Here is a 144,179-nt window from a genome sequence, read left to right on the forward strand (position 1 = left end):
ATTTTCCTGACTGAGCTTCATCCTTTAGCAATCTGTTCACTGGCTTCCCCTGTCCCCCGCCTCTCTGCTCCTCCGCACGCACACAGCCCTCTCTTCCGGTCCACTCTTCTCGAATGTTCGATGTAGGGGGAGGGCGTAGCTCATATCCAGGGGTTCAGTTGGAGCTGTCAGGGAGATTTAATGGATCATTACCTCTCCTGCTATGTCTTTTGGGTGAGATTCTTTATGTAACTGTCTTTATGTAAAATTAGATGAGGAGGTTTGGGGGGGAGGGGGCTAATCAAAATGAACCATTTTCGGCTTAGGAAATCAGGGCTTTGTTTCCCCCGGGATTGCCGAGTGTTCAGTAGGTTTAGAGCCTTACCCTTTCTGCCCGGCTGCCTCTGCTCCCCATCGCACAGCATGGCTATCACTCTGAGGTGTGTCACCCTAATAATACCCCCACTTGGAAGGCCTAGCCACGGAGACCTTAAATGTGACATTTCGGGGTGAGGGTCCCTGTAGGCGTAATGAAATTAAAATAAGTCAGTTAATCTAATCATATCTGATTCTGCTATGACTGCTGTTCTTCTGAGAGGGGGGAAATCAGATACCAGGGTGCTGTGTGGATGGAGGGGCAGCCATGGAAGGACAGCTTCTGCTGTTTAAGCCTCCCAGTCTGGGGCCCACAGCAGTCTAGCAGAGGTCTGGTCATGAGACCACGGGAAGACCAGTCAGGAGAACATGAGGCAGGGATTGTAGGAAACAGGGTGAAACCACACCCATGCAGAAAGTGAATTAACAGAGGTGTGACCGGAAACCTGTGTGCTTACACGCTTCTGATCTTTTCCTAACAAAAGAAGAAATGGCACCATGGGTGTGGCGCGCAGAAAAGTCTCACGCCCGTCCGTGAGGCATCCTGAGATAGCCGTCACCATGCTGAGGGTGTCCAGTGCTCTGAGTGAGTGGAATATGGATTAGGCTAAAGGTTGGGGGTGAGTGGAGAGAGTACTGAGCTCAGCTCAGTTAACCCGGATGCCCGTGTGGAGAGGGGATTTGTATGGTGCTTGGACTCGGTCAGTCACTAAGAGTTTCAGCTTCTCGCAGTTGGCTGCAGAATTAATTAATTTAAATTAATAATTAATAATTCTGAAGTACTTGGTGCAGTTGTCGAATCTGTTCATGTGTATTTGGTGTCCTCTGTCTCAGTTCTAAACCTTTGGCCTTCATAAAGCCACAGATGACTCAGTCTGTATTCAATGTACTGTAAAAGAAAAACAGACAACAAAAAAAGACCAAAAAAACAAAAAAAAAACAACAACAACCAAAAAACCAAACCCCAAAAAACCAAACCCCGCATGGTTTGTAGACCCAATTGTATAACCATCTTTCAGTCAAGTTCTTAAAAACGTGGCTTCTATTTCTTTTTCTTTTTGTTCATGTCAATTATTGGATAAGAAGGGAGAGTATCTTGTAGGACCGTGTATTATAGAACCTGGTTGGAACCACAGTGGATTCTCAACAATATTAGAAAGCTGGGCCCGTGCCTCTCAGGGATGAGAAGTCCGCACCTTGGGTTTTGATTTTGTCTTCAGTGCTCTACTGTGTCCTCCAACTTTCTTCATTAATTACTAATTGTTCGCCTCCCCCATTGGTTGCCATGTGTCTCCTCTGAGCTCGCTCTTCCTTGGCCGGCGTCCCTGCTCCTGGTCCTGGGAACTTTATTATTGTTGCTGATAAAACATCCGGGCAGCTCCCATTCATCCTCCCCGAGTTGTCCTCTTCTTCCACTGAAGTTTAAAATAAGCTTGTCAGCTTTTCGGAGAGGCCTTTTTGACAGAGTCCTGTTTTATCTATCGACTGATTTAGGGGACGCTGCCATCTGTTTTATGATGCTTCTTCTCCCTCCCTGAGCACAGAAAACCTCAATATTAGTTTTAGGCTCTCTTTTATAGAAAAAAAAATGAGTGTTTAAAGCACATCAGTATACACATTATTCAAATCCTCAAACATTTAGAGAAGGATTTCCACCGCACGAAGCATGCTGGGAATGGACAGATTTTAAACGATGTTGAGTCCTCTGGCTCAAAAGAAAATCATAATCTAGAAGGAGGAAATGTGATAGGTATGTACACTGTTTAATATGAACTAAGCCACAGAAAACACTTTTATATATAACATGGTTCCTGGGATGTGTCTTAGTTTCTTCCTGACAAAAGAGGCTCAAGGGATGAAAGATTTGTTGAGCTTACAGTCCTAGGTTATAGTCCACGAAGGCGGGGAAGTCACAGGGACAGGAATATACACCCACCGTCGAGAGTGGAGGACAGTGAAGGCATGCACATTAACGTTCGGCTTACTCTCTACATTTGTATAGGCTGGGATCCCTGCACAGGGGATGGTGCCACCCACAGTGGGCAGAGCTTCCCACTTCATTTAATATAATCAAGATACTCCCCCACAGACAATCCCGGAGGCCTATTTCCCAGCTGATCATCACTAACTCTCACAGGAAGTGGTTTTGGCATGAATCACTTGGGATAAAGAAATATGGATATAGGGGTTTTTTTTTATAGAGATCTAAATACTACTTTTAATATACTTATGACTCTATTATATTTGTTTTATTATATGAGATAGAGAGAACACTGATCAGTTGTGTTTTCGTATTTCAATAGGTAACTCAGAGTGGAATTTTCTGTTTATATTTTCGCATAGCCATGTAAAAACAAAACTATTCCAAACAAAAAAATTTTTTTAAATGTTCCAGAACCTGGAACTTCTTGAATGCTATACGGCAAGTAGAAAAATCTACACCTGGCTGTACATGACAGAGCAGTCATGCGAAAGTGCAGACGTATTAGAAACATTGTTCAAAATCAACCTTCAGGCTACATGGTAAAGTTCACGTTTAGACTTGAAAGCCATCTCATTATGTCTGTGCAAACATTCCAAAATTAAAAGAAAAAAATCCACAATCTTCTGGCCGTGAGCATTTTGGATAAGGAATATTTAACCCGCATTAATGATATTTTACATTCTTTGTTGGTGCTGACCTTCAGTGTATAAACTAAGTAAAGTTTAAACTCAGCCCTCACTCACAAGAGGCGTGTCTCACATACTCTGTGGCCTCCTCTTCTCTGCCGGGCGCTGGAGCTTTGGGCAATAATAAGTTATGTAATTAATCTTGATATCTAAATGACAGAAATACTCAGACGCAGTACTCGGAGTAATCGCTCCTGAACTTAGATTTTGGTGGATTATATGAATTCTGATTGGTAATCTGTATTTTAAGCATCTGGATCTAAAATGGTCTGGTTCTTTTGGATTGCAGAGAGCGCGATCCCATTTACAGACCGAGATGGCGAAAGCCTTATCTCACTGGAGCATGCCTAGAAAATAGTTCTGTAATCACGAGTGTCAAGAGGCTTTGGGGGAATTCACAGACTTCTGCTTCTTGGTGGGAAACAGAAACTCAAAATCGAGTTGTATGAGCAGATCAGCACTTCTCGGATCTTTCCTTTATTTTTCTCTTTATTCCCTCCAAAGGATCACTTCAGGGAACCGAAGGGAGTGTCGTTGCTTTTAACTCTAGCTGTGTTTTGCATTTCTGATCATTTCTAACGCTTCCTCCCTGGGCATGTTTGTGTTCACACATGTGATCCAGGACGTTTGCCTACGGACCACCCCACAACTTATATGTAATAGCATTTCTCTCCTTTTGTAAAAGACATTACTGTTACGGGGTCAGGACAGAGGGCTATCAATGGCCTGGTAGAAATAGGAACCGGGCATGCCCGAGCCACAGGCGATCTGCAGAGAAGCAGTGAGAAATAACAGCCACAGGAAACCCTTGGAAACTTGGCAGCAAGGCAGAGCGCATTTGGCAATGCTCGCAGAGAAGTGTGTCCACTTCCAGTGTCGTAGGAGAGGCCACTTCTCATTTTGTGAAACTCACACTGCTAAACCAAAACTCTAAAAGTGCTTAGAAACGGTAGAAAAGGCAGAGAGGAAGCCTTCAGATGAAGGCTAATGTCAAAGGGATTGCTTAAGGCCCTATTTAGATTTCTTCCCCTCTCAAAGGAAGAACAGAAAACAAAGATGTAGCACATTTCAGTATTCCTCATGGGGTTTTTATGAGTAGTGACTATTTATTGAACACCTTGGAACAAGCTTAGACAAGTGGGATGGGGCAGAGACAAGTCACGCTTATGCAGGTTTAATGGCCTGTGGGGCGGCCTGCAACCGTCTTGTTTCCGGGTTTCCGGAGCTCTCTCCCTGTGCAAGCTCTCTTTGCTCCATCACAGACTTGATCTCCCGGTGGGAGAGCTGAGGCTTGTAAATGGAAAGTAAGTCATCCAAGGAGATATCCCTTAGGGAGATTTGGAGTCCCAGTGACCTGCCATTTGTATATTACTTTTGTCATCCTCAGCTGGACACTTTTGGTTAAATCTGTCCAGAGACCCTGGTTGCTCTAGGGAGGTGGGAAAATAATCGTACCTATCTACCTCATAGGCTGTGGCCGCTGTGAACAGTTGCGTGTGTGTGTGTGTGTGTGTGTGTGTGTGTGTGTCCCCTATTGGTGTAAGCCTTCTAGGATAACATTAGGGAGAGGAGCTGTTGGGTGTGAGGATCTATGGTGTTCTGGTCGTTGACATCACTAATGGTCCTAATACTGTTCAGACATTTTTAGTCCGGCAAGGCCATCCTGACTTGTCATAACAAAGTCGTAGTATCACTATATCAACGTTTCCTTATGTAACTGCTCTTTCTTAAGTATAATCTCCACTGGCCTTGCTATATTTTATACGACTATATCCCAATGTATATAAGCATTCCTTATTTCTCCATGAACCCTAAATCTGGGAACCACCCACCCCCAACCTTCAGAATGATAAAAACCGATGGGTAAACTTGGGTATGATTTTTTTTTCTAGTATTGTCTTATTTTGGGACAGATTCCCAGTAGCGGAATTGTTTGATAAAAACGTAGAGAGAAACGAAACTTTTTGTAGGTGGGAGTCATGGCTTGTGACTGAAGGGAGCTGATGAGGGCTAGGAGGGGGAAGTGGCCTTCCTCGTTTCTGTCAGCTTGTAAGTTCTGAAGTGATAGCAACAGCGAGGACAGAAGTGAGGACCGGACCTGGACAGGCCCAGATCCAGAGTCTCTTGTTTTCTTCCTAGTCCCTCTGACAATTCTGAAGGTGGAGTTCGGCACTGAAACGAACCCTCCCTCTTTTGGAAGGTTTGCGAAAGTCTCAGCTCTCACCGGAAATCCCTGAGCTCTCACCGGAAGGGACAAAAGGCGTCACGTGAGGGCAGGCACTGGGTTCATCTCCCACAACTTTACTGAGTTCTTATTTTCCTAAGTGATTCCTGAGCATCCTCTTGTCTGCATCAGAAGTGTGAGAAGGGGCGATTGTCACCTTCCTGTTACAGTTACCAGGACCAAAGCTTCCATGGTAGCGAGACCAACATTGAGACCCCACACCCTTTATCTCCAGTCACCAATCCGGCTTCCTGGAAAGATCAGTCATACCGTATACAAATGCTTGAGTGGTGTAAGGGACAAGTGTTCTCGGGATTCAGGGAAGACAGGGATGAGCAAGGAGGGAGGTGGACAAGGAGGGCTCCGTGTAAAACACCTCTTCACACTTCTTTCATAGTTTCTCTCCCACCGCCCTCATCTTGCAGCTCAAGCCCATTGGGTACAAAGCAAGATCCCTGGTACTGTGTTCCTAGGGCACGGCTGACATCCTTCAGATTCAGTATGGGATTTATGAAAAGGCTTCTCCTGGGCAGAGAATGCAGCTTTCTCTGTGGCCCTGTGAAGTGGGAAGCCAGCATCATGACCATAGCCACACATTTAACTGAATGGAACATTCTGTGCCAGGTGCAAAGGAAAGCCCTTTTTTAAAATCTGTTTTTGTAACATTGTCATGAACTTCCAGGAAAGGGTAACAGGAGATAGCCATGGGACAGACGCCGTAACCAGACAGCTGAACTCTTTGCTTCCAAATGTCAGGGTCAAGAGGTGAGAAATATGAGTGGTCACTTTGTAATAACCTGTGTGAATGTGATATAAAACACAAGCTCAGACCAAGGCCATAACCCCAAAGCAGTGAGGTACCAAGAGATTAGAGAACCATCTGTTCACCTTCGCAGTGTAAAAAAAAATCTTACTAAACAATTTGCTTTGTAAGGTCCTTGAATCAAACCTATGAAGTTTGATATATGCTTACTTCCAAATCAGAGCTTAATTTTCAATTATTTTTATGACAAAACCCTATAGAGGTTAGTGCCTTATGCCAGATCCTGTGCATAGCACTGGTGATCTGGGGACACAGCCTCTGGCTCTCATAGTTGACCTGGGTTGTGACACAGCATACAATGTGGCTAGACACAGATGTTCCCAATTACATTAATGAGCACCACACACAACCTCCCCCCGGCCCTGAGCTTCTACACCATGTAAGAAGAACATGTATATGCAGACAACAGCTCCAGGAAAGCATCCGTGTATCAAAGGCTCCCCCTTGCTAGGTTGATTCCCTTCCTTCCCACATCTGGAGTTTTTCCTGGGGCAAAGGGACATCACAATCTTTTGCATCTTTTAGTTCAACTTTTTATTATGAGTTTACTATCGATTCAGATATAGTTGTAAGGAATAATATTGAAAGACCATATACACCCATTACTTCTCCCGCCCCTGTAGTAGTACCTTGTACAACTGTTGTTTGAATAAAATACAGTAGTAACGTTTAGTGTATGCTCCTGTCTGTTTAGATTTTCCAAATCTACTTACACACTGATACTCTACTTACAATGGGATTATACACTCCTCAACCTTATGGTAAGTAGAAAATATTGTTAAGTCGAAGCTCTGTTTACTGTCAAACCTTGCAGTGTGGCTGACATGGCCGTGCGGCTCTCTTCCTCTGCCAGGCATAGCAGGAAAGCATTGAGCTGCAAATTGCTAGCCCAGGAAAAGATTAAAAAATCGAAGCACACAGGGGCCAACAAGATGGCTCATTGGATAAAGGCACTGGCCGCCACGCTCGACAACATGCATTTGATCCCCAGAATCCACGTGGTGGAAAGAGAGAAACGATTCCGGCAAGCGATCCTCTGCCCTCCACACACACACAATGATGGCATCTGCTTTCCTCACACAAAAATGCAAGGCACCGTTTCTACAGGATGCACCTTGCTTTCGTGTCTTTGTAGTGAGAACATTGTAAGTTAAGCTATCAGAAATCAGGACCACCTATACATATCGTGTGTGTGCAACTTAGTTCTCGGTTATTTAATTGCCTACATAACTCTACCCACTGCTGCTCCTAAGATAAAAAATGGTCCCATCACTACGGGAGCCCCGATGTGGCCCTTCAGTAACCATACCCATCGCCCACCACCACCATCTTTTCAGGTTCCAGCCCCTGGCCACTACTCATCTTCGTATTTATAGTGTTAGCACTTCAAAGATGTGAGAGAAGCTGTGGTGTATGTAACCTTTGGGGGTTGCCTTTTTTCGTGACACATTTTCTTGGAGCCCCATCCACGCTGTTGCATAGAAGTAGTTTGCTCTCCTTTAGTATGCTCCACAACACGGATGTTCCATGCCGTGTGCTCCCTGACGTGGATGTTCCATGCCGTGTGCTCCCTGTCATGGATGTTCCATGCTGTGTGCTCTCTGACATGGATGTTCCATGCCGTGTGCTCCCCGACATGGATGTTCCATGTTGTGTGCTCCCTCTCATGGTGCACCCTCTCATGGATGTTCTATGCTGTGTGCTCTCTGACATGGATGTTCCATGCCGTGTGCTCCCATGGATGACATGGATGTTCCATGTTGTGTGCTCCCTGACATGGATGTTCCATGTTGTGTGCTCCCTGACATGGATGTTCCATGCTGTGTGCTCTCTGACATGGATGTTCCATGCTGTGTGCTCCCTGACATGGATGTTCCATGTTGTGTGCACCCTGACATGGATGTTCCATGCTATGTGCTCCCTGACATGGATGTTCCATGCTGTGTGCTCCCTGACATAGATGTTCCATGCCGTGTGCTCCCTGACATGGATGTTCCATGCTGTGTGCTCCGTGACATGGATGTTTATTTGCCTATTCAGTCCCCTGGGCTGCTTCTGGGTTTTGATGCTGTCTATTGACCTGCTGTAGACAGTTGCGGATCGGTATAACCTCGTTTTCTTCTCTCTGGGGTAAACGCCCAGGAGTGCAATTGCTGGGTCAGATGGTTTTGCACAGTTTAGTCTTGTAAACTCTGCCAAGCTACTGGGGCCAGTGGTATAAACCTGTAGACCTACTAAGGATCCCTGTAATCCTACTAAGGATTCTTTTAAAATTACCAACTCTTCATAGATCCAGCTTTATTATTAATACCATCATTGCTTTGAGCTGCCTTGTTTACCATTCTTATATGTGTCAAAATGCAAACTACACATGCACACTACACAGATACATACATACAACACATACATGCACACAAGCTACACACATATACACACTATTCACACACATACATACACACAAATATGCACACTACACACATACATACATACAACACATACATACAACACATACACACATACACACACACACATACACACATACACACACACACACACACACACACACACACACACACACGCGCGCGCGCGCGCGCGCGCGCGCGCTACCACCCTGGGGCATTCTTGAACTTTTAACATATTTTAGATATTTATTTTATTTTATCTTTCTGGGTGTCTTGCCTGCATATGTGTAGGCACATCGTAAGGTGTCAGATCCCCTGAAAGAAAAGGTCGTGAACCACCAGGTGGGTGCTGGGAATTAAACTCAGTTCCTCTGGAAGAACAAGAAGTTCTCTTACCTAGTGAGCCATCTCCAACCCCTGTTTAAAACAAACAAACAAAACAAAGCAAAACCAATTCTCTTTTGTTTTGTTTTTTGAGACCGGATGCTGCTTTGTAGTCCTGGCTGGCCTGGAACTCACATAGAGAGATGCTCTTGTCTCTGCCTCCCAAGTGCGGGATTAAAGACAGGAAACCACACCCAGCTCTCTGGAGAGTTCATAATGCACTCTAGACACTTGTCTTTGTTAGATACATGGTTATGTTAATATTTGCTGTCTTTTCATCTTAACAAGCTCTTTCACAAAAGCAACAGTTTTAGACTTTAATGAGGTAAAATATGGGTTTGGTTTTGTTTTTTTTTGTTGTTGTTGTTCTTGTTAACATAGCCTCAGATCTACACAGAGGCAAAACTTTGGAGCAGAGCTCTGGTACCTCTGAAGGCTGCCTGTAGCGTCTTCTTTGATAATCATTGCTCTTGGGAATCTGGAACATGGATCCATTTTATTTGCTTTAAAAGGCACTGGGAATATTGGGCGGCAAGGTGGCCAGCGTACTGTGTCAATTTGCGTCTTCCCACTTTGTTGTGTGTGTTTTCTTCCGTTTAGCAACATATTGCAAAGTGGAAGTTTTGAGCTTCTGTGCCAGATCATTGCTGACTGTAAGTAAACAATGGAAGTCATTTCCGCATAGTCATATGGGTGACGCTGTATCAGAAGCTAACTGTAAGGGTGGGCATTTGCAGTTGGCAATAAAGCAAGTAATTAAAATTGGAGCTTGCAGTTTTCCTTGCAATAGGCCTAGCAGCTTTTGGGCCCTGTCTTAGTTAGGGTATCTATTGCTGTGAAGAGATTCTATGACCATGGCAAGTCTCATAAGAGACTTGAGAGCCCACCCCCACAGTGACACACTTTCTCCAACAAGGCCACACCCACTCCAAAAGGCCACACCCACTCCAACAAAGCCACACCCACTCCAAAAGGCCACACCCACTCCAACAAAGCCACACCTACTCCAGCAAGGCCACACCTACTCCACACTTCCTAACAATGCCTCTCCCTATGTGGCTATAGGAGCCATTTTCTCTCAAACCACCACAGGCCCCAATCTAAACATCTTCAAATTTTGCTATCAGATATATATCTGAGCATAATGTATTTAATTTGAACTATTTGAATAAATTTTTAAAATACGAAGTATCCTTTCATTTGCTCACTCTAGCTCTAAAACCTAGGGAGGAAAGGCTCTGGTTTTAGTTTTAGTAATGTCTTCCCTGAAGGGAATACTTTCTGTATAATTTAATTAAAATGGAAGATAAAAAGGGAGTAACACTTTCCTTCACAAAAGGCTTGGTTCTTCACTAATAAATCAGACTTCAGGTACTGCAAGCCTGAGCTACTCTGGGAGGTGAGAGTCATGAAGAGACCGTGTCCTCCTGTGTCCAGAAAACGACAACCTTGGCATCTGTAGTGGGTTTCAGGGGATGGGCGGACCGTGATTCTTGGAATAGACAGAATGCGCCTGCATGGAATCCTTCTCCTTTTATATTCCTTTTTATGGTTCATAAGAGCCTGTCTCATCAAAGTTGTTCAATAAAATAACTGGAAAGTCACAAACGTCAATAACTATAGAATATCTCAAAATTAATAACATCTACCATTCAGGAAATGTTTCAATCCTTCTGAAGGCAAACACTGTCTTCTGCATACACCTTGGTTGTTTCTTAACACTCTACTGTCCATAAAACAAGAAGATGCTGAAAAATATGTTGGATTCATCCATCCATCCATCCATCCATCCATGTATTTATCTATTATCTATCTGTCTATCTATCTATCTATCTATCTATCATCCATCCATCATCCATCCATGTATTTATCTATTATCCATCCATCCATCAATCCATCATCTACCATCATCCATCCATCATCTATCCATTCCTCATCCACCCATAATTCACCCATCCATCCATCCGTCATCCATCCATCCATCTGTCATTCATCCATCTATCCATTCATATGTCATCCATCCATCCATCCATCCATCCATCCATCCATCTGTTATCCATCATCTACCCATTCCTCATCTACCCATAATTCATCCATCCATCCATCCATCCATCCATCCATCTGTCATCCATCCATCTATCCATCTGTCATCCATCCATCCATCTGTCATTCATCCATCTATCCATTCATATGTCATCCATCCATCCAACAAATGAACATGAGTACAGTGCTAAGAACTGGCAGGAATAGACACACTTATCCAGAAGGAGGCATAATCCTTTCCTTCTGGTAAACTAGAATGTGAGGAGGGAATAGAAATCCTCTCCTGAAATACTTAAATTTCATAAGACCCTGTAACTTTTACTATTAACATCAGTGCAGGCAGTAATTAAAACTATTCACAAGAGGCTGCCTGGCATAGACCAACTCAGGGAAGCTGCAGCAACAGTGGCTTGCAAGCACTCCGTGTCCCCACTAGAGTTCTCAGTTAATATACCTCCATCTGCACTAGCCACAGCTCTTGCTTTCTTTTGAAAGGATGCCCTTCTCATCGTCTTTCTGCCCATATGAAACACCAAAGGCTGGGTTTATTGTTCAGGATCCCTTAGTTTACATGAGTCAGAAACCTAAGCAAATGCCCTAAGCAAAAAGAGGAGCACACTTCTGAAAAAGAAGGGATAGGTATGGCTAGGGTGGTGAAGCCACTGCCAAGATGGCAGCCAGCAGCCTCTTCCCCATCTGTCTGACTCACCTTGACTAGCTGAATGTGACAGTGGTGTTGACACCAGCTCCAAGTAGGCCTTGGGAGATTTGGCAGTTTTGATTTTAATCTCTTGGAACCCAGCCACCATGTCATGGAATCTAACTATCCTCATGCAGAGAGGGGGTTGGTGGAAGAGGCTGTTAGCATTAAAGTTGATTTAAGAGAATATGTGAACATAAAGAATGGGACAGAGGTTTGGCCAGCCCTAGACACACACACACACACACACACACACACACACACACACACACACACACACACACACACATGGAACAGAGGAAAGCCACCTCCCCAGGAGGGCTATCCAATCCTCAGTTGAGAACCAACGGACCAACAAAAGGTAGTAGGTTATTGTGAGCCAGTCTTTTAGAGTGGTTTGTCACATAGCAACAGGCGACAGAAAAGGCAGCCTCTAGTGCTCTAACAAGTCAAGATGGAGCCTTTCTCCACTGCATGATCCTTTCCCAGGGAGGCTGTCTTTGTAAAATATAGAGGATGTTTATCATGGCAACAGGCCTCCCCTCCAAGGCTTAGCAATAGTCACTGAAGGTGCATTTCTTTCCCGGGAGGGCCAGCCAGCCTCAGGGGTGACTCTAATTGGTTGTGACTAAGTCACGGGACCCTGTCGAGCCCGCCTCATCTAAACCACCTCTCTCCTTAGGTGCTGGCATTGCCTCCAAAGGGTCTGTTTTGTCTTTGGGTCCTCTCTCCAAAGGAGAACCAAACAGTGATAAACACTACTTGTTTTCTTCCTTTCCCGGGGAGCTCGCTACTGTGCTGCCTAATTTGTATACTTAAAAAAATATTTTGTATGAGCGCCCGTAGAATGGCTATTGTGGCTGTTGAAATAATTCTAAAGGAGCTAAATCAATAAATAACATGGTCTTTCTGTTGAGATGTGAACGAGCCCGATAGTTTTGATGAATCTTTCTCCTTAAGTGTCAGCATTCCAGGATGAACCTCTAAGAGACACCTGGATATAGATGTCAAGTTTGAGGCCTGCGGGGGCACAGGTCAAGACCCCACTGTGGCTTATCAGAGACCTCCCAGAACACTCTGGCCTTGCTAAATGTGTACACACACACACACACACACACACACACACACACACACACACACACACACACACACTGTACTTGCTAAGGAGTTGTAAGTAGCTGGGAGACAAGTCCAGTATCAGACGGGAATGAGGAGGAGAAAAACCCATTAGATTGTTAAACCCATAATCTTTGAAAGATTATGCTGGCATGAGGACTTGATAGTAACAGACTGTCAAGCTTTATTATCTGCAAAAGTATTCCTAGTTATGACTTGAATTCCAAGCTTAGGGATTAAAAACATCACATTTATTGCCTGCCTTTTTATGTAATATATAAAAGAGATGGTCTCTCTGCAAAACTCTGCCTGTTCTGGAACTCACTATGTAGAGGAGGCTGGCCTCAGACTCACGGTTTAGAGAAGAGCCACCCTCCTGTGTCTCCTAAGTCCTGGGGCTAAAGGTGTGTACCTAGTCTGTCCTCGGTTAAAGGTGTGTACCGTAATGCCTGTCCTGGGTTAAAGGTGTGTACCATAATGCCTGTCCTGGGTTAAAGGTGTGTACCATAATGCCTGTCCTGGGTTAAAGGTGTGTACCATAATGCCTGTCCTGGGTTAAAGTACCGTGTGTACCATAATGCCTGCATTGCCTTTACAAGTGTAATCTTGAAAGAGTGTGTGTGTAAAAGCTAGGTTTACAGTGCTTGTATGTTTCTCAATATTTTTCTGGAATGACTTTGTTTTCCTAAGGAAATAAGCTGTTTCCCTGTAAGTTTTTTGTATTTTTAATCTCTATGCTGAACCCAGAGTGCTTGCAGGTTTTGTGGCTTGATTTTTTTTCCCTCAGGAGTGTTTGTGAACTGATTTTTTTTCAAAGCTGGGGTTCAGTCTGTGATGCCTGTTGTCACTTTAGTATTTCTTCTCCTAGACAGAAGTGTGTTTCTAATGCTGCTAGCATGGTTTTTTAAAGGTTGTTAAATGTTTGCTGTTTAGGATTTGGGAAACCTGCTTTTTATGACTTGAGATAAAATTGAAGTTACAGAAAAAGTTTGTTTTTTTTGTCCTTAAAGGATATTTTTATATTGTGTGTGTGTGTGTGTGTGTGTGTGTGTGTGTGTGTGTGTGTGTGTGTGTGTGGTGTGGTGTGAGATCGAGTTCCAAGCTGTATGTACAGAGACCAGAAGACCACTTTTGAGAACATCCACATGGGTTCCAGGCATTGAATTCAGGTCACCAAACTTCTTGCTAAGCTTTCACCCTCAAGGCCCTTGCTTTTAAATCCGACCTGGTATTGATTTTTGTGTGCCATGTGAGAGAATCTGTCTTCTCTTATGTGAAAGAGGCAAATTATGCTGCAAATTCCTTAAATTTTTTTTTCATAAACTTCTGTCTTCCTCTGGATGAAACTCAAAGTTCTGAAAATGGCCTCAAAGTCCCTGTATGGTCTCATCCTCTGAGGCAGCCCCTCCCCCCTCATCCTCCATGAGCTTTTGAGGGAACGTGGCCCTCCTCCTTGCTCTCCCTTGAGCTCCTCTCTTTGTGCTTGCTGCAAAACTCTTGACTTGCTCATCTATGTGAAATTCCTAGACTCCAACATGTCTTAGTGTTTCACTGCTGTGAAGAGACACATTGACCACGACTTTTAAAAAGTGTAGTAAAAACAGTTTAAATTTAATATCCCCGTCTAGCTTACAAATGAAGAGACTGGGGCGATGGGTTATTTTATTTGGCTTTGGTAATTACTAGGGTAGCACCTAATCTACTTTTCTAACTGCTGACCTGGCTACTTCCTGTGGACCCCAAATACTTCTGTTTCCCCTGGCCATGTGCTCATGGTCGTCTCCTCCCGGGGCAGCTTCCTCTTCTTCCTCCTGAGTCCTTCTCTCCCTCTCTGCAACCTCCAGCCAGGTAACTGAAAACCCACCTACCTCTAACCCCTCCAGTAATTGGCTGTAGCCATTTTTATTTAACCAGTAGTTTTAAATGAAGGAACAAGGTTTGCACAACAAAAGCTTCCGGTACAGAATGTAGCATTACAATACATAGCAACAGACCAAACCTCAATAAAAAAGTATTTAATTGGTGTTTGCCTACAGTTTCAGAGGTTCAGTCCATTGTCATCATGGGGAGAAGCAGGGCAGCATGCAGGCGGACATGGTGTTGGAGGAGCTGAGAGCTCTACATCTGGATCCATAGGCAGCAGAAGAGAAAGACACTAGACTTGGAATGGGCTTTTGAAACCTCACATCCCACTCCCAGTGACTCACTTCCAAGGAGACCACATCCCAAAACCTTTTGAATAGTGTCCATCCCTGGTGACCAAACATTCAAATCTATGAGCCTATGGGGGGAGGGGGGGCTTTCTCATTCAAACCCTCATGCTACCACTGTCTCTCTCACTTCCTAAACCTCTGCTCAATATTGTATATCACAGAAGCTTCTCTGGACATCATGACTGAAATCACACACACACACACACACACACACACACACACACACACACAATCTCTATCTTTTGCTTGAAAGAATTTACCTGAAAATCTCTTGGGCCTGGTGTGTGTGTGTGTGTGTGTGTGTGTGTGTGTGTGTGTGTGTGTGTGTGTGTGTTATTGTAAAGGTTTTTTTTTTCCCCCTTAAATAGCTTTAGATTGGGTTTCCGATTCTTCTTAAGTTTTAATAACTTACTCTACTTTTTGTGTAGTTAATATGTGACCATGTTTAAGATGCGTACATAGTAAAAAAAGATCAATAACCAACCCTCCCATCTGCTCTGTACTGCCCAGTCCCCATTTCCTGACTTCAGCTGCTTGTTCTCTTATTTCTGTAGTTTTTATCTTGTCAGAAATGTGCCATGTATATAGCCTGTCTGTCTGTCTGCCTGTCTGTCTATGATACACATTCCTCTTTCAATAAACAGTAGAACACCCCATATTATCCGGCACCTTGCTTTTCTTCTCTTAACTATACATGTTAGAATGACTCCATAGTTAGAGGGCTGCTGCATCTGCTACACTTGTCTAGTACTCCATTGAGCAGACATGCCTTGGTTCTCTGGTTTCCTTGTACAGGACAGGTAGGTCAGGTCATCCTCAGTCTTTGTAATGACCTCCTAGCCAGAGTTCCTTATCCTTCATCAGTGCCTCTCACAGGACTATCAGACCTCTTAGACTTTTGTTCTGATCTTGTCAAGCCCTGGTTCAGGAAGCCAGGCAACTTGCCAAACACCCACAGAGCAAAGCTAAACTTCTTAATGTTTAAAGTACAGCCCCTCCCCATCCCCAGCCCTAGCCCCCAGTCTCCATTCTTCTACCTTTGTGCCAGAAAACACCTACTAAACCGACACCTTGAGGTGTTGTTTTGTTTTGTTTTCCAAATGCACAGACCTGTTTTGCCTCAGCCAGCTAGGGGATAAACACCTCCTCCCCTGCCTGTAGGCAGATCACAGTGCACTCTGGGCCTGTTAGGATCAGTGATCTAAACCTGCCAATCCGGTCTCAGAGTGGATTCCAACATAACCGGACCTTATGTAGTGAATTTGGGGTTAGGCAACCAATACCGCATCGATTACCAATCAGTACTTTTTCTCTCAAACTCCAGATCCTTTGTGGGCAGGGAGCACTCGCTGAGACTAGAAAACGCTAAAGTGAAAAGATGTCCGGGTTTCAAAGTAGCTTACAACACAGTGAGTCACACAAGCACAATTAAGATACACAACACAGTGGGAGTGCGGCTCCGTGGAATTCTAGATGGGAAAATGTCCCTCCCTTCTGGAATCTTTAGCCGACTGTCCGGGTCCAGCGTAGCTGTCCAGCAAGTAAGTGTCCTGTTGAGTGAAATATATATATATATATACATATATATTTCATTCATACTTATATAGGCAGCCCTTAAGGTACCGGCAACCTCATGCTCAAACCCGTCTTTTACCACACTCAAGTGGGTCCATAACCTGTGCCGGCATCGCTCATCTGAGCCGGGGTAGGCGTGGGAGCCGTGGGAGCGCGTGGGCCCCGGTTGCAGGCAGGGAGGGCAGCTGAGCCCCGCACCTGGAGCGGGTCTAGGCGCCGCGCGGGGCGCAGGGGCGGGGAGCGGGGGAAGGGGCGGAGACTGTCGCCCGCCTCCCCACCCCAGCGGCGGCGGCGCAGGGCCGCGGGGTGTCGGCAGCAGCTGCAGCCGCCCGCGCCACCCCCCTCGGCCGCGGCTCCGGGGCGAGGGTGAGCGGAGCACGGCGGGCAGCTGCCACCCGGCGCCGAGTGGAGCGGCGGCCCCCGAGAACGCAAAGTTGTCAGTCTAAGCGCAGACATGCCGGGCAGCGACACGGCGCTCACTGTGGACCGGACCTACTCGGACCCCGGCCGGCACCACCGCTGCAAGAGCCGGGTGAGGGCGCGCGCAGGGCGGCGTGGGGGTGCGAGTCTGCGTGGGGAGGGTGCGGGCCGGGTCGGCTGGGAGACACAGCACCGCGGAACCCATCGCCGGTCTCTCTCCGCCGGGAAGGTCCGGGGAAAACCTGCGGCCCGGGGACGCGGTGTCACCGCTGGAATCGGAGCTAGTCAGCCCTATTCCACGATGTTGTAGCCCGTCCGGCTCTCCTCCCCGCCAGAGAGCGCACGCTGCCTGCGGGGGGCTCCCGGGACTCCCTTGATCTGGCTCCGGGCACAGCCACCTGCGGGGCTCCGCATTGCTGCTGCGTCCCCAGCCTCGCAGCCGAGTCCCCTGCACCGTGCGCCCGGGACGCGCTGCCTAGATCAAAAGTCGATCTCGGCGTGGACGCTCCGGAGTTGGGAGCCGTGCAGAGGGGGCGCCTTCGCCACGGTTTGCAGCGTAATTTGCTGTTGCTGATTTTGGCTGTGAGCGAAAATAGCTCTTCTGAGCAAGCTGTGGAGACCGGCCATGGAGGGCTTCATTATAAAGACGGAGGCCACAGCCACAGCTCTGGCCCCCTTGAGGAACACCTTCCCTTCTGGGCAGCTCAGGTGTCCAGTAGGATGTGAGCCCCAGCCCCCCCATCCTACCCCAGCCCACCCGATCCTGTCTTCTCTTAGCTGATTAAAGTGCCATTTGAAACAGCACCTCCTCCACTTTGGCAGGCGACACCTGGAGTTGTTCTCTGAGCCTCCCAACTTCTGGCTTGTCCGAGAAACTGGGGATTCGATGTCCTTGTATAAAGTTCTTAGAGACAGAACGGACATAGTTTCTACCCCTCCACCTCTAAGATCAAGTTGGGGCTATAAGTGACAGGCTTATGCAGGGGTCCTTTATACAGAATGTGAGTGTGCAGTTACAATTTGAAACAGTAATCGATTGTCCCCGAAGTGACATGTTTACCTCGTTTCTCTTTTCACTTTAGCGCCTCTTAATCAGTTTAGGAAAAATGATTTTTTTTTAACACAAATTTAATGTTTGAGATAATCGCTCCTGCATCGACCGTCTCTTTCTCGGTTTCTTTAGAAGTTTCCTAACAGTGCACCAGGAAAGTATTCCAAAACTCCCTAAGAAAAACATTTAGAGTTTTGGTTACCTGCAGTCAGAAGTTTGTGTGAGAGGGCAACTACTGGTGAACACAGCTGACTGAAGGAAGGTAAGGGGGTGGGGGTGGGGATAAACGTGATAGTGTCGTTCACAGGTGAGACTGTATGCTGAGATAATTTGAGAGCCTGCGTCGATAGAACTCAATGGTCTCTGTAAGCAAGCAGGGTTGGTAACCTCTTGTGGCATGGTGAGCCTGTTGACAAAACTCTTGGAATGAGATTTCTAAAATTCAAGAGTTGTTGCCTGTCAGTTGGAGGTAGGGACCGGCGCTCACACACTCAGGTACGTGATGGAAAGAGTAGCTGACTTGCAGACGCTAGTGTCTTCCCCGCACCTATCTCTCCTCAAAGTGACCAAGACATCAGTCAAGGGGATTTATTTTCTTTAAAATCCTGCTCACCATGTTTTACTTGTTACATTATCAGTAGAGAGATACTGGATTTAAAAGTAAACCGAGTTAGGTGCGGGATGTACTGGTTATTCTCCGTAATTAGTCCACTGGGCAGATGAAACCTAGTGAGGAGTAGAAGCCATGAGAGAGAAGAGGGTTGGAGTTGAGCAGGCCCAGATCACAGTTCAAGGCCCCACCTAGAGATTTAGCCAATTTAGCCTTCTGGACTGTCTACTTTTAGGGGCTTTTGTTGTTGTTGTTGCTGTTGTTTGGGGGTTGTTTTTTGAAACAAGGTCTCCTTGTGTAGCCCAAACTGGCCTCCAATCCATAATCCTCTTGCTTAGCCTTCTGAATGCTGGAATTACAGGCATGCACTGCCCCGACTGGCATTGAATTTAGGTTTGTTGGTTTGTTTGTTTTTGTTTTGTTTTCTTTTTGGTCTGTTTTCCTGTGGAGACCTAGAGGCATCGGGAGAGCTAACATGAGAACTTTTCTCTAGTGGGGCTGGTGTAATTTTGCATCCCTCCTTAAGGCTGCAATAAGTCCGCTGTAATGAAGGTACAGCAAAAGCAATTTTGCAGTGGCAGAAGGCAGCACCCCGTTAGGCGCTCCTTGGTGGAAGTCAATTTGATGGAGCTATAAAAAAGCATTTCTCATTACACTCAGAAAAGTACGCTGTGCAAAGGGAACGCACCAAACCCGCACGAGGGCTTAAAGTTGTGGTCTTAACTCTCTCATTGGAAACAAACTAGGATTTAAAAAGAATCCCTGCCTCTGGCAAACTGGCTTTCCCTAAAAACCCACTGAGGTGAATGCAGAGGTGACTAACCTTTAAGGAATCAGTTTCCTCCCTGGGGGGGGAAAAAAAAAACCACCTTGTTGATTAACAATGGTCATTTAAAAGATTCCCTTTGAGATAACCGGGAAATACACATCACTTTTGCTGGACGGTTTTAAACCTTTGAGACTAGATGGTAATGAGACAGGGGACCACTTAACATTGCAGAGCTCTAGTTTTATAGCCAGGTAGACTAACCTAGATTCTCCTCCCCTCCCTCCCCCTCAGCAAAGGCCTCAATGTAACAAATGACTCCCCCCCACCCCTTGGCTGTGGAGAAGCTGAAAAGCCAGAGTCATTCACAGTTTTAAACTTCATCTTTGTAAAACTAAAAAATGATGCTTGTAAACTTGACACACATAACATCTTTCTTCTTTAAAAGAGAGCGCATACATAATTAGAGCCTTTGTTATTGTTGTTTTCTTTATGCCCTAGATAGTCAGAGCCTATCATCAAAGCTTATATTAAGAATACAGACAATCTGTCTTCCACATTTTAACTGGTTTTTGTTAATATGTGAATCCGTTTTTTTTCTTTTTACAGATGTTTTTAAATATATTTTTTAATTTATTTATTCTTTTATGTTGTGAATACACTGTCACTCTCTTCAGACACACTAGAAGAGGGCATCAGATCCCATTACAGATGGTTGTGAGCCACCATGTGGTTGCTGGGATTTGAACTCAGGACCTCTGAAAGAGCAGTCAGTGCTCTTAACCACTGAGCCATCTCTCCAGCCCCTCCCCTTTCTTTTTTCTTTTGTTAGTTAGTTGTCACTTTAAATGTTCCCTAATGCCCCTTGGTATAACCTTTAGCCACTTGGGTACAGCTATAAACTGTTGTTGGATATTATTGAATATGTAAATATAATTTGGGGGTTTCTACCCTATCTTAGATCATTTAGTTCACAAATAAGAGACACGAAACCTTTATATTTATTAGAAGCCTTAAAGCACTAGAGCTGGGCAGATACCAACCGTCTGTGCTGTTTTGCTATTTCCCTATCAGTAACCCCCAGATATCTACCCTGAGATATCACTTTTCATGTTCTGCTGGGATGACTCCTCCTACTCCAGCAGGCTGATCCTCATGGCCATGGGCTCCTGATCCACCTACCCCACGGTGGCTTCTCCCCGACCCCCTCCACTCCAATATCCTTTCTTTTTCTCTTGGTTCCTGTTTAAGACCCCAAGCCTGGAATCCTCACTCTGCCCACTCTACTGCCCAGCCCAGGCTGTAGGCATCTTTGTTAACCATGGACAACTTGGGGAGCAAGGTTTACACAACTGAAACTGGTATACTGAGGATCTGCTCACCTTGGGGTACAGAGTCAGCATTTGAGTACAAGCAGAACTAGACCAACCTCCTACAAACTATTGGGGACCCATGGACAGAGACATAGCTCCCAACTGGGCGATCACCAGGACAAGGCCCCAAATCACTTTTCTGAGACTCTAGTCCCTACTGGAAATGGTAGATGTCTTAGTTAGGGTTCTACCACTGTGAACAGACACCATGACCAGTGCAAGTCTTATAAACATTTACTTGGGGCTGGCTTACAGGTTCAGAGGTTCAGTCCATTATCATCAAGGTGGGAACATGGCAGCATCCAGGCAGGCATGGTGCAGGAGGAGCTCAGAATTCTACATCTTCATCTGAAGGCTGCCAGCAGAATACTGGCTTCTGGGCAGCTAGGATGAGGGTCTTAAAGCCACACCCACAGTGACACACCTACTCCAACAAGGCCACGCCCACTCCAACAGGAGTGCCATAGTGCCACTCCCTGGGCGGAGCATATACAAACCATCACAGGAGAGGACACTAATAGAACAGGTGGTATCAGTCCACTCCTTACATTGTGTGTTTGAATCTTAAGTGAGAGATTATTTCTTTTAATTGACAATTGTGTGATTCAAATGTTACTGCTTTCATCTGTATGAAGGGAATTTTTTTTTCTTACTGTTAGAATGGTCCCTTGGCATTACTCTCCTGCTGTCTCCTGTTATACTGTCAACCCCTAGGCTCTCTTTGACATCTCTGCAGTTGGTCCTTCAGACACTTAGAACTTTGACTGGTTTCTATTTTACCCAGCCTCCAAGGGAGAACAGACTGTTTTTCACACAGACACACCTTCTCCGGGCTTGTCCACTCTAGTGTGGGTTGCTCCGTCACTTGGACCCTCCAATCATCCCTTGCCTTTGTTTCCTCCATGCAGTAGGGGTGGTAAGGCCTGTGAAACCTGAGGCGCATAGTAAGAACCCAATAGGTGGCGAGCTTATTTTGTTTATTTATATATTGATAGTGTTATCAGGAGGTTCCAGGGCTGAAAGCTAAAAAAGACTCCTAATTTGTGACAAACCATTGAACATCTTTTGTTGCCCAAGCTATGGTCCCACATCAGGAAGAGCTGGGTAGTAAGTTAACACTCCGATCTCCCTGGCAGCTTGACACCCAGTGGGTATATCTTACTCATACTGTGGACCCGTAGCAATGCAGAATTCCCTCTCACAGAAAGCGTAGGTCGTAATAAACACAAAGTATCTGATGCCTGAGGTAGATACAAAAGTATCTTAGGTAGAGCCTGTGTGGAGCCTGAGGGCCACACCTGTCACACATTTTGAAGTGCTCTGCCATTGGGAACATTCCCAGCGGGTGCTGAATGACAGTCAGAGGCTGTCAGGAGGTGTGGTGGCCCTCCCAGGGGAGCTAGCTGAGCAACAGTGAGTTGATTGCTTGCTTGTTCCCAGGCAGGAAGTAGGACAGATAGAAACTGACTCTTGGTCTTGCTGCTGACCCAGAGAGGTGGCACACTGAGTAGTTTGTAAGGACCGTGTTTTGTTTCATTCTCCAGCTATGGCCATAGGGAGTATCTCAAGTCAGTTTGTTTACGTCAGGAGGGCTAGGTTGATGGTGCATATGTTTTCTGAGCCATGTTTTGCCGCAGGCTCGCCGGCTCTCCCTTCAGAGAAGAATGGCTTGCCAGCCACCAGCAGCAGCTCACACATGCCTGTCACATCCGCTGCAGAGCAGCGAGACAGCTGCCACCAAGTTGGATCTCGAAATTTGTTTTCCTTTAGACACTTCCTGAATTCCGGGAGCCAAAAACCCAGATGAAAATTCCCCACATCTCCAGGAGAATCAGCAATGTTTTTAGCCTCACTGTTTCTTAATTGCAGTTTTTTGTGTTTTCGGTGGAGGGGGTGGCAAGAGAAAAAAAGACGGAGCTCTGAATCACTGAACTGTGTGAATCAGAATTAGGACTTTTCATTCCTTCCAAAAGGAACATCGGTTTACCTGCTTTGTGCATCTTCTAGCCACTGTGCAAATGATGTTTGGGGGGGGGAGCGTGAGCAGTAGGGAAACGGTGGACTTGTTGAGCATCTTTCTTCAATGAGGCAAAAAGAACATGTATGGGAAGGATGTAGTAACAACAATAGCCAGCACACACCAATCACATGCACATCAGGACAAACGAGTGCTTCTGTTTCAAACCTCCCTTAGCCTTCTGTTGTTGTTCTTTTTTTTTTTTTCCCCCCCCGGAGCTGGGGATCGAACCCAGGGCCTTGCGCTTCCTAGGCAAGCGCTCTACCACTGAGCTAAATCCCCAACCCTCTCCCTTAGCCTTCTAAGTGGAGCTTGCTTGGTCTAAACCACTTCCCTGGTAGCCGCTGGGGTGAATTCTGATGTGTTGATAATCTGAATGGACTCGTTAAGCAGTCCCGTCTTGATAAACCACTTGGCTGCTCTGAGAGAGAGGGAGATGTACGGCTCCCTCAAAGCACCTCCTCACTTGCGTGTCCTCAACTCTTACGACATGCTCCTTTCGAGCCTTTGGTGCCTAGTCCTATATTCCAAGGAAAGCTTTTGAATGAATGATAGGGAATGCTAACTTGTGGACTTTTTATAAAGCCCGGGGTAAGGGTTCTGTTTAGGAGTGTAGAGAAGTTTTAAAGGGTATTAAGGAAGGTCACCGTTTTAAGATAATTAGAGCAGGGCTGGAGAGATGACTCAGAGGTTGAGTTCTGTATGCTAGTCCAGAGGACCCTGCTTTGAATCCCAGTGTCTTCATAGTAGCTCAGAACCATCTGTACCTCTTGTACCAGGGGATCTGACACCCTCTTCTGGCTTCCAAGGCAACACACACACACACACACACACACACACACACTGCATAAACATACACACTGGCAAAGCATCCCTACCAAATAAATAATGTATTTAAATTAGGGGCCTATTTATCTTTTAGCCTGATATTGGGTCTTCAGAGGGTGGGTTACTTTCCTACTCACAGTAAAGGTGCTTGTTCCTGTGAGTGTGGAGTCCAGAAGGTGTCTGCAAATCTGTTTCCTGGCTAAGACGAATGCTCATTCTTGTTCTCTGTTGTGTCCCTCATGGGGTCACCAGGCAGTCTTCTGGGAAGTCACTTTGAGGTGGAGTATCTCCTTTGGTTGAACCCCCGTAGTGTACCCATGGGCATGGAACCCAAGTTACCTTTCTACAGAAGTTATCAGGGTGCATCCCATGGAGAGCTGTGGCATACATTAGGTGATGTGACATCAGCAGCAGCAGCATTTGGCCTTAACCCTTGCCAGATGATCAGTGACTGCTCAGGTAGAAGCACTGCTGCCTGCCACTTCAGGGGCTGCCTTTCTGTGGGAGCCTGGGCATGGGGGTGGGAGGATTTCCAGCACTTTGTGCTCTCTACACGGGGCAGACCTTTCTAGTGTTCACTTCTGCAAATGCATGGCATTCAATGAGGGCCCTCACGCCTCAGCTCGAAAGATGCTTGAGGAGCATAAAGAAGAGTGATTTAGATGAACTGGGAAAACGATAACCTAGTGGCCACACCAGGACATTTTTGAGGTCCTTTAAAGGGCAGATAACCTATATCCCTCATATGGTGCAGTGTTGGGAGTTCAGACCCCAAGGTTTACCATGTAAGACCTTGAGGTGATATCTATCTATGTATATCTATATCTGTATCTCTCTATATATGACACACACGTGTGTGTGTGTGTGTGTGTGTGTGTGTGTGTGTGTGTGTGTGTGTGTGTGTGTGTGCTGGGGACTAAACCTAGGGCCCTTATGTATGGTAAACACATTCTTTGCCATTGACCCACACTGTTCCGGACCCTGGAAGGGAATTTAGACATTAGCTCAAGACCATTCAACAGAAGTGGAAAGATAAGTCACTCAAACTGTAACCAGTAAAATGATATAACTAATACAGATTGATTGACTCATGTTTTCTATCTAATGTCTTCACAGGGAATCCCTTTAAAAAATAATTGCTTTAAAAATATATTTGTGCAGTTAAAACAAACATGTCAAATGTATATTTTAAAGCAGGTGGATATTTTAAAACCCGTACTATCTGTACTGCTGGGGCCAAGTTAATTGCTAAGTTTGTCAGGAAATTATCTAAATTAACTAAGGAGAATGAACATAAAATTACTTTGGGCGGAGGGACTTGGGAGGCGGCTCACTGGGTTAGCATGCTTGCTATGACAACAAAAGGACCTGAGTTTAATTCAGGTTAATAACTTGTGTAAAAGCTGGGCATGGCTTAGAAGACCTGTAGCTCTAGAGTTACAGGGCAGAGCCAGTCAGATCCTGGGAGTTCACTTGCCAGCCGTCCAGTGCGACTGTTAAGAAACAGCAAGCTTTGCATTCAGTGAGAAAGCTTGCCTTTGTTTAAAAAAAAAAAAAGAAAAAATAATAAAAAAAAACAAGTGGAGGGCTGATGAGATGGCTCAGTGGGTAAAGGGGATTGCTGCCAAGACTGATGACCTGAGTTCAATCCCTGACACCCACCTGGTGAAAGGAGAGGACTGACTCCCACAAGTTGTCTTCTGATTCTTATGTATGGCTTCAGCGCGCGCGCACACACACACACACACACACACACACACACACACACGCCCTCCACCAAATAAATGCAAATAAGTGTAATTTTAAAATCAATGAAACAACATAAGGTGGTAAGTGATAAGGGAAGACACCTGACCTAGATCTCTGTTCTTTGCAAATTGCACACCCCCAACATGCCCACACATACACGAGTATATACCCTGCCAATGCACACCCCCACACGCCCACACACACACGAGTATATACCCTGCCAATGCACACCCCCACACGCCCACACACGCATGAGCACATACCCCGCCACAAACACACTCGGTTCTTCTCAGTGAGGAATTAACTGAATGGGACTTAGAAGCGTGGGGGCTCTTCTAGGTGGCAGCCGTGTATTTGAGTGATTTAGCGTCAGACCAGTGGGGGAGGAGGAAAACAAGGTCACGTGGCCGCGCCGGATTCTCGCCACTTCAGAGCCCCTTTCCCAAGGCCCCGTTCAGCCTCTTTGGGTTTTCAGCATGAAGCCGGGTGAAGTGAGTTCAGCCTCACCTGGCCCCTTGCCAGCTGGGACAGGAAGTGGGGAGCCATGCACAGATGCATACGTCGACTACTGCCTCGTGCTTTCTGCAGGCGCGTAGCTTGAGAGCCCTCCCACCTGGCTACCGTCGCCTCTGCAGCATCTGGTCCTGTGAGCCTCCCATCCAGAGAATCTTCCAGCACCTTCTGTGCTCAGCACCACCTGTTGCCAGTGTACAGATCGAGTGTCCATTCCCTGGAACGCTTTAGATCAAAAGTGGTCCGTTTCGGGTTTTCTCCGGATTCTGGAATATTTGCGTCTGCCTCATAAAATACCTTGAAGGCTTTGGCACTTAAGTCTAAGCTCAAAGACCATTTGGGCTTCATGTACACCCGTATATACATAGCTTAAAGGTCCTTTCATGTCATATTGCGTGCCTGGACTATGTGGCCTATCACATAAAGTTCAGGTTTGACATTTTCTACACGTTGCGTCATGCTGGTCTCAAAACCAACATGTCAGACTATTTTGAGCTTTTGATTAAGAATGTTTGACCTGCATATAACTTTTTTTTTTTTTACAGCCGAGTCTTAAACTCAGCCCAGAAACCTTCCTCTGGTTCTTGGCTAGGGAGTGCATGGCCTGCTTCATTGCAGGAGGTGGGGGAAACAGGGGATAGACAGAGCGTCTGGTGGCCTGCTGAGACCCATGCAGTGTCAGACCCCAGTGACTCTCCAAAGGAGAATCTGTACGACTTCTGCCATGTTCACTGACTTGACCCTAACCTAGAGTGAAGGTGGTTTCTACCGCTTAGTACCAGACATTTATGCTATGTCTTCCAGTGTAGTGCCAGACATTTCTACCTAAATGCTAGACCTAGATGTACCTCCAAGTCTATATGTCAGATGCAGTTCTCGCTCTGTTTCATTCCTAACGAGCATTTTGCCATATAGCCAGTCCCCAAGCCACAGTCCTGGCACACTTCCTCAGCCACTCCCTTGCCCACAACATCAGAGGTACACTTCTTAAAGCGTTCTTCTTCATCGCCTGTGACGTCAGTCTCCAGCAGGTTTCTAACTTTGAGGAGCAAACCAGTGGTTGAGAACACAGACTTGGATGTGTCCTCTACCTTCCAGCTGTGTGAACCACCACCGGAAATGGCATTAGAAAACGCTGACAGGTACCGTGTCGGTTGAGTCACTCACAGTCTACCGCAGAGTTTCCCAAACTTCAGCCATTCCCACGCCGCCCACACACTGCCTGTTGCCACCTGCACTATTATTTACTTAATATTTCTGAATCAGCTCGCTCTTTAAAACTTTAATATATGTAAAAAGTCACCGTGACTATGCCAGCTAAATATGCTGTAAATAATGCTGTCTGAATTTGAGGCCTGTAGCCCGGAGTGTGTGGTGAGCAAGTGGTGAGGCTCTCATGCAGGGTGTGTGTGTGTGTGTGTGTGTGTGTGTGTGTGTGTGTGTGATGTGTGCCCTGCCTTTCTCCTCGACTGGACCAGCCGGATTGGGTTGAAAAGAGAAACCTCCTCTCTGCCCCTCCTATTTTTCATTGCTTTTGCCGTGGACCCTCCGTGGGATTCAGGATCATTAAGGAATGTACCGATCTCAGTGCAGCTGGTCCTACATCCCATCCTGAAATACTTAGTGGACATAGTGGCCTAGAAGATGCCCAAAAGCACATTTTCCCAACTTTGCCCAATAAGAAACTCAAATCCAAATTTTCAGGGGAACTGAGTCAGATAGTAGATTCCTCTTTTTTTTCTGTTTTCTTTTTCCCTTTAGTTGTGATTGTGCACTTTCGGATATATTTATATTATGCACAGAGACCAATAAGTTTCAGTTAGACCAGTAAGTCAATAGTTCAGTAAGATTTTTTTTTTTTTTTGACTTTACAGTGGTAGGAACATATACTCAAATAACCATTCTGGTTTCTCTTCCAGTACAGCATCCAGTAGACTACACAAGCTGTTCAGCTTTTAGCATGGGCTTTGTGAGATCAGTTTACCTCACCGTAGGCTACGGCGAATGCCAAGAGCATGTTCGAGGTTGCCAAGGCCAAGCTCTTAGGTTTGGTACACTCAGTGCATTTTCTACTTACATTGTTTTTAGCTTAGTTTTTAGCTTACACTGGGGTTATCTGGAGGGAACCCGGTGCAGCATGGTCGGTAAATTACCTCTGTGGACACAGGGTAAAATGCCAGCATCCTAAGTCTGGTTTCTGTGGCGTGCAAATCACTTTCGTACTTTCTCGAACTTGAGAAACCATACATCGAACCATCACAATGCAGAAGTTTCTACATGTGTGTTCTCTGTGTCATACCTCATTCTTGGTGCTAAGCCAGGTACAGACTAATTACCTGAGCTGACACACGTGTTGTTTGGAATGAGTAGACGTCCACTGTGGTAGGCGGATGGGAGCCTCCCCCCGTGGGAATCCTTGAAGGAAATTGGGAATGTGTTGTGCCATTCCAGGCTGTGTGCATCTCCACTGTGCTGTCTTTAGGTTAATAGTGACCTGAGAGAAACTGAGGCAGGCAGTAGAAGGCCTTGTGCTAGACAGCAGAACTCCCAGAAGGAGGAGGATTAGGATGCTCGAAGAGCATGCCCGGAGTGTGCGGCGAGGGCAAGTTCTAAGTTGTGCGGGGTTATTTTGAAGTAAGGTTGAACATAATTATTCCGTATATGTTGACTTGGAGCGTGAGGCAATTGATGCCTGGGGCCACAGTCCTCCGTGTGACCATTGTCCAAAAGCCATGCCCTAACCGAAAGCTACACTTTAGCACCTAAAATGGTTAACCTAAGTGTTTGTATTTGTGTGTAGGGGCCGGGGTGGGGTCAGAAGTCCCTTGTAAATCTATAGTGATCATCATGAAGGCCGGACTTGACTTCAGACAGTCAGCAGTGTACTATTTTAATCTCACTAATTGGAGCAGGTGCCCTCTGTTTGAGGATGAATCACTGGCTGGCATGGATCTCCATTTCTCTGACAGTGTGAGGCCCATTCAGTCAGAGCCGATGATTGTTTTGGCACCAGGCAAAAGGGCTTGTGAGCCCAGTGAAAGAGCAACAAGGGAGTCTGAGGAGACAGAAGGAACGCAACAGTCGCATGCGTTTCAGGGTCTGGCTGTGAAGCCCAGCAGTACCGACGGCCGTGGCTCACTGTAGCATGGCCAGGGGCCGGGGCAAAGCGCTCACATGTGATCTTCTGAATGAGGAGAGGGCCTCTAGTTGAGAAGCGTGCCTCTGTTGACCCTCCCAGGTGAGATGCCTTGCTTCAGGAGGACCGTGTGTTGTCCTAGGGTTCTCATGAGCTCATCTTCAGGCACAGGGAAGGGGCATGCCCTGCGTGACTCAGGCAGAAACACCTTAAGATGCATCTAATGAAAGCAGAGATGACCTGAGATTGTGAACTTCTCCAGCTTTATCTTTACAGTAAGTGTGTGTGTCAGGTGCTTCGTCACCGAGATAAAGCACCTGACATTAGCTGTGTAACTGAAGGGAAGACTGATTTTGCTTGGTTTGAGTCTGTAGTCTTTGGTTCCATCGATTCTGGGTTTATGTTGAGGCAGAACTTCATGGCAACAAACAAACAGGAGGAGGGGCTAGGGGCCAGTGACAACATCCAAGTGACTTAATTCCTCTTGCCAAACTATTTCTCCTAAAGCAGTGGTTCTCAACCTGTGAGTCTAGCTAGATCCCTTCAGGGGCATTGAGCAACCCTGCCCTAGTTAGGGTTTTACTGCTATGAAGAGGCACCATGACCAAGGCAACTCTTATAAAGGACAACATTTCACTGGTGTAGTGGTATTTGATTAATCCACTCAATCTCCTGGCAGCCCCAGTGTGAGTTCCTCGATACTGCCCCAATGTCGTGGATTCTTGACTGAAACACACACACACACACACACACACACACACACACACACACACACCCCACAGCCTTATATTTAATATGCCTTAAGCAGTTCAGTGGTGGGGCCACTCCCAAACCTCCATGTGGCTAGCATACTCTCTGCTCCAATATTCCTGAATTATTAATTACTAAAACCTATATTCCATCCTGGCTGTGCCAGCCTACAACCCTCCCCGGCCACAATCCCCAACTCTTACATATTGGCTATCTCTCTGTCCTGTACTTCTCACAGCTGATCTTTTTGCTTCCCCATCATGACAGTTCTTAGGGCATATTAAATATGAGGCTGTGTGTGTGTGTGTGTGTGTGTGTGTGTGTGTGTGTGTATGTGTGTGTGTGTGTGTTTCGTTCGCGAAGCCACAAAACTGGGGCAATAGCAAGGAACCCTGCCGCTGGGAGAGTAGAGAGCATTAGTGAAGCACCACTGCAGATGGCGCCCCCACGTTGAGCGCCAGTTGTTGCTGGAATTTTCAATCCCAATAAGCCATATAAAAAAACATAGAATCCAGTTATTATAATTATAATAACTTATAATTATAAGCTGTGTGCCTAGATAGGGCGGATCTAGCACTATTCTAACTTATTCCCTAGCTATGAGACCTTTGGCTACTTACAGTTTCTCCTGGCCATGTGGTTCTACTCCATCTTGGCTTCCTCTTCCTCTTCTTCTTTCTCCTCCTCTCTCCTCCTCCATCCTCTCTCCTCCCTTCTCATTCTCCTTTCTCCACCTGTCCCAGCTCGCTAAGACCTCCCATCCCACCTTTCCCTTCCACTGCCCAGTCACAGGTCTAAACTTTTATTGACCAGTTAAAATGGGGAAGAAGTTCGCATGCATTCACCCGGGTACATGATTGACCGCTCCCTCGAGGAAGCAGAATTAACGTCAGGGCAACCCACGACAAATTGGGCCTGGCTTACAGTTTCAGAGGTTCATAGAGGAAACCATGGCAGCATGCAGGCAGGTATGATGCTGCAGAAGGTGCTGACGATTCTATACCTCGATCTGCAGGAACCAAAGAGGAGACTAGATTCCACAGTGGGCAGAGCTTAAGCACAGGAGACCTCAACCCCACCCCCACAGTGACACACTTCCTCCGACAAGGCCACACCTAATAGTGCCACTCCCCAGGGACCAAGCATTTAAACACATGGGGTCATACCTATTCAAACAAGCAATGACCCTTTCCGAAGGGTCGCCTAAGATCATTGGAAAACAGATATTTCCATTATGATTTGTAACAGCAGCAAAATGATAGTTGCAAAGTAGCAACGAAAATAATTTTATGGTTAGGGGTCACCACAACAGGAGAAACTGCGTTAAAGGGTCACAACAACAGGAAGGTTGAGAACCACTGTCCTGAAGGTTCCAGAGGGTTCCCAAATAGCCCCACTAGCTAGGATGCCAAGCATTTAACAGTGAGTGAGCATCAGATATTCAAAGTGATAGTGTATGTTCATAGTAATTTTTTCAGTGTATGAGCATAGAATCCCAACTGCTTAACTCGGTCCCCAGAGTCTCTCAAATAACACCAGTCCTTCAGTCAGTTCAGCGCTTGGCCTGACTCCTTTCACAGAGGACGACCAGTTCCTCCATTGCTGTGGACACCCATCCTGTACTCTCTAGGGATGTGGTGTGTCCTCTTCACCTGGGCTTGGAGCCTTGATACATGGATGAAACTTTGTAAATGTTGAATGAGTCAGTACAAATGATGTTTCCTGAACGGCAAGATGGGACTGTGCCAAGGACCAGCCTCTGCCTGGAGAGGGGTTCTGAGGAAGGGGTCTAGGAGTGGTGAAACAAATACCTCAAAGCCAAATCGTAGGTCCAAGCTGATGGCCTGTATTTGCTGGAAGCAGCTTTTCAGATTGTACCTCTCTCTCTCTCTCTCTCTCTCTCTCTCTCTCTCTCTCTCTCCCTCCCTCCTCCCTCCTCCCTCCCCCCTCCCTCCTCTCTCTCTCTCTCTCTCTCTCTCTCTCTCTCTCAGTGTGTGTGTGTGTGTGTATGTCTGTGTGTCTGTGTGCACCAATGAGCAACCATTTATAGACCCCACCAGGAATACATTATTGAGCCAAGGCTCACATCCTCGAACACAAAAGTTTTCTCAGGATTTTGGTTCCTACTGACATGCTAGTTCAAACTGATAGCTTGTTTTAACTTTTTTTTTCCTGTCATAAATGTTGTATTTGAAAGTTTTAAACTTTGTGCAGTGTTTGGTTTTTACAGGAAACTGCTGGAACAGTATCCTCTAAGCCACTTTCCCCAGATGGTTAAGTCTTACCGAACTAGAAACACAACAGGTTGATTGTGTTTTCATAGACTCAGAGCAAGCATTTGTCTGCGTGTGAGCCCCCTGTTTATCAATTCTAGCCACGCGCACACTCAACTTGAGAGCGGATTTGCGGGAGCCTTCTATTAGGGAAGTTGCCATGTGCATGCGTTTCCCCAGCCTTGTCTTTCCTGACTTCATCCATTTCTCTTACCATGTAACATCTGCAAATGGGCACCTTTGAAACAAAGCCTGCTCATTGTTCCATGGTCTCCCTGGCTAGAAGTCTGGGTGCACGACAACCATATCCCCTGAGAGTTTCATCAGCCTGAAATCAAAGTGTCAGCCAGGACAGAAGTCTCAAGGGAGACCATACCGGTCTGGTTCCTTTCGCAAGCTCTCTGGTTGTTCACAAAATGATGCTTTCTTGCAACTCTAGGACAGAGGCCCTCAGAGCCTGTCTGCCATTCCCTGCCACATGGCCCTTTCACAGCCTGGCAGCTTGCTTCTTCAAGACCTACAGTTTCCAGTTCATTGCCTCTCTCACCTCTCATCCTCTTTTTGAGCACACTTGATGAGGCCAGGCCCAACACGCACTACATTTTGATTAAAGTCAGCTGACTAGGAGCCGTCATCGTGTGTGGGGAATTCCCTCCCCTTCGCCACAGGAGATAGCCCAGCCTAGGCACAGGAGTAAGGTCCTGTCTTGCTCTCAAGTCTTGCGGTATCCAGGGTGGGAGGGATCCTGTCTTGGAGACTGTCTTAGAATTCTGCTCATGGTCTGATTTATGCTCTGTGAGGATGGGAGGAACATAGATAGAGCCAACACAGAGAAAACACATAGTAACATGTATAGGACATACCTAGAAAGCACTGGGCAGTAGTAGCAGGCCGCGCCCTGCAGACATTTGGATGTGCCTAGGCTTGGAGGCTCCTCAGAACAGCCTTCGAACTCACACAAGCCCAGGATGCATATGTTCACCTCATGCATTACATGATTTTCATTTTCCTGCATTCGGGTTTTGGAACTAGGTGGAATCTCTTGGCTGCTTTTCATATGTTCCAACACTATTTTTTTTTTGCATAGTTACCTGTTTTTAAAAATATACTGCTTCCCATATGGACTGAACTTTTATTAGTTTATCTTTTTTCCCCCTTTTCTTTGAGTTTTAAAGCTAATGAACTCAGCTGGTGGCAATTCTGATGCATTCATTCTGAATCTTTATTCCCCTCTCCCCACCTTCTCCTGCCCCTGAGGAGTTGAAATGTGCATTTTGAGAACTCCAGTTCATGCATTTAGGAATTTCCAGGCAGGCACAATTCCAGTATCCTTTACAATGAGAGACTAAAAGAGGGGGTTGGGGATAGCGAAGATCTGTGCACCTGTGAATACAGATGGCTCAGTGGGTAGAAGTTCTTGATGCACAAATCTGAGGACCTGAATTTAATCCTTGGGACCCAGAGGGGGAAGAAACAAAGCCTGACCTCTGACCTACAAACTACTAAGCGACAAAACAAAAATGGCTTCTCATCAAGGTCCTGCTGTGATAAAGTGCTGGACAGGTATAGTAGCACATTCCTGTGATTCCAGCATTGGAGATGCAGAGGCAGGAGAATTGCTGCCAGTTTGAAGCCTACTTGGTCCACATGACAAGTTTCAGTTCAACCAGGGCACCATGGTTAAGACCCTGTCTCCCACCAATAAAGCAAACCTGACAGAAACCATTTAAAGAAGTAAGACTCATCGTGGCTCATGGTTTGAGAGGACACAGTCTTTCCAGGCTTGGAAGGCATGGCAGAAGGAACAGCTTGGTCCATGGCAGGAGCCCGAGTCAGCAGTTTGTTCCGATCATAAGCCAGGAAGCAGAGAGCTTGGGCTAGAAGTGGAGCTAGCCTTGTCTCAGCCCTGTCTCCACTAGGTCCCACCACCACTTAGAGGCTCCTTCCGCAGCCTCATGGTACAGCACCTCCGGTTAGTGACCAAGTGTTCAAACATGATCCCGTGCAGCCATTTCACACCCAAGCCGTAAGAAGTTCATTTAGCCCTTGCAGGCTTTACAAGACTTCAGATCTGGAGGTGATACACTGTTTCTTACCTTGTTCTTCTTTTCTGTTCCCTGCACCTGGCAAACCTCGGAGGTTGTTCCGCCCACCTGTGATGATCCTTGAGCCGTCTGCCTGCCTTTATCTCTATGTTTGAGGCAAGGTCAAGTTGAAACTGTTGTTCGTGCCCAGAAACTAACATTAACATTCCATTACCAGGCCCAGGAGTGTAATCAGGGTTGGAGGGGAGTGTGTTTATCGTGCACGCTTTCATTTTGGAAAAGGTGCCGGGTGTGCCAAAGGTCCCTTACAAGCAAATCACCATATAGCATTTGCTATACAAAGCCGACGAGAACTTCCTCCTGTGCTGGGCAGGTCAGAGGCTCACTGAACTGGTGCACCAAGGTTACAGCAAGTGCCTTCCTTCTTTTCCCTGCTCCCAAGGGACAACTGGGGACACTTTCTCATTCCCTGTCATTCTCTAACACCTACAAATGCCCTGCTGTCTGGGAGGTACCCAATCCTACTGTTGAGGGATGCTTTGGACAGCAACAGTTTGATAAACAGTAAGACACAGTGGAAAGATGAAGCAGCTACTTCTGAAGACGAAAACAATTTCCTTTCCTTATACTTGGGCATTTCAGAAATTCCAGACATTTTGTCAGTAGATTCTCCTCTGAAGTAATTGCTTCTTAGTTTATTTACACAACAGCCTAAGATAAGTAGGACTGTTTTTTTTTTTTTCTTTAAAGGACAGCAAACTTATTAAACTCTCACCGGATTTTAATTTTCCAGCGCTTATGATTGCTTCGCTTGTTGAATTTAATTTAAGGCTGAAGTCAGGGCCCCCGTGCATATAAATGCAGTGACATCGGATTCTAGAATTCTGAGGCGATGAAATGGCCTGTCAGAAACCTCAGCTATGGCGCAGAGAGAGGAGAACGATCTGAATCTGCTGAGGAGCATATCAAACAGTGGTTTCCATTAAATAGTATGTTGGCAGAATTATTCATGGGAACTAAATCCTTCAGATTCGGAAGAGGGGAGGGTCGCTTGGAAAAAAGTAAGATCCCTATGTTCCTAACTTCCGCTTGAACCTCTACCAATCTCTTTCCTTGTTTGCATCAGATTCTGGTTACTCACAGTCCCAGGTGCAGCTGTGTGGGTGTGGCCTCTCCTCCACTTAGTCCCAGGTCTCCGTCCCTCAAGTTCTGCATTGCCCTCATGCGTGTCTTCATCCATTGGATGGATTCATTAACAACATACTGTGTTTGTATTGTACTACCATTCGTACAAACAGTGTCTCTTGCAAGAAACTTACTTTTTTTCAGCATTGTGGACTCTGTGTGTGTGTGTGAGAGAGAGAGAGAGAGAGAGAGAGAGAGAGAGAGATTTCCCCCACTTTCATCCCCTCCCCCTCTTTAAACTGCTGTGCATTACTTCAGTACACAGCAGAGAAGGGAACAGAGTGTGTGCACAGCAGTTCTAATGACAAGCAACGATGTCTGTTAGTTCTGAGGTTTTTATCCATAGGAGAGAGCCTCTGGAGAACCTACCTCAGAGGAGGAGGGCTAAGGCAGAAGAAAAAGAACATCTTCAGCCTTACAGCCCACTCTTGAGAGCTTATTATAATTATATTTATTTACTGGGTGGACATTGTGTAGAAGGACAACTCTTCCTCTACCCTGTGGGTCCCAGGGATCGAACTCAGATCGCCAGGCTTAGCTGCAAGCCTTTTTACCTGCAGAGCCATCCCGCCAGTCAACCACCCATTCTTCAGTAGCTTCCCCAACTCTTATACTAAGTGGTGGCTTTTAAACAGTTTTTCATATCTTTAACAGGAATTTTTTATGTCTGTAGGTTGTGTGCCCAGGTATTAGATAGTATTTATTTCAAACATGTATATTTTAATCTTGCCCAAGAGCAAATATAGTTATTCTGAGTGTGCCAGGAGGCAATTTTCAGATCTCGTCAGGACTTCGGCTTCTCTCCCCCGCCCCTGTTAATGTGTATAAAAGTCGATGCCAATATCTTAGTTATTGAGACATAACTCACGTAACTGAAATGGGTGGGTGTCCCCTATCTGAGTGTTTATGATGAAGTCAGAGCCTTGACATTTGTCAACCAGTTAGGGTACAGCATATTTCCCACACTTCCAAAAGCACCCTCTTCACAGTCTTCTGGCTGTCCTACCCTCTGGCAGACCTTTGACCTTTGACCTTAGCTGTTCTAGACCACAGTGATACAGTTGCACTCCCACCCCCCACCCCCGCCATGCTGCCTTTTATTTAATTTAGCATCATGCTTTTGTTACTCCTCCCTGTAATACCACTGGCCTCCAGGATCTCAGGGCATAGCCCAGGACGGCCTTTAACCTCACTGCCCGACCTCAGCCTCCTGCCTCCTGGTTTCCTCCATGCAGTGCCCACCCCCACACCTTTTTCTCTTTTTCTTTCTCTTTTTTTAAAAAAGTTTTTTTTGGATATTTTATTTACATTTCAAATGTTATTCCCTTTCCCAATTTCCCCTACGGAACCCCCAATCCCATTCCCCGACCCCTGCTTCTTGAGGACGCTCCCCCTCCCACCCATTCACCACCTCACTGCCCTGGCACTCCCCTATGCTGGTGCATCCAGCCTTCACAGGACCAAGGGCCTCTCCTCCCATTAATGTCAGATAAAGCCATCCTCTGCTACATATGCAGCTGGAGCCATGGGTCCCTCCATGTGTAATCTTTGGTTGGTGGTTTAGTCCCTGGGAGCTCTGGGGAGTCTGGTTGGTTGATATTATGTTCTTCCTATGTGGTTGCAACCCCCTTCTGCTCCTTCAGTCCTTTCTCTAACTCCTCCATGGGGGTCCCTGTGCTCAGTTCAACGTTGGTGGCGAGCATCTGCCCCTGTGTTCATCAGGCTCTGTGGTAAGCATGGACAGAAATGAAGGATGGCGAAGAGCTCTGGCGTGTGGTTGAGTTATTTTCCTATGTGAATGCCGCAACACTAGGAAGAGATATGTATGGGAGGGATCGGTTCATAATCCTGTTCATTAGGTATTTTGTTTTCAGACATTTTGATACTTCAGAATGCACAAAGCACACATTAAATATAATTGTGCACATTGTGTGAGAGAGCAGAGCCGTATTCTGTCTTAGCCTAACTAATCTGCTACACATGTTCTGGCACAGTAGTGCAGCTGCAAGTTGGAGGCCATGATGTCAACAGGGCTGTGATAACCATTGGACTTCCTACTGAGATCCCGAGAGCTCTACTACCCTCCCCTTCCCTACCTCCTCATCTTTACATTGTCTTCCTACTATATGTCTAAACTGTCCCTTCTTTCAAGGGCACCTTCATATTGGATTGGGACCCAGCCTGGCTTATCCTTTTAAAAGCTTTATCTTGATATAGTGGAATTCTGACACACTGGGGATTAGGACTCCAGTGATGTTTGTTTTGTCTGTTTGTTGAGACAGGATCTCACCATGTAGCCCTGGCTGGCCTGGAACGCTCTTTGCAGATCAGGCTAGACACGAGGTTACAGGGGTCCACCTGCCTCTGCCTCCTGAGCGTTTCCCTAGGAAGTTATAGCAAAGGCCCAAGAAGTAAACAAAACACCCAGACTTCCATTACCCAGCAGTCACTGGGGCTTACAACTAGGTTTCTGGGTCACTGCTCTTGAGATGTGTGGGAAGTTCTGCCTATTGGTCGGAAGCACTTGGAATTACCAAATTAGGCTCCAGTTGGAGCCTTTCCACTTAACAGTGTGATCTCGGCCACGGCGTTTAACCCACTTGGGCTTCAGGTCTTCATCCACGTCATGGGTATCATTTTATCTACTTGGTATTGCTGTCAGAATTGCCTTCACCACACGAAGCCTTTGCTGACATCAGTGTAAAAATATTTACTGACATGTCAAGAGGTCTTGCTTACGGACTGACTGAAGAAGTTGGCAAAATGTCTCTACGAGATCACTTTTGTTTATAAAACGGCACCCTGCAAACAAGATCTTCTTAGTGCAGTGGCTCAGATAAGCGTTCTGTGCCAGCGCTGCAGTACAGTATATGTACTTTCTTAATGGAATTTTGAGCAACGTGTATTAAGGGACGTCTCCCTGGACCTTGATGTACACTTAGAGGAGCAGAAGAAACCACATCTGTAATGCCGTAGCTGCCTGGCTAATACCTCATTTGACTCCTGGTATGGGTCAGTGCTCATGATTGGCAACCCAGGCTCATCCCCAAGAGTGGAACTCTGTGATTCTCCTCTGGTCCTCTTCTGAGACATGGGGGCACCACCACCACCACCACCACCACCACCACCACCATCATCATCATCACCCCATACATATGTTTATGGGTGTTTGGCCTGCATGTATATCTGTTCCCCACATGTGTGATGAATGACAGCAGAGGCCAGCAGTGGGCATCAGATCCCTTGGAACTAGTGCAAGCCACCACGTGGGTGCTGGGAGTTAAACCCCGGATCCTCTGGAAGAACATCCAGGATCCGTCTCTTCAACTCAGTCAGGCTGTTTTCAAAGCAGTGTCCAGTCCCATCTTGGTAAAAATATCGAGAGGTGACAGTGTCCTTGAGCTCCCTTCATTGTCCTAGCCATGTATGAGACCTGAGATCATCCGTCCTGGAGCTGGGACATCGGGTCTCCGGGTTAATGCTGATCTGATGCTGAGGGTAGCAGAGACTGTTCTCTAGAGGGTCCTGGCGTCATGTGGCCTGGGAAGAGCTGGCCCTAGCCCACCCTGAGAGGCTGCAGGTCAGAGGAGTGGCGCCCACTGTTGGGACTCACCTTCCTTCATGCTAGCACAGCCTTCTTTGCAGGAGTGTCTCTTGTGTTCTGCGAGACATTCTGGGGTGGAGAGCAAATGGTGCCAGTGTTTTCAAGGATCAAGTTATCTTTACTTAGCTGTTTAGTATGCATTCTGTATATGTGCACGTCTGTATTTTTTTTTTTTTTGCAGCCTTGTGCAAAAGGAAATGCTAAAACCTGGGTGTCCCGGGTTCTTTGACTTGACTTGGAAGAAAGATGCTGTGGGAAGGGAGGAGTGAAGATGTTAATCGTCATGGCAACCAGCAGGTTTTTATAGTGGAACACTGCCTTCGTAACCCAAATCCGTCACCTTTTTTTGCTAACTACTGAAAACAGACTGAGGCGAACTCAAGGAATTATAGTACCATCTCTTGGTGGGATGTTATTCGCTCTTTGGAACAGTCTCACGGTCATGCCGGTCCCTTCCTAGAGTCAGAATCTGAAGGGCACGTGTATTTACATGTCCAGAGTCTTTCTAGGTCGTTATTAAGATGCTATCCGGCTCCGTCCCCAGTCTGATCTGTGGGGACTTAGGATGAGGATCAGCGGCAGGCAGACATCGCGTGTTCTGTGACACAAGCTCCTCCCTGGAGAAGTGTTCCATTCCCCACTCTGTAACATTTGTTTGCTTGTTCGTTTTGTGGTCTGACATTATCTGGTCTTGCTTCCCTACTGTCCATGAGGCTGAGATGCCTGGAATACCTCACTCCCATCAGACCTTGCGCATACAAATTCATAACCGCTGTTCAATGCCTGAGAGCTGCTACAACATGGAACCCTGGGAGCTCCTCTGGGAGCTCTGCTGAGGATTTTAGGGATGTGCTCACTATAAGAAAGCTTTGGGCAAACAGGCAGAGGTTAACTAGGGGAACTAGAGATCTTTTATTATACAAGGAAGGTGCTTGCTTCTGCAAGGAAGGTGCTCTTGTTGATAGACACTTGGAACAGAGATATTGAAACATCTGAGGTTGAAAAAGGCAGGTTGGGTGAGGATAACAAGGAGGGGTAAATGGTATTAAAGTATTGTATACATACATCTGTGTGTTTGTGTGTTTGTGTGTGTGTGTGTGTGTGAGAGAGAGAGAGAGAGAGAGAGAGAGAGAGAGAGAGAGAGACATATGATATGGATATGACATGGTAAAATACATTAATCTGTATCATGATTCAATGTTTTGAAAGCACATCCTCGGTTGCTGGGTTGTTGAGAGGTTGTAAATGGCCAGATCGGTGGGGAGTGGTTGTAGTGGCTTAGATTAGAGCGATGGCTGAGGAGGTGGTGAGTGTTCAGTTCTAAATCCAGCGTAGGTTAGAGCCCTCTGTCCGTGTGCAGGGAGCTCTGGGTGGTGGAGGGAGGGGACAGTGCAGGGGCTCAGGAGACACCGGCCCAGCTTTTAAGTCCTAGTGCTTCTTACGACTGTGCAAAATCATCTCGGTCCATTTTTGCACCAGACTCCTCATGCAAGAGGACCAGTTCCTCATAAGGATGAAGGGGCTGGTGTAAGCTGATGTGTGCAAAGGATCTTCTTCTCTGATGCCCTCTCTCCACTCACAACTGGCTTGGGCACCCCTCCATCCAGCTGGTGCCAACCTTCACACCCTTTTATCTTGTGACTTATTTTGCTCAACCCCAAGGCATGAGGGATTGCTCCCCCCCTGGTGCAAAATAGCTGTGCAGTGCATTAAAAAAAATGGGCAGAAGTGAGAAAAAAGGGAAAGTTCACATTAAGGGTTCCCCGTGCAGATATTAGTATAATATTTGAGTTCACACCTCCAACAAGCCAGCAAGGTTTGTCTTCTCAGAGTTCAGTGTTTGAGTACATCGAACGATTAGTTAAGGCCTTGGCTACGGTTTTTATTTAAATAAGTCTAATTAGGGAAGGAATGTACTCTTATTTCCATATTTTTAAATTTTATCTCCTCTCCGCTTTTGGCTTGTAGAAATTATTTGTTCGAAGATGCTAATTGGTGGTTTTGGCTGCATCTGCTTTAAGGATGAGTCTGAGTTTCTTCTTATTGTTGAAATGGCTTTGGTTAACTCTCCAAGGAAAATTTCCCTCAATCTTTTTGTGATGACATTTTCAAACAAATTAAATAGGACAGTAATCATAAATCACAACTGATATGTCCTGTGGCCCAGGTCGATGTTCACAAAAGTAGTGACCACTCTACAGCTGTTCTAAGCTTATTTAGCTGTTTTTGGGGTTTTTTTTTTTTTGTAAGACTTATCTTTATTTATGTGCATGTTTGGGGCTCCGCATGTGCATGCAGTACCCACAGAGGTCAGAAGAGGGCATCAGATCCTTGGATCCACAGTTGTAAGATCCAGATGTGGTGCTGGGACTCAAACCCAGGTCCTCTGGACGAATGGAAAGTACTCGTAACTGCTGGGCCCTCTCTCCAGCTCCTGCTGCTGAGTTTAAAGGCTTCCTTTACCCACACGGGCTGACAGAAAGGCCCAATCCTAGCATAGCTTTCCTCTGTCAAAATATGTATGCCTGTGATACCGTTGTTCACTGTGAAACCATTCCATCTTCGTGGGAACTGCTGTGTTCTTTACAGTTACAGCTGTGTTTATAGGTTGAACATCCCCCAGAACATCTGCTGACATCCAGACTTCCAGTGTCTCACAGTGGGACCTTGTTTGGAGGCAAAGGCTTTATAGAGTAGCCAAGTTAAAATAAGGTTTTTTGAGTAGAGCAGAATCCAGTGTTGCTGGTGTCCCTATAAAAAGGGTAATTTGGACAGTGTCAGACCACGGTGTAGAGACCAGGCCATGGAGACTGAGGGTTTGGACCATGGGATGATCAGTCTCTGGTATCTTCAGAGGCACTCAACCCTTTCTACTCGTTGGTCTTGGTCCAGCCTCCAGAGCTGTCAGAAAAGGAATTTCTGCTGATTTAAACCACCGAGTTTGTGAAACTTTGGTAAGGTAGCTCCAGGAAATGGATATGGTCAACTGCAGTGATTCCTTGTTTTAATTCTTTTTTTTTTTTTTAACCATTGTGTGTGTGTGATTTGTGTGTTGTGGAGGTGTTTGTGCCGTAGCGCACTTGTGGGGGAGGTCAGGGGACAGCTTTGTGGAGTCAGTTCCTTTTCTGTCTTTATGTGGATTCCAGGGATCGAGCTCGGCATAAGGGTTGTGCTGCAAGCACCTTTACCTACTGTCTTAGGGTTTCATTACCGTGAGGAGGCACCATAACCAAGGCACCTCTTATTAAAGGCAAGCATTTAACTGGAGCTGGCTTACAGTTCAGAGGTTCAGTCCATTATCATCATGGCAGGAAGAATGACAGCATCCAGGCAGACATGGGCTGGAGAAGGAGCTGAGAGCTCTACATCTTGATCTGAAGACAGACAGGAAGAGACCAAATTCCACACGAGGCAGAGTTTAATCATAGAAGGCCTCAAAGCCCACTCCCACAGCAACACATTTCCTCCACAAGGTCACACGACTTAAATAAGGCCACACCTCCTCAAACAAGGCCACACCTCCTCAAACAAGGCCACACCTCCTCAAACAAGGCCACACCTCCTCAAACAAGGCCACACCTCCTCATCATGTCATTCCCTGTGGGCCAAACATTCGAGCACATGTGTCTCTGGGGCCAAACCTATTCCACCACCACACTCCCTGAGCTATATCTCACTGAGCCATTGCTTTCCTTATTGACCAACATGAACTGAAGTCTTAGCAGGACCTGGCCCCACTACAGGTAGAAATGTAAGCAGCCCTCACAGCCTGGGCAGTTCTTGGTTAGCAGATGGCCCTCTGTGGCCGGCCCCTCCACTGCACTTTACTATTTACCATCTAAGCAGATGCAACATTTTAATTTGCACAGGTCCATGGCTGACCCCGGTTTGCAGTAATAGCAATAGTTATCAGAAATAAGCAAGCAGCTTAGGGCTGGTGAGATGGTTTGCTAGGTAAAGGTGCTTGCTTTTTTGTTTGGTTTTTTTTTTTTTGGTTCTTTTTTTCGGAGCTGGGGACCGAACCCAGGGCCTTGCGCTTCCTAGGCAAGCGCTCTACCACTGAGCTAAATCCCCAACCAGGTGCTTGCTTTTTGACCTGAGTTGGATTCCCAGAACCTGGAAGTGGAAGGAGAGAACTTGACTCTTGCAAATTGCCCTGTGACCTCCACATAAATGCTGTGGAAAGCACACCCACATACATACATACATACATACATACATACATACATACATACGCACACATACATACATACATGTGTACACATGCATAGGCACACATATATACACACAAACCAACACATGTAAAAAAGTTAAGATAAATAATTTTGGATTCATTGCAAGAGAGGAAGAGGAGTAAGAGGAGGAGTAAGAGGAGGAAGGAGAGATGCAGCTCAGACTTTGGATCTGAGTTCAAGTCCAGTTTTTATGGCGACTCCAAAAGGCAAAGCAGTGCACTTAGGGTTAGGCCATCTTACAAGTTGGGCTATCCGTGTAGGACAACTAGGAGTAGAATTGCTAGGTCTCACAGCGATGCCGTGTTAACCCTTTGAGGAACTGCCAGGGTTTTCCAGAGTGGCTGAACGTGTGCGTTCCCGCCAGTGTGTGTTGGTTATAGGTGGTGTCCCATTTCCTCCCCATGGCCCCTTGTCTCTCCTTGCCTGCTGAGTAGTATCTCGTGGCAATTTTGTGCTGAATTAAAATTCTTCTTTCTGTGAAAGTTGTCGCTCTACATGTTAGTAGGCAAAATATCCATAATCAACAGTCTAGTACAGATGCGCATCCCGTGTCATCCTAGACACATGGGCAGGACGGTCAGTCATGATTCTCCCCTGGGGCAGCTGTGTCAGTCAGGATTCTCCCCTGGGGCAGCTGCGGCTTCGTGGGTGTGAAAGTAGAAAATGACCATCTCCCCCCCATAGCCAGCCGGAAGCCCAAATGGAATCCATGCCCTCTTTCGAGACAAGCTGCCCAGAGCTGTGAATTCCCTCATAAAGAACAAGTGGCTGAACAGACACTCGGCTCCCAGAGCCAGAAATAAAGTTAGGGAATGAATGAACAACTCCAGCTTTGGGAGTCAGGCACAGTTGCCACACGGCAGCTTGAGGAAGCTGCTTAAGGCTGTCGGAACTTCGGTGGTAGTAACTCAGCCACGCGGTGAGATTCGAGATGCCCGGCTCAGGGCGGAGACTCAGCTAACATTACCTTCCTTTCCTTATATGCCGTTAGCGTCAAGATACTTCTTTTCTCCCTCTACAGATTCAGTCCAGCTTCAGATATGGCAGAACACGGGATTGGTCGTGTTGTTTAGATATCTTCTCTTGGCAGAGAAATAATGAGCCCTTGGCAAAACCCCAGTACTGGTGGAAATGGATATTGCAATTTGGTGGCTGCTGACTGACACACGTTTTCTAAAGCTCTATTCAGTCTTGAGCAAGTTCACCTAGGAGCGGGGGAAATGGAAGATCCTGAAGAGCAGTTTTATCCTCTTTGCCGGGTATATATTTGGAAAAAAAAAAAAATCTTTGGGAAGCCCCAGCTTAATTTTTTTTTTTAAATAAAATACTGACAAACTTTGCCTCAAGAGTTCAAACTACCCCATATGAAACTTTAGTGTTAGTGGACACAGAGGTGTCCGATCCTTCCAGAGCCTCTTTGCCTTGATTTTTGGTTTTTGGTTTGGGGATTTTTTTGTTTCTTTGTTTGTTTGCTTGCTTGTTTTTAAGAAAATGCTAGTCTTCTGGTCACTGGGTCTTTTTTTTAGCCCTGCAGGGAAGTCATAGTAACAGGCTTCATGTCTGATTGGGTTCCATGGTAACAAAGGGTTGTGACTTTATTAAAAGAGAGCAGAGCATGCCAAGAAAGATAAAAATCAGACCATGGGCGATGTCCGAGGAGATGCATGTGTTCCGAGGACCCCGTGCCCTGGAGTGGAATCCGTTTGTCATCAGCCTCCCTTCGGAATGTGAGGCCCACAGCGCTGCCCACTGGGGGTACAGGGGGCACAGGGGGTAGGGCTCTCTCTCTTTAAAACACATTCGCATGTTTGCTTTTCGTTCATTCATTCATCTTACTTTTAATATCTTGCTGTATTAGGAAAAATCCAAACAGTTATTCGAAGAATTTAGGCAGGGAAGGATTCTGGTTTTAAAGGTAGAAAGGGATCTATAGCTTCCTTTCTGGAACCCATTACAGCTGTAAACTGCGAGATTGTGTGGGAGGGCCAATTAGAGGCAATTATAACCAGAGTGAGCTCTCCCTGAGTCAAAGCTTGCTCCGTGCTTTCCAAGCTGGGGCTTTGGGGGTGGGGAGGAGCGGGGTGGTTCTCCTCCTCGTTCCCCAGTGAGAAATGCTGATTCCAGGCTACAGGCATAGAGCCTATAACAGGGGAGCCATCACTTTCTCTCCCAGCCACGACCACAAGGGGCTGGCAGTTGCTAGGACCAGAGCTGTTCGGCTCAAAGTACTAACACTATCTGAGAAAACAGTGAGAAGGCTGAACCAACCTGTGCTCCTGCCTCACCCGGATTAACTTTGAGATGCTGTTATTTTCTTTGCCGAGGATATACGGTACTTTCCCCCCTTCATTCTGATACTGAAAGTGAAAGAAACTGGAGGGGCGGGTCAAATGGGACAGGTCACCGTGTCTGTCATCCTCCCAGCCGGAGGCACGTTCTGACCTGCATCCCGGAATCAGACTTTGTTAGTCACGTACCTACAGCTGCTTCACGGTGAATCAGAAACTTCACAGAGACTCCGTGATTAACCATAGCAGGCAGTATTGGTCTGTGAGCAAAGGATTAGCTCACCACGTTCCAGGCCCCCCAGCCATAGTTAATCAGTCCTTGGGGAAATTACGTAAGTCAATCAGCCCTGGTTCCTTATTTCGCAATGAGCCTGACCTGAATGGATGCTTCCCAGACTTTCCTATGTATAACCTGGGCTTCAGCTTTGGACACGGAACCTACTAGAAATTCTGATTCACTGTCTGGGGTGGGGCAAGGAGGGTGAGAGGCCCCAGGTGATCTTATGAGTGGATGTTCTGGAAATACCGCTCACCTGGCTCACTGATGTCAAACTAGTTGGAATAAACAGTGGAGGGAGAAGGTAAGCTATTGGGCATAGATTCCCATAGATCAGTAGCAACCAGGCTCAACAACAGGGCCCCACTTTCCCCGATCCCTTCCCACCTCAAACACAGCTCTCCTCCTTGCTTGCCCCCCAAGTCTCTAAGGAACCAGAAGCTGAAGAGAGGCCAGTTGGGTTGGTTCATTCCCAGTGGGTCACATTCCAGAGCAGTGCGACTCAGAACACTTACGTTTCCGTTCGCAGAGCTCTCGGCTCTCTGCAGTGTTGTCCCCTTAGAAAAGTGTTCACTAAGCGGTTACTTCAGTGCACACATAGGAGGCATCTGCAGAGACGTCAGAATTACCTAGGGAGGTTGTTTGAAAAGAGTGGATCCAAGCCCTAAAAATTCCATATGTCCCACCCAGAGCCCTGACTGATGTTTTTAGCATGAAGGGTTTTACAAGGAGTCATCCTTTTTAAGATTTAAAACTGAAGCTACAAGAAAGCAGTCCCACCCAGCCCTCCCGAGTACGGCTAACTTCAAGTTCAGACACACACGTTTAGCCTAAAGAAGATGACCACGAGGAGTCAACTTAGATAATGGAGGTAACGTACAACCCAGAGCCAGGGCCTTAGAGAGCAGCTGGCCCAGTCGCCAGAGAGCCTGAGTTTACTGGTTAAATGATTAACTGCTACAAGCCCACAGGGTTCAATGTGTGTCAACTCCGCGCTCTCGGCTTGTGCCTAGGTTTTGCATTTCCCGCCGAACAAAGATTAAATGACATCATTAAGTCATTATTATTACCTGAGCAAGCCTGAACACACTTAACAGAAAAGGTGTACGTTACGGGGCTAAAAAGGTGGCTCAGAGATTAAGAGCGCTTGTCACTCTTCCAGAGGACCTGGTTCAGTTCCTAGCACCTACGTGGTGACCCACAGTCATCTGTAACTGCAGCTCCAGAAGTTCCAATGCCTTCTCCTGGCATCTGTGGTGCTCGGACACATATGCAGGCAAAAACACCCATACATGTAAGATAAAAATAAAACAATGCATTTCTAAGTGTAAGATTATTGGAAATAATAAATTCCATAGCACCAAAGGTCTTAAGGGGAAAACTGGACTCTCTGCTCGGCCTGTCTCCCCCAGACCTGGGATATGGAGTTATAGTCGAGCAGCACAGGCCACTGCAGAGAAGCCCTCTGGCTTACTCCTCACTCTGAGTACCTGGCTGAGGGGGAGCTGCCGCTCTGCCCTCGCCTGCCCTCCCAAGGGCATTCCAAACCCTCCCTTACTAGCCCAGGAAAAGATTTGAAACCCGAGACACGGTCTCTGCTGGGCATGTTACTTTCGTACTATCATAATGTTTAAAGATTTTAAGTCGACCCTCCTAAGTCAGGTCTGCAGCCAGCTACAGTGTTCATTTGAAGTTTTAAAAAGAAGCAGATGAGCCCAGCCCCCTCCAAAAAGTACGAGTTTTCCAATAGAGCGTCCTATTGACTTGATTTCGTTTGAGGTGAGACCCGTTTGGCACCATTTATTATTTAGCACTGTTTAGACCCTGATTTAAACAGAGACCTCAGAGACCCCGTACAACATTACGGTGCAGTTACACACAGACTGGGTTTTATCATACTGACAAGATTCTTTTTTTCTAAACCCCATCGTCCTTTTCTCCCCACCCCCAAGCAGTTAAATCAATACCTCTGAAACCATCCAGCAATTTTGGGATCTTGGCATAGGAAATTTAACCTCAAAAGGCAGGAAACTCCTGGTTCCCCTGGACCATCCTGGCCCGGGCTTTTCATGAGACTTTGTGGCGGTTGGAATATTTGAGAATCCGTGAATACAAGGAAGGTCAGAAGGGATTTAAAGACGGGTGACTGACAGCAAGAAAACCAGCTTTGCTTGTATGAGTTAAGAACTCAAATTATAAAACGAAGCGCTTCATAATCTTGAAAGGGCAGGAGGAAAATACAAAACATCTCCTGTCTGCTGTGATATCAGGGCCTTTTCTGAGCTTGTTAAATCTCGAGAGAAATTTCCTCAGCTAAAAGCAGAGTCTCAGTAAGGTTAATTTACTTGCCCAGGGTCACACAGTTACTAAGAGGCAAGGCAGGGGCTTGAGCAGATCTGCCAGGTTCTTGAAATCCATGCCCATCCAGTGTTCCTCGGGCTTGCTGTCCAGAGCACCCACCATGACTCCTGTACTTAAGTGTCCAGGGAACCATCTCACATTCATCGTGTCTGAAGCTGAATCCTAGCCCACACTCCTGTTGCCTGTCATGTGGATGGCACTGTCCTGCCTCTGCCTCTCTAACGCCCACTCTGTCTTCTGATTCTGTCTGAGCTACCTGGAGTTAGGGTACTATCCGCTAGCTTTCACTACCTTTGGCCTCTGATTCGCTGCACTAATGTAAGTTCTGACCTCTGATTTGCTGGGCTAATGTAACCTCGAATCCCCCTTTCCATCCCTATCCCTCCTATTCCAGGCTGCCAGGGGCCTGGCAGATGAACTCAACTTGATTTTAATGGAGCATTCAGGGTTGATCCCTAGGGCCTGGTATCTCCATTCTTCTACTATCTCTGTCCCTTGTACCATATTTCTCAAAATTTGCATTTCTCTATGTAATAACCTGGAGCAACTTTGGACAAACAAACCTGTCTTTCTGCTTTAGAGGGAAAAAAGCTAGCCCCTCCCCCTTGGCAGCTCTTCCCTGGTGCTCCCTTGGTACCAAATCCTGTCAGCTATCAGTGACTGTCATTGTTTCTTCCTCTGTGGCCACTAGACAAGGGGGCTGTACCCCTTTGCCTCTTCAGTTGTGCCTGACACTCGAGGCACCCAGAACATCTGTCTTGTAAAAGAATCAACAGAGGAAAAGGTCTCCTGACCCTGCATGTGGCCTGCACATTAGTTCCATTTCTCTCCCTGTTCACTGAGTATCTGGTTTGCAGCTGTGTGTATGCATGTGTGCATGTGTACATGAGCTTGTATGTGTGTGCACATCCATTCTACTGCTTTGCATTTGCCCCACCATCCTGGATTTGTTCAGTGGAGCCCTATTCCTTGTGGGTACTCAAGGGCACCAACCGGCCTAAATGTGAGTTGTCCTGCACTCCCAGGGTTACAGGATAGCAGGCCTCTGCCCTAGTAGGCCTCCCTGCAGAGACAGGGAGGCTATGGCTTGGCCATCAGCACAAAGAGCCCATTTGTACAGCAGGGTGCTGAATACATTGTATTATTGCTGACAGTCGTTCTGGGCACAGTACAGGGCGTGGAGTTTCCCCCGAGACCAACACAGGAATATCCAGAGATAGTGAGTGTCGATCTCCAAAGTCCAGAGTGAGTCATCACCAGTAGGTACTGGGAAGAGCGTCAGCCTGCCTGTGTGCACAGTTCGCTGCCTTGGGCAGACCGGTGAGAGAGCCTTGCTGATTTTTTTTGCTCCTGGTTTGTCCTGTGGTGTTTGGTAAGTCTTTTTACAGTTCCTTCAGCTTCAGCCAGAGCATTGTAAATATGTATTGTCGGGCCTTTTGTCATTAATAACCTGCAAGATGCTTGAAAGAAATACAAATTATTATTTTTTTTTTGTCTTTACTAGTTGTCTTTGGGCTTTCTCAAATCCCTCTCTAATTTCCCAAGTGGATTTCGAAATATTTAAATTCTAAAATTCCTAGTGAGTTGGCAAATTCCTTCACTGTTCATTCTTGTAGAAGTGCAACTCCAGTAAGAGTAGTTAAAGAGAAAGAGCGGCAAACCCTAAGCAGGGGTCGAGTGTGGGGGCTCCAATTATAAAAAAACAGTTCTCCCTCCACCCTCCCCCCCCCCTCGCCTGTGGGTCTAACAAGCCCTGAGCTGGCTTCTAACTTCCTACTTCAACATTCCATCTTCCCACAGCGGCCGTCCCTCATTCCGCTCGCCCCGGAAACCCAAGCTTCTCTATATAGCAGCCTTTGTGACACCTTAGGCTACCATAGGTGAGAAGGGTGTGGCGGATGCCGCTCTGTGGGTGGGGGGAAGAAACAGACTAGAGAGAGTGCTGTGTGCTTTGAATCAGGGCTCCTCTACCCATCCTGGGACTTGTAGGTGGGACATGGCGGTCTCAGCGGAGGTGAAGAATCTTGTACCTGTGTATCCTCTCTTGGAGCTGACGATGTCACAGGAAACCAGTATTCATGTGGCTGTGTGTGCGCGTGTGTGTCCATGTATTGTGGAAGACTTCAAATAGTGATCTTCCTTTCATTCCTTAAATGTCTGTCTGCCTGTCTGTCTTGGTGTTTGAAGACAAGGTTTCCCTGTGTAGCCCAGGTTGTCTTTGAACTCAGAGCCCGCCTCTGCCTCCTGAGTGCTGTGGTTAAAGGTATGTGCCACCATCACACAACACATTTAACTGAGGTCCTCCCCCCCTACCCCCAAGCTGGTTCTTCATCAAAGGTTTATCTAGAATGCCTTTAAAGAGGGTGTGTTCTTGGAAGCCATCCTCTGGTCTTCAGAAGCCACAACAACTGGTTGTTAGAGGGAATGACCATTTAGTAATAACAACCCTTAAATCTTAGACTTTAACTTTCTGTTACTTAAGAAGAAAAACCCAGAGTGTCTAATTGGTCCAGCAAGCAACAAAGTATCCCATAGCCTCAGCATCGAGACTGGCAGTTAACAGAGCATGGCATGCACCAAGTCGGTTGGAATGAAAGAGAAAGTGCTTCCTAGATCCTAGGCTTGTAAAACAGTTTCAGCAGCTGCCCTGCCCCACCCTGCCCCGCCCTGCCCTGCCCTGCCCCGCCCCTTCATTTCAGGCTGTTCACAAAGATACAGAGTAATTTGTCAAGCCATTGATTGGAGTAGAGACTGTTCTGGAAATCCTCTGTCCACGTTGACCCCCCTTCCACTTATACAACCCCTTCTGTTTTCTCTAACCAGTGTGGGGTTGGTGGTTTGGTTGTCCTGTCATGGGGATTAGCCTTCACCACGGCCAGGGGCTTTCTCCTGACTGTATCCTTCACTTTGCTGGATGTGACCTGGTAAGGACAATGATCCACTGGAAAGACAGGGGTGGCCTAGGGGTCTTTAAATCTAGGTCATTTAAATTGTAGTAATATACAAAGGTTAAATTATGCTGGAGATAATCATAGTGAGTTAAGCCCATCTTAGGAAGGCTACTATTATGCTTCTTTCCTGATGTTCCCTGGGTTCTATATAGATAGAGAAACCATGTATATATGTGAGCCATAGAAGTAGAAGCAAAACCAGGAACAAAGTAGGAGGTGTGGGGTCCATGCTCAGCAAGTGATGTATATCATACTTGTATGACAATCCCTTTTGCCACACAATGGCAGACATATTGAAAACGGTTTTTACTTGTAACTTTTTTAAACATTGAGGGGTGGGTCTGGTGGCATTCCTTTAATTCCTGCGCTCTGAGGCAAAAACAGGCAGATCTCTGTGGGTTCAAGACCAGCCTGGTATACAAAGTGAGCTCTGGGCTGCCTGGGGCTACATAGTGAAGACCCTGCCTCGAAAACCTCTTTAAAATAAAATGATAGGGATGGAGCATTAAGATTGGAGAAGATGCCATTTGCTCTCTTACTCTAGCACACGTAGTTCAGTGCTTTATTCTGTAGTTTTTAAAATGACCGTACAGTGTTAAATGGTGTGCAGAAGAGACGGTGCGCTAAGGAGAGAAGAAGCAGAATGCCCACGCCAGTTATCAGACATGACCTGTGACCTCTTCCCTGACGGGGTGTCCTTTCACAGCCCTGCCAACCCTAAGATGCCAGCCCTGTCGTAAGGTTTATGTTAATCATTACCTCAGGCTACCTCATTGTTTTTTTTTTTTTTTTTTAACCACCAAAGTGTTTGCAATAAGGCGAGCTGGCTTCTGATCTCTCTAGAGCATCGTTCTGAATATGATGTCATTTGTGTGTGTGTGGGGTGGGTAGGCAGGTATTTACTTGTTTGTATTTTGGAGGAAGGATTTTGCTAGGTCACTGTGGTGGCTAGGGTCTCACGGTGTAGCCTAGGCTAGCTCAAACTGATGATGCTCCAGTCTCAGTTTCGAAAGTACCTGGATGTGTTCCTTAACCTGCTTCATCTCATACTTACTCAATCAGCGAAGCATGAGTCCATGTCATTCCGCCATGCAAAAGCATCTGTATGGACTTCTATGTGTATGCACACTCTCTTTGCCCAAGGCCTTTGGATTGTCTATGGGGCGTTTCTTGTTTTTCCTGTGGTTTGCTCTGTGACTGATGCTATTGCAAACATTTGTAATATACTCTCCTGTCTGCGCAGTGGGGTTTCTGGAGCTCTCTAAGGAGGCATGGGTATGTTCGAGTGCTGGTGTTTAATATTTTAAGAATCAGTTATATGTAAACATTTCTAATTTATCTTAATCGGATTCTAGCATTTGCTTCATTTCAGAGTCCTAGAGAGCTACCAGAATGCATTTTAATGAACAAAGTTCTCTTCTGTTTTGGCTTCTGAGAAAGTGGCCTCAACCTTAAGGACATGGCTTTATTGTGCTTTTTTTTTTTAGTTATTGTTACAGAAACCATTTTTGAAAGTCCAGCTGAAACATAAAAGACTAGGACTCACAAACATAACAGCGTAGCTCCCACCCTCCAAAAGTCCCATGAGCTCTATGTAACCAATCTCTCTCTAGCCATTCCAGGACGTGTGACACCACCATGCGTCACGACACTGAGGATGACTTGAGGGGACAGGTTCTGAGAAATCCCTCACCAGGTGATACTGCCATTGTGCAAACATGGTGAAGTAAAAGCCTGGAAGCCTAGGCAGTCCAGCCTACTACATGGCTAGGGCAAGGTACAGTCTGTCGCTCTCCCACACAAACCCAGATATGTGGCACTGTACTAAACACCGTGAGCAGTTGTAACATAACTGTGTTTGTGCGTGCATTTCTAAACATGGGGAAAGCACAATAAAAATACCAAAGGGGTTTTTTTTTAAACTTTAATGGTAGACCTATATAGGGTACTTCCAGGACTGGAAGGTCCCCTGCAGGAGTCAGTTAGTCAGTGAGTTGTTGGTAAGGGACCATAAAGGCCTGGGGCATTAATGCACAGTCCTATAAATGATATCTTATAAGGATTGGACTCACAAGCACCACTAAATTTACCTGCAAAAATATTTTTCTTCAATATTAAACAGATTTTAATGTCACTTTATTTTCTAAAAATTTTAAGTTCTTCAACTTTGTGACTTAATAAAAATACTTAAAAGAGACATTGTCTAACCAGACCCGTGGTTCTCAGCCTTCCTAATGCTGGAACCCATTAATACAGCTCCTCATGTTGTGCTGACCCCAACCATAAAATTACTTTGGCTGTTACTTCCTAACTGTAATTCTGCTATTGTCACGAATCGGAATGTAAATATCCGGTATGCATAGGTGACCCTTGTGAAAGGGTCATTCGACCCCCACAAAGGGGTTCTGACTGAAAGGTGAGACTGAGCTATACAGAAATCCTTACTCTGTAAGGATCTTTTTTTTAAAAAAAAAAAAAAAAATGTTTGTATGGGCTTTTTTAAAAAACTCTCTTTAACTTTTTGTTTAAAAAACAAAACTCAAAACCAAAACACCTGGGTCTTCCCATGGTGGGGACTGTCCACATTGCTGACGACTTCACGGGACAAGGTCTTCAGAAGTGTCAGGCACATGGAACTGTCATATGGTGACAGTGGTGCCCTGTAGATGGCAGCGGGGTGGGGGTACCTGCTTGGTGCGGTTTTACAGTTAACTGTCTCATTGTTAATGATCTGGGAGGAGAGTAAGGTCAAATAATAATGGGAAAGTCCATAACCAGTCCTCTTGTTTCCAAGTCAGTCTGTGTCACACTTTTCTATGACTGTTAATGAGGTGGGTCTGTTTACACTGGTTTTGCCCAGACACTTGAGTAATGTGTTCTGCTGTGATATGAACATAGCTATGATGTCACCAGGTGAGGGTTTGTTTTCCAGCTTCATTATATATACTCTTATAGGACTCATTCATAGGTCAGCCCATTGGTGCTGCAGACAGAAGAATCATTGTGCTGTGTGTGTGTGTGTGTGTGTGTGTGTGTGTGTGTGTGTGTGCACGCGCGCGCGTGCGCGTGCTCCAGTGGATGTTCCCAGTGAGGAGTCTGATTGGAAACAGCACTGTCCAGATTCAAAGCTGTGAGCGGTTGGGAAAGCAGCCTTTAGCAGAAGTGTTTTGCAGTGGCATTGGTACCTTGACAAAATAATATTTTGTGAAGAGCTTAGCAGAGAAGTGTAATATTAGTATACCGTATTTGGGCTGGGGGAGACTTTTACTTGAAATTTTATAGTCTGTCTTGGCAATTCCAGCTGCGTGTCAACAAACATGGTTTTCATTCCTTGGGGATTGGATTTTAAAACCTCTTTTTAGTGGAGTTACTTTTCTAAAGGAAATCACCACAAAGAGAGCTCATTAAACCAGCGTGTAACCACAGAAGTCCTACTGTCGGGCACAGTTGGTTTGTCCCTGTGAGTAAGACGGCCTTCGGCTGAGTCAGGGAAGGGCCTTGCCTGCAGTAACGGTGTGTCACAGGTAGTTGTCTGTTAGTCTCACTTGGGAGGAACCTCACTCTTAAATAGGAAGCTAAATGACAGACAGCAAAGGGCAAAGGGAAACAAGGGGTTCATCTCCACACACATTCCCAGTCCAGTCCTCCACAGGCAGCTACCACCCCGGGGTTTTAGGATATCCTTCTAGAAAATTCCACGTGCATACAGTACTCTTGTATACCTCTCCGGTAACCTGTGCCGCCCTCTGAAGCACAGATGGGCGGGTGCCGTAGGCAGAACTCAGCATCTGGCTTTCCCCTATTAACAGTTTGCCTTGGACAGCTCCTAATGGGAACTGTTTAGCTCCAGTTCCACTGTGGGGGCTGCATCTGTTTTTTAAGAGTTTCGTTTGTCTGTTTCTTCCTCCCCACCTGCCTCCCTCTGTCTGTCTGCCTGCCTTCCTCCCTGCCTGCCTCCCTCCCTCCCTTCCTTCCTTCCTTCCTTCCTTCTAAATGGTTCACTATTGATGATTGTCTGTGCTGTTTCCAAAACCAGGAAGCACTTGGTGGCAGTGGCGGTGGTGGCTGAGTTGAAGGCAGACTAAGGTATTAGAAGCAAGAGTAAGGAACTGGAGAAGAGGCAGCGACTCACATATACTCTGATCTTCATTTCTCGTTGTCAAATCTCTTGGGTCTCTTTGTTTTGAGAACTGTATGGAAGGTCGAACAGGCTAGATCACAGGGGGTGGGGGTGGCCCACACCTGTAATCCCAGCTATTTGGGAAGCCAAAGCAGGAAGAGTACAAATTCAAGACCAGCCTAGGCTTCAGAGTGAGTTCAAGACCAGGCTGGACAATTAAATCTCAATAAAAAATAAAGCCAGATAGTGCTGACACACTCCTATGATCCCAGCACTTGGGACAGGCAGATCTCTTAGTTCAAGTCCAGCCTGGTCTATAGATCCAGAGTAGCCAGAGATACACAGAGAAACCCTGTCTCGAAAAACCAAAGTAAAATAAAGTAGAAAGCAAAAGAGAAAGAGGGGTACCGCTCATGGTGGAGTGCTTGCTGGCATGTACAAGGCCGTGCATTTCAATGCTCAGAAAGAGGGCTGGGGATGGGTATAGCTCAGGGTAGAGTGCTTGCTTACGCACACAAGACTCTGTATTCAATACTCAAAAAGGGAGGGGACAGGTGCAATGCTTTCTTCCCTCCCCTCATAGCGGCCATGATTGTGGAGCGTGACGTGCGACCAAACATGCAAGGAATGGAAATGCATTTACTACCTAGTGGTAAAGATCTGAGCGTTCCAGTTGCCCTGGCTCTCGTGCAGCTGTTTCCCTACGGGGCCACTGAACTGTTGCTGCCACCTCATTAACAGACTTTCCTTGTGATGTCTCTGGGCATGGGAGATTCTCTGATGTAAAGCTTAGCATTGTATCCGTGTGTTTGCCAACCTTCCTGCGCTGAGCAGACCCTAAGGGAAGGTGTGCATATCTGTGTGGGCCTCCCAACAAAGGCTGTGGCAGAGACGGACGTGATCCAGGCACAAGCACTTAGCCTGGACAAAGTTCACCAGGTCAGGGTGTTTGCTCTGGGAAATGAGGAGAAAGTCCTGCATGTGTACAGAGACAGGGCTGGGTCAGGGCCTGGAGGCCTTTAAAGTCCAACTTCAGGAAGTTAAACTTCATCCCGTAGACAGTGTGTAACCATTAAAACAAGGAGCCTGGAGACACACGAGTAAAGACCATGGCAGTGGTCCAGCCATGCAGTATAAGTTGAGCCAGCGAAAGGAAGGGAAGGGTGAGCTGATAGAAGATAAACAAAAAAGAACATGGACGGCGTGGTGGTCAAGGGAGAGGGGAGATTAACCCTAGAGACTGTGGGGACCGTCAGTGGCATAGCGTGCCATTCAGAGGTGTCAGATCTTGAGATACTTGTATGTGGATCGGGGCAAGGACAGTCGGAAAGGTTTATTGAAATTGTTGGTGAAAGACGGAACGTTGATGGTGGTACCCAGATCCGCTTGTCATGTGGTCTTGCCTAATTGCACTGTCAGTTTCCCTCTGTTTGTGCATGTGAAGTTAGTTCCTTTGAAGGATGTGCCCTGTGACGTAAAATAAACATACCCTGGTCTCTGGGTGCAAACAGCTGAACACTTGGAGTCAGTCCTGAGTCAGGAGCTACCTCTTCACTAGTTCTCTGGTTCATCTTTATCCAGGGTGAAAGCAATCAAGCAAGGCATCTTCCAGGGGGGGAAGGGGAGGGGAGGGGAGAGGAAGGGAGGGGAGGGGAGGGGAGAGGGGAGAGGAGAGGAGGGGAGAGGAGGGGAGGTCTGAGGAATTTGCAGGCATATTTACAATGGCCCTAGTAATAAACAAGGGTGAGGGCATGTGCGGCAGCAGAGGCCATCGGAGGCACGGAAGCATACAGACCAGAGAGACATCAGCTCATCCATTTCAGGCTGAACCCCTGGGCTGAGCAAGGTTTCATGATGTTCCTGGTGGATGAAAATGAACCAGATGGTCCCCCTAACATTTTGAAATGCTGAATAAAGTAGGTGGGCTGAGCTGAATTAATGAAGCTTACCATATTGTAGATAGCATTGCATTGTTCAAAGCCTTGAAGTCAAGTTCTTCCGCTTTTCCCAAGGCCATAGAAATGGAGGGGGCGGGGGAGCCCCACCATGCATATCTCTTAAGGACCTGGAACGAGTGAGGTCTATTGAGAAAGCCTGCTTTACCCTTCGGCATACATTCACTAGGTTCTCGAGGTTAATTCTGAGTGCAGGCATTTATGTACTGAGCTCAAAGCAGGCTCCTCCTGGGAGTTCTTAGTCTCTGGAGGAGTTAGGGCTCCAAGTGGGATACAGACACATGATTTGATCTTCTGTCCCAGTACTGTATCTGGCATTGAAACTCCCAAGCTGCCTCCTGCCCCCATTGCCATGGGTTGTTTGTTTGTTTTCCTTGTTATGGTAAAAATGCCTGGACTAGAGCTAGTCAAAGGCGAGGGAACTCAACTCACTGTACGAGGGTGCAGTCCGTCCTGGCAGCAGGAGGGAAGCAGGAAGCAATGAATGCAGTGCCCAGCTAGCTCTCTCCTCCTCACACAGTCCAGGACTCAAGCCTGCATTAGAGAGGGTCTTCCCATGTCAATTAAGCTACTTAAGATTAACCCTTCAGAGGCGTGCCCAGAGACCAGCCAGGTCCCTCCAGGTGTGCCTGTGGTCCTCCTAGGCAATTCCAGAGCCTGTGGAGTTGACAGCCGGCACTAGCCATGTCTCCCCTTTATTAATCTAATCTGGGGGTCCCAGACAACGTTCGTCTTAGTTCCCAGCGAACAGAGAAGGCAGGAGACTGTGCTGCCTTCCTGCTATTTGACCACTTAGGGCAGGTGGGGTGTGGAAAGAAGCAAGACTCCTGATAGTAATTAGTGTTTGTCTAGTGTCGATAAAGGTCTCCAGGGGAGAAGTAGGTGGAAATGCCCTAAAATACCAGTCGGGCATTTTGGAAGAAACGTGATTGTTTATCATATGATAGGTAATGTTCTCTTAGAGAGGAACTTAGCTAACCTTAGCTCTGTGTGTGTGTGTGTGTGTGTGTGTGTGTGTGCTCGTGCACGTGTGTGACTAGTAGGTCTAGTTACATCATCCCTGACTCTCAGACACAAACCTACTTCCCCTTGACATGCAGTAGCATGAGAATGTATAACCTAAGTCAGATACCTTCGCTCACGTGCAATCTTCTGTGACTTCGCAGCACAGATGTCAGACCCTAACACACGGTCTAGTCATGGCTCCTGAACTTGGCATGCTAAGTAAGAATGTAGACTGCCAGAGGCCTAGCATGATAGTGCATCTGTAGTCCCAGCAAATGGAAGGCTGATGCAAATTCACAAGTTCAAGGCCAGCCTGGGCAACATAGGTGACTGGTTTCAAATTATATATATATATTTTAAAGAAGCTGTATTTTACGTGGTCTTTATTTTTATTATTGACTTTCTCCTTTCTCTATTTCTCAGCATTCTCCACGTTCAGTGTAAAGTGTAGCATGGTCTCTGGAGTCTGCCTGTAGGCTGTCTGTGCTTCTCAGCCATTGGTCTCCTTTTAGACATTGTGCTGTGCACACTGCTTTAGCCAGGCTGGCGGCGATCGCGACACTCAAAACTCAGAGGCAGGATGATCTGTGTGAGTTCGTGGCCAGCCTGATCTACATGGTGAGTTCTGGGATAGCCAAGGCTATGTAGAGAGACCCTAAGTCAAAAAAAAAAAAAAAAAAAACTGAAACCAAAATATAAGAATACAAATACGCCACAGCCTTTTTGCCTCATCTTTCATACCTACCCACAGAACGGCCGTTTGGTCAGTTTCAGGTATCTTAAGTAATAGTTAATATTCTAAACACTGCACTTTGTAATGGCCCTTGCATATGTTTTGTTCTCATAGGCTATCCTAGCTGGCTTTATTTTCTTCCTTTCAGTTTGGAAACAAACAAACAAAAAACAGCTCAAGCTTATGGCCATCCTCCTGCCTCAGCCTCCAGACTGTTAGGATAATGAATGACCACCTGCATCTTGGTAGCTTTTCAAGCCTCTTGGGAGTCTCCTTCCCAGAAACCTCATGGAATCATCAGCCTTACTTACAGCTTTCTCTTTGTTCCATTCTCTGTAACACTTACCACATTCCTCCCACACACACGTAATTCTTGTGCCTCCCCACCCAAACAGTGGACACTCCCAGGGCCGAGCTTATCACCGCCCGCTTTCCCACTCCCGTGCCTGTAACCTGGCTAACAGATCAGATAGGAGGGAGGAAATCTGATTTTGGGTGGGCTAGTTCGTAAGCTAACTTAATAAATCCCGTCAGCTATCACAGACACAGTGCGGCCTGTGTAAGAAAGCTCTAATTGTACTCTGTGTACTCTCAAGTGAAATCCAGCCCCTCTGAGAAACATTGACTCTCTAAGTGACCATTCATTCTGTGAGGAAGCAAGACTTCAGTCTAGCGTGCCAATGTGGTATTTTAGGGGTTTGCTGGTTTTCGAAATTTGAAATGAAGTATTTCTGTGTCTAAATCTGAGGCCACTCATTTACCTCCCCGATATTAGCACCTTGCTGTAGACCTTTCCAGTTTCCGTTCCTTTTTGTTTACACTTCATATTCTGGTCGGTCACACACATACACACACACACACACACACACACACACACACACACACACACATACACACACACACCTCACCCCTACACACAACCCCCACACACCCACACATACACACACCTCACCCCTGCACACACACCCACCCCCACACACCCACACATACACACACCTCACCCCTGCACACACCCATCCCTCACCCCCACCACCCCACACACACATATTTACTAGGTAGCCTTGTGGACGTGCTGGGAACTAAAGTGCAGTATGCATTGTCAGGCTAATTAAAGTCGTTGCTGTAGAATGATTTTTTTTTTTTTTGGCAGCTCTTGCATTTTCCTGCTCTAAGGTTGTTTTGCTTCTTAACACATTTTTTGAGATATGATTCACAGAAACAGGCACGTATAGTAAATGTATAGCCGGGTGCTTCTAACCCTGCATAGATAACGAACGGCAGCATTGTCAGTGTTCTGCTGCTCCCTCACGCCCCCTTCTGGTAACTCACTCTTGTAGCTTCTGCACGGCAACCACAGCCTGAGTCATACAGCATGTGTGTGTGTGTGTGTGTGTGTGTGTGTGTGTGTGTGAGAGAGAGAGAGAGAGAGAGAGAGAGAGAGAGAGAGAGAGAGAGAGAGAGAGAGAGATTATATGCAGGAGCTGTCTCTACAGCAGTGGTTCTTAACCTTTCCAATGCTGTGACCCCTTAATACTTACAGTTCCTTATATTGTGGTGACCCCCAACCATAAAATTATTTTGATTGCTATTTCCTACCTGTAATTTTGCTACTGTTATGGATAGCAATGTAAATATCTGATATGCAGGTGCTCTTAGTTGACCCCTGTGAAAGGGTTGTTCCGCCCCCAGGTTGAAAACTGCTGCCCTATCGTGTTCTATATTGACACTCATTTGTTCCTTGGGCTCGTCCCATTGAAACTCCTAGTCGCATGCATTTTGTTTAGGCAACACTGAATCTCCAGAAGGACGCACACTCAGTTTGCTAATAATAATTCAACGTATTTTACGAGACCCTTACAATTCTACCTCAGTCACGAGATGGCCATTCGTGACTGCTGCAGAGTCCTTAGAGGCTGTGGAGTCAGCCACCCAGGTCCCTGCCACGAGGGTCCTAAGGTCTGAAGTTAACTCCAGCACGGATGGCTGGTCCACCTAGGTTGGGTGTTTTCCTTCCAGAGATTCACCATATTGTGTCACAATGCACATGATATCTCGTGGGCTGTATTTATCGCTTTGCTCATGGAAGTGACAGGAGCAGCCCGAGGGAAGAGAGCTTCAGTCGGCTCATGGCGTGAGAGGGTGGGCCATCGTGGCAAGGACACATGATGGCTGGGGCTGTTCTGCAGCAGGCAGCATGTGAGGCAGCTGCCCCTTACATCTTGGTAGATCAGAAAGCAGAGTTGGTGAGGGCACGGAAAGCAGGGTCACGCTGTGACCGTCAGCCGCTCCTCAGTTCACCACATACACCAGGAAAGCCCCCTCTCCCCTCCTCCCCAAACGGTGCCTCCATCTCAGGACCAGCCGTCCAGCTCCTGTGCCTTTGAAGTACATTCCAGCCCCAAACAACCACAGCGAGGGTCAACAGGAACTCAGTACTGGCAAGACTTAAAAATGTTGACTTGCTTGGCAAGCATTTCAGTTTTCTAGAGACTTCAGTGTCTCACCTGGAACACTCCCGTCTCGGTGGCAGATGAAGTCTATCTGACCGTGTCTGAGGAATTCTTTAATTAAAACAGACCTCACAGGAGAAGGAGGGGGAACAGTTTACCAAATGCCATGCTTTTACAGCATTTTTAGTTTCAAGGTAGTGTCTCGGCCTTTTCTGTTCTTGACTGTAGTCCTTCATAAGCCTTGATTTTAAAAAAGAAAGGAAGGAAGGAAGAAAAGAAAGAAAAAGAAAAGCCCACAGAAATATTCTTCTGGTGAGAAGTCTTAGGGTAAATTCTGTTTCTGTGATCTCTACATGTAAAAACAAACAAATCCTTAATGTACATATTTAATCCTTTCTTGCATGCTTTGTAAGATTTCTTTAATAGCAGCATTCAGGAGGCAGGGGAGATCTCTGTGACCTTGTTTCGAAACTTATCATTTATGTTTGCATGCACCCGCGCCAGCACGTTGAAGCAAGAGTTCATTCTTGCCCAGGTACCATAAGCAGCCTGGGGTCTTAAACCTTCCTGCCAAGGCTAGCAATGAGTCACAAAGAGTTTCCTACAAAGGGCTCTGAGGGGAAGACACTGGGGAACTCGCCACAGGATAAATTCAGTCTTTCGTTGACCTGCTGGCCGGGGAGGAACCACAGAATGTTTTTTCAGAGTGTTAGAATTTCTTTAGATATGGTTAGCAAACTGGAAAAGAAAAAAGAAAAAGAAAGAAGGAAAGAAAGAGAGAGAGAGAGAGAGAGAGAGAGAGAAAGAGAGAGAGAAAAAGAAAAGAAAAGCTTGTCTTTTCCCAAATTGTAAAGCACTTTCAAATGGGATTGTCAGTTGTTCATGAATAACTAGAGGAATAGTCAGTAGTAGTTTCTCTCTTCAGGCGGAAAGGCGGAAGGGAAGTTGCACCACAGCACATACAACATACACTCATCTATAGTGGCGAGTTTCCTACTTGTGTATTTGTGTATGTATGTGTCTGTATGTTTGTGTGCGTGCGTGCGTGTGTGTGCGTGTGTGTGTGTGCATATATATTTGGGTATATATGTGTGGGCATGTGTATTTGTGTGAGTGTGTGCATACGTACTTGTGAGTGTATTTGTATGTGTGTTTGTGCGTATGTGTATTTGTGTGTTTATATATATGTATGTGCATGTGTTTGTGTGTGTATATGTGTTTGTATGTGTGCTTTTGCATATGTATTTGTGTGTGTTAGCAGTCATATTTGTGCATAATATTGTGTGTGTGTGTGTGTGTGTGTGTGTTGGCAGCTGTAGCGCATATCGGCTTTAGTAAGTGGTAACCAACATTTTCAGCCCTTGTTCTGTACAAGGCCAGTTTAAGCGTTCACGTGACCTCACAGTTACACTGTAGAACAGATATAGGAGATTAAGGCATAGAAGGAAATAATTTATACAGAGTAACTCAACCTGGCAGAAATGCAGCTAGAATCAAGCTGGTTTGGCTCAGAAATGATGCCTCAGGCTCTAACCTAGGCCCCCACTGGGTCCCTGACCTCCCCTTGGGGCACATGGCTCTAAAAACCCCAGGAAATCTGAGCTGCCTGGTTGCTGCACATGCTGAGCTGGCCCTGGAAGGCTGCTCCCTCTGTTTTGGAAACACAGTCAACCCAAATATAGACCTGGATTTTAAGACGGGTCATGATATGGTGTTTATCTTTAAAGCCACAATGCACAGTGTCTTTTATTTCTTTGCGGATCCTTTCCTCCCAGATGACAGTGTTCCTAGAACACACACCTCCCTCAGAAACAAGCAGCTCTGGTGTCTTTAATCTGCAGTGACAATGTGAGCAGGAAGCTGCTGACAGTGGAGCATATAGTGGCTGTGGAAGTTCATATCTGAACTTAGCGGGAGGAGGGAGTGTGTGTCTGCCGCTGAGAGCCATTATTAGTGGCCGAAGCAAAAGGAGCCTGCTTTTTTTCATTATGCAAGATAGCTTGGGATTTAAGCTAGTTTCCCTCGTTAATATCAGATTGAAAACAGCTCCAGTAATTACCTCGAGGCACCAAGGACTAGCTTAAGTAAAGCATTCAGTGTACCCGGATGTGCTCAGCACAGGCTCCGGCTGTCAGTCACGGGCAGGAGGTCCCTGGAGCCTGGGAGAGCCGGCCTGCCACCTCAGTTCTGCCTCTCCTCAGCCTGACAACTCCACACCAGCCAAGTCGCCCTTCCTGCCCAGAAAATAGGAGTCTGAATCCTAGTCTCAGGTTCTCGGGGACAGAACTGAAACAATGTACCGGAAGCGTTTAAAAAGCTATTTTGTTCTTAGAAGACCCAGTGACTTTCCTTTTGTCTTCCTTTCATTTAAATAATAATAATTTTGAACTCTCTAAGATCCGATCCTTTTTTTTCTTTGCCATTCATCAGCTTTGCCTTTCTCCTTCAAACACGTCTTTGCCATTTTAGATTTAGGAGGGTAAAAGGCTGTCAGAGACACATTGGTGCATAAATGGATGGATGGACTGACAGACAGACAGACAGATAATCTGATAAGTTAAGGGGTGGAGAGCTTGGCCGGGTGTCAAGCAGGGGAAAGCACTCAACCACCAACCCTGACGACCTGAGTTCAATCCTTTGGACCCACAGAGTTGGGAGGAAGCACGATGGCCACCAGTTGCCCTCTAACGTCCACTGTGCTCTGGTGTGCGTGCACACTGAACAGACAAACAGCAATAAGCTGTCTTGATCTTCTGATCTTTAAGCTTACACGGTAGGCAATCACTCTCGCAATGAGCTTCACTCTTAACCAGGCCTGTATCTTTTAGGTCATGTTCAGTTGCGTTGTGCTAAGAAGTAAGAAACTACAACACAAGGCAGTGTTTTCCATTGACATATAATTAATTGTCTTTAGGGGACACAGCATATATTCTGTGTAAGGATAATGCAAAGAACTCAACCCAAAATACTCGGTTATTCAACTGTATCATTTCTTTGTGGTGATTGCATTGAAAAGCCTTTCCTAGTTATCATCGCTGTAGGATTCCGTGACATTTGCTGTAATCACCTGCTAGCATTAGAACACCATAACTAGTTCTCCTCTCTGCCTGTAACACCGTATCGGCACAGTCTCTCCCCGTTCCCTCTTCCCCTCGCCTCTTTTGTCTACTTCTACGAACTCGAATTTCTAAGAATCCCATATATAAGCGAGCCCACGCACCTGCTCTCCCATGCCCAGCTCACTTCACATAATCTTAATACCTTTGCCACCATCCATGTTGCCACCATATTTGACAGTCTCGCCGGTTCATTAGATACGTTTAAAGTTTCAAGACTGCTTCCTTATCGCAAAGAGTAGATTGAGTCAAAACATAGATGCGTTCCTTATGACGGGCACCTGAGTTCTCAGCATCAATTGTAATTAATTATAAGTACCTTCAGGGACATGGCATTTAGGAGGGGAGAGGGGGGTTCTGCCTACGTATTTTGTGCATTATGGCTCTTAATAGCATTTTGGTGAGCTACAGAGGTGGCTCAGAGGTGGCGAGCGAGCACAGACTGCTCTCGAGGGTACACGAGTTGCATTCCCAGCAGCCATATCGGGCAGCTCACAACCGCCCGTAACAGCACTTCCAAGGAATCTGCTGCCCCTGGCTTCCGTGGGCTCTTGCACACATGTCTGCATACCTACACACAGAAACACACACGCTCACAGAATTAAAACTAAGTCTTAAGAATTTATAAAAAAAAAGACATGCCGTTTGGTGGTTGAGCACCTATATGCTGGTTGGAGCAGAGGAGAGCAGGGAGAGCTGCTGTTTTCTTTGCTATCTGAGCACGGGCAGTTCTTCCGTCTGCTTGAAAGCCACGTTGCCTTCATGGCCGCGCCGCATCCCTCAGTCACGGGTTCTTCTTCATGTCGCTGCACACAGCTGAACAAGTGCAAACAAGAGGACCAACTGGCTGCCCCAGTTGGCTGTTTGTGGGCCACCGATTGGCCCAGCAAACACAGAGGTCCTATTGAGGAAACTGTGGGCAGACAGGTGGTTCATCAGATGATCCTTCTCCAGGGAGGCTTCCACATGTCGGGAGAGCAAATGTTACACAAATACTCGCCGTGCGCAGCAGACTATAAACATTGTTAAGGAGGCGACTGTAAATCCGGGGTGTAGCACAAAGGACGTGATAAGTTCCAGCTGGTCACGAGTGTGGGAGAGGCTCCCTGGAGTGGACCATGACAGACTCAGGCCCTGAAAGGTGAGTTGGGTGGAGGCATGGAAAGCTGGGCTAGGCTGGAGGAAAATGTGTGGAGTATTCGGGGCACAGGGCTCATCAGACACCGGGAAGGAAACGAAAGTTAAAACCTAGACATTGGCAAAGATCTCAGCTCTGTGACTTGGAGCTGAGACCACAATTATCTGGTGCCTCCCACGTTCAGATCCATACAGTAGAGGTGGTGACAGCTACTTATGGAGTTGTGAGGATTGAGTAGGTATCCCACCCACTCCAGCCTCATTCTGGCGGGTTGTTCATGGCCGTGCTCCTGGTCTCTCACAGTGGATGGCTGCGCCGTGTGGTGTGTCTGAGGTGTGAAGATCGTGCCTAGATCTTGAGGTCCTCAGTGCTGAGCATGCACAAGTACAGAGGGAAAGGCCCCCAGACACCCCAGAAAGGCCTCAAGTCACAACCCAGGGCCTCTTATTTCTTCCGTCCCTTCGGTCTGAGTCAGGGACTGAAAGCGTCAGTCCTCACTTGTTCTGTGTTTAGTGCCCAGCGTGGCCTTCAACTTCCTCTGGTAGGAACTGACTGTCTACCACCTCCTAAGAGGAACTGTGAGCTCAGGAAGGCGCTGAGTGTTGGAGCCTGGGGAGGTGAGGACCAGATACTAGATACTCAGTTCCCTGCCTAGGCCTGCTCCAGTTCAAGGTATATGGGTGTTTGTAGACATCCTAGAAACACTGTCTGTGGGTGTTGCCTGTAACCTCCTGCGGGTTCCACCGCACATCCGGGCTGTCCCTCGCTGGAAGTCAGTGCTCTGGTTTTCCTCACCACCGCTCTCCCTGCCCACCCTCCTAGGGGCGGCCATCTTCCTTACTTTGACACCCTCCGTCTATATGTTTAGCCCACAGTAAATCTTTACCAGGTCAGGTGAATTTCACCAGGGCTTAGTTTGTGTGAATTCAAAGAATGAGTTATGAGCTTTTTTTTTGAAGAAACATGTATCTTCCAGCGCATGTAATTCAAAGTAGATTAGCATTGCTGGCTGGTAGAGGCTTAATGAGAAGAGAATTATTTGTAATTACAGTATCAAGTGTTTGTAAGTGCTTGAGGATGCTTGAAGAATTTGCTTTGAGAGCCTTAAACACCGCCTCACACATGTCCTCCACAGCATTAGTCTGCGGAGTCTGCGGAGAAAGGACAGGGATGTCAGAGGTTTGTGTCCCCCAGTTGCAGTTCGGAATGATCCTTAACTCCAGTGACCAGTGCTTCCAGGCAGAGAGGCAGCCTAACACTCCCGAGGGCCCCTTCCCAGGGATTTTAAGGGAGGGAGCAAAGGCGCCAGCAGGAAACATTTCAGTGACAGTGTGGGGCAGAGCTGGTGTTGCTCACTCTGTTGACAGACGGGGACAAGCAGAAGAAATGCCCCAGTTCATCCAAGCAAATTGGAAACTCACATGGGACGAAGGTGCTTCCCTGATAAGATGTCCTTTCGAATGAGGATCCTCAAGGTGATTTGTTTGGGGCATGTAGAGAGGGACTGGCCATCTTCCAGAGGGTGCAGGTATCAGGTGTTCCGAGCTTCCATGTGGTGTCTCTAAAAACAGGCGACAGTTGTTTTGGTGGTGATGGTGGACCACTGGTGATGGTACCGTAACTGTGGTACGGTGTAGTGGTGGTGGTGTTGAGCTGTAGGTGGGGTGGTGTAGTGGTGGTCATGGAGCTGTAGGGGTGAGGTTGAACCCGTGGTATGGTATGGTGGTGGTGTTGTGGTGTGGCTGGTGACGGTTGCTGTAATGGCGGTAGCAGCAATGGCGGCTGTCATGTGTCTTAGTGCATCGGTTCCATCAGCAGTGGCATTTGCCTTGATGCAGTGGTTCGGTTATCTAAGTTAAGTGCCCTCAGTTCCGTGCTCACAGCCACACAGTTTCCAAGTGTGGGTCAAGCCGGAGGGAAGATGGCCTAATACAGTGCATTATTACCACAGGGTGGGGAAGGGAAAACCCAGACTCCTTCCCCCACAACACTGCACAACTGCTCCGTCCCTCAGCAGGGCTATCCCCCAGCCTAGAAAAGGAACTTTGACCTCTCTTCAGGCCTGCACTGGGGGCCCTTCCAAGCCCCCAGGCACTCACTTGCTGGACATGCAGACACTCCCAAATCTTTTCCTTTCCCCTCTTCACCTCTTGCTTCCCTCTCTTTCCCTTATACTTCTGTCCCACTCTCTACTCTCGGTGACTATAAATGTTTGAGTGTCATCGCCATAAAAGCGACAAACGCTCTGTCCTTGTAAAATCGGCCTCAAACCGCTGCTCACATTTTACAGTGGGGATCCACCTGAGATGGGGGAAAGACCAGGGCTCTGCCTGCCCCCAAACTGGAAGTGATAGTTCCAGACTTGGTGATGAAGGAGATTTTCTGACAGGAGATTCCGCCAAGCGCAGGGCCCACTCGAGCCCGGGTGGCCGCGTTAAGGGCCCCGCAGAGTAAATTCTTACACAGTCAGCTTTGAGCGTTTCATAAATCCAAGTCGAGATCCAGTTAAACTGTGTTATTATCTCTGGCCTTCAAGAGACATATATTTTCTTTGTAAGCCTCCGTGTCCTCGTAAAAGAGGGCTAGTGTGAAAGATACTGGGACACTTAAAAGCTTTATCTTGGAGCCTAACTCACACAGGCCCGTTGGGCAGGCGGGCTCCAGAGACAAAAGGCTTGGGCTTCCACCCTGACTTCCTTTTCGTCAGCTGTGTGTCCCCCGCCTTACTTAACATCTCTGTGCCTAATTTCCTCATTTGCAAAATCAACAGAAGACTCCAGCTCAGAAAGTATTCTCAGATGAGCTCTTACTGTGTCAGTAAGGTGTCCTCGTCCTTTGGCTTAAAGCAGGAGAATATTTCCCCATCCCCAGGAGTCACTGGTCCGTGGTTTATGGAGCAGGTCACTGATAGCATCTCTCTGGGAGAAGTGTGAGGGACGCTGTACAACTCAGCAGCATTCCAGATGGCGTAGGCTTCAGCATGGCCTGGGTCCTCTGGCTGACTTGAGCTGCTAGTATGAACAAGAAATAGACCTTTAAAAAAAAAACAGAAAGAAATGGAGGCGGGACTGGGATTTTTGACATTGTTACCATAGCAAAGCCTTGCACAGTGCAACTGGCACACCGTGGGAATAGCCCTGACTCAAGACCTGAGACAAACAAGTCAGCTAAGATGAGTGACAATAAAATCAGTAAGGGTGAGGGGATGCCTGGTCACAGGCCCCTCCCCCACCACAAGCCACTCCCCCACCACAAGCCCCACCCTCACCCTACCCCTCCCCTGGCTGCAAGCTCCTCCCCTGGCTGCAAGCCCCTCCCCTGGCTGCAAGCCCCTCCCCCTGGCCACAGGCCCCTCCCCCACTACAAGCCCCACCCTGTCCCACCCCTCTCCTGGCCACAAGCCCCAACCCCAACTCCACTCCTCCCCCAAACTCTTGGGTTCTGACCATGCCGCCTTGTGTGGCCTGTGTGTGAACCTACATCTTTAGGTGCCCTGGGATAACCTTTGTAGTGGAAGTGGCTGCCTATGGGAAGGACCTGCCTGCCCCTTTCCGTGTACATCGGAACACAGGCTACCTTTCTGTGAGCAAAGGTCTATTGCCTCTGGCCTTGGAACTAAACAGGCAGTTAACTGCCTATTGTTCTGAACTCTGAACTCTCTGGATCTCTGCAGGTTCTAAGCCTCCCACCGTGCCCCTTAGGGATATCTTAGCCCATTATCCGTTGCTATAACAGAATGCTGACTAACTTACAAAGAGACGTATTTGGTCCATGATAATAGAGGGACCAAGGGTCCAAATGGCACGGCACCAGCATCTCACTGCTGAGCCCCACCACCAGTACCCAAACATGGTGGAGGAGCCGAAAGGGAACCTGTTGTGTGCAGAAGGGGCCAAGAATGGAGCCCCCATTGCTTATTCTCAAGGAAACGTTCGTCTGTGAGGCCAGCATGACCGTGACCGCATCCATGACAGCAGAGTGATCATTGGCTTTCCCCTGAGGGTTCTGCCACCTCAGCACTGGTACCTGCACCTCTGAGGAGCACGTCAATCACAGAGGGTGCACAGGAGCCCCTCTCTTTCCGCTTTTGTCACCTGGGTTTTCAGAGTGTCCCTGAACACCTTGTTCTCTTCCTGAGAACTGATTATATTGTCACTCATCTTGTAGCAGCAAGCCCAGGCAGTGTGCTCTGGGAAGGGACCGCACTGTGCCAGTCTTGAGGGTGGATGTGAGTTACCTTGGGTCGCCGTGCGGGAGACGATTGGATGCAGAGATGACTCAGGGTCCGGTTTTGACATCTGTCCAGGGCTTAGGCTTTTCCTCAGCCTTTGTTCTAGAACATGGAGGTGACAGTGGAAACGTCTCTGCTGCCGGAAGAAAACACAATTAGCAGTGGTATTTTACTAGGATGCTGGGGGTGGGGGTGGGGGGGGGGTCTGTCTTTTATCCAAGTAAGAACAGCCAGGTCGTTGTGGGAGGACTGGAAAAGTCAGCCATGGTTTTTAAAAACAACTCTTCCTGCCAAAACAATATTACATTGGCTGTATTTTTCTAAATAGGATAATACAGAGGAAGCATAATAAGAATGAACCCTTATAACCCCATGTGGCAAAAATAGTCATCATTAGTTTGTTTCCCTTTCACATTTTACATAAAGATATGTTTTAAATGAAATTAGGACGATGACGGGAAACACTAATCAAAGCCATTCTGTGTGCCAGGGGTCTGTAGCTCTTTGTTAGCCGTTCACCCTTTAACAGTGGAGAATCTCACAAGTGTGTGTGTGTGTGCACGCCGGTGGGTGCCTGTGTCTGTGTGTGTCTGTGTGTCTGTCTGTGTGTATGTCTGTGTTTGTGTGTGTCTGTGTTTGTGTCTGTATGTGTGACCATCTGTGTGTGTCTGTGTGTGTGTGTCTATGTGTGTCTGTGCACGTGTGCCTGTGTGTCTCTGTGTCTGTGTGTTTGTATATGTCTATGTGTGTTTGTGTATGTGTCTGTGCATGTGTGTCTATGTGTCTGTGTCTGTGTGTCTGTATATGTCTATATGTGTTTGTGTGTGTGTGTGTGTCACTGTGTCTGTGTGTCTATGTGTATGCCTGTGTCTGTGCCTCTGTGTGCCTATGTATATATGTGTATATGTGTCTGTATATGTCTACGTGTGTGTATGCGTGCACCTATGTATATGTGTCTATATCTATGTGTCAATGTGTGTGTGTATCTCTGTGTGTCTGTATATGTGTGTATATGTGTGCACCTATATATGTGTGTCAATATGTGTGCCTGTGTACGTATATGTGTGTATCTCTGTGTGTCTGTATGTGTCTTTCTCTGTGTGTATATGTGTGTATATGTGTGTTTATGTGTGTATATGTGTGTTTATGTGTGTATATGTGTATACACCAACCTTGGAGGTTCTCTTCATTTATTCCTCTCCTAATTCCCTTGAGACAGCGTCTTTCACTAGACCCAGTGAGCACCAGCAATTCTCTTGTTTCCACACTCACTGTGGCACTGGGGTCATAGGTGTATGACCATACCCCCACCCCCTTTGTATGGGTGCTAGGGCTTTGAACTCATATCCTCATGCTTGAACAGCAGTCTCTCTTAAGTCTTTATGTATGTATAGAGTCTTTATGTCATTTGCAGAGGAGGAGACTGAGGTCAGGATAGTCTATAAGAATAGACTAGTGATAGCAAGGATGGGGTGAAGTCTGCCTCCAGAGCCCTCAGTCTGGACTGTGCATCACCAGCTTCACAGTCTCCTCAAATCATAAAATATTCGCTCTGTTTCTTATCCCCCTGTTCTACAGATTGGGTGATAGAATCCCACAGATCTGACTCAGTTTACCCAAAAACATGTAGTTCGTAAATATCAGTACTGGAACAAGCCCGAATTCCCTCATGCACACAGTCCATGTACATGCTGACTTCATTCAGGTGTTCCGGGAACCTCTGACCTCCCGCAGCCTAGTTCTGAGAGCAGGTTGCACCATCGAGGGGCCGGTGCCAATCCCAGGATAAACAAAGCAGAGCGGGCTCAGCCCTCTTCCTCACACGTACTCTTTGTCTCCATTGACACCCAGGGAATCTGTGGCATTAAGCAATGCACACTTGGCCTCGCTTATCTGTGCAGTGGTCAGGCTTCATATAAAAGTCCAAAATGTGCACCCCCCCCCCAACAATTCCGTCGTTCTTCCAACGTTCTTTAACTGGGATTTGCTGGCAGGCAGCAAGACTGAGCTGTGAGCACTGTTTTGTTCCCCAGCCTAGAGTCTTGAGAACATGCCAAGCATTGTTACAACTTTCAAGTAAGGCAAAAGTCAGTTGGCCTCCTGGGAGTAGACATGTCTCTGCATATAAGGCCGTCTGGGACCTGCAGTCTTTAAGAGAGCCAGGCTCGTGGCCTTGGGAGTACCTGGGTGTCTGACCAGCTCAGGGGTGGGGAGACCCGAAGAAAGATGAACAGGAGGTGACTTCCTGATGAATTTCACCAGGTAAACCATGAAGCCTTTCTCTTCAGACAGGAGAATTCTAAAACAAAGCTATGTATGTGTGTATATTCTAAATTTGATCTTATATTTAATTCAAGAGGGCTAGAACAAGTGCTCATGAAAAAGAAATGACAAGAATGTTGTGTAAATAGGCCAAACTAATGGACACTGTTTGGACGTCCCTAGAGGGAAGAGTGATGTGGCCATGATTGACAGGGTCCAGGGGGGCTTCTCTTCCTCTTTCACCTCAGTGTAGTTACCCAGCGTGTTCAGACTACAAATGTTCACCATGTTTTTATACTTATTTACATACTGAGGTCTTTCCTGAGTGTAAGCGATACTTCATTTAAAGACCGCGAGTCCTTACGTGTGTCTGTGTATACTGTCAGACGGTCCTCGGCTTTGTTCTCAGTGGAGTCTGTCTGGAACAACCTGGGTCGTCGGAAACAGCTCAGTCTAGAATTGTCAGGGCTATGGGGCCAGAACATGAGGCCATGTCCTTTTCTCATTCCGTGAACCTGTATCTTGAATGACTCCCGTGTAGACTCCTTGAAATAAAGAATGACGTCTCTCTGGATGATCAGTTGCAAGACAGCCCTTTGTGAGTAAAGGAAGTGCTAGCCGAGGTTGGGTACAACTGTGACATCATCTCTCCTGTGTCCCTGTCCTGCAGAGGACCGGTGGGGAAAGTACACGGATGAGCAACAAGAGCAGGAGTAAGCAGGACCACGCGACACCAGGGCAATAAGGAGGCTGGCAGGAAGAAGCAGCTTTTGCCGGCAGTGGGAAACCTTGGGGGAAGAGGCGCTGGAGTGGCTCTCAGAAGCACTCATGGTAGGATTTTGATGAAAAGTAGACGCATGGGGAGAAAGACCATAGGAGGCTCACACTGTCCACCCACTGCTCACTCAGGCTCAGTGGCATCTCAACTGCAGCTGAGGCCTGAAAGGTGAGCCGGGGTCTCACTATGGCTGGGTAGCCTGATTAAAGCTGATTTCAGCTGGGAGGCCTCGGGAAGCCGGTCAGTTCCTCAGAAGGTGATTGGCTCTGGTACCTCCAGCAAAATTTGGTTTCCAGCCTCTCTGGCTGTACAGCCACCGTGAATTACCCTGTCTGTCTCAAATCAGCACTCTCTGGGGTTGGTGTATTTCCTTTCGTCGTTCTCGTTTGGACCCCTTGCTGTTCTTGTTCAGTAACGAGCCATGGCTGAGTTTCCGTGAGCTCTCTGTGATCACCCTCCTGGACACCTAGAGATCTCCGTGTACCTGACACTCCTTCTTCCTGACCAAGCACAGGCATGGCCCTCTGTCCTCCTTTGCAAACACCTTGCTGTCTGGTCTCCCAGTGACCTGGTGTCTTATTTCCTTAGCCTGCCTTGCGTGATCCTTCATGATCCTTCATGATGATCCTCCCCACCCCACCTCCCAGATAAAGCAGCAAGAAAGAGTGTGCTTTGTGGCAACTGCATGTGGGAAGAGGGGGCCAAGAGAGAATGCTAACAAACTTGCGCACATTTTGCAAGAAGCTTCACTGGTCAACCTTTGCCTATACTGTAGGACTCCTTCCTGATAAGGCAGTGGTCAGGATTTAGGACGGTGTCAATACTGGTGTTGAAAGCAGTCTGTATGGAGTCTGGGTCACTCAAACACTGCAAGGTCTGTCGGTTTAATCCTTTCCTGGTCCTTTACAAGGTGGGCAGAGGTAACTTCTGCCAGACAGTACCTGTGTCCTGCTATTATTCTTATCAAGGGGATGTTAACTTGACAGCCTAGATGCTCCAGATTAGATGATATAATTGGATTTGTGTTCAGACTCTACCACGACTCATTCTTCATCCTCCGAGGACAGCGTCAGAATAATAGGGTGAGAGGCAGCTCGACGTCAAACCCTGGCTCCAGCGCCCTCAGTTGCTACATGTGTATGTCTTTAGCGTGTTTTTTGCCTGGCGTGGTATTAAGGATCAAACATGGTAATCTCTGTGAACACATCAGCAAACTCGGTGCACAGGCTGGTTCAGCCCTTCCCTTTTAGAGCACGAACTTCTAGCCCTGACCAGGATGCCAGACGCTACTTTGTAGGTCTGGACAGCCCGTGAATGTGAAAGCAGGTATCTGGCTGGCTTCGCGTTAAGAGCTGCAGGTCACAACCCCTCTGGGGATTGCCTATCCGATAAGTAACATTACCATTCACAACAGTAACAAAATTACAGGCATGAAGTAGCAACAAAATAACTTTGTGGTTGGGGTCAGAGCGAGGAACTGTATTAAACAGTCACGGCATTTGTACTATATTATCATCTTCTGTTTACCTATTTTAATCACTGTGCTTGTGGTTTGGAATTATTTATTTTCATATAGAGATACCATTGTATTACTCAATTATCAAAGTTAATCATGCATCATACAGTTCTGTCACATCTGCTTAGTGGTTCTATTAGAAAAATAATTTTCTTGATGGATGTATCTGCTAGAGTTCCCCACCCCACCCCCTTTTTTTTTCTTTTTCCTTGTCTTGTTAAATAACTGAGTTCTGAATTAGGGGCCTTGCCCGTCACGCAGCACACAGTGAAGGTCAAGCAAGCTCCCCAAGTCACACAGGAAGCCAGAAACGAGTGACTTCCTCGTTCTGTTCTGCATTTTCCTACCCTGGCAACTAACAGTTTCTACCTACAGACAGCAGATTGGATACAGTGGAGATGTGATTTCACATCACACAGATATAGGATGGGGTTGGGCTGTCCCGCCTTCTTCAGCTTGGAAGGATAGCATAGAGTGTGTTCATCCTGTGGCACAAGCCGTTGGGAAACCTAGGACTCAACAGATGGGACACATGTGCATGAACAGTTCCCTCCCGCTGAAAGTGCCATTTACTTCAGGTGTCAACCTGGTTCTCATTCTCTTTCAGGTGGAACGCCATGACATGAATACCCTCAGCCTGCCCCTGAATATCCGCCGAGGAGGGTCAGACACCAACCTCAACTTCGACGTCCCAGATGGCATCCTGGATTTCCACAAGGTCAAACTCAGCGCAGACAGCCTGAGACAGAAAATCTTGAAGGTGACGGAGCAGATAAAAATCGAGCAGACGTCCCGAGATGGGAACGTTGCCGAGTATCTGAAACTGGTCAGCAGTGCGGACAAGCAGCAGGCCGGGCGCATCAAGCAGGTCTTTGAGAAGAAGAACCAGAAGTCAGCCCACTCCATCGCCCAGCTGCAGAAGAAGTTGGAGCAGTATCACAGGAAACTCAGGGAGATTGAACAGAATGGAGCAACCAGAAGCTCGAAGGACATTTCTAAAGACAGCCTGAAGGAAATACAACACTCTCTGAAGGATGCCCACGTGAAATCTCGAACTGCTCCCCACTGCCTGGAGAGCAGTAAGTCGAGCATGCCAGGGTATCCCTCACGCCCCCCGTGTTTGTCTTCAATAAGTCCAGAGAGTTTGCCAACTTGATCCGGAATAAGTTTGGCAGTGCAGACAACATCGCTCACTTGAAGAATTCCCTAGAAGAGTTCAGGCCCGAAGCCAGCCCCAGGGCTTACGGCGGAAGCGCTACCATCGTGAACAAGCCCAAGTACGGCAGCGATGACGAGTGTTCTAGTGGTACATCCGGCTCAGCTGACAGCAATGGGAACCAGTCCTTTGGGGCTGGTGGAGCCAGCACCCTGGACAGCCAGGGGAAACTTGCCATAATCCTAGAGGAACTGAGGGAGATCAAGGTTACCCAAGCCCAGCTGGCAGAGGACATCGAGGCGTTGAAGGTGCAGTTTAAGAGAGAATATGGCTTTATCTCTCAGACTCTGCAAGAGGAGAGGTACAGGTGCGTACATGGACGGCTCCCTCTGGGATTCCTTTAGAAGCACCAAGCAGAAGCTGTCTGCTTACAAGCGAGGTGCTAATGCGTGTGTTTGCAGTAGATACAGATGTGGATTCAGAAGCATTTAAAGATTGATAATTCTCTCCAGCCTTCGTAATCCTAAATCCCATAATTTCTAGTTTATAGCTGACAATTAGAGGAAGACATTATATGCGTGGGTCTCTTAAAATATCGTTACCCAAGCCATGACTCACGTGCAGATTAAGAAATTGATTCAGCAGACGTCTGCGATGGTCTCATTACACTAATTTACAGACCCGTTTCCCTCCATCAGACCAGACAAGTGGACCTAATTCGCTGGACAATGAGACAATGAGGTAGATTTGTATGTGGTATGTCAGCTTGAAATATACATATTTTGTTCATTAAGCTTTTAAAACACACACACACACACACACATACACACACACACACACACACACACACACACACACACACGGACTGGAGGGATCACTCTGCTGATAAAGTGCTTCCCGTGCAAGAAGGAAGCCTTCAGTCCAGGTACCCAGCACCCATGTTAGAGTTGGATATAACAGCACAGGTCTGTAACCACAGTACTTGAGCACTTGGGGCAGTAGAGACAAGCAGATCCTAGGCTAGACCTTGCTGGCCCATCAGCCTAGCCAAGTTCAGGGAGAGACCCAAAACATCTGGCATCAACCTCTGGCCTGTACACACACCCACATGCCCACATGTCACACACACACACACACATGCACGCACGCACGCACGCATGCACACACATTTTACTATAAATGAGTGGCTCTCATCTTGAGAGTAAAGGTTGTAGCCTGCCTTTTGTGTTTACAGTTGTTTAAGAGGGTAGATAACTGAATATGAGATTGTGTGCCCTGTTCTGCTCATCAAAGGATCCTACCAAATTATTTCCATCAAAATGGGTTGACTTCTTTTTTTTTTTAAGATTTATTTATTTATTATATATATAAGTACGCTGTAGCTGTCTTCAGACACACCAGAAGAGGGCATCAGACCTCATCATAGATGGTGGTGAGCTACCATGTGGTTGCTGGGATTTTAACTCAGGACCTCTGGAAGAGCAGTCAGTGCTCTTAGCCGCTGAGCCATCTCTCCAGCCCATGGGTTGACTTCTAAGAGTGCGAAATGTAAATGTTTATTACATACTATACCACGTAAATTGTAAATTTAACCTACACTTGCTGTGTAATTTTACGTCATAATTTAGAAGGTGGCATTTTCTCACTTTTACAAAAGGTTTTTGTGATGCCAAGATTTGAACCAAGGGCTTCACGCATCCTAAGCATGTGTGTACCACTGAGAAATAATGCCGGCCTCAAAACTACGTTTTAACCTTGTGTGCACATTTTTGACTTCCGTACATTCATCTTACAAGAACTGTTTTTTCTCTTTTTTTAAATTTTTTTACATTTACTATTCCCTCATGTGTTTCATCCTGACTGCAATTCCACTCCCTCCTCACCCCCACCCCCCAGTCTCTCCACACACACCCCCAAGATCCACCCCTCTTCACCTCCTCTCAGGAAAGAGCAGGCCTTCCAGGGACCTCAAGCAAACACAGGGTAACCAGCTTCAACAAGACCAGGCACAGTTCTCACATCAAGGCTGGGCAAGGCAACCCAGGGGAAGGAAAAGGGTCCCACAAGTAAGCAAGAGACTGAGGGATGAACCCAGCTCCCACTGTTAGAAATCTCACATGTACACCGAGCCTCACAACCAGAACATATACGCAGACTACCCAGGCTAGACCTATGCAGGCTCCCTGAGCGATACGAGCCCACCTGAGTCCCAGTCCATTGTGGGCTGGGAAGAACTGTTTTTCAGTCATGGTGTCATGAGAATGTATTGACCTTATCTTCATCCAGATCATTTGAGATCCGGATGCCTCTCTTATCCCAAGTCACAAACACTCAGTTGTCTGAGCCTTGGACCACCTTCGCTTTCATGCGTCCTGCATTCTGTGACCCCATGATACAGCCGTCAGGTGCATTCCTTAACAGGTTAAAAGGCTGCCTTAGAACGATGATAACGTTTGGCATTCATGAGGCGGAAGCTGAAGATAATCGTTAAATCTCAATTAAGCCTTTTCACCTATCAGATGACCTACGTAAATATAACTGGCTTGAGCCAGTCATTTCAAGCTAAGGCATCATCCTAAGATACTGCAAGCTCTTTAAGCTACTCAGAACAAAGCTTCAAAAAAGACACAGATTCTCTTCTCTGACAGTAGGCGTGGGAAAGGAAGTGTCTTTCTCTCACTTTTGGATTTTTGGACACCCTGTCCCATAAGCCATCTGTAAGTTGTGATGAGCTTAATCTTAGCATGTCTTTTAAAAAGATATGTTTCTTTATGTTTTATGTGTATGAGTATTTTTGCCTCAGTGGATGCCTGTGCACCATGTGTGTGCAGTGCCCATAAGACCAGAAGAAGGAAACACATTCCTTAGAATCAGAGTTACAGGCAATTGTTAGCTAACCGTTGTAGGTGCTGGGGTTCGAACCCAGGTCCTCTGGAAGAGCACCCAGTGCTCTTAATGACTAAGCTGTCTCTCTAGCCCTGAGGTTAATTTTTTTTTTACTAGCACTTAATAGTCTAAGAGCTGAAAAAGCTTGTCTGGGTGTTTTCTTCGAGACAGTGGAATTGCCTTCTGGAGTGGAAGCTAATCATAAAACCTTCATTCTATTTCCATGTGCTGTGTGGCCACTAGCCCCCTATTACTGTTGGGCAGAAAAAGGGAGAGGCCACTATAGATGTGACCGGTCCTGGCCTGTCCTTGCTGTACAACTGTCTCCTAACTAGAGGCAACCACATCCCTGACAAAGTCTATCTGTTGTTATGGCAGCCAGTCCACGTGCTGGTCTGGCATAGGTGGAAAACAAAACAAAACAGGTTTGATCTTGGTAAAGCCTCAAAGTTGAAGATATACAGTTAAGACTACAGAGGCAGGTCCCTCCTAGAATTGGGATTCAGGGGTAACCAAAATCGTGTTCCCCACAAATTGACCTACTCTTTCAGGAAAACAGTCTTCCAGGGTATGAAAACAAGCCAAGGGTCCCAAGACAAAAATAGGCCATCATTCTAGAACATGCTGTCGGGACACCTGTGCCACATGCTCACTATGGCTCCCATCTTTGTTAAGGTACGAGCGACTTGAAGACCAGCTCCATGACCTGACAGAGCTGCACCAGCACGAGACAGCTAACCTGAAGCAGGAGCTAGCCAGCGCCGAGGAGAAGGTGGCCTACCAGGCCTATGAGCGCTCAAGGGACATCCAGGTATGGGTCCCCTCCTGGCCAGACCCTGGTGTAGGATTTTTCTAGGCTTTAGTTCATTAAACAGTCTAACCTGGTACATTTCCCCAAGCCCTCCATCATGAGGGGCAAGATGTTCTTTCTATATAGATATTTCCCATCCACCTCCTGGCCCCACTGGCTTATGTTGCCCATGTGTAGCCCTGTTGCCTAACTCAGTTGGTAAGTATCTATCACTAGTCTAAGTCCAATAACTTCAAACTATTAAGAAATGTCACATGTTAGGCAGCTGCCTGCAGAGGCTGGAGTAGTCTAGTGGTATACCAGATGGCCCTAGCAAAGACCCTACTGTGCCCCAGAAATCCAGTCCTGCTGTGCTCTGCTGGCTGGGATAGGAGCGGGCAGTGGGGATGGCAGTTGGGCATTCCATGGTAAACTCTGGATTCGAGTCTAGTATTTACCAACTATTTGGCTCTGAGCAAGTCTCGAGTCTGCTCATCTGTAAAGCAATTGCTTCATATTCGTAAGTTCACCAAGCATGGGACTGCCAGCCCCTAGTAAAGCAATGTACTTGGTACTTACTCAATAGCCCTTTGCAATTGCTCTTATTGTTGGACCCATTTCTCAGATCTGAAGCCCGAGGTGCAAAAAAGGTAAAGTGACCTGAACAAGGCCTTGCAAATTGTCCCTTAGGAATGACTAAGAAGGCTGACCTGAAAGGGAAAGGCAAGGCCCAGAAAGCTGGCAGGAAGTGAGTAGATCCACCTAACAGTTACGTCATAAACAGAAGCCAGGGGCAGGACTTCCTCCTGAGGTCCCTAGGCTGCTATGGTCATCTTTTTAAAGAATTAATACAATAACCAAAGACAGTAATGCTCATCTCCCTTTTTCAGATCTTCTTTGTAGTCTGGGTGTTTTCTGAGCTTAAGGAAGGCCATCCACGCTCTGAACCCCACTTTACAAGGGAGTAGGCTGAGGCATAAAAGAGGGGCTTTCTCCCTAGTGTGCGTGCTGCCGTTCAGCTGCAAACATTTTATTCTGTGCTGGTGGAGGCTGTGTTTGCTGATGCCAGAGGTCTGCTTGGACAGTTCTGGGAAGCGGGGCTTAAGAGCTAATAGGAAACATTGTCCCCAGAGAGCAGAGGACACTGGGAAACTACTCTGACCTGGGAGACAGAACTCTCAGCTGTTAAGTGATTCTATTTAAAAGGTTTACTTGCGTGCATGTGTATGCATACATGCATGTGTGTGTATGCATACATGCATGTGTGTGTATGCATACATGCATGTGTGTGTATGCATGTGTGTGTGTGTGTGTGTGTGTGTGTGTGTGTGTATGTGTCATAGCACACACTTGACAATTGGAGAACAGCTTACAGGGGTCAGTCACCTCTTTCTACCTTGTGATTCCCAGGAATCAAAATTCAGTTCATCAGACGTGGCAGCAAGTGCTTTACCCACTGAGCCATCCCACCCACTCCTCGACCATCCTATTTTAGAGCAGGTCTAGGATATCACTGGGTAGTGTCTAATGTGCCATTTCCTCATTTAGGGGATGGTCTGGATCAACAGTGTTCTCGTTTCTTTAAGAAACATATTCTGGGAGTGAGGAGGTCAGGTCTAGGGAGGGGCCCCACAAAGGGAACTTTAACTTCTGAGGAGTTCATTTCCACATTTTCCAGCTGCATCTCTAGTTGGAGCTGTAAAGGGCAGCTCCGTAAATGACAAGGGTCACAGAGGTTCAAAGCCAGCTCTACTACTCTGTCTCTGTGCGAGCCTGGCCAAGTCAGTGCGGTGTGCCTCTGAATCCTTGTCTTCAAAAAGTCACGAAGATCAAATAGAATCCGATATTTATTATACCAGAGTCTTCGCCGGACCCATAACAAACAGCCAAGAAGTTAATGCTGGGGTTCCTTTTATCTTATTGTTAAGTAGCAACATTCCTCAAGGCTTTTAGCCATTGATCTCTCCGGTCTCTCTGTTGCCTGTGTCTGTGGTTCTTATAAAAGTGCTTCCAACAGGATAGGCTGGGATGGTGCACAGACCCACAAAGTTTTTGCTGTTAAGTGATTGATCCCCCGACCCCTTTAAAATCCTGAATATCCAGTTCGAATTACTAAAGATAACCCCTCCCTCTATTTTCAAGTTAGATACTCCACCAAAGAAATCCTAATTATCGTGGTAGAGCTTAATAGCTCTCGGTGCCATGGGCGAAATGCCTTGCAATTCATTGTCTAATTTTCTTGGATTTTTTTCTTTGTGTAAGACATTGGTAGCGGTTCTAAGGTGAATTCTAAGATTAGCCTGAGGAGATGTGGACTTCTCTACCCTAAAACTGAGTGAAAGGGCCAAACGTGATGGTCCTTTGTCCTGATCTGTCACCTTTTTCACGCCATATCTAAAATGGAAAGGGGGAAAAAAAAATCACTGCCTGTAGCTGAAAGCAAGCCCGCCCACCCGCCCGCCCGTCCACCCTTCTGCGCTTGCCTGTTAGTGCTGACAGCCAGCGGTGCTTAAATGCGAAGATCTGAGAAAGTTTTATCCTTTGGTCGGCAGCCTAGTATAATGAAAGTTGCTATAGTAACAGAGAGCCCTGTTCTCTAGCCCAGAGAGTATATTCAGCAGGAGAAAAGCAAATCAATGTTGGACCCATTACACTCGCTTAAAGCCCAGAGAGCTGACCTTACGCAGCTGCACAAGCACATTGGCAAATGATTGCCATGACAGACAGACTGGCAGAGAAGCAGGCACACTGCACTGCCCCCCAGGAGGCGTGGGCTTTCCTCTGGAAACTGACATCCTGTTAACTGGCACCCAGGCTCCACAGCCACCTGCCGTGTGCAACACTCTCCTGCCTGAAGCAGATGCTGAGGGCAGGGTGAGCCTAGTCCCCGACTGCACACAACGTATGCGCCTCTGGGCTGTGCGGGAAGGCTGGCTAGAGACAAGCTGGGTCAGGGAGGGGTTCCTTGAGGTAATGTCCACGAGGATGCGGCCTCAGACGAGTGGCAGATCCACAGGTGAATAGAGGGGGTGCTTGAGTGTTTCCGGCAGTGTGTACCGCGTGGACAAAGTCCCCTAGGCGTTTTCGGAACCTGGAAAGGGTCAGTTTGGCCAGAGTACTGGGTGAGAGCAAAAGAAGATGGCTGTGCATAGGCCAAGCAAGATTCTGAAAGGGTTTTATGAAGAGGGATGTCAGAAATGTCTATCTTTCAAAGGTCACAAGGACTATTGTGGGGAATATTGAGCACGGAACACGCGGTGTGAAACTCATGTCAAATCACGGCAAGCAAGAGGTCTCGGTGACCCCGAGTGAGTGGGGACTGTAAGAGAAGGAGTGCAGTAAGACGGACAGTGGATGCTGCTGCACTGGCAGAGCCAGCAGATGGCTGGACAAGAGACATATCAAAGGATGCTTTGGGGCTTCTGTCATAAGAGGCCTAGAAGTTGTCTAAGAAAGGAGTTGGGGGTGAGAGGACACAGGGTCACTGCATGCAGGGTAGGTACACTCCACAAACGTACTTGTGACTGAGTTACACAGGGACATTTCCCTAAAGCTCTGTAGACGCGCGAGTCAGCCTCTGGAGAAATAGCCAGGCTAGCGATCTGCTCCGAGTCACCCATGTAATGCCGTGATGTCATCTTAGGAAGTGAAGCATCCGGTTGCACTGGGTCTGGAGAGGCAGCCTGGGCTGCTGACTTAAGGAGCAGCTTCCCGAGGCAGATGGAAGCAGAGCGGCCACTGTTGGTTCAGTCCTTTCCTTTAGCCTCTGTGACCTCCCTACTGTCCTTACGCAGACATAAGCTCCCAGTGGTGGAGCAGCAGTGGAAAGAGCAGCTAACCACAGATGAGGGTGGAACAGCCTTTATCCCAGAATGCCGCTCCAGCTCCGCCCCTTTCCATCTCATCCTGACAGTGCCAACAGACACGAGTATTTTGTGTCACCTTATCTCAAATATAAACATATTGTTGAGAAAACAAACCGTTATGGCCAGGTATTGTACTCTTTGACTGTAATCCCAAATCTCAGCACTTGGGAAGGTTGAGGCAGGAGGGTTGGACATTTAAGGCCACATTTGGCTACTTCACAAGAGACCTTGTCACCAAAAGGCAAACAAAAGCAAGCAAATAAACAAAAGCAAATCACTATGATCATTACTTGCAGCATTTGATGGTTGAACACAAGTGAGTACCCCACCCATGACAGACAGGGTAAAATGAGTCTTAGGATTCCTGCCTTATACTTTCATCTCTCACCATTGCTTTGGGAATCTGAAACTACCGAGGCAGTAGATGTTCTGAGCCGGAGCTTGGCACATCTGGGCATGTGTTCCCGCAAGCCCTGTGATTCCAGCGACGTCTGACCCTTGCTCTCCTCTTGCCCACAGGAAGCCTTGGAGTCCTGCCAGACACGAATCTCCAAGCTGGAGCTGCATCAACAGGAGCAGCAGACCCTGCAGACGGATGCCGTGAACGCCAAGGTCCTGCTGGGGAAGTGCATCAACGTGGTCCTGGCCTTCATGACCGTCATCCTGGTATGCGTGTCCACCCTGGCCAAGTTCGTCTCGCCCATGATGAAGAGTCGCTCCCACATCCTGGGCACCTTCTTTGCTGTGACTCTTCTCGCAATATTCTGTAAAAACTGGGACCACATCTTGTGTGCTATAGAAAGGATAATCATCCCGAGATGAGCCACCGGCTCCCGCCTTCGCATCCTTCCAAGTTTTTATTTTGAAGAAAACTCTGTGCATACATACTACCAAAATTTCTGAATGAACGGCTGTGCCAAAGACGGCGAGAAGGACCCAGAGCTGTGTGGTGTAAATACGTAGAGTCTCTTAACCCAGTAGCAGTTGCCAACACAGTCCCTGTACGTGGTTCACGTGAAACTGTCCCAGAGTCGTCCTCACATGGCTCACTGCCTTAATCAGAGCAGATCTCCAGCCCACTGTCGAGCTCGGCACCGTAAAGCCCTGCTGATTGAGCGCCATGACTGCTCGCAGCCGTGTTCTGAGTCCCCCTGGTCAGCAAGGATATGGTAGGGTTTGGGGGAAGTGAGCAAACACAGGTACTTGGCAGGGTTGAGCTCCTGGGGGCCTATAGAAGCTCAGTGAGTCTCTCTGTGATCTGCCCCACTTGTCCACAGGTGGCTCTGTGTCCTACTGTGTACCCCGCGTTCACAGCGGTCAATGGCGTATGTCCTCATAACATGGAAATCTTCTACCTGCTCATCCAGCGAAAGTCTGCCCGACTAGTAGCATTGCACTTTACAAGGTAGACACTAGGATTTACAGCCGGGCTCATGCCCAGGGCATCGCACACCTGATTTCATCCTGCGTGCTTAGCAGTGCTCTGCCCTCAGAGTGTGTGGTTGAGCTGTTATCAAACTGTAGCTTTGGTAACTCGGGGTCCTTGTGAGCATCCCTGGGGAGGGCCATGCTCTGGCAACTGTTAACTGTGATGAATGCCCTTAGAGGGTGGGATGCACTTTCTGTGAATCACTGTACTCACAGGTCTGCGGGGATCGGATTGCAAAGCTTGCTCAGGAAATGAAAATGAATGGCGTTCCTGTTGCCCGGTTTTCTTTTTCTCAGAGACAGCAAAATCAAACTTCATAAAGCTTCTGTGCACCGAGGCAGGACACTGGAGGCCTAAGAGGGATGTGAACTTTTAGGTCTAATCAAATGGTGGCTAGATTAGTGGGAGCCCTTTACCCAGATGAGAGCAGGAAGGGTCCCCTTAGGGACGTGAAAGGCAGCAGGAATAAAATTAAGTCCTGCGCTGGAGCTGAGCTGCTGCTGTCTCTTAAGGCTCAGACAAGCCCTGAGCTCACAGGATAAACGCACCACCAGTGAGCAGAAAGCGTACAAGAGCTGCTGTGTTTTATTTGATGGCTGCCATTATACTGACAAACCTGGTTTTCTGTGTACACTACCAAGAGGAGAGAGATTTCATTGGATGCTGTCAGCCAGCCAGTCAGGACTCTGGTCCTCCCACCCCACCTGCTGAAGGTGTAAAGATACTTTTAAATACTTCCAGAAGAATCTCTCTTGGATTTAAGGATCCTCACTTGCAAATGGATGTCCTTGGGGGCATTCCCTGGGGGGGGGCATTGGGGGTGGCAGCATGTAGCAATTTAGTACAAGTCCAGGTTATATGAGTGGGACCCACACAGCTCCAACCTTTGCCCCTCCCCCATTCCCAACTTCCAAGTCAATAATTCGGCAAATTCAGTAAATTCAGTAATTTTAGTAAATTAAGTATTTAACCATCACCCCTAACCAATTTCAGAGCCAAGCTTTTCAAAAAATAATAAATATAACTTTATGAAATACAAAGGATTTTGAAATCAGGGACGGGGGAGTCCCCAGCCCCTCTCCTACCCACAGTGTTGTCCCCACACAGGAGACAGAGGTTTCTAATCCAAGAAAGGGAGAGCCATGATCTTCCCTTATTCTTGTACTTTAATGGCCTGCTCCCTTACCTGTGGCACCAGACTCCATCTGCCTACACCCGGAAGCAAGCTGGGCTCTGCTGACCTCCCGTTCCTATCTGTGAATATTTCCACGTGGCACTTAGAGCGTGCCGGGGGCCTGGGATCCCCGTGAATGCTGCTATCGGGGTTTCAGGATAAGTTTGAATACAGCCTTAGAGGCTTAGCTAGGGCTCCGGGAGAACCCACAGAGGGGTTCTGTTCTCATGTCAGCACCCGCCCCACCCCCACACAGCTAACAGGGCGGCTCTCGATTGACACTTGTCAGACCTACAAGCTGTGTTTCTTCTTCCTGATGAGAAAGCCCAAAACAGCACAGACCGAGCTTTGGACAGAATCTGTTAGAGACCAGCACCATTGTGAACTAGTCGGGGTGGGGGCATCCAAGTCATCATAGGTTCCTCCTAAAGAACTTAGATTCCCACCGACTCCCATTAAATGTCAAATCACCTTCTCGGCCTGTGTACATGCAGCTCATGTGGCATACTTGTTCTGGTCTTATGGAAAATTTGTGAGACTTTTTATTTTTTTAAATAAGATTGTATAGTTCAAGGAGACTTTGATTCCACCGTTCTTTATTCTCTCAAGGGCTACGACCCCTCTCTCGCTCTCTTGAACACATAACTTACACACTGAAGAAATGAATTATATAAATACACAATTAGAGGTAGCAATGGAGCTGCGAGGTGCCCTGGAATTGGAATAGATTTGTAATCGAGTCAGCCCATCTTGTTTTGCACTTTACGTTGGGGGTATTCCTCGTGTTGGGAGCTAGTTACAGATGTGTGAGCATGTTCCCTGCTAGCTAAGGAACACTGGTGAGGGATTCTAGATGCTGGACTTTGGATCTCTAGTGACGATATCATGCTCAATCATCAGAAGAGTGATTACAGAGGGCAGGACAGAACGCTAAGATACTAAGAATAGTAAATATTAAAAAGGAAAAAGCAGCCGCTCACAGTGAAACAAGCGGTGACTTCAAGTGCTCTCTCTGATTTGGACTGTGAAGGCAGGATTCCCCATCGCAAGCTCCTGGCTTGCCCAAGCTCCTGGCTTGTGACTTAGTTTTCAGCTGTTCTTGTCTTGTCCCCTGGCGTTCATTCACATACTCTGTAGCTCTTGACTTTCTTTAAGCATCTTTAAGAAGGGCCCGGCCACTTCTCTAACACAGGGTGGAGCTGTGGTGAGGGAGCTTGTCCTCCCTGCCCCCCTCCCCCACCCCCCGCCCAGCAACTAATTACTTGGTTCTTTTGGGTTGAATTTTAAATACCAAATTACTTTTGTGTTGAACGGCAATGTTATCATGGTGGTGGTGTTAATGTTTTGTTCTGCTGTCCAATCCAGACCTAATTGTCTGGGTTTTGAAAAAACACATGTACTCACTGATAAGGAGGTGTATGATTAAACAACACATTTTGCATGTTTTCTTAATTCTGACCTTGGGCTGGGGCATGAATATGGGCTTATTTGGAGAGATGGTTCAATGTTAGCAGGTAACTTTTAAGGTGTCTAAAAAAAAGACAAATCACAGAAAACAATTAGATTGGCCTATTTGTATCAAAAATACAGAGCTTTAAAAAACGTGTCACTAATGGGAACTGGGTAACTTGTTAGAAATAAAGCCAAAATATAATTTTCTGTCATGGATATAATCCTGTGCATAAAGAGTCTGGAAGTGAGGTGGAATACCTGGGGTGTCTGAGGGTGGTTTACATGTTGTTGTTCTCATATATTTAAAGCATGTCTGCCATGTTTGTTCTAAAAGAAACATTTCAACTAAACGTACCATGTGTTTCAGATGCGCTGGGGCAATAGCAGCAATTCTGACTGGACCGTCAGGAGTGCTAATTGTAACTTCTGTTGCAGAATTCTTGTGGGCTGCTACATAGTTTTGTATCTGCCTAAAGTTGTAATTTCTCTGTAGATCTTCCCCATAGTGGTGTTGTCAAGGAATTCAAAGCAGGTGCCATTATTTTTTAAATAATTGATGTTTGCTTTGGTGTTAAATAAAAGAACTAGATTTCTTAAATTTTCACACTTGTCAGAGCCCATCTCTCTAATGTGCGCTGTGTGTATGTGTGTGTTTGCATGCACACGTGTGTGTACGCGTGTGTAAAGTAAGAGTAACAGACTTAAAAGCTTTAGATTTAAAGCAAAACTGAGAAAGATGTATAAAGATTGCTCCTCAATATCCCGCCCTTACTCATACACCCTCGCTCCTCATTACCAGCATCACCCCACAAAGTGGTACCTTTTATTTTTTAAAATGTATGAGTGTTTGGCCTGCATATGTACAAGTAGCATATATGTACTTGGTGAACACAGAGCTTTTCAGAAGAAGGTATCTGATTCCCTGGTACTAGAGTTAACAGATGGTCATGAGCCACCCTGTGCCCGGAAGCAAACCCAGGTCCTCTAGCAAGAGTAACAAGTGCACTAACCACTGAACCATCTCTCCAGCCCCCTGAGTGGTACCTTTGTTGTTACATCATTATCACCCAGAGCCATCATTCATATTAAGGATGTCCCTGGTTTCATTCTATATGGCTTTAAACAAATATGTAAGGACATGTATTCATTATAGCATCATACAAAATAGTTCTGTTCCAGAGAGCAGCCTCCCTGCTGTGGGCTCAGCTCTGTTTCTGCATACAATTCAGAACCCCTTGCCTCAGCTGAGTCTCCCATCAGTTAACTTTACGCAATCCTCTACAGGCATTCCCATAAGCCAGCCCAATGTAGACAGTCCCCATTGAGACTGTCTTCCCAGGTGACCGTAGGCTGGGTCAAGTTGACAATGAAAGCCAACCATCTCACACGCATGCGCTCCAGGTATAAGAGAAACACTGGAACATCTAAGAATGTCCACACTTACAATTTGACAAAGTAGCAGAGTCTAACAGCATTTTTTTTCTTTTTCTTTAAAGATTCATTTATTTAACTGTATTTACACTGTAGCTGTCTTCAGATACACCAGAAGAGGGTATCAGATCCCATTACAGATGGTTGTGAGCCACCATGTGGTTGCTGGGATTTGAACTCAGGACCTCTGGAAGAGCAGTCAGTGCTCTTAACCACTGAGCCACCTCTCCAGCCCAGCAGCATTTTATAATAGCTCCTTCATGTTTACAGTCATGGGTGGCAGAATATCTCTACCTCTCCCCATACCATTACTTTATATGTAACTGAATGTATGTAGACTATCATGGGATACACGGAGACTATAGCTATACCTAATAGATATAGTAGAGAGCAAAGGAACTCTGCTAGCAGTTCCTTCCTGTCTGAAAAACTGTTATCTGACCTCCAAGTATATATGTATGTAAGGTAGTAAATTCGACACTTACTGATAATAAATCATTTTTATTTTATTCTGTTTGTATGCATGTGCACATACATGTATGTATGCTTGTGTTTGTGTGTGTATATGTGCTTCTATGTGTGTGGGGGTATATGTGTGTCTGCGTGTGCCTATGCTTGTGTGCTTGTATGTACGTGTGCAGGTGTGCAGGTGTGTGTGTGTGTGTGTGTGTGTGTGTGTGTGTGTGTGTTTTGTGCACATGTGCAAAGGGTACACGTTCATGCAGAGGCCAGAGATTGGCTTTGAATATCTTCCTCCATTGCTCTTTTCCCCCTTCTTTGAAACAGGCTCTCTCCCCTGAATCTGGAGCTCACTGATTGGCTGAGTTGGTGGCCAATGAGTTCCAGGTACCCATCTACCTCTGCCACTGCTGTCCCTACCCCACTCCCACTGCTGGGGTTACTGGTGACCGTTGCCACACCCAGCTGTTACATGGAGACTGGGAATCCAAACTCAGCTCCTCAAGCTTGCACAGCAAACCTCTTACCCACTGAGCCATCTCCCCAGGCCCCCCCAAAAATTATTTTAAAGCAATTTTTATATACATTTAATTTTACCACTTACTTAAGACTAAGGCAAATCTGCATACTAATGAGACGGGTGTGCTAATTTTTACATAAAAGCTAAATCTTGGCCCAGTATTTGGTACGGCAGGATGTGTCTCAGCGCTTCTCAGAGTTGATCGATGTTTTGATTCTATAATCGCCAATGCTGGTGCAACACAGTAGAAGTGTATTTAAGGCCACTTTGGAAAATGTTGGAAATTCTGTTCTAATCTCAAGCCAAAATTCATTTAATGATGTTTTATGAGACTATAATCAGAAAACTCAAAACACGATTTTTAAAACCAAACATTCTATCACAACACTACCCAAAAAAACCATATTAATTTGATCTATGTTGAGGGATGACAGTAGGGGAAAATAACATTTGTTTTCAATAATGGAGTCATTACGCTTCTACAATAGAAGAATACTTTGTGTGTACAGCGCACACACCGAACTTCATTATATACAAAAAAAAAAAAAATCTTGAATCTGAACTGGTGTTTCAGGCCATAGAGGGCACAGTGCAAAACGGAAGAAAATGGAAGTGTTGGGTGTTCAGAACCAAGGCCTAAGTGAAACCCTGAGATGCTACCCAGGCAAACACAGCCAGAGACACCTCAGGTTCCTTTGAGCTTTGATTTTGAATTATTTCCGAAGGTTAAGGCATTCAGAAGACTTTTACTGTTGCCCATTGTTTGTGAACCATCACCTTCAGTCACATGACCCCATTGGCGTCTGAGGTGGTTTAGATGGGAATGACCCTTATAGATTTATATATTAGAATGTGCATGTTTCACCAGGGAGTGGCACTATTAGGAGGTATGGCCTTATTGGAAGAAGTGTGTCACTGGGGGTGGGCTTTGAGGTTTCAAGAACCCCTGGCTCTTTATCTAGCACCATGTCTGCCTGTATCCCCACTATATGATATTAAGCCATCTCCAGTTACACAGTTTCCTTTATAAGAATTGCTGTGGCCATGATAATGTCCTTACAGCAATAGAAACCCTAAGACGGGCTCCTAACCCACACTTCCAGAAGCTCGTGTGTAGACGCCACCTAACACTGCTTGAGCGCTCACTGCGTTCAGGGTACCGCACCAGGCTTTTGCACGCAGTGTCGACTGTGGTCATCCCAACACTCAAGGGCAACACCCAAGACAAGGGCTGTAATTCTCGCTTCAGTGAGGAAGAAGTTACCTCGGTGATTATTGTGGTGGTTTGAATGAAAATGGCTCTTATAGGCTCATAAGCAACAGCACTGTTGGGAAGTGTGGCCTTGTTGGAATAGGGGTGGCTTTGTTGGACAGAGTGTGTCACTGAGGATGGGCTTAGAGGCTTCAAATGCTCAAGCCAAAAGCTGCCTACAGATCTGGATGTAGCACTCTCCGCTTCCTCTCCAACAGCACCAGATCTGCACATTGGATGCCACACCTCCAGCCGTGATGGTAATGGACTGAACCTCTGAAACCGTAAGCCAGCCCCCAGTGAAATGTTTTCCTGTGTAGGAGTTGCCATGGTCATGGTGTCTCGTCACAGCAATGAAACCTTAAGGCATGGAGTGACTGGCAGTACCAAGCAGTGGGTAGTGGACAGCTGGCTGGTTATTCAGCCCCAAACAGCATCAATGGGGCCCCACCCCAAGCTGCTGTAAAAGGGAAGCATGTCAACTTCCTCCAGGTACCTGTGAGCATAGAAGGAACCATCTAAAGTCTGGGCCTAGAACCACCACTACTGTCTGGGTCAATCACAAGCTCACAACTTCACACAGCTGCCACGTTAGGTCTTCGGAGAACCATGGACTGACAGATTTGTGGCGGAAGAAAACAAAAGCCATATAATTAAGAAACCTTCGGCACCGTCCCTGGCTTCCTAGAGTTCTCGGGGTGCATAATCGGCAGTTGGCTTGGCTGAGCGGTTCTTGGCGGTGTTGCTCAGCTCTGAGACGGTGGAGTCCCCGGCGGCTCCCGCTCTGAGTTTCACAACATCTGCTACCATCTGTGATGGCTACCTCTGAAATTTCTCTCCCCGCTAAGCAGCCAGAATGTATCCCTGCCAGGCCTTTAACTTGACTCAAGCAGTTAACGGGAACAAGCTTCAGCCATGTTAACAGCTGCTTGGGTGGCGGTTACTCTACTCTAGCTGAGGCACTGGGAATTGGGCGTGTCTCCCACCCCTGCTCTGCTTAAAAATAAGCGACAGAGATCACAGAAAGCGAGTAACACTGTGCCTTGATCATGTGACGGGTCAGGGGCTCCTTCAGCTGAGGGAACCGTCAAAGGCCTGGACCCTTCTCTGAGTCTCTAACCGTCCCTGCCACAGTCATGGTGTGACCTAGCTTTCCATCAAAGCTGTCCCCTCTCCACGTTGTCTTGACTTCTCTTCTGTCTTCAAACTCCCCTTGTGCTTTGAAGTCAAATCCCAAAGCTAAAGACAGAACCTACACACACACACACACACACACACACACACACACACACACACACTAGAAAGTGTCAGTAAGACGACTTCTTGCTACGCTTACTGTTTCCCCCTTGTAAGCAAGACACAGTCACCTCAGAAAGTCAGTGACATCCCTGTGAGGAAACAAAAGCCACCCATGGGGTCACTCAGCAAGCAGCTATCCTCAAAGGAAAAGCTGGGAGGGCACAGGAAGGGGCTGGCGCTCTACGTGTGCCTGAGCATGACCAGCTGCAAAGGCTCTTCGTGGAGTCCAGGTCAGTGGCGTCCAGGAGCTGGCTCAGTGCTTGACCTCAGAGGGGGTAGAGCATGGAAGGGGATGCCTAGCCTAGCTGGAGGCAGTTTGTCAGGCTTCCTCAGAGGACCCTGGCTCCTGGGAACAGATGAACTTCCCAGCTGGGCATCTGCATACATTGAATGGTAACAACCTTTGCTCTTTCCAAGGCCTTTGGTCAGAAGTTAGTGTGAACCAGTGTCTCAGGAATGTGTGTCACCTGATACAGTAAATCCTGTCTGAACTATAGTCTGGCCTGGAGTGAGTGAGGGTGGGGGGTGGGGGGTTGAGCAGTGAGAACAAAGGTGACATTCCTGTCTGCCAAGCAGGTGTCCTGGTTGGTTTGTGACAACTTGACACAGACCTAGGAGTATCTGGGGAAGAGGGCATCTTCAGAAAAAGCCCCCGTGATACTGTCCTGTAGGCAAGTATGTGGAACATATTCTCAATCAATGACTGATGTGGGAGGGCCCAGCCCACACTGAGCTGTGCCACCCCTGGCCAGCTGTCCTGGGTTATGAAGAAAGCAGACTGAGCAAGCCATGGGGAGCAAGCCAGAAAGCAGCACTCCTCCATGGCCTCTGCTTCAGTTCTCACCTCCAGGTTCCTGCCCTGAGTTCTGATTGAGACTTCCTTCAGTGATGGACTGTGGTACAGAAGTGTAAGCCTCCCTCGCCCAAGCTGCTTGTGGCCTGGTAGCTTATCACAGCAATAGAAACCCTAATGAAGAAGCAGGCCGGCTGGGCAGGTGCAGCAAGCGACTTGCCTCACTAGGGGTTGTGACTGGGCAGGGTGGCAGGGCCCGGGAGGCCCAGGGTCAGGGCACAGAGGTAGCTCGTTGGGCCTCAGGAGAGCCAGCAGGGAGGCTGCTGTGTCTGCGTTCAGGGTTGGAGGGAGGGCGCCAGCATCCTGCAGTCGGGTTACTCACCCCTGACTCAGAGCCAGGTGCCCATTGGCATGCCATTGTCTTCGAGCACATCCTTTCTCCTCTCCAAACAGAACCAGTCCAGCTCACACACGGCCTGATGGGCTGTTTCTGAAATATTTCTATGGGGCAGGACTCAGATCAGCATTGCCTGAGTGGCTGGGTGGGAAACTAAAAAAAAAGAGGAGACCCCAGGAAGTTCATTTCTCCTGAAAGAACAACACGATTCCTCCCTTTCCTCTCATTCCTCCTCCCCCTCCTCGTCTCTCTCCTCTGCCTCCCATTCCTCCTCCCCTCCTCCTTCCTCTCCTCCTTCCCCTCCTCCCATTTCTCCTCCCCTCCTCTCTCCTCCTCCCCTCCTCCCATTCCTCCTCCCCCCCTCCTCTTCTCTCCTCTGCCTCCCATTCCTCCTCCCTCTCCTCTTCTCTCTCCTCTGCCTCCCATTCCTCCTCCCTCTCCCATTTCTCTTCCCCCTCCTCCTCCCTTCCCTCCTCCCCCTCCTCCCATGTCTCCTCCCTCCTCCCCATGTCTCCTCCCCCTCCTCCCATGTCTCTCCCCCCTCCTCCCATGTCTCCTCCCCTCCTCCCATTCCTCCTCCCCTCCTCCTTCCTCTCCTCCTTCCCTCCTCCCTTTCCTCCTCCCCCTCCTCTTCTCTCTCCTCTGCCTCCCATTCCTCCTCCCTCTCCCATTCCTCCTCCCCCTCCTCCCATGTCTCCCTCCCCTCCTCCCATGTCTCCTCCCCCCTCCCATGTCTCCCCCCTCCTCCCATGTCTCCTCCCCTCCTCCCATGTCTCCTCCCCTCCTCCCATGTCTCCCCCCCTCCTCCCATGTCTCCTCCCCCTCCTCCCATGTCTCCCCCCCTCCTCCCATGTCTCCTCCCCCTCCTCCCATGTCTCCTCCCCCCCCTCCCATGTCTCCTCCCCTCCTCCCTTCCCTCACTAACCACTTTTCTCCCCTTCACTACCAAGTTTATTAATGAAATAACTCCTACCCTCCACCTCTGGATTCCTTAATCCACTGAACACCCCACCCCCACCCCCACCCCCGCAGCAGGGCCCTAACCCTCCCCTAGTGCATCCCTCAGGCCAGAGGTGGCGCTCATGGTCCCACTCTCTGCTTGGCAGCTACATTGCAAGCGCCTACAGCTGAAGGGCTTCACTGCCGATGGGCATTTGCATGGGTACCACGGATCCTAACTCAAGGCTATTGTCTGCACATCTGCATGGACACGGTGTCACTGGCTGAGCACTCTCCCCAGCCTGGGAATGGCCGTCTTATGTACGTTCCTGGAAGAGACAGCCTAGTGGCCACCACGGCTCACTCACTTGTGGCTTTTCCCAGGATGTGGCACCCGACGTGTGGGTAGCATCCCACCCATGTCAGGAGCCATTCACTGTGTACGTAAATTTCCCATCAAGCTCCTTTCCTTCCCCCTGGGTCACGAGCGCTTGGTGCAGTGCCTCTCGGCCTTCCTAATGCCGTGACCTTTTAATACAGTTCCTCGAGGTGTGGAGACCCCTCCAAACACAAAATTATTTTGTCTGCTACTCCACAACTGTAGTTTTTCTGCCGTTATTAATCATAATGGAAATATCTGATATGCATGATATCAGATATGCGACCCCTGCAAAGGTGTTGTTTGACTCCCAGAGGGGTCTCGACCCACAGGTTGAGAACCACTGACTCGGTGGGACCTGAACTATTTCTTCATCTGCCACACCCGTTGGTGTTTAGGAATCTCCAGTATGAATTATGTTTCCCAAACCTCCAACCAGAAACCTCTCCCCGTCCAGAGGGAGAAAGGTCCTGACCACAGCGTGGCCACCTGGGAAGCACTCTACCTCAGCCATCCTGTGACACAGACTCTCCTGCTCACCTGGCCCTTCCCATCCCCCTCTCACCCCCAAATTAAAGGAAATTTGGGGCCATAAAGTAGGCCTAGTAAAACACAGCTAAAATAGATACACCCCAAAACCCACCCCAGAGCGCATCTTTTTTTCTTTTTTATTGTTTGTATGTATGCATGTATATATGTATATATGTGTGTATGTATGTATGTATTATTTAAATATGTGTGTATGTATGTATTTAAGTATGTGTATATATGTATTATTTATGTATGTATATATGTATGTATTATCTATGTATGTATGTATATATGTGTGTATGTAGTATGTAGGTATGTATATATATGTATGTGTATTATGTATGTGTGTATGTATGTATGTATGTATGTATGTATGTATTTTACTTATTCACTTTACATCTCGTTCATAATCTTTTCCTGGTCACTATCTCCCACAACTCTTCCCCATCCCCACTCCCCTTCTCCTCTGTGTGCCCTCCTCACCCTGACACTTCAAGTCTCTGCAAGGCTAGGCACTGCCTCTCCCACTGAGGCCAGACAGAGCCCAGCTAGAGCATATCCCACGTACAGGCAACAGCTTTAGGGATAGCCCACGCTCCAGTTGTTCAGGAAGCTTCCACATGAAGGCCAAGCTGCACATCTGCTACATATGATTGGGAGGCCTAGGTCCAGTCCTTGTAGGTTCTTTGTTTGGTGGTTCAGTCTCTGGGAGTCCCAAGGGTCCAGGTTAGTTGTCTCTGTTGGTCTTCTGTGGAGCTCCTATTGCCTTCAGGCCTGCAATCCTTCCTCCCATTCTTCCATAGGAGTCCCAAGCTCCACCCACTGGCTGTGGGTTTCTGCATCTGAGTCAACTTCCAGGTGGAGCCTCTCAGAGGACAACAGGGTCCTGTCTGCCAGCATAACCGAGTATCATTAACAGTACCAGGGATTGGTGCTTGCCCACGGGCTGGGTCTCAAGTTGGGCTGGTTATTGGTTGCCAAGTTTGTTTTTAACTGACACATTCTGGGGTTCAGCGTGATGTGAGGTATGTATACATTGTGCGGTGACCAAGTTGGGAGGGGTATCTCAAGCACTTGTCATTCCTTTGTGTTCTGAACATTCAGTTCCCTCAGCTATTTTGAAATAGACTGTGGCTAAAACATTGTCACCTCTGTGATTTTTCGCTCTTAGCCAAACGCTGGTCCACAGTTCTGCAGTCAAGACACAGAGACAAGTGAGTTGGAGACCGACCTTCCATCCATAGAAAAATCCTGCTGTGGGGAGGGCTCATTTTATGCGAACTGTTGCTTGAGATTAAGTTGCCAGTCTGTTATTCAATCTGATATTTATAGGTGATTATATACTGCATAGTTCCTTACTCAGTGTAGTCATTACCCCGGTTATGTAATTCCTAAAACTAAAGACCATCTTCCGTGGGCCAGAGATATGGTTCAGTGGCTAAGAGTGTGCTGGGCAAGCATGAGGACCTGAGTTCAAATCTATGTGAAGAGACAGGCTTGGTGCACCTATAACCCCGGCACCGTGGGAGTGGAGACAAAGGATCCCTGAGGCCTGCTCCCTGCTAGCCTAGCTCGAAGTCCCTGAGAGACCCTGACTCAGAGGAATGAGATGGACTTTGACAGAGCTACATACTGAACATCCTCTTCTAACCTCTGCATACACACACACACACACACACACACACACACACACACACACACACACATGCACACACACACACACACACACGCGCATGCACCCCAAGCAGATGTCTTACTGACCCCAGATCCCTTTCAGATTTCCCTGGTTGTCCTTACAGCACCCCTCTGCAGGAAAAGGAAGCTGCTCAGAATTATGCTATCCTTACTTCTCTCTGGTCAGTTCCCCCACTCTTTCCTTGATAGCCATGACTGCATTTTCAAAGAGTTTAGGCCAGTCCCCTTGTATCAGGTTCTTCGGTCTGATGTTTCTTCATGTTGTCTATCTTTGGTCAGAATCTCGGAAGTGACTCCGTGTTCTCATTGCTTCCTCTCTGGTGGGGCAGTTTCTCTCTGTCCCATTGCCGATGGTCTTACTTTTCTTATTCAGGTAAGACCCTAAGTATCTTAGGAAAGGAGCTCTGGACCGGCATTTCCCCTCCTCTAAGTTCATTTGTGTTTATTTGGGTCAACATGGAGGCACGCACAGACTCATCCCAGCGGTCTTTAGTGAGCTTTTGGCATGTCGCCATTATACCTTGAGCCACATCACCTTGCCTTTTGACACAAGATACTCCACACCCATGCACTTCCCTTACCCTACACCTAAGCTGTCCTTCTTACAAGGATCTCAGATTCTCTTAAGTGAGAATTTAGTATTTCAAAGATAGTATTTGGTGCTAGGACTTCTTTGTTCTTTTTGGAGACAGTTCTGTAACTTTATTTGACATTCAGCAGTTAATTCTCATTCACATTGACCGTCTGTAGATTTTTGAATGTGGTAACAGGCACGTAAGTTACCAGTGTGTAGAGCTTATTTGGTGAATCCTCATCCTCATTACGCTTTCTGGACAAACGTACTCGGATGCGGTACGGAACATTCCTTATTCCTTTGGCCCAGACGGCTTTATTGAGCCTGGTGCCTATGTGCACATCTGGAGTCCCCATCTCCTTCATGGCAAATTTCTGAATTTCTTTGAGTGTCCGAGGAGCACGCTTCTTGAAGCCCACTCCATGGATGCGCTTGTGAATGTTGATGGTGTATTCTCGGGTCACCACCTCGTTGATGGCAGAACGACCCTTCTTCTTCTTGCCACCCTTCTTTGCGGGAGCCATTCTGCCGGGCCCAAGTTGGAAAGGCTTCTCTTTGTTCTTAACACTCCTAGATCCTCCTAGCAGACAGGGTAGGGAACACATGTGTCTATATGGGTGTATGCATGTGTGCTAATGTATACTGATACATGCACAAATGCATCTGTTTAATGGGCCATATGTCCCTCTAAAATGAATATACAGGAGACTGGGCCTTGGAGGAGGTGACTAATGGTTGGTTTGGCCACTGGGGTGGTGTCTCCATGAATAGCCTTATAAGAGAAGCAGAGGTGGAGAGATGGCTCAGGGAGTACATACTGATCTTGCAGAGGACCTGGCTTCAATACCCAGCACCCACGTCGCGTGACTCACAACTGCCTGTAATTCTAACCCCAGGAGATTTTCCATCCTCTTCTGGATCTCCCAACATTTGTACTTATAAGTAGTGCCTGTGCATGCACACACACCCATACACATAGGCTCACACACTCACATACACTCACAAACATGCACACACACACAGACTCCTACCCACATTCACATACGCACATAGATTTAAAAATCATTTAAACCTTGAAAACAAGAAGAACAGACATCAGAACGTGCTCTTTGCATATACCATTTAAGAACACAGCAAGAAGATGATCATCCACAAACTAAGAAATGGCCCTCAGCACGAACCAACTTAGCTCACAACTTGGTCTTGGACCCCGTAGCCTCCAGAGCTATAGGAAACACATCTGTCCTGTAAGCAACAAAATCTGCAGTTTTTGTCACAGCAGCCGGAAATGACTAAGAGAATATCTATATTTGTTTATGATTTCACACAGATGCCCTTAAAGCCCACACTCATTTCTGCATCTGATTATATGTTGGCAATCAAGGGTGCACACCTCTGACACCAACCAGCAGGCCTACCCCAGCGTCCCTCCTTTCCAGACTTAAGACTCTTATCTCCAACAACGAAACCACCAACCTCCACTGTTTCAATGTACGACGACTTTCGATGTTTCCTGGCTTTCACAGGGGCAGTGGCGTTGTATGAAACCCATCACTGAATGGAAAATATCCTAAGCTAAAATGCATTTAATACTCCTCCCCTCGTAAACATTGGCTTTAACATATCCTGAGCCCAGGAAAAGATCCAGACTCGGAACGTGGAGTTCGCAGGTCAACTGAGGGCATGCTGCTTCCGTGACAGTTCAGAGTTGACGAAGTTTAAGTGGAAACTCAGAAGTCAGAACTCAGAGACCGTCTTGCTCATTGATCTGTCAAGCCCTCTGTGTACAAGTAACAGCTCACCTCTGTTGTCCTGAAGTGTGTAGTGTTGGGCTACTTGCGTGCTGGACTGCTGATGTGCTGGGTCACCTGCCTCACCTTGCTGGGGCCTCTAAAACCTCTGGCCAGTTGCCCCTGTCATACATGCCTAGGATCTTCCATTCAAGGAAGCACCTCTTCCTTCCCCCAACCCATCCTTCCCTCTGCTTGACCGCCCTCCTCGAGCCCTGCTCTACACTCACAGCTACCAACTCTTTCTCCATAGCCCCATGCCTGGCTCTGCCCTTCTGCGAACCAATTTAGAACTAAATTGGCGATAGGAGCAGGAAAAGCAAGTTCGGTATGCACGTTTCTCCCAGAAGCGATACAAAATAACTAGGAGACACTGGGAAATAAGGATGAGCAAAGAACCAGCTCAAAATCTCCATTGAATCCTCCACCTAGAGCAAACCATGACTGTCACTTTCCCTATAGACGAAGCAAACAAACGGGTGATGGGGAAAGCTACTAGTTTTGCTGCAAGAGGACTATGAGCTGAGGTTGGAAAGTTCAAAGGTCACATTTCCTCCCACCCACTCTCAGATGCTGCATCTGTGCCTGCTGTGCTAGCTTCTGCATGCATTATATGCATTCTCTGTATAACTGGACTTTTGCCTGTCTCGTGTATTTCCTGTAAGCATCGCTTTGTTTGACAACAGATAAGCTTCCTACCTGTTTCTATACTTAGGTCCTTCCATGGTGTCATTCTAGGTGACCTCATAGCTTCCCGTCGTGTGCGTGTTTAATCTATACAATCTGTTGTTGGCCGACTGCCATTTTCACTTTTATAAATCATCAACCTTGGGCCTTACCATGCCAAGGGGGCCCCAGAAGCCGTTCAGTGTGGTAAAGCACGTCAGCCACCATACTTGGCTGGTAAACTAGGTCGACCCATCTTTGGCTATGTGTCATTGGCTGAAACAGTCGGGGTTTGTTCTATACTCTGGGAAGGGGTGGCTAAACCAGGGTTCTGAGCCCGCGTCTACACGGTGTGACCGAGGCCCTCGTCTGGGTCCTAGAACCCCTGTTCTCCTAGGGATCAAGAAAGAATCAAACGGTTTCTCGAATTTGTTTTTCTTTTGGATTCCTGCCAAGTTGGTTGACACCCCTTGCTCTGACTCCCTGAGCCCCACCCCCACCCCTAGCAGGGCCAAATCAATACTTTGTCTGGATCCCTGGACTAACAGGTGAGAATTCAAGCCGCTTGTACAGTCATGGACGTGACAGAGGGAAGGTGTGTGGGACAGCCTCCGGAATGCCTAGTGTTTTCTTCCAGACAGATGTGGACCACACAGAAGAAAAGTCTTAGGGGACGATTTGGGATGTACACTCAATGGGTGTATATGGGTGGGGGAGGAGGGGTCCCAGAAGCAGGAAGCCAGAGGGCACAGCGTCTCCATGATGCTTAGGGAAGACCTCCAGGATAATGTGTATCACCTCAATCAAGTCAAGAGACTGCAAGGAAGAGTCTCCCAAAATGGCAGTGGAATAGGGACCTTCCAGCAGCACCGTGAGAATTCAGCTCTTCCGTCTGTTGAGAGGAGTGAGCTGAGGCCAGCAACAGGAGTTCAGTGCTTGTCCTTTGCCACCCACACTCCCTGACCAAGCAGACTCGTCAGGGAAGAACTGGGAAGCAGGAAGAGAAGAGCATGCGGCCAGGCTGAGAAGCCAGCCATGGGTCCTTCCACCTCATCTGTGAGCCGGACATAGACCTGGTGGGAGATAGGAGACTAGATGCAAAACCAGGTGCATGGTTCTGCTGGTTTTGTTTTTTGCTTTTTTAAAGGTTTATTTATTTTATGTACAAGAATACACTGTAGCTGTCCTCAGACACACCAGAAGAGGACATCAGATCCCATTACAGATGGCTGTGAGCCACCATGTGGTTGCTGGGAATTGAACTCAGGACCTCTGGAAGAGCAGTCAGCACTCTTAACCACTGAACCACCTCTCCAGCTCTTAGTTTTTTGTTTTTCTTTATCTTGGGCTATTTTATTTGATTGAGACAGAGTCCTATTATGTGGTGCTGGCTGGCCTGGGGTAGACTAGGCTGGCCTCGAACTCACAATGCTATGTCTGCCTCAGCCTCTAGAATGCTGGGATCTAAAGCTTGGACCATCATGCCTCCAAGGCCTGGCCATTTTAAATTGCAGAACTGTGTCTGTGACCTCAGCCTATTCCCCAAGATGAAGTCATGGATCTGGCACCAGGATCCATGGTCATGGAGTTGTCACCCAGGTGTGGGGAGATTTATGTCCTGGGGAGTTCCAAGGGATGCGAGAAACAGCAGCAGGCTGACAGCTTCTAAGCGGTTGTCAGTACAGCCTTTCTTCTTAGAGTCAACATGAGCATGGGGATTGTGCTTCTCTTCTGGTTGAACCTTGCAGGCCTGGAGAAGCCTTAGTTAGCTCAGTGAGGGAGGGCCAAGCTCATCTGCACCCAGCCTTTTCTCTGCTGGCCTCACAGCAACAGTGTTTCCCAACCTGCTCACACCCTGGCAATCTTATACCCTATCTGGGTATAAGATCTAGGCTGTGCATCCTAGCTCACCCAAGATGGCTGCCCCAGATCTAGGCTGTGCAACCTAGCTCGTCCAAGCACATAGTTGCAGGCGCTGCTCATTCTGTCCTTATTACACAGAGAGAAGGAAGTCCCTCCACAAGACCAACCTGTGACCTTGGGCCAGAGCTGGGTCACATAACCACCCTACCCTGCAATGCACCTCTTGAACATTTTCACTTCCTTATTTCCTAAGACACTTCTGAGACACTATAAACTAAAATAGCGTCTCCACCCATGAACTGATCCCAATGAGATCACCAATTACCTAACTGCCCAAGTAGGTGCAGTGTTTCACAGCCTCTGTGTACCTTGATTTCTAAATCAGTACATGCTGCTGGCTTCTTCTTGCCCCTTGAGGGAGCTTCCTATCTGGGTCTCCTACCTCTCTATCTTTCTTCAGGGTTCTATAATTCCCTCATCTCCATTACTCTGTGGGGGGGGGGAGGAAGGGAGAAGGGGGCAGAAATAAACATTAAATATTATTCTCATTTTATCTTTGTCATCATCTTCTCCTTCTCTTCCTCTTCTCTTCCTCTATTTCCCTCATCATCATCATCCATCATCCGTCGTCGTCGTCGTCGTCGTCGTCATCGTCATCATCATCATCATCACAGTTTTTTTGAGACAGGGTTTTTCTATGTAGCCCTGGCTGTCCTGGAACTCAACTTTGTAGACCAGACTAGCCTCCAACTTAAAAGGAGCCTGCTTCTGCCTCCCAAGTACTGACTTACTTTTATTTTTGAGACAAGTTCCCTCGCTGAAGCTGGAACTATTACACTAGACTGGCCATTCCCTGGGCTTCTGGGATCTGTCCTTGCGCTGGGGTCACAGAAGCATGATGCCATGTCCAGCTTCTGTGTGTGTTCTGGGGATTCGAACTCAGGTCCTACGGCTTGCATGAAATGTACTTTTCCAAGCGAGAGCCCCTCTAACTCCCCGCCCTTGCTCTCTATATGAGCTCTTCTTGCATCAGCAGACTGGGTGACAGATAGCCAAACATAAATGCATCATTAGCACTGCTCTCTTTTCTCTGGGGTTAATGTAGCCACGGCTAACCTGGAACTCCATGTGTAGGCCAGGCTGACTAGTGCCTAGCCTGGAACTCACAGAGATCCCCTTGCCTCTGCCTCCTGAATGTTGGGCTTAAAGGCGTGTGCAGTTACTTAACTCCACACTTTTAATTTCGGTGTAATATCTCTGTATGAATAGAGCCTTAGAAGTGAAAACATCTAGGTTTTTCCTCTTACCCTGAATCTGGTCTTGTGTACACCTCTGCCTACCTGGACCGGAAGTTGGAGTCCTCATCATTGCCTCTGTCAGACCTCCGCCTATCTGGACCGGAAGTTGGAGTCCTCACCATTGTCCGCGTCAGACCTCCATCTATCTGGACCGGAAGTTGGAGCCCTCACCATTGCCCCCATCAGACCTCCGCCTATCTGGACCGGAAGTTGGAGTCCTCACCATTGCCTCCGTCAGACCTCCACCTATCTGGACGGGAAGTTGGAGTCCTCACCATTGCCCCCGTCAGACCTCCACCTATCTGGACCGGATGTTGGAGCCCTCACCATTGCCACCGTCAGACCTGGTCAGTTCTACCTTCTAATTACATCTCAGAGCTGCCAGTCACCATCTTAGCTACACTACATCTGCCCTGTTTCCACTCTCTCTTGAATGGTTCCAAAGCACTGCCTGTTCCGTTTTGCTCCTCTTTGTGTGTGAGTATAATGCTAGCCACTCTACCACCGAGAGGTGACAAGTGTCATGTCTAAAAAAACTCACATGCCAGGGATGGCAGTGGAAAGACCGACAGAAGCCGCTTCCCTGTCAGCTCCATAGAGCAGCCGAATCAGTGCTGCCAATCACCTGCCTGTGTCATGATGGCGTCACAGAAACGTCTGTCCTACATAAGCCCTGGCTAATTGCATCACAAACCATCCACTGCTGAAGGGATGAAGGAGAAAACAAGATGGACAAATCAATGGCATGTTGATGCGTCCATCTTGAGGCAGCTATTTTAGTGCAAGGGACATATTTTAGGGGTAAAGGCAAATTATTAATTATTTAACATTTTTGTTGTCGCTGCCTATGACATATTCAACTGATATTATGCCCATCCGTTTGAACAAAAAGATCCATCTTCCTTTGCCTTTTTCGATTATTACTGCTGTCTTATCATTGTCATTATGAATTATTATTAGTAGTACTATATTATTATATGTGCTGGGACATGTTAAACAAGTGCCTACATCCCAAACTTATTTGAAGTGCTTCAAGTAATTTTACAGGAGATGTCTTCCACCTCCAAGTCAAAAGTGCCTATCTCCCATAGGTCCCTGTAGCCTCACGGCCTGTTTTGAGTAAAGGTGTAGGAGGAAGGGCTCTGTGGGGTGGAAAAGGGGAGCAGGTGTCCAGTCCCTCCGAGTATGCACGGCCTCCATCCTGAGTGTGAGTGTTATAACATAAGCAGGATTCAGAGAATTAATGGTTAAATGATAGGTCACACATAAAATATGACGAGGATGGGGGGACAAGGGACCTTCTTTCTCTCCTGGAGGCAGTTAACTGGTATTTTCAGGTTTCCATTCCACCCACCCCTACCTTCAGAGACCTGCTAGAAGTCCTACTCAAGGCCTGTGGAACCCTTAATTGGTTGCCCCATCACCTAAGAAGCATGACAGACTCCACCTGCCGAGGTTCAAAGTCCAGGGCGTGGGCATGTTAATGGGGTTAGAAAGATCACGAGGGCTTGGCTGGAAGCTGCCCGTGTTTCCAATGTCTGGCTGCTAGCCACTGTCAAAGGAGGCAGAAAGCCAAGGTTTAGACAAGGGAGAGGCTGGAGGTCCTGGAGGCCGATGTAAATGTGACAGGGTCCTTCGAAAGTACTCTACCTATGTGTGTTAAGATGTATAGGCTGATTTGAGTCCAACTGGTGGCAGTCCTATGGGATCCTGGTGATCATTGAGAAAGCTCAATGATCAAGGTTTGGAAAGAAGAATTGAGCCTCCATCATCAAGAACAAAACTCTGGAACCGACCACCCATGAGACAACCCAAAGATATTCTTCCCTCCATCTTTACCCAAGCTGCCCCAAGGTGCGGAAACCTACTGACAGTATTGTCCATGCCTGAAAAGTCTTTACCCATTGTGGCTGATTAGTGACTTCTGAACTTGCAGTTTGGGGGGCTCAATGCTAAAAACTGGGTATGCAGGGGTTGGGGATTTAGCTCAGTGGTAGAGCGCTTGCCTAGCAAGCGCAAGGCCCTGGGTTCGGTCCCCAGCTCCGAAAAAAAGAAAAAAACCTAGGTATGCTAGGTAAGCAAACAGAGCAATCTCCACAGCTGTTGGCTACTAAAGAAGTCGCACCTCTGTTCACGCCATTCCTTCTACAATGGCTTACATCATGGGAAGGTGTGAGAGGGGTGGATACGGTCCCCTTCAGACACTGTTGTTATGAGCGTTCCATGGTGTGTAGACCGTTGAAGGTCATCCTAAGATCACCAAGCATGGGCCATCTCAGGGGAACTGGCAGGTTCCTTGGGAAAAAGCTCCTCATTGCTGAGGCTCTAGCAGCCTCTAGGGGTTGCCATGGGTTACTGAGTACTTGGTACCTTGTCTGGAATTGTTAAAGCTGAAGTTCTAGGTCTTTCCTCCAGGCGTCTCCAGAGAGCATGGTGGGTTTGATGGTGGGATCCATTGGCTGATGGAACCTGGAAATAGTTAGAGAAAGGGCCAGGGACCCAGGCTGGACCTGTGGTCAGTCAACTTGACTGGGTGCAGCTAAGATTTGCCCCCATTCTCAGTGTGTATACACACCACAATGAAGTAGACTCTCCCTGCATCCTCATAGGCTACAGCGGCTGCTGCTCTTACCCTAAGCTCCTCAGTGTCCAGATGCAGGCATGGGAACCCTATAGGGCTGTACTAAGGGGCTTCTGTCAGTAGCCTATCAGTAGCCCCTGTCACTTTCCAGGATTTTCTTTTTCTTTTCTTTTCCCTTTTTTCTTTCTTTTAGGAGTGTGTACATGTGTGTGCATGCATATGTGTGTGCATACATGCGCTCATGTGTACATGCACATACATGCACATATGTGTACGCGCATGTAGAGTTCAGAAGTCTGGGTATCTCCTTCTGTACACTCTTCCTTATTCTTTTGGGACAGAACTCAGTGAGATTTGCCAGTTCAGCTCGATCATCTGGTCAGAGAGCCCTGAGAAGTCCCGTGTCCATGCACCAAGCATGCACTGCTGAGCTGTTGATTTATTTAAGTATTTGACTTAGGTGCCGGGGATCAAACTCAAGTGTTCATGTTCACGCGGCAGGCACTTTACTGTGAGCCCTCTCTTCAGCTCTCAGGCTCCAGTCTTTAATGACTTATCTCAGATCGAATCCAGTCCTATCACTCTCTGTGTAAGAGTGTTCAGCAACGCTCACTACCCTGGATGAATATGAAATTCCATACATGGGCCCCTTTCCTGCTCTGTTTCCTGAGCATGGCTCTACATTCTTGCCAGGATGAATTCTCTCAGAACTTCCAATGTCCTGCCTGATACACGGCAGCCTCTTCTAAGAGCTGAGACTCTGTGGACTTCATGGTCCTTTGTAACAACTAAATGTGTGTGTGTGTGTGTGTGTGTGTGTGTGTGTGTGTGTCTTTGTGTGTTTGTGTGTCTGTATGCGTGGATCTGTGTGTGTAAGTGTGTATATCTGTGTATCTGTGTGTTTGTGAATGTGTCTCTGTGTGTATATTTGTAAGTGCGTGTATCTGTGTGTTTGCATGTGTGTCTGTGTGTGTTTGTGAGTGTGCGTGTGCATGAATATGTGTGTGTCTGTGTGTGTGTGTCTATGCGCATGTATACAAATGGGTGTGGTGATATGTACATATGTGCATGTGAGTGACTGAATATGGATTAGTGAGCATGCATGTATGTGTGTTTGTAAGTGTGTGTCAGTGTGCATGTATGTCTGTGCAGGTCTATGTTTATGTCTATGTGTCTCTGTGTGTGCATGTACATGAATGTGTATGCTTGTATGTGGATTGAGTGATGGAGTGTGGGGGGGTGGGTGTGGATGTGGGTGTGGGTGTGTGTGTGAGCTAACATTTGGAAAGCTGTCTGTGACCTGCTCCCCTCTTTAGATCTCTGAGTGACTTTTCTGAAGAACGTTGAAGAACTTTAAGACACAGTTCCCACATTCATGAAATTTTACCTTCTAATTGGCTGCAGAAGATACAAACACATGAAGCAGCTAGAAAGTAGCTAAACTAGTGAGTGTGTGTGTGTGTGTGTGTGTGTGTGTGTGTGTGTGTGTGTCTCAGACATGGGCTGCAAACTGAGGCCCATGATGGTGTAAGCCCTTAAGTGCATCTTGGCCAGCACAAGCATTTTCGAATTTAAAATTCTGTTACAAGATTTACTCATTGGCCATCATAAGGTGTAGAGTCACTCCAGTGGCTTTGACATGCATCCATGTTGCTATGCAACCATCTTCACCTCCCATCCCCATCCTGCAGGACCAAAACCCTACCTCTACTCAGTAGCAGCTGTCATTGCCCTCCACCCCTGGATGCCCTCATTCAATCATCTGTGACCATGATTACTCTAAGAACGTCATACACACAGTATGCATTCTTCTGTGACTGACACTTCACTGAGCAGTCCTCTAAGCTCACTCATGTTGCAGCCTGTATCCACATTTTAATCCCATTTAAGGCTAAGTAATACTGTTTTGCATCCATACACCGTACCTTGTTACCTGTTTGTCTGGCAGTAGAGATGGGGGCTGCTTCTCTATTTTTCACCTCCTGTGACTAATCCTGCTATGAACACAGGCATGCAAATAAATCTCCAAAGACTCAGCTTTCAGAAATGTAGGGCTTCCAGACCCAGAACTAAAGTCATTAAGTCACACTCCATGCCTTTTGGTTTTCGGAGGAACTGGCACGCAGTTTTCCAAATTGGCTTGCCTCGTGTTATATTCCCACCAGCCGTGTGCAAGATTCCAACTTCTCCTCATCCTTGCCAACACTTTCCAGCTTCTACGTTTCCCATTCTTTGATGGTAGCTATCATCATAGGTACAAAGTGGCCAGCAGTTGCTTTTTTTTTTTTTTTTTAAATTTTATGTAGTTGCTAATGTTTAAGCTTTTCTTGTTTTAATCCAGATTCCCGCTTCATTTGAGAGATTATAAGACTCTGACAGGCCTCAGCCTGCACTTGCCCCTGGTGACGAGTGTCTGGAGCCAAGCAGCAGCTGTGCCCCTGGCATGGGCAGGGTCTGCACATCCAGCTCACCTCACTGTCTCCCTGCATGGGCTCCTGCACACAAGGCCAAGGCAATGCCTCTCCCGCCAGTATTGTTGCTTTCCAGAGCACAGTCAGGTCTTCCTGACTGTGAAACAGAGAGAGCTGTTTCATACACCTAACCTTCATGAAAGCGGAGAAAGATAGACGCCAACAGGAAGACTGGCAGCCAGCACACAGTGAGGGACGCTGCTTAGATTTAACCCACAAACACAGCTCCTCAGACTTACCTATTTCCTCCCTGGCCCTGTAGGCATTTGGCTTGTGGTCCTAAACAATTCAACTGGGAGGTATTCCCAGACAAGGGGCTGTACTGTGAGCTGGACCTATCAAGCATTTTGGAAAAGGAGGTAGAATTTCACCTCTGCTTGAAATCTGATGTGTCAATCGGAGTTGGGCTTCACCGACATAAATCAGCTGCCTCACAGTTCAGAAGGCTACAAGTCCAACATGGAGGGGTCTGCAGGGCTAGCTTTTGAGGCCTGGCTGCTGGGCCCATAAAAGTTCTCCTTCTTGCTGTCCTCTCATGATCTTGCACTGTAGCTTGGGCCTGTGTCCTAGTGTACTTTCCTTACAGGATGTCAGTAATGTTGGATTAGAGCCCGCCCATAAGACCTTGTACCTTAACTGTGTCTGCCATGATGCCGTCTCCAGATGCTTGGGGCTTCAGCATGAGAATTATTGAGAAGATTCAGTCCACAACAGATGGAAAGAAAAAGAAGGAGGGATAGGAGAGACACAGGGGCCTTGGAGTTTAGCTTCTCAGAACCTGTTATGCTGCTAGCATTACAAATTTCCATAAGTGTTAGTTGAAACTATAGAAGTTACTTTATTTTCCCCAGAAGAGCACTCAAATCAAGTATGGGCAGGGATGGATGGGGTTGGAATGGAGGGGCTAGTCCTCTACTCCTGTCAGCTTCTAGAAGCTCCATAGCATTTTGTGGTTTGCAACCCCCATGAGTCTGAATTCTGCTCCAATCACATCTCTCTCTCCTCCTCTTCCACTTCTTCTTCCCTGTCCCCATTGGCCCACTCAGATTTCCCAGAAGAATCTCCCTACACTAAGATTCTTCACCACATTTGCAAAGCCCTCTGGCCATGAAAGATAACTAACACAGGTCATAGAGTACTGTTGCATGCTCTACCTGCCTTTGCTCCCGGAAGTGTCTACACTACCAGCTCCCCTCACTGCTTCCCTTCCGGATAAAAGACAGACCCACAGTTGCTCCTTTTCAACTTGCCTTAGGACAGAATTGCTGGGTGCTACTTTCTCCAATCTCAAAAAGCCTGCCATTATCAATATTATCTCAATCTCTCCTGCCTGCTCTAAACTTTAGTCACCAAACTCTCCTGACTACTCGCCTTTGGAGTGGCCTGTGTGGCCACTTCACTTTTGAGATCTCACATGGTTGCCCAGTTCTCCTCTCTCCAAAGCAAGATGAACTCTGGTCTCTTTCTTTGTGTCTCCCTGCCTCCAGTAAACCAGAAGTCCTGCCCATACCTTCTGTCCAGCAATTGGCCCAAGGCTTTCTTTACTGACAGATCAAGAACCAACTGGGAAACAGGACCTTAGCATCAGAACCACTCTCTTCAGAGTAGGACTCTGTGGTGGTTTTCATAAGAATGGCTGCCATAAGGTTCATATATTTGTATGTTCAGCCATCAAGGAATGGAACTTTTTGAAAGGATAGGAAAGATTAGGAGATATGGCCTTGTTGGAGTGGGTGTGGCCTTGTTGGAGTGGGTGTGGCCTTGTTGGAGTGGGTGTGGCCTTGTTGGAGTGGGTGTGGCCTCGGAGGAATCATGGCACTGAAAGTGGGCTTTGAAGTTTCAAAAGCCTGTGCTAGGTCCAACCTCTCAATCTCTCTCTCTCTCTCTCTCTCTCTCTCTCTCTCTCTCTCTCTCTCTCTCTCTTTCTGGATCAGGATGTAGCTCTCAGTTACTGCTCTTCCATTGCCTGCCTCATGTTCCCCATCATGACAATAATGGACTAAACCTCTGAAACTCTAAGCAAGCCCCCAGTTAAAAGCTTTCTTTTATAAGAGTTGCTTTGGTCATGGTGTCTCTTCACAGCAATAGAACAGTGAATATTCTTGTGATATTTTAGCAAAGAATGTGGTTTTTTTTCTTTCTTTTGTCCCCCCCCATTGTCCTAAAAATCTGCCTGAGGCTAAATTGAAGAGTTTTTGGATTAGTCGTGTTGGCAAAGGAGATTTCAAGACAGCCTAATATTGACTGTGTCGTGTGGTTTTTAATGGTCCCTCTTATGCTGATCTACTATGAAAAGGAGCAAGCTGAGCAAGGAAAAATGCAGCATGCACAATTTGAAGAGAAAAGGAACACTAAGAAATGCTTTGTTGGAGCCAATTCCTGTGTTCAAGAAAATTAAATGTTTAAAGAACAGCCTGGTGCTAAATGAAATAAAGAGAGTGGTGACCCCAGGCCAAGAAACCCACCCAGCTCTGCTTCCAACCTGTGAAAAGGAATTAAAGAAAAACTTAAGCAATGAAGGAAACCATCAGTAGCAGAAAGCTGATGCAGATGTAATTGAAGGAGAGGGCCATGTTCCAGCACCATCAAGTAGTAGATGTTGGCAGCTGCAGGCACGGGTTCTGACTTAGGGTCAAGGATACAAGAGATTGTGGAACCTTCCTCCTCTGCTAAGCAAAACCACTGAGGCCAGGCCTGGGTCAGGGGTATCCTTGTACAGAAGCCCAAAGAGATCATTTTGCGAAGCTGTGAACGTAAGCCTACATGGTGTTGGAGACCCCCAAGATGTTGGTGTTTCCAGAGTCCTGCGATACTTGCCGAGGAAAGCTGCTTGCCAAGGAGGGTGCAGAACCAAGACAGAGATGTGTGTTGCAGTCAGTAGAGATGAAATGAGCTGAGGACTGAAGAACGTTGACATCACGCATGAAGATACAGCAGCTGGAATCTGCCCTGATATCTTCTGTCTTGCCCCATCCAGTATTCCCTCACTCTCCTTCCCTTTGAGAATGGCAGTATATATTCTGTGCCATCATATGTTGCAAATATGTGATCCGATTTTTAAACTGTGATTTTTCCAGGGGGGTTATAGTTGAGATTGCCATGAGTCTCAGAAGAGACTTTGAACTCTGGACTTTTAAACAGTTTTCAGACTATGGTAGACTATCGAGTCTTCTGAAGTTAGACTGAATACACTTCTTGCATTATGCTATGGCTACAAGCCTATGGGGGCCAGGGAGAGGAATGTGAGGGCTTGCCTGAGAATGGACCTCATAGGTTCATAGATTTGAATGCTTAGAACAATGTCTAAGACAGATGTGGGCACAGGCGGGCAGTGTTATGCCTACCACAGCCCCTGCCCTTCATGCCCACTCCCACCTTGAAGATCTAGTGGGAACTGTCCATCGGAACACTCAGCTAGAGCGGCCACATGGACCACACCAGCCCCCTGCAGTGCCCATGGCATGTAGGCTCTGAGTCTGGAGGGGCAGAGGCTAGCCTTCTGGAAAGTGGAAGTTCTGTCTGCACTTGTAGAGATGGGGACTGAGAGGAAGCAATGAGACAGAGGCCTCGTACTGTCTCCCCTCTGTTCCTGACCCTGCACTGTGGGAATGAGTTTGTCTTTCCTTGTTCTTGTGAGTTTCTGGCCCTGTGAACCAAAGTCATCTGGACATAGATAGATAAAACAGCTTTTTTTTTTTTTTTTATTCTTTTTTTCGGAGCTGGGGACCGAACCCAGGGCCTTGCGCTTGCTAGGCAAGTGCTCTACCACTGAGCTAAATCCCCAACCCCGATAAAACAGCTTTTGAGTGAAGGCCTGACCCTGGGCATGGGGAGACAGCCCACAGGAATGAATTTAGAGAAACTAAAGCTTCCGGGCCTCTCTATACCCATGTCCCACAGAGGTTCTCCATGCTTCTACAGTCTGGTAACGTCTGTAGAAGACGCATTGGCTGAAGTGATTACAACCATGGCATTCGCCTTTTCTTTCAACTGGGCCAGTAGGAGCAAGAGGAGGACATACACTTGTGATTAGAGGATTCCCAGTTGCTTCCACACATTTGTAGGCTGGCTGGGTGCTGTGGTGGCTTTTAGGAATGAGGATAGTGATATGTAGTGTGTGGACATTTTCAGGGGCCTTGTAGGATTTGCCACCAGAAATATGGGGAAGAACATGGAACAGCAGAGAGCCAAGGCTGGTTACTGAGAACCTGTCTGGTTATCACACATGTATAGCTGTGAAGGGGAGGACTGCATTCTTGATTAGTGGTCAAAGCTGAATTCTCTACAGTGAGGAATCTGCCAGACACCACTATGGAAACATACATCTTTCCCTGTTTTAGTGGAAGGTACACAGATTCAAATTTATCAGGATCCCTGCCTGTGTCGGCTACTCTTCTCACTGTGATTACAAAATGGCCGACAGCCATGACTTAAGGGCGGGATTCTTTGGGCTCACAATTTCAGTGTACAGTGCATTATGGTGGAGAAGGCACAGCAGCGGGCACTTGAGGCTTCCTGCCACATTGCAGCAGCAGCTAAGAAGCAGAGAGATGAGAGCTCACACTCACTTCCTGTTCTCAATTCAATCTGCCACCATCCTCCCCTCCCCCATGGGAAGGTGACACCCACAGTTAGAGTAGGTCATCCAATCTCAACTAACTAAAGCTAGAAAACTCCAGCTAGGGATAGTAATGAACTCCTTTAATCTCAGAACTCAGAAAGCAGAGGCAAAAACCCGACCTTCACAGTGACTTTGGAGACAGCCAGGACTACAGTGAGACCTTTGGGTGTAGGGTGGGGGAGAAAGGAGGAAGGTAGGGAAGGAGGGAGGGTAAGAGGGAGGGAGGGAAAGGAAGGGGAGGGAAGGGAAGGGGAGGGGAGGGAAGACAGAAAAAGAGAAAGCAAGCAAGCAAGCAAGCAAGCTGGGCCATGGTGGTGGCACAGCACTTGGAAGACAGAGTCGGATGGATCTCTGTGAATTCAAGGCCAGCCTGCTCTATAGAGTGAGTTCCAGGACAGCCAGGGCTATGCAATGAAACCCTATCTCGAAAAACCAAAACCAAACCAAACCAAACACCCCCCAAAAAAAATAATAAAAATAAAATAAAAAGTAATAAATAGATAAATAAATAATAAGAGAGAGAGAAAATTTATCATAGATATGCCCCAAAGTTTGTCTCCTAGGTGATTCTAGAATCAAGTTTACATTCAGTATTAACCACTACACTGTGGAGCTACAAACAAGCCTGCAGAGCTAATGCAGTCATGGTTGTGTGTGTGTGTGTGTGTGTGTGTGTGTGTGTGTGTGTGTAAGGCGTTGCAGATTCAAACATCCCGAGGCACCAGCCCGTGCTGCAGTGAGAGGTCACCAGGAACAGACTGTGAAACACAGGTCAGCTTCTCTAATCTCACAAACATTCTGTGTGTTCCCATCTAGATAATAGCCTTCTAACCCCATTGTCACATGGGAAAACAGGCAGAGGCAAACCCCAGGGGCAGAGGCCTGGGATCCTAGCTGCTCAGGAGGCAGAGGCAGAGGAATTACAAATTCATGGCCTGCCTGGGCTACAAAGCAGTCCAAGATCAGGCTAGGCCACTAAGTGAGATCTTACCTCAAAATAGAAAGAGAAAAGAAGGCTGAAGATATATAAGTTTACTAGTAGAAGGCTTGCAACATGATTAAGGCCCTCCAGTATTAAAGAAAAAAAAAAAACCAACAGAAAACAAAAATCAAATAAATCGAATCTCACTCCTAAGTAAAAAGGGGGTATCACAGACATGAGTTATTTTTCTACATTCTGTGTCCTGCCGCCGGCCAGCTCTTACGTATCCATAATTTGCTGCGATGTGTTTTCTCATTCAGTTAATTTTTGCCTTTTCTTTCGTATTTCTAAATTCACATTGATTTCTTCCTGAGAATACCCTATTATTCAGGACTCGTCCCCTGGACCCGTTCCCAATGAAAAAGTCACTCTGAAGAAGGGGGAATGGCCTGCCTACTCAGAAAGACTAGCCTGGGAACTGAGAGCCTAGGGGGGTGTGGGGAGCAAGGCGGAGATGAAGACAGGTGAGGATGCTGATGAAGGTGGGTGGGCAGCCAGGTGCAGGGAGGCGGGCTCTCAGTGACAGAGGTGCACAATGGCTCCTGCCAAGAAGAAGAGGTCCCTTTCCTACTGAACAGATGTTTTCCGACAGCTTCAACCTTCTGCACCTGTGACAAGTGGCGAGCTGATTAAAGACTAAACCAGGTGGTACGTCCCAGAATCCTGAAAAGGAGTCAAAAACCTGTCAGTCTCTGGAACGGAGATTTATAAGAGCCCACGGAAATGACTGAGCCCAATCAGAGCCTGGGCACTTCCCAGCACTCCCAAGGGGCTTTGAGGAAGAAGGCGGCCCCTCCATTCATCAAGAGTTGAGAGTCCTACGAAAACCCCATCTGGGCAATACCAGGACCAGAGCTAATGAAAGATGCTCTCCACAATCCTGCTACATTGTGATAAAGCATTTAAAGAGAAAATTTCGAAAAGACAGTCTCACACACATATACAGAAGGATAAATTAGACTAAAACAATGCTTTAAGGTAGAAAACGTAGACTTTTTTTTATTTAAATGACACACGGGAGAAATATCTGTTGTTACTCCTACCACATCCAAAAAGTAATTTTCTTAATATATCAAAGCTCTGCTAAATCTAAAAAAAAAAAAGGACCAACAGTCTAATAGAAAAATAGGCATTTCACCAGAAGGAAATACATATGCCTCTTGAGGGAAAGCGATTAAGCCTTATTCACAGTAAGAACGTGAAAAATAAAATCCACAGTGCAATTTCAACTATCAGATTTGTAGAGATAAAAGAAGTTTGGCGTATCAGGAGGAATCGAGTAAATTGTTGGCATACAGATGCAAATGTCTGCAGTGAGCAATTTGACCTTATGGATTCAACTTGCAAGAACACACCCCCACCTTGGCATTCGGCAACCTGATTTCTGTGAACTTGTTATATGATCACATATGTATGATATGACATTATCATATAATATACACATATGTATATGATCTATACTGTGCAGGGTTTGTATTCCTGCACAAACATCATGACCAAGAAGCAAGTTGGAGAGGAAATTTATTCAGCTTACACTTCCACATTGCTGTTCATCACCAAAGGAAGTCAGGACAGGAACTCACTCAGGGCAGGAAGCAGGAGCTGATGGAGAGGCCATGGAGGGATGTTTCTTACTGGCTTGCTTCCCCTGGTTTGCTCAGCTTGCTCTCTTATAGAACCCAGGACTACCAGCCCTGGGACAGCATCACCCACAATGGGCTAGGTCCTCCCCACTTGATCACTAATTGAGAAAATGCCTTACAGCTGGATCTCATGGAGGCATTTCCTCAAGAAAGGCTCCTTTCTCTGTGATAACTCCAGCTTGTGTCAAATTCACACACACACACACACACACACACACACACACACACACACACACACACACACAGGGTCAGAACTCAATGCAACGGTAGAGCCTTTGTCTAGCAGGCCTGAGGCCTTGGGCTTGACCTCCAGCAACAAGGATTATTTGCAACACATTTTATTGATTTTGTTATTGTCTTGAGGCAGGGGCTTGTACAACCAAGCTCCTGACTGTCTATGGACCTGTGCTAATTAGTTTGGAAGGTCAATTTGCCATGACCTAGAATCACCAGGGGAGAATCTAGATCAGGTTGGCCTGAGGGCATGTCTTGATGGTTAATTTACATCCCTGTGGTTGGCGCCCCTCCCGGCCCGGGACCTGAGCTGTGTAAGATGAGGAAAGCTAGCCAAACCTAGGCAGCAGCAGGCAGCATGGATCCTTCTGCTTCTCTTAGCTCTTGATGGTGGCTGTGATGGGATGTGACTAGCTGCTTGAGTTCCTCACGACTTACTTCCCTTCAACGATGGATTGCAACCTGAAATTGTTAAGCTAAAGAAAACCCACTCTTTCCTCATGTTGCTTTCGGTCAGTGGTGTGCTGCGCGAGTTTTACGTCGACTTGACCCAAGCTAGAGTCATCAGAGATGAGGGAACCTCAATTAAGAAAATGGTCAAACTGTAGGCAAGTCCAAGGGGCATCTTCTTAATTAGGGATTAATGTGGGAGGGCCAACCCCATTATGAGTGGTGCCATCCCTGGGCTGGTGGTCCCAGGTTCTATAAGAAAGCAGGCTGAGCAAGCCAGGAGAAGCAAGCCAGTAAGCAGCTTCCCTCCAGGGCCTCTGCATCAGCTCCTGCCTCCTGGTTCCTGCCCTGTTTGAGTTCCCACCCTGAACAGTGATGAACATCCCTTCAGTGATGAACAAATAAACCCTTTCTTTTCTCCTCAACTTGCTTTTGGTCATAGTGTTTCATCGGAGCAACAGAAGCCCTAAGTCAGTCGGGATGTATGACCACAGTGACAGTAATGGGTACTAGGATAATAGCTGAGGTTGACTTGAACTTCTGATCCTCCCATCCCTGCTTTCTGAGAACTGGGGTTGAAGGCATGCGCCACAACACCCGGGTTCTATTTTGTTGGGGAATCGAACCTAGGACTTCTTGCATGATAGGTAAACAGTACCAAGTGAACCGCATAGGTGCGAATATTACTCTGTTGTATAAAAGTATGAGGAAGCGCTATGTGAACACATGTACTGTGATTTTCAAGATACTAAAAGCGAAGGATTCGAGAATGTAGAGAAGAAATGGGAAGTGCTTCCGGTGGCGTAATCAGTTAGCACACAGTACACATGTGGTAACGTGCATGCCTGCCATGCACAAAGTCATGGGTTCAAGCCCCAGCACACACAAAGTGGCATGGCAGTGGACAACTACAATCCCAGAATTTGGGAGGTAGGGGCAGGAAGACCAGAAGTTCAAAGTCATCCTCAGCTTCACAGCAAGTTCCAGGCCAGCTTGGCCTTCATGAGGCCCCATTAGAAGGGGTTGGGGGTGGGGAGCACTGTGTGTATGGATTTGAACCTATATCTACAAGCAAAACCAGAATGGCGTGGCAGCGGTTAACCTCCAGAGGGAGGGGAGGACACTTGGGCACTTACTTACCTGCTGTAAGTAAAACCCCAGTGTCTTAAGAATGGAGAAAGCTAGCTGAGCAAAGCTGCAACAGGCAAAATGGCCCCATTGGCGCCCTCTGCTCCTGACTGTGGATGTGACGTGACCAGCCGCTTGAATCCCTATGTTGACGTCTTCTCAGTGATGGACTGTACCCTCTGAGGATCACAGGGAGCCACGGGAACTATGTTGATTCAGTGGTGCCTGTGACAAGCCCAGTGGGGCGTTGAGGATGCAGGAGATGACGACTCAGACAAGGGTCTACCTGCAAGGAGCCCGCAATCTAGTCAACAAGATGGGCAACAGCTACATAAAGCACATGCACGGACTTGTGACAGCCAGACAGAGAGACAGATGGGAGGGAAGGAGATGGGAGAAAGGAAGAAAGAAAGGCAGGCAGGTATTAAAAGAAATGAAATCTCACAGGAGATTAAGAGTGAATGAGGCCATGGTCTGATTTTACATAGAAAGGTAGATCATCTATGAAGACTCCAGTCATACAGATCTCTGGGGTTAGAACCTTCTGGGGACAAGATGTGCCGTGGGCACTTCTGAGGAAGAGTAGACAAGGGGGAAGGGCACTGTGATAGGTACTGAGCTGTGTCCCTGTGCCAATCATTCTCCAGTAACCCGCACAGGCTCCTAGCCTTTCAGAAGTATGGCCAGCCCCTCCTAGATTCCCTATGAAGACCTGTCCCCTTTGCCAACCTCAGGCCAGTGGCCCAAATGAAACAGCACCAGCTTTGGAACCGTGGAAGGTAAGGGGGTTGGAACATATACTTAAGTTTCAGCCAGAATTTGTAACCGCTTCTCTTTGAAATAACCTTCCAGTCCCAAAGAGACACATCTCAGTGTTTGCTCCCACCACCATCACCACAGCTGCTCCGTCCTCCTAGAGAGCTTGTTGTCTTAGCAGAATGCAAACACCTTTACTGAAACTGGCTCTCCCGGACCTGTGTGGTCCAGAATCAGTCTTCTGTGGTTGTCTTCCGAAAGATGGCTTGGCCCTGTGGGACCAGAGCTTCCCCCAGAGTGAGTACTCTCTGTACGACGCAGGCTATGCAAACTCTTCGGTCACACTAGGTCCTGGCTCTTTAAGACAACAGAGCCCCAGGAGGAGAGCGTTGAGTCTTTTGTAATTGGACAGTTGGCTGCATCGAGCAGCAGTGTTTACTGAGTACCTCGGAAGCCAGCCCAGGGACCCACATGTTTGCTCAGTATCCACAGGGCAAATAGCAAGAGCCTCCCTTGAACGCAAGGGTCAGAAAGGATTTTCCTCAAATCTAAGTGAGCCTCCAGGGTGACGGCTCATTCAGAGCCATGGTGGACAGGGCGTCCTAGAAGATGGGTGACAGGCTTCCTTCAGCTGGGTCCACCATCAACAGCTTTTCTTGTCATTTTGTGAGATGACGGAAACAAGCCTGGAGGATGGGAAGAGGACCCAGGCCAGTCTGGGATCCGTTTGGAGTGAGAGCCCAAAGGGCAGCTGTAGGGAGCGGCTGGGGGCGGGGCAAGGAGGAAGGCCCACTAGCTGTGCTGAAAAGGAGACCCGCAGCTTTTATGCACATGATTAGTGATGAGCTGGTTGCCTGGCAACGGCAGCCCCTTCCCCCTTCTATCCATACCCCTCAGGCTGCATGTAATGTTTGTGACATTTTTCTTTTCAAAGCAGAGGCAGGGAATCTGCCCCCTTCATTAGCAGAAGATGGTACCACCCCGGTGCCCCCCCCCTCCACCAGCTTGTTAGAAATCCTCTCCCTAAAGCATTTAATTATTAATTGCACACCGGGCTGATTGCTGTATCTAGATAGCCCCGCGGATAGTTCATAAAAGTAAAATGCTTGGAGCGAGACCTGGCACATGGGAAGTGCTATATGAAAATTAGCTGAGAAATAAATGTTCTTAGGGGAGATCCCTAGGGCTGAGACCTCTCGGTCCAGGTTTGTTCTTGCCTGGGCACCGCCATTTCTCGGACTCTCCCAAAGCTACGGGCAGAAGAGTCCTTCAAAGTACCTTCCCACACAGCTGCCTCTGTTCACAGCTGGGGAAACTGAGTCCCAGCAGACCATTCACAACACCAGAGTCAGATGGAATCCAGATCTTCAATCTTCACTGTACTTCCAGTTCTCAAAAATTTAGTGTGCCCGAGAATCTGGCCGCAGTCCATCAAAAATGCAGATTTAAGATTCCCCAAACCGTCTTTTACTCTCTATTAGTTTCCTGGGACTATAATGACTTACCTCAGACTTTGCCGATTTATCATCCACCGGGTTGGAAGTCGGAAGCCTTAATATGAATTTTAAAGACCGAAAAAAAAAAAAACAAAACAAAAAAAACGAAGAACTAGGAGCCTGAGTCCTTCTCAAGGCTGGAGGGGAGAATGTGACCCTTGCCTTTTCCAGCTTTGGGGCTGCGTGTATTCCTTGGCTTGTGGGAAAGTCACGTGTCCTTGGTTTGTGGGGAAAGTCACGTGTTCATAGGTCTGGACTGGACATCTGCAGGCTCATTGTATTGTCTTGGCTGCTCCTCCACAAACAGATCCCTGGCCAGGTCTCTAAGGTAGAGCCCTGGGAACCTGCTTCTCAGGCCTTCTTCTACCCCACTGAGAATGAAGAAGGGACCTAGAGAGTAGGAAAGCCCTGCCCGCCACACTCCTTCCTCTTCGAGACAGTAGGGCAGGTTGGTTTCCAGTCCTGGGCCCCTCAGTCAGAAAGTGAGAAAAGGATATAACCCACTGCGGTGACAGGGCGTGGGGCCGAGCAATACTCCTGTCTCGTAAACAGAAAACCAAGACTCGTTGGCCCCCACTTTCATGCGCACCCAGGAAACCCAGAGCCTCCCGACACATTCTTTCCCTCTGAGAGATCTAAGCCTCAGCACTCTGCCAAGACAATCAATCAAACAAACACAAAAACTAGGTGGAGAAGTGAGAGGGGTCTCATTATGAATCCCAGCCGCTGGTTTGGAGGTCACCACAGGAGCCCAGACTAATCTCGAACTTCCCATCCTCCTGCCTCCGCCTCTCAAGTGCTAGGATTTCAGACACACCGCCGCCACACCCGGCACTTTTAAACATACGGAAGATCAATGTGCTAAATTAACTTCAAAAACATGAAGTAGGAATACTGGAGAATTCTTGTGAATTGTCTCTCGGAGCAGTGAAGGGAGTTGGGCACAGAAAAGAATGGGTGGGAGGGGTGACAGACCTGTTCCTGCTCAAGTCCCTAGAGGAAAATTGGAAAAACAAAGGAGCCCTCCCTGCGCTGCTGCGTGTGTTAACACTAGGGGGCAGAGTGTCTCCAAGAATGCGCAGGCAACCTCTGTTTGCCTTTGGTGGTGAGGGTGATTTTTAAAAGGCCCGGCTTATAGTGTGAAGGGTCATTGCCTTTAATACAACCTTAGTCAATAGGTTTCTAATTGGGCTATTAATCTGGAAGTAAGTGTGACATCGGAACCCCAGAGGGTGGGGTGAGAGGGATACAGCCGTGACAAATGAGTAGCCTGCGGAGCTATTTTTATGGGTCAGCTCTCTCAGAATCTTTGTTCTCCTTTAGTGTGAATTGACACCACTACCCTACCATCACCACCCAGCAACTTGGGACTTTTGTCACGAAGCAGTGGGTTTAAAAATATCGACACATCAAATAATAATTCAGGAGTTTTCGAGTCTTTAGTCTCTGCGGCTAGAATGCAGCAAAGGTAAACAAGAGATTTATTTTTATTTGTTTGCAAATGAATTCGATGATGCTAACTAAGCTGTGTGTGCCCTCAGATCTGCGGGGCGGGGGTGTGGGGGTGGAGATCCCGACTGAGGCATGAGCGCACAGTCATAGTCAGTACACACAGCACTTCGATCCCTTGCATGGGAATTAACCCCAATAATTCGTAACTCAACCGGCTGCAAGTGACATTTGGACCAGTTTGAATTTAGCAGTGGTCTGTAGATATGCTCTTGGCGAGAGCATTATTAATGAGGATTCCTTAGACACACTAGGCACTGGGATTTTTCTTATCAATCTTATTTAATATATATTTTATATATGCTATATATATTATATAAACTAGATACTACTGCCATTCCATTTTCCATATTTGTGTGTGTGTGTGTGTGTGTGTGCGTGTGTGTGTGTGTGTTAACACACATAACATGTAGAAGTCAGAGGAAACTTTCAGAAGTTGGTTCTTGTTGGGGTTTAAATCTTGGCCCGCGTCCGGACAAAGCACACCAAGGCAACACAGTTCCACGCGGAGAGGCTTAAAGAGAGAAGAGTAGAAGGGAGAAGTAAAGGAGGCGGGCCGTGGGCACATGCGGGGAAGGGGGAAGGGAATGGGAAGAAGAGGGACAAAGGGGAAAAGGGCGCTGAGAGCAGAGAAGAGAAGAGCCAAGAGAATGAGGAGCGGGCAAGCAGCCCCTTATATTGTTTCAGGCATAGCTGGCTGTTGCCAGGCAACTGTGGGGCGGAGCATACCTGGCTGTTGCCAGGTAGCTGTGGGGGTGGAGCTTAGAATACCAACGGTTCTGGCCTTTGCCCTAGTTGAAGCAGGGCCTCTCTTGCTTCTGCTGCTGTGATATAGACTGCAGGCGAGCCAGCCAGCTTCAGGATGCACAGCTCTTCGGTCTCCGCCTCCCATCTTGCACCAGGGGTGTTGGAATTGTGGATTTCTGTTATCACATCTGGCTTGACGTGGCTCTGAGATTGAATTTAGATTACCAGGCTCCTGTGGCTATCACCCTTAACCATTGAGCCAGAATACCTGTGTTGTATAGTTGAGGAAACCCCGGGAGGACCTGAGAAAGGATGATTTGGTCAAGAAGCACTCGGGCAGGCCTCAGACTGAACTCCGACAGCATCTTAGTTCCTGTCTTCCCAAAATCTCGAACAAGTCTGTCCCAGTGGGAAAAGTTGGGCCCCAGGATCTGATCTTTCACCTTGTCTGACTTGGTGGGTAATTTACAAAACTCTCTGTCTTTGTTGGACCTGAAGATCTTAAGACGAGACATATACTTCAGAGTCCAACGGCCACAGAATCAAAGCCGCTATATTTGAGATGAGCAAGGCGCGTGGACCCCTACAAAGGGTCAAAGTCAAGGGTGCCATCTTAAGATCTAAAGGGACCTGGCACTTCAGGGGGGGAAAAAGTTGTTAAAAGTTAGGAATTAATAAATGCTGAGAAGAATTGAACGGAATGATGCCCTGGTTGCTGAAGGTGCAGGGTTCGTGTTCCTGCTTGGAGGGCTGCATTTGAAGCCCTACAGACCTGTAAGAGGACAGCCATGCTCTGGGCACAGAGACGCACATATCGGTGGCACACTGCCATCAGCTGACAGGCAGCTAAAAAAGAAAGCCACTTTCCCCGACAAATCAGGAGCCTGCTGGGCACTGATGCCAGGGCCAGCCCTCAGGTGACTTGATTAGCCGTGGGCGCCACGATCTACACGCAGGGAAGCAGAGAAGGAGACAGACGGGGTGAAAAGGTATCTTTACTTCTGTGCCCCAAACTTTCCGAAGCCTGGAGTTTATACAGTGTATGGGAGAGACAAAAAGGAAAGCTTCAGATCCAGTAACAGCTTGAATTTCAATCGAGGAGAAGCGAATCTCAACGAGAGAAATGTTTCTGATAATCATAACAGTCAGACTGAGATATAGGTGGGAAGGGGCAGCTCCACGGCATAATCGATAGATTAATCTGGAAGAAAAAAAACACACACACACATTTCATGTTTATCTCCCCAGAGCTTTGACAATCCTCACTAACCCTGTTACTCAAAGGGAGATCGATAAATATTACATATTCTGCTGTAGGTGATAGACCGGAAGCCCGCCTTCTGCACACGCCACGGCTGGCTCTTCACAGGGGCATCACTAGCAAGCTTGCTGAGTTTCGGGGGCCCCGTGAATGTAGCTTAAATACTAGAGGGGGAGAAGAGAGGGTGCGCCTCCCCCCACCACAGGTCTGGCTGTAGCTTTCTGCTGCTCTGACAAAGATTTGGAGGGATATTTATCTTCTTAAGTCTTCCCTCTGCTCAGAGCCCTCTGCCCTTGAGGTGTTAGGATTAATGCTTTTCTTTTCCCACTGTGTCCCCAATTTAGACATGACTCCACTCTCTCTGGCTTCGGATTATGCAGTAAGAACATGGATCGCAGACATGATGACGACATTACTTTGTCCCTTGACTACAGGTTAAGGCCCCATAAGTTCTCAGAAGCAGAGACATACACCTGTAATCCAAAACTTGGGAGACTGAGACAGGAGATCCACAGGTTCAAGACCAGCCATGATTATCTAGTGATTTCTAGGTCTGTCTTGGACTGTGAGAAAAGATTTCATTGAGGATAGAGAACCACGGAGAGACCCACCAGTGTAGCAAAAGCAGTTCAGAAACAGACCAAAGGCCTGTACCATATCTGTATTCACTGTGTGATAAAGATAATGTCACCAGTGCATAGGAGCTTGGATAACAGTACCTGGATAACCACCTAGGATCATGTGGGAACACAGCCTTTAAATTCTCACCTAAAAGAGACATAGAACATGTGGCACCTCGGAACACAGCACCTTGGCAGACTGAGGATCTTAAACTGAAGGAAACGAAAAACAGAATGCAGAAATAAGGTCTCTCCGATGGGCCCGCCTCCCTTCTCCTGCAGGATCCGTAAGAACTAGAAATCTTCCTGCTCCTTCTCCCCTGAAGCAGACCTCCCCACTCCATGGGGAAGCAACATCATGCAAGGTTGCCCAGAAGAATCTGAATTAAAGGGGTCTTTCTGAGTCTGTCTCCCCCACCCCTGAGTTGAATACCTTAGGTCAGAGCCCTCTGGCTTCTGCACAAACTGTCCACAGAAATACATAGATGTCCCCATCCCTTTAAGACTTCATTTCTGGAAGCTCATATATCATGCAAAAGTTTATGCTTAATATGCTAAATAAATTCGATTTTTTTTCTAATTTATTTCTGTCATAGGGATCTTATCCACGATGCAGTGATGGATAAGAAAAGACACTACTTTTTCTCCATTACGTGTCACATCAATCTGGATGTGTTGGCACACACCTTTGGTTAAGCACTTGGAAGGCAGAGGCAGGTGGATGGATCTCTGTGAGCTTGAGGCTAACCTGGTCTAGATAGTAAGTTCCAAGTCAGCCAGGGTTGCACAGTGAGACCCTGTCTCCAAAAAAGGAAGGAAGGAAGGAAGAAGGGAAGGAAGGAAGGAAGGAAGGAAGGAAGGAGGGAGGGAGGGAAAGAAGGAAGGAAGGAAGGAAGGATGGAAGGAAGGATATCGTAGATAAAGGAATGGACACATAGACTTAAGTGAATGTTTAGCAGATCTTGGGATAAATTTCCCTTGGGAGAAAATTTATTAGTATAAAAATAAAGAAACCAACAAATTATAAATTTTAATATATGAATGTTTTGAATGCATACCAAAAAAAAAAAAAAAAAACCCAATGTAAAGAGGTCAAGGGCTGGGAAGATGGCTTGTAACGGTTGCTGCACAGATGCGAGGAGCTGAGCCTGTGAGCCCAGTGTTTCTCTGGTGGGTAGAAGGAGTAGAGTCTTCAGAAACCACTGGGCCCCGGCATGCGTGTGGAGGTCAGAGGGCAACTTCCAGGAGTTGAGACAAAGGAGCTTGCTTTACTCCTTGAGCCTTATCCCCAGGTTCCCCACTAGGCTTTTTTGATTGTAACACTTTGTGTCAGAAGAAAATGGAATAGCATCCAGCAACTCGGAAACACAACAGGATAGGTAACTTTGTGACATTAGTAAAGCCATCCTGAATAAAGATTCCTTCTGAAAGTCCAAGAAAAGGAAACTGTGTCAAACTGAGCAACCAAAGGCACTGGGTTAGGCTTTGCTTTCCCCCAGCATTTCTTAGTGTCTGGGTTCAGTCTCCAGCATCGGGCGATTACTGATGAAAAAACTGAGATCAGCGCTCACATGAACTTACGAGACTAGTAATAGGAGCTAGAATAGCGTTGCTGTGGGTAATGAAAGCAAGACAGAAAGACTGTGGTGGTTTGTATATGCCCAGGGAATGGCACTATTAGAGGGTGTGGCCTGTCGGAGTGGGTGTGGCCTTGTTGGAGTAGGTGTGTCATTGTGGGTGTGGGCTTTAATACCCTCTTCTTAGATGCCTAGAAGGGAGTCTTCCACTAGCAGCCTTCAGATGAAGATGTAGAACTCTCAGCTCCTCCTGCACCATGCCTGCCTGGATGCTGCCATGTTCCCAGCTTGATGATAATGGACTGAGCCTCCGAACCTGTAAGCCCCAATTAAATGTTTCCTTATGAGAGTTGCCTTGGTCATGGTGTCTGTTCATAGCAGTGAAACGCTAAGACAAAGACTGACTTTGATTTAAAAAGAAAGTACAGGAACACAACAACAAAAACCCAAAGGGAAGAAAAATTGTCATGTACTATTTGAATGAACCAAAATACTTTAAGAGATTTACACAAACTATGAAAGAACTACGTAAATGAAATAAGAAAAACACAGAAGCAACGCAAGAATGTAAACATAAATATAAAATTAATTTTAACGGGCCCAGTAAATAAATACAACAGTAATGCATTATGAGAAATAAGAAGGAAAAATAAGGGGAAAAAACTTCAGAAGAAATCAAGACAGAGATAGCATTTGAGACTGTATGACTAGAAGCAACGAAAACACAACGTATGGATAAGAGATGTGTTCAAAGTAAACACGAAGCAAGACCACCAAAGGACTACTGAATGCAAGAGCTTAAGGGCTGTCTGAAGTAAAGTAAATTTAAATGTACAGACTGGAAGAAGAGACTATTGAACCTGGACCGCCAATACCAGGGCACAACATAGGACATTTTTTAGGCTCTAAGGAAAAAAGATAAAATTACATACTTAAACATCACGTGACTTTCAGGGGAAAGTAGCTTTTGTCAGTTTTTTTTATTATTTTATTATTTTTTTATGTTATTTTATAACATTTTATGCTGGATAAAAATTTTGGAAAAAAAAAACCATTAAGATACTCAAACTGTGATGTTAAACTGTGATGTTAAAATACAGGGCTTATTATATTATTCTTCCAAAATTCCTGAGGAAAGATCACTAGAACTGGTGGGAAAGATGAGATAGATAACTATTTGTAGACAAAAGTGACAAAACCTGTAAAGGAGAGACTAGAGGACGTGACGATGCTGGGACTTGGCAATGCGGCCATGTCCCTGACTGAGCTGCAGTTCTCCTTGGTTGTTCTTCCCTCCATGTTCATTAAACAAAGGACAAAAAAGAACACAGCATGTGCTCCAGAGACTGAGGGACAGGCTGGTGGGAGGGCAGCAGTGGGAGAGGACTTAGGAGCCAACGTGAAAAGTTCCCAGCGGTCAAAGGTAAGACTTCTAACTTCAGTAAGAATAATGGCTCTACGGATTTTAGCACTTTCGATAAATTTGTAGTAATCAACTCATCATAATACAGGACTAAATGGTCTCCTTTGGAGAATTACAGGCTGTTGAGTCGTTGTTTTGTAAAGCTGATAAAAGAAAGGAATGAAAGAATGCTCATTTCCCTCGGTAAACTTTCAGTGAGTAGCCATGAGTAGATGAGAGGATGTGTGGGCTCCATTACATAGATTCAATAAATAAGACAAGAATTACACTATTATTACCTTATTGCTATTCAGGTGAATTCATGGATGTTTCTTGCACATTGAAGCTGCTAATGTTAAAGGCAGTGAGAGACACTGTCTGTAGACCTAAGCCTACTCAAGTTTTTAGATCCGTTTGCAGAAAATGCCCAGGACAAAGGAGTGTGTTGCGTTCTACCACAAATGTACAATTGTTAAAATCCAGAAAGTGGGAATTTCTTCCTTCCTCCCTACCTTCCTTCCTTCTTTCTTTTTTTTTTTTTTTTTTTTTTTTTTTTTTTTTGAAATTCTGGCCTCACTGTGTAAGGATGGTCTCAGAATTCAGTGCCTAGCTTCCCAGCAGCTCGGGCTGTAGACATATGTGTGTATCACCATATATGGCTGAAAAGCCCCAAGTCCTTAAACAAGTACATCACAAGCGAAGAGAGGCTCAGACTCAAACAGTAGATTCAGATAGAAAGAAAAAGGCTTCAAAGCCTGTGGATTTAAATGTATCTATCATAAACAAATGTGAATGGATTATTATAATCTTCTGAGGATGCGGAATCTGTGTTAAGTGTGTGTGTGTATAGTCAAAATGACGTTCAACCTTTGGAAGAAGGAGAGACAATACATGTGGTAAGATTTCTGGGTGCCTATCAAAGTCCTACTCCTCAATCAGGGTAGGAGATTCAAGGATGTGTACCTTCCAACAGGTCACTAAAATACACATTTATTTCATAGTGTTTGACTGCATTTTACTTTTCTTTTCTTTTTCTTTTTTTTTTTTTTTTTTTTTTTACTTTTCAACGAAAGTAAGTACAAACAAAAATGTCACCACAAACAATAGACCTGAACCCGCCCATGGGCAAGCCCAGCCAAACTGAACTTAGTTCACCCAAGAAACGTGGGATGTTTGTTAGACAGAAACCTTTGGATTCTGTTACCTAATACAGGTCGAAAAGCCCCAGCTATCTCAAAGCTCTTGCTGCTTCCTAAGCCTTGAAGAAGCCAAATACTATTTTCCTAGGTACCATCACAGTTCATGCTAGCCATGTGACTCAGACATATAAATTAGTGGCCCCCAAGGGAATCCCGCTACCGAACTCCTGCCAAAGACTTTCAGACTAGCAAGAAGTGCTTGTTCTTACTGGCCCCGCCCACCTTGGGGTCTTGAACTTTGCTTGTGTGGCTGTGTGTTGCTTTGAGCCACTTTCCACAAGAGACAGGGAGGGAGAGCCTTCTAAGGACATTGCAGTGGGGAAAAAGAAGAGAAGAATCTGATGAGTTATTTTACTGTGCCTCCCCTATGGGCCAGGTTACCCAAGCATGAATCTCCCCAATGTTCATTCATTTTCCTGTGACTTGCTCTTGGCTTCCTAACCCTTCTCCACTGGTTTTTAAGGGTGTTCCCGACTTTAGCCTAGTGAATGAACCATTTCCATCCATTTAGCATGAGAGAATAATCCAAATTAGAGGCAGAGAAACTCTGTCGTTTACCTGCAAAAATAGAAGATGATCTAGGAATTCAATATAGATGAAATATCAAATAAAATATAAATACGGTGATGAATTATACATCCAGTAACATTCATGTTTTGAGAGACTGTTTAGTGTTATATAAAATATTCATGTATGATTAAAAAAACATATATAACTCTATGGGCGACATCAGAGAAAATGGCAGAACACAGACCTCCAAATTGTCTCCCATTAGAAAGAGTGGGAAAACTGGCAAAATTGTTAATCATCAACCGGAGGAGGATGCTAATTCAAGAAGAAAGGCTAGATTCCAGCCATTCAAAGCTGGGAGCACTGTGGCATTTTTCCTTTGCCCTGTTCTCATTCTTGTTTTTTTCTTTTCAGTAGAAATTTCTGCTCTAGCAGTCACCAGATGGGTCACCACAGCTTTGGGACACTTCAAAGCCCCATGCCGAGGAAATAACATGACGTCCAGACAAAGTCACTTAAATGAGCCCGTGCACCAGGCCATCCATCTGCATGTGGCTTGACCTAGAGGTCACTCAGTGTGAACAGCCTTTCCCAGAGTCTGGTGACAACTGTGATGTCACTGGCCGCCTCCAGTTGTGGATAACAATCAGATCAAACACTTAGGCCAGCTAACTAAATTACTCAGAGTGAAAAAAAGAAAATCTAGAGAATGAGATGTTCGTGGGGGGCTTTTCAAAACTCTGGCATATTTGTGGGTCTCTAGCGGCCATGCATAAGGCTCTGCGCATGTCCGGGGAGGGATTAAGCTGCCACTTTCCTGAACCTTGGGACTCAGGAAGTAACAACAAGACATCTAATGAGCTAACTGCTAAGCTAGGGAGAGGTTCTAGCAGCTACACACAGCAAAACAAGCAGATTTTGCAGAGTTTGGAACAGTGACTATACAAACTAACAAATGACAGCAATTTCAAACAGAAACCAAAATAAGGGAGTACGGAACATACGATTCCCGGTAATGACATCATGTCAAATATCTGGGGTTTTCCACTGTATATTTTGTTTGCATTGTGCATGGCACAGTGTTCCATGGGGACATTTTCATACATGTATTAAATGTATTTTGAGCATACCCCCCACCATCACCACCACCACACACACCGTGTTTCTTCCTCTTTTGCGTCTTTCTCCATTCCCGTGACTTCCTTGTTGTTCTAGAAGGGTTGCTTTCGCTCTCATGTCACATGCACATTTATGACTCTATCTTAAATCTAAGAGCCTCAAAGAAAGGGCAAACATGCTCTCCTTAGCGTGTGTGGCTTACTTCGCTCACTATGATTATCTACAGTCCCAGCCATTTTCCTACAAATAACTTCGCTCTTCCTTATGGCGGGCACAAAATTTCATCGTGTGTACCACATGCCACATTTTCTTCATCTATTTCTCCATTGCTGGACACCTGGGGGTTGGTTTACTTCGCTACGATGGGCAGTGCCACAATCAACATTGAGGGACAAGTATCTCTGTGAAATATGAGCACAGAGCTCGTTAGGCAAATAGTCATAGGTCTATTCTGTTTGTTCTATTCTACTGCATGGATCTAGATGTTTGGCTGTGCACTGATAACATGTTGCTTTGGGTTTTTTTTTTTTGTTTTTTTGTTTTTTTGGTTCTTTTTTTCGGAGCTGGGGACCGAACCCAGGGCCTTGCGCTTCCTAGGTAAGCGCTCTACCACTGAGCTAAATCCCCAGCCCCAACATGTTGCTTTGTTAATATGGCTGTCTAATGTGACCCGACATCGGGTGTGGTGCCAGCGCCGCCATTGTTCTTTTTATTAAGCATTGCCCTGGCTATCCAAGGTCTCTTGAACTTCGTACCAATTTTAAGGTTGTATTTTCTATTTCTGGGCTGCTGTCATTGGAGTTTTGATGGCGGTTATATCAAATTTGTAGTACTATGACCATTTTCATGATATTAATTCTTCAAATCCATGAGCATGGGATAGTGTCTTCGATTTCTTCGTACCAATTTTAGGGTTGTATTTTCTATTTCTGGGCTGGTGTCATTGGAATTCCATTGATGGCGGTTATATCGAATTTGGGTACTATGACCATTTTCATGATGTTAATTCTTCAAATCCATGAGCATGGGATAGTGTCTTCGATTTCTTCAATATTTTGAAGTTTTAGTTATAAAGGTGTTTTACATTCTTGGCTTGATTTATTTTATTTTATTTTATTTTTTTATTATATTTTTATTTTTGGCCATTTTAAATGGGCTTCTTTCCCTGGATTCTTTCTAAGCATGTTTGGCCTGTGAGGTTTCTGCTTGATAATTTTTGTATCCTGCCATCTTGTTGAAAGTATTGATCAGTTCTAAGAGTTTCCTGGTAGAGCCTTTGGGGTCTCTTAGGCCTAGAATCATACCACCTGCAAATAAGGCTTCTTGGACATCTTGCTTTCCTAATTGTGTTCCATTTGTTCCCTTCTCTTGTCTCACAGCTCCAGGTAAGACTTCCAGCACAATATCAACTAGGAGTGTAACACATGGACACCCTTGACTAATTCCTGATTTTAGTAGAAATACTTTGGGATTTTCTCCACTTACTATGCTGCCTATGCATTTGTCAAATAGAGCCTAAAGTTCCCTCCCTCATTAGTCTCGTCAGGGATTTTACTAGTGAAGAGACGTTGGTGTCTGTCGGAAGCCTGCCTAGCATCTACTGAGATGACCCGGGGATTTCTGTCTTTGGGTCTGTTTATGTGGAACATGCCATGTACTGGTGTGCATGTTCAACCACCCTTGCACCTCCAGAATGGAGTCAACTTGATCATGCTTAATGCACTTTTTGGTGATGTGTTCCCGAAACCAGTTTGCAAGTGTTTTATTGAGAATTTTTGCATCTATGGGCACCAAGGAGATTGGCCTATGATTTCTTTTTTTTTTTTTTTTTTTTTGACCCCTGATCTGGTTTTGGTACCAGCATGCCTCTGGCTTCGTAAGGAGAGTCCACTAGCGATCCTTCCTGTCTGTGTGTAACAGTTGAGAAGCAGCAAATCCATGTTTGCTTGTTTGTTTGTTTGTTTGTTTACTTGTTTTAAATTACTCCTTTGATCACATTGCTTGTTACAGGTCCATCTATGTTGTTTATCTTACCCTAGTTTAAATGTAGTTAAGTCGTGGGCATCTAGAAATTCATCAGTTCACTGGAATGAATATAAATGTGTGTATGAGGCTACATAATGATTTTCTGATGTTCGCTGTTATGCACTGCAATGCTTCTCCTAACTTTATTAATTTCATTAATTTGGATCACCTTCCGTTTTCCTTTGGGGAATTTGGCTAAGGGATTATCCTCTTACCTTTATTTTTCTTGTTTTATATTTCTCCATTAGGACTTTACACATCTGGGTTTTTTTTTTTTTTTTTTGCTGATTAGATTTTCCTACCAGCTATATTTTTTTCAGTTGAATTATTTGAGACGTTCGACTGAGGCTGTGTTACGGTAGAGTTGAGCCGTGTAGGTCAGAGTTTAATCCTCAGCCCATATGCACAGGTGCTAGGAGCACTCTTCTATATTACTCTAAGAGTGAACTGTTAGCGGAGGAAGTAAACGCAACCACTGGATAGGTCCACTACGAAGAATCAAGGAGCCAGGTAAAAGGTCGCTGCTTTAGCTTCAATAACTGTTGGTCGGTAAAGGAACAAAGAGCTTGGTGTGTACAGGATCTTAGTCACTGTGTTTAGGGATAATAGGGAAGTAAGATTGGATTTGGATTGAAGGAAAAAAAATCAAGGTGGGAAAAGTTGCCATAAGGAATGGAGAGACGTTGGGTTACTGTTAGGACAAAGGGAAAAGGTTATTGAACCATGATAGATTATAATTATATATAATATGTAAAAGTAGACCACACACACACACACATACACACACACACACACACACACACTACACACACACACACACACACACACACACACACACACACACACACACACACACACACACACACACACACACACACACACACACACACACACACACACACACACACACACACACACACACACACACACACACACACACATACACATACACACATACACACACACACATACACATACACACACATACACACACATACACACACATACACACATACACACACACACATACACATACACACACACACATACACATACACACACACACACACACATACACACATACACACACACACACACACACACACACACACACACATACACACATACACACACACACACACACACACACACACACACACATACACACACACACACACACACATACACACACACATACAGACACATGCACACACACAGACACACACATATACACACATGCACACACACACACACACCACACACACACACACACACACACACATATATGGAGAGAGAGAGAGGAGGAAAAGAGGGAAACTGAGGTAGGAATGAGAGGGAAATTGCATGGGTTGTATACAGGACGAATAGTAGTTACTAACTAATAGAATGTGTGGAAACGCACACAGAGCAACCACACAGCCTAACTGAGGAATGTACAGACTAAAGCAGGTCTATTAAGAGCGTGTTATGCAGCCACTACTGTAAGATGGCTCAGTGGTTAAGCATGTGCTGCTCTTGCAGAGGACCCAACCTCAGTCCCGACTCCTATAACTCCAGCTCTAGACTCTAGCGTCTAGACCAGTGATTCTCAGCCTTCCTAATGCTGCACCGGTCACCCAGTTACTCATGTAGTGGAGACCGCCAACCATGAAATTATTTTGTTGTTACTTCATAACTGTAATTTTGCTAGCGTTATGAACTACAATGTAAATATTTGTTTTCTGATGGTTTTAAGCCATCCCTGTGAATGGGTCATTTGACCTACTCAAGGGGGTTGTGACCCACAGGTTGAGGACCACTTGTCTAGCAGGATCTGACACAGTGTGCACCTGCACTCAGATGCACATACACATAGTTTGAAAAATAATAACTTATGCGAGATGAAGGATAAATTAAAAATAATAGCCAGAAAGGCAAAGTAGAGCAGAAGTCCCTTAGAATTTTTAAATCTCTATTGCTTCAGTCAGTATTTCTTCCTTGGTGTGATGGCTTTTGAATTTTCCCTTCCCTGTGATGTTTCTTATAGCAAACTGTGCTGATGGGGTTGGCCCAACTTGCAATACAAGCTTTAAACCTACAAAAGTAGATCTGGAGTGTGGATTACCCCGGTGGAGTTAAACAAGTTACTTTTTGGATTGGGTTTCTGGCACAGTCGCTCTGAGCTGAGCCCTGACGTCCCTACGATGATGTTTGCAGAGGCAGTGTGACCTTATCCTCCAAGGCATAGCACCCATACTCCTCGCTCTATCAGTGACATTGGTGTGTGTTATGGGTAAGGTGGAGGTCCTTGCTGGCCTCAGTGGTACCCATGGCACGGAGACTGCCTCAGTTTTGGTATCACACTTCAACCCAGATGCCATAGTCCAGACTGATCGCCTGGCTCTGTCCAGGGAAAGCATCTCTGGGGCTTGGTCCTACTCCCCTGTGATGATGTTGGCTGGTCTCTGTGCTAGCACTGGGGAGGTGAGAGCATTGTCTGGCGGTTTCCCTCCTCAACCAGAGTTTTTGCTTCACATTCTCAGCTCCTGGGCGTCTACAGTATGTCCAGTTCTTTGTTGTCTGCCTAAGTCAAATACCTATTTGCTTTGTCTTTATGCTTTTTTAAATATTTATTTACTTATTTTATGCATATGAGTATACTCTGTCTTCAGACACACCAGAAGAGGGCATCAGATCCCATTACAGATGGCTGTGAGCCACCATGTGGTTGCTGGGGATTGAACTCAGGACCTCTGGAAGAGCAGTCAGGGCTCTTAACCTCTGGGCCATCTCTCCAGCCCCTGTTTTTTTATGTTTAAAGAGAGAGAAATGTAAAATAATAACAGTTAATGACTTCATTTCAAGAACAATGAAAACCTAAACCAGCATCCATGGTCATGTTATCCACAACACCCAGGAAGTAGAAATAACCCAAATTTCCATCAAGGGATGAATGGCTGCCCTTTCAGTGGATGCCAGCCAATCCTAAAAAAGCAATGGACACAGTGATCTCCAAACTCTATGCTAATGTGAAAGGAATAAAGGTCATTCACATAGAATGTCCGGAATAGGCAACTCCATGGAGACAAAGTGAGGTTTCGGGCTCAAAGGAGGTAACGCTGAGTGTTTGGTGGTGGGTGGAACTCTCCTTAGGTTGACGAGAGTGTTCGGAAGTTAGTGCTGATGACTGCGCAACTTTGGAAATAAAGTCCACTTACGTTTTAAAGGGATCAAATGTATGATAAAAGAACGCCTTAAAAACTGTGTATTATAGGTATAGTCCCAATGTTCTTCAGTATACTGTGATTGATACAAATCTCATGCAACCTCTCAAAGTCTCCGGATTTCCTTCTTTCTGATGACTGGTGGGCCACACCGAGTCACCTTTTTTCCCCACATTCTGCTGAACCACATCAGGCCTGGTTTCATGTGTGACCACAGAGAGTCTGGGTGTTACACCCTGGATGGTGAGGGTTACTTCCACGTGAGTAAATTTTGATCAATAAGAAATAGAAAATGGGAAGGGATTCGGCAATGCTCTCCCTTTATTTCCTCCTTTTTAAAATTAATTAATTTTTTTTTTTTTTACTCTTCTTAAAGGAAACTTTTCTAGTGCAGCTGAGAAATTATTGAGGACTCATCTAGAGTGATGATGGTGGTTTTAGAGGGACAATGTGTAGGGGGAGGTGCTGATACTAAGTAAGGTCTTGTTCCCTAATTGGTCTTGATTTGGTCAATAAAGGAGGCCGGAGCCAATTGCTGTTCCGAAGGTACAAGTGGGACTTCCGGGTCCCAGGGTGAAAAAGGAGACACAGGGAAAGACCAGGGTGGGGGTTGGGGTTGGGGGTAAGGGTCGGGGGTATGGGAGTACGGGTGGTTGGGGAGAGTTGGGTAGGCTTGAAATAAGAAGCATGTGGCAATCATGTAAGAACTCAGGGAAGCTAGAACTAGAGGCCTCTGACACCAGTGGATGGCCAAGGAGGTTGGTGGGGGCTACCTGATACAAGCTAGCTGATAAGCATAGGTCAGGAGGTTCTGTGCCCAGCAATTGTGCTAGTAGGCAAATTCTAAAGTAATAAAGCTGTCTGAGTGTTTTTCATGTGTAGAGCAAAGGTGGGGGGAGAGAGAAGCGGCGCTGGTGATGGTGGCTTGCTGGAGCTAAGCCGGGAGGAATGAAAGGAAGCCGGGAGGGCCCGGAGTTCCGGCAGCAGCTCCAGGGTCTCAGTTCTGGAAAAGGTAGAAAAGGTGGTAGTGTGGGGTTTTTTTTTTGTTGTTGTTGTTGTTGTTGTTTATTGTTGTTGTTGTTAAATTACACACAACTTTGTGTGTCAGCGCAGAGCAGACTGACTCTATCGATGGCTCTCAGGTGGGAGAAGTGCAGCCAAGGATGAACCAAGGAGCTTGGTCTGACAACCGATGAGTGAAAGAGAACTTTACAGAAAAGGCCCAGAATGCCGGTGAAGGAGGGGGAGGTGGCAGTGTGGGGGAAGAGTTCAAAGCTCAGATTTGAACGTCGAGTTTGGAGTGATTATAGTCATGCATTTAGACATGCATGTGGACATGTAACAGAGACAGCGTATATCTCAAGCGGCAAGGGAGAAATTCGGACTGAAGATGTAAAATTCGATATTATCGACACATAAAAGGTATGGCAAGATCTGGATCTGGATACAAAGTCCCACCAGGACCTGAGTGCAAAGATGAATGAGCAGAGGCCTGCTGCTGATATAGCTCAGTGTGTAGAGCTCTGGTCTGCCATTCGGGAGGCCAAGGGTTCAGTCCCCAGTACCACCTCAATTGGATGGGTAGAGACACACAGGTCTGTAATAGAATCCCAGCCACCCCAGAGGTGTGAGCTGAAAGATCAGGGTCTAGGCCTTATCCAGCTAGACTGTCTGGACTACATTAGACTGCATCACAGCAGCAAAAGACAAGTTAGATGAGAGGAGTTCTGGGGATGAAGGTGTGAGGCCCTCTGGTGTTCCAAAGTCAGGGAGAGGAGGAAGTAGCCTCAAAAAGGGAGACAGAGGAAGGGCAATCTATTGAAAAGAGAATCATGAAAGCTGGAGAATCTCAGAGATAGGGGGGGAAGGACAGCTTCACAGAGAGGGTGGCAAGAAGCTTGGCCGTGTCTAGCACAATTTCAGTGTGCTGGTCTCCTGGCCAAGGGTGCTCTCTTATGACCCCTTCGCATCCCCGAGGAAGCCTTTTCTGTGAGCTCTGAGCCTTGGGAGACAGTTAACAAGAGTGAGAATTGTCTTATGTACAAGAGATGCTACGTCCAAATCTCACCTGTGTCTTCCTACTCTCGAGTCTCTCGAGACATTGCTGCAGAAGTCACTGGCTATAGGGGCTCTTCAAGAAACAGAAACTCTTGAAGATCACAGACTGTCCAGTGCCTTGGGGCTCGTCCCAACAGCGGCCATCCAGCTGATGGTTCTTTCCCCTCTCTCTCTGTTCCATTGAGAATGACTTTACACAAAAGCACCGTATCCTTCCTCCTCCTACAGTGCCTTCTTGACCAGAGTATTTGCATCGTTAAATGTCTGCCCCACCTCCTGCTGACAAGATCCCCTCTCGTCATTTAAATTGCAGCTTCACATTCATCTCCATTTCCTGCCACACACTGCCAAATTGGGAAATGTCTATTAGTCACTCTGTAAAAATTTTGAGTGTCGGCTCTACAGAGCACTGTCATCAGCGCTGCACAGTACACTAATAATTATGACACAGGCTTTGTCTTCAAATTCTATTCAAGGTAATTTTGGAGAGAGAAAGAAACTAAGCACATGAAATGACAGGTAGTAAAAGTAGACAATAAATCACATTTAAAAAAAAAAGATCGCCATCAAGTCATATCAATGCCCAGTGGGAGGAGAGGAAGAGAGCATTTGAGCTGGGCCATGGAGAGATGAGCAGGATTTAAATTGGGGGGAAGGAAAGAGGTGGACAATCTAGAATAAAAAATAGATGATGCCTGGATGGCAGGGAGGTGCATGGAAAGGTAAACCAACTGTAGAGGGCGGAATAGAAGTGAATGGAATTGAATGGGGGCGCTCATTAGCTTGTCAATCTCGTAAAAGCGGTGCTGGAAGAGGAACTTGGAAACTTGGGTCAGTATGAAGAACTAGAAGGCAAAGAAGCCAGTCGCATGCCTTGTGTAATGCTGGCACAGAACGAGAGTTCAAGCATTCCACAGGGCGTTTCTCGTCAACCAGCCCCACGCAGAATTGCCTAGAGGCTTCCAAGGGTCAGGCATTTAACTAAGAAATAGAAGACACTTTCAACAACCTTGGTTATAAGGACCGTAGGACATATGAGCCGGGAAAGGGGACAAAGTCTGAATATATGTTTCAGAACATCGCACAGTAAAGCCCCCCACAAGTGACAGATTTCTAAGGATGGACCCAGGGACAGGCTTGCCAGGGAAAGGCACCTTACTTGGGGACAAAGACAATATTCCCAGGGCTATCACAAGCAGACACATGTCCAGTAAGCAGGAAGGGAGGCCTTTCTTTATACAGAAAGGAGCTTTCTCCAGAACTCCCTTACAGTGATGCCTTAGTTGATGTTTCATTGCTGTGAATAGACACCATGACCGTGGCAACTGTTATAGAGGACAACATTTAATTGGGGCTGGCTTACAGTTCAGAGGTTCAGTCCACATCATCAAGGCAGGAAGCACAACATCGTGCAGGCAGACACGGTGCTAGAAGAGGAGCTGAGAGTTCTACATCTTGATCCACAGGCAGCAGGGGGAAAGATGTTCACCCTGGCCAGACTTAAGCTTATAAAACTTCAAAGCCCTGCCTCCACAGTGATGTACTTCCTCAAACAAAGCCACACCCACTCCAACAAGGCCACATCTCCTAACAGTGCCATTCCTTGTGGGCCAAGCATTCACACTGATGAGTCCCTGGGGACCATCCCTATTGAAACCACCACAAATGATTAATCTTCAATGTCAACTTGACTGGGTTTGGAATTACCTAGGAGATACACCTCAAGGTGTGCCTGGGTGGACATTTCCAGAGAAGTTTAACTGAGAAGGGAAAACCCACCCTGAGTGTGATACCATCCCTTAGGTTTGGATCCCAGAATGAATAAAACCTGGGGGGAGGGGAGGAGAGGAGAGGGAACTTCAAAGCAACTGTTACCGCTCTCTGTTTCCTCACTGTGGATACAATGTATCCAGCCACCTTAAGCTCCCCACTGCCATGCCCATATCCTTCCTTGATAGTCTATACCCTCAAACTCTTCCTTAAGATTCTTAGGCCACAGCAATAAGAAAAGCAACCAGCAAACCTATCAGGCTTGTTAGAGCCCTTTCCTTGCCATTGGATAACCCATCATGCTGGGCTGCAAGAGAAGCTGACAGAGCAGACATTTGCAGATTGTACACCAGAAGTGCGAATTTGACCACAGTGGAGAAGAGGGAAGGGGTTTTAACTGACATGCAGAACAGTCAAATACTAGAAGAGCAAGGAAAGGGTGGTATAGTCTTCAAAACACAGACTTATTTTGCAGACATTGTTTCAGGTTCAAATTACTTCTGAATTACTTCTTCTAGTACATTAAGCAATGTGGAAATGACCTAGGGGGAAAATATGTCTCTTTTTCCAGAATCTTCCAATTCCATCCTTCCCTGCAGCCGAACTGGGGCTTGGTTTGAAACCTTGTTAAAAGGTTTAATAAGGAAATGCTGTGCTATCTGGAATCGGGGAGAATGTGGAGTTTAACTTCTGTCTGGGAAGTGGCAAACTATAAGAAAGTCGACTTTGAAATTTGCCAGATAGGCCAGACCTTCTTGTAGCCTTTAAAAGGCCTGAAATCACGGGGCTGACAGGAAGCTAAAGGGAAGCCGAGCAACCTGCTCCTCATCCCTAAAATTGCATCAAATCCAAGTGTTAGAATAAAATAATTTTCATTTTCTTATTTCATATCCTGGCCAGCATTTGGATCTAGACTTGAGCTCCTTGGGGGGACACAGCATCATTATGCAAGACAGGAAAAGGAAAGAAGCCCATGATTTTTTAATGCTATATTTATGAACCAAATAAATATGTAATTATAGCTAGAAACGAGAAAAGGGCAGGCAGTAGGAAGCAACAGGAAAAACTGCTGGCGTGGTGTATTAGTTGCTCTCTTTGTCGCTCTCACCAAATGCCTGACAAGAAACAAGGGGTTGGAGAGATGACTAAGTTAAGAGCAATTGGGGCTTTTTCTAGAAGACTTAGACTTGGTTCCCAGGACCCAGGGGACCACAATTGCCTCTAATGCCAGCTCCAGAAAATATGACGACCCACCTCTTCCAGCCTCTGCGAGCACTGGTACACATGTAGTATACACACAGGGAGACATACACACCTACACATAAATCAGAAAAAATTATATATATATATTTCACACACACACACACACACATATATATATATACATATATATATATATATATATATATGATGCAATTCAAATGAGGAGAGCTTTGCATGGGCTCATGGTTTATGAGCAGAGTCCACAAAGGCAGGGAAGGTGAGGTGGGAGGAGCGGCTGCTATGGAGACGGGAGCTTGTTTACATCTGGACAAGTCAGGACCCAGGGAATGTGCAATGCCTGTGTTTGTTGGCCTTTTCATGTCCTCAGCCCATCTACATCCAGGGACCATCCTCCCTCCTCAGTTAAACTCTTGAAATGCTCTCACTGACACCCTCCAAGATAGGATTCATTAAGGACATTATTGGATTAATTCTTAATCCAATCAACTGGACAATCAAAATGGAGGATTATGAATCCACCCTTCCTGTCAGCTTACATCCAACACATCTCCTTAAACCAGAATGTTCTCATCCTGGTCCACATAGGCAAATGTGCTCATCCCATCTTTGAAAATTCCTATTTTTCAACAGCTCTCACAATTCAAGGTTTCTTTTGGAACTCAAAGCACTCTCTTACTTGTGAGCAATCATAAAATAAAAACAAAAAACAAAACAAAACAACAACAACAAAAAACAAACAAAAAAAAACAAGTCGTGGGGCTGGAGAGACGGCTCAGTGGTTAAGAGCACTGCCTGCTCTTCCAGAGGTCCTGAGTTCAGTTTGGCTCACAAGGGACCCGATGCCTTCTTGTGGGCCTGCAGGTGTACATACAGCAGATTACTCATACATTAAAAATACTCCTTTAGGGGTTGGGGATTTAGCTCAGTGGTAGGGCGCTTGCCTAGCAATTGCAAGGCCCTGGGTTCAGTCCTCAGCTCAAAAAAAAAAAAAAAATACTCCTCTATCAAACACTTAGTCCATTAGGTTTCAATTAAACCTCGTTTGAGTTTTTGGGATCAAACAAATGCTCTTAGGTTCTTTGTGAGACTATAGAACAAAGGCCTTCAACTTCATTCCCCAGAGTCCACCATACCCCTCCCTCTGGGATTTCCTGAGCAACCTTTACCGTCTGCCTTTCTATTCTACTTTCCCGATCATCCCTAAGAACAGCCCGTTAGGGAGAAGAGACACCATGACCGAGGCAAGTTTTATAAAGGACAGCGTTAAATCGGGGCTGGCTTACATACGCAGAGATTTAGTCTGTGATCACGATGGCGGGAAGCATGGCAGAGTGCACGCAGCCATAGTGCTGCAGAAGGAGCTAAGTTCTACGTCTTGATCTGAAGGCAACCAGGAGAAGACCATCTCTTCCACACAGGGCAGACCTTGAACCCTCACAGCCTGCCTACACAGTGACACACCCACTCCAACGAGCCGCCCCTCCAATAGTGCCACACCCTATGGGCGGAGCATTCAAACGAAGGAGTCTATGGGGGCCAAACCTTTTCAAACTACCACACCCACAGTTCTAACCTTGTCCACATTGGGTCCTCAAACGAAAGGCTTAAGAACTACACGGTCTGAGTTCATCAAGGGCATCAACCCTCTGTATTACCGTGTTTTCACTGCTGTGACAAAATAGCTTACAAAAAGAAAGTTGTGTGAGGAAGGATTTATTCTGGCTTACAGTTTGAGAGGCCTCGTTGGCGGAAGTGCGTCACTGTGTAGAGAGAAGCTTTGAGATCCTATGCTCAAGCTCCACCTATCGTGGTTCCCATCATGATAGAGAAGGCTTGGTCTGAGGTGGGAACCCCTGGCTGCGACACATCGCTTCTCAGAAGACCCATCTTTTGGCTTTCTCCCTTTTATTAAGTCCAGGACCCCAGCCACGAGACATTGCTGTCCACGTTCAGGCTGTACCTTCCCTCCATATCTAAGGCTCTCTGACAATATCGTTACAAACGTATCCAAAGATGTATATCCCAGAGGCTTTATTGTTTGTTTGTTTTGTGAGGTTTTGTTGTTGTTGTTTGTTTGTTTTTGAAACATCTCCCTATTTTTTTTTTCTGGGTGGCCTGGAACTGATATGTATACTAGGCAAGCCTGAAAGTCTGGTAAAGATCCCCCTTGCTTTGCTTCTCAAGGAATTAAAGATGTACCACCACAGCTAACCCCCCTAGGTGTTTCTTAGAAAATCAAGTTGATAATTGAAATTAATGGGAACTCCTGAAAAGAAGCTGTGATTGAAGAGACTGGTTGACTGATGAGAAGTTTAGTTCTGTGGGAAGACTGGAATATTGCAAGTCCAGAGGCTAATTACCTTAACTTGGGCTAATTTTAGCCCCAGACTATATTCCTTGCCCACTTTGAAATCTATTAACTTAGAAGACTCCTAGCTTCTACCAACTCCAAAGCTAAGAATCTCATCAGATAAACTCGCAGGCCTATAAAAACAAGCTCCCCCCCCCCCGCCCCCTGCTCAGTCTCTGATGTACCAACCAATGGATTTCATTTTATTATTATCTCTTTTGGGGTTTTCACCAATGTATTTTAAACTTTCCTTGATCCCAACTTTCTTGGTTCTGTAAAACTATGAAGGTTCAAGAATCCATTTTCCATTGGAACATGAAATTTAGAGATAAGGTAAATCCGTGTAAATCAGGTAAATCAGGCCATGCCATTCAAAATGGCTCCGTTCTCTTAATCCCCTCAAGATAAGAGCTGTGGGTTTTGCATTGATATTAGTCATCAAACATAGCTGATAGACATAGCATGAAAAATGCTTCAAATTATTAGTTACTAGGAAAATACAAGTTTAAGTCACTGTGATGGTTTATATATGCTTGGCCCAGGGAGTGTCACTATTTGGAGGTGTGGCCTTGTTGGATGGGTGTGGTCTTGTTGGAGTAGGTGTGTCACTGTGGGTATGGGCTTTTTTTCTTTTTTTTTTTTTTTTTTTTTTTTTTTTTGGTTCTTTTTTTTGGAGCTGGGGATCGAACCCAGGGCCTTGTGCTTCCTAGGCAAGCGCTCTACCACTGAGCTAAATCCCCAACCCCCGGGCTTTTTTTCTTTTAAGATTTATTTATTATAGGAGTACACCATAGCTGTCTTCAGACACATCAGAAGAGGGCATCAGATCTGATTACAGATGGTTGTGAGCCACCATGTGGTTGCTGGGATTTGAACTCAGGAACTCTGGAAGAGCAGTCAGTGCTCTTAACCACTGAGCCATGTCTCCAGCATAGGGTGTGGGCTTTAATACCTTACTCCTAACTGTCTGGAAGCCAGTTTTCTCCTAGCTGCTTTTCAGATGAAGATGTAGAACTCAAATCTCCTCCTGCACCATGCCTGCCTGGATGCTGCACGTTCCTGCCTTGATGATAATGGACTGAACCTCTGAACCTGTAAGCCAGCCCCACTTAAATGTTGTCCTTATAAGATTAGTTGCCTTAGTCATGGTATCTCTTCACAGCAAAGGAAACCCCGACTAAGACAGTAGGTATGTAAGTGAATACAGCCATGGTGAGAATAATTAAAAAAAAAAAAACAGTATTAGAAGTTTCTGAAATAAATTAAAGTACATCTGGTGATCTCACCCTTGGGTATGTAGCTAAGGGAAATGAAATCACTGTGTTGAAGAGATATCCTCATGCCCATGTTCACTATAGCACAATTCTCAGTAGTTACAGTAAGAAATCAATGTAGTGTCCATGAATGGATGAGTGAAGCTGGGTTTGGGGGCTGTCTGTGAGTTCAAGACCAGCCTGCTCTACAAGAGTTCTAGGCCAGCCAGAAGTACACAGTGAGCAGTCTCAATGATAGATAGATAGATAGATAGATAGATAGATAGATAGATAGATAGATAGGATGGACAGAAGGAAGAAAGAATCCAGTGGATTGCTATTTGGCCCTAAGAAATTCTGTCATTTACAACTACATGGTTGAACCTGGAGAACATATCACTTAAATATTGCCAGAATGGCACATAAATGACCAATGACAAATACCACACGATTTCATTGCTCTGTGAATTTAAAAAAAAAAAGTCAGATTCATAGTAGAGGTAGAATGGTGGCTGCTCAGAGTTGGAAGTGGAGGGACTGAGAGGAGCTGCCGGTAGTAAGAATATATATATATATATATATATATATATATACACACACACATATATATACACACACATATATATATACATATATATATATATATATATGCCAGTAAAAACCACTGGTCTCTGGAGAAGCCATCCCTGGTACCCACAAACATGGTGTTCAGTGTAATTGGCCCCATCTCCTATGTCAGTGTTCCATTGTGAGAAGAAAGAAGCCAGAAAGCTTTAATGCAACCTGTTTCACTATTTCAGTGGGGGCCACCCCGCCATAAAAGACTCTGCATTTTCTGTTTCACAGGATGTCACTGCTAAAGCAGGCCATGTTGACTACTCATTTTGTAAGCCTATACCCAGCTTACCTTTCTGCAGTCATCATTGCTGCGGTGTGCAGGGTAAATCCTTTTACCTGAACCCAATTCTCTAAACCTTTAAGAAACATTATCTAGGAAAAATAGCTACATATGGCTCCTTTCTCCAAAATGATCTTATGGTCCAGTGGGATGGGACTGCTGGGGGTGTTTTTGTTCCCATCTTGGGACTTGAGTAGGGTTCATTTTCTCTGC

The 144,179-nt window shown here is 46.6% G+C and overlaps 2 protein-coding genes across 2 annotated transcripts; one reads left to right on the plus strand and one right to left on the minus strand.

The window, feature by feature from the left end:
* Positions 1-16,782: 16,782 nt before the first annotated feature.
* Positions 16,783-87,597, plus strand: Tmcc3 (transmembrane and coiled-coil domain family 3). Its single transcript, XM_032911612.1, is given in 5 exon segments — positions 16,783-17,036; positions 74,848-75,337; positions 75,340-75,763; positions 78,958-79,093; positions 83,458-87,597. Coding segments are annotated over 5 exon segments (1,431 nt in total). The 5' UTR covers positions 16,783-16,958; the 3' UTR covers positions 83,761-87,597.
* Positions 87,598-97,401: 9,804 nt separating this feature from the next.
* On the minus strand, positions 97,402-97,804 carry LOC116889987 (60S ribosomal protein L31-like). The gene has a single exon (XM_032890778.1). It carries the CDS (start codon positions 97,784-97,786, stop codon positions 97,409-97,411), a length of 378 nt encoding a protein of 125 aa, XP_032746669.1. The 5' UTR covers positions 97,787-97,804; the 3' UTR covers positions 97,402-97,408.
* Positions 97,805-144,179: the final 46,375 nt, after the last annotated feature.

This window comes from Rattus rattus, chromosome 1, assembly GCF_011064425.1.
Source record: "Rattus rattus isolate New Zealand chromosome 1, Rrattus_CSIRO_v1, whole genome shotgun sequence".
Classification (NCBI taxonomy): Eukaryota; Metazoa; Chordata; class Mammalia; order Rodentia; family Muridae; genus Rattus; species Rattus rattus.

Excerpts from the sequence above, each read along its gene's own strand:
- LOC116889987 (XM_032890778.1), bottom strand. The coding sequence starts at position 97,786 with ATGGCTCCCGCAAAGAAGGGTGGCAAGAAGAAGAAGGGTCGTTCTGCC.